This window comes from Parasteatoda tepidariorum, chromosome 10 (genome assembly GCF_982258835.1).
Source record: "Parasteatoda tepidariorum strain Cologne lab strain chromosome 10, Ptep-v5.0, whole genome shotgun sequence".
Taxonomy (NCBI): domain Eukaryota; kingdom Metazoa; phylum Arthropoda; class Arachnida; order Araneae; family Theridiidae; genus Parasteatoda; species Parasteatoda tepidariorum.
In genome coordinates this window covers 11,173,619-11,279,264 of record NC_141764.1, presented here as the reverse complement: position 1 = coordinate 11,279,264, position 105,646 = coordinate 11,173,619, and the positions used below count along the sequence as shown (strand labels likewise).

Here is a 105,646-nt window from a genome sequence, read left to right as displayed (position 1 = left end):
GCCATGCTGGCAAAGAATTTTAAAAAGTATTTTCCTGTTGACGACAAACTGAGAGCAAGTTACGAGTGGGTTAGGAATTCATTTCATAAGACTCCCGAAGGACTCTCAATTGCTGAGGAAGGAAAATTCATAGACTTCACGACAAGTGGCGAAACCAAAATACAATTTAGTAATAAATAACTATTTGAATTTTGGGCAGGAGGATGATTTTTCTGCACTGAAAACAAGGGCATTTTGCATTCTATTACCATTTTCAATATCCTACCTTTGTGAAACTGGATTTTCTGCTGTGGCTTCTTTGAAGACAAAATATAGATCACGGCTAAATATAGAAACAGAACTGAGAGTGTCTATTTCTAATATTAAACCTCACCTCAAAAATTTTTGTTCTGCAAAACAGGCCCAAGGAAGTCACTAATTTTTTTTTTTTTTTTTTTTTTTTTTTTTAAATTTAGTATGTTTTGATTAAGTAAGGTGGGTAAGCCAAAAGTGGCCAGTGCTCCTAACGTTGCCCACCCCCCGAAGTAAAATTAATTTTATTTTGAATCATAAGATGTCCCTGCTGCAATGTAAATCTTGTATCTGAGGTGCACAAGACTTAATTGGAAGATATTTCCTTAAATGGCCTCCATTGTATGAAGTGATTTAATTTTTGCAGTTGTCATTCTAATTTCTGGGTGAGAAGATATTGTAATTTATATGTGTTTAAATTCTTAGAACTTTGAGTTATGATATGTTTTCCGAAAATTTATTTCTTTTTCTTTCACCACATTACTTTATTTCGAATTAATCTATCAGATTAATAGTTTTAAGTCGTGCAAATGGTGAGAGAGACCATATGCATGTTCCCAAGGTGGCCCGACACCGGTGCCACCTTGGGGACACGTGAGCCACCTTCGGAAACAAACGTGAAATCTATAAAAGTGTTAATTATAAATCATTACGTAGCATATTATTTCTCAAAAAGGAATGATTGAATTGAATGCCAATTGATTTAATTTTTTTTAAGCAAATGTGAAACTTTCGTATTTCTTAAATTTTTATAATATTTTGACTTTCTTTGCACTTTAGTAGAGTTTGCGATATTTTGTTTCAAGTTTTTTGTTTTGTTTGCATTTTAAAGTTATTTTTCAGGTATTTTTTTATTTTTGTGGTAGTTATGAGTGTTTTCGTGGTCGATTCTGGTATTTTCTTGTAAATTTGGGTATTTTTATACTAGTTATGGGTTAGGTAAGTTAACCCTAGTATGGTTATTTAACTCTTACTTGTTAGTTAATCCTTTTGAAAAAATTAACTTTGTAATTCTTAATTAATTCTAATGAGTTAACTCAAAAGAATCGCTAGTGACTTCACACAAGGACCATCAATGTAAAATCATTAAACAAATTATGCACTCTAAAAACAAATATATTTTTTAAAGTCGGGAAACTTGTTCCTACCAGCAAGACACTTAAAGTCCTTTTTTAAAAGACGTTTGCCTGTCCAAGTGTTTTTGCAAAAGATAATTTGAGTAAGTGAAAAAGTGATTTCAATATATGGCTCACCTTTGGAACCTGTGGGAAACCTTAGGCGCAGAAGCTACAATTTTGAAATTGTACTACAAAATGAATGAAATTTTATTTTACAATTACAAGTATACGTGGTATATATTAGAGATAGATATAAGATGTTACAGAAAAAAATTCAGCCACACAGACTTAATCAGAAAATTAGGAAAAATCCTCAAAGCACCTTAAGTTTTGATTTAATAAGTTGTTTCACTTGAATAAGTTATTAAATACGCCGAAATATATTTTGTTTTCTATTAGTATGTGCGCTTTCCTTTCATCCAGTTAATCAATTTTTTTAAATAATATTTTCTCTTGAATATTCTCGCGCCACCCCTCTAGTGTGCTCGCGCCCCCTTAGGGGGGCGCGCCCCACAGGTTGAGAATCGCTGTTTTAACCCATTGGCAAAATAGGTGTTGTTTTGGGTTTGATGGCGTGCTCACCTTATTTCGACGCCATCTCACTTTTCAACTGTGTTTAAGAAACAGTGCACATGCGTCGTCATTGCATGCGTTGCTATGGCGACCGCTGATGTTGAATAATTTTTTAGAAGTCTTTTTTTCATTTTTATTTGGCCTTGTAGTGCTTACTGTTTTATTAATGATTATGTTAGTCTGATTTTTATGGACTTTTACAACTCTTTATTTATGATTATAGTTGGTCTAGTCAAAAGGTATACGAACACGAAAAAACTGGAACAACACCATGTTTCCAATGGGTAAAAGTTTTTTTTTTTTTTTTTTTTGAAAAAGGAATTAACTTATTACAAATTTAAACAATTTTGCTAACTTTAAAAAAAAACTAAAAAGTTTTTTTTCTATTTTTTTTTTAAATGTAGATTGCTACTTTCTGAATGATAAATTTGATTTTGACTGGTTCGAAAGATGATGAATTTGATTGACTCGAAAATTGCATACTAATCAAGAAATTAGTTAATTCGTTTCGGAGTGCATGCAAAAATTGCTAAAAACCTTTTCAAGAAGTTTTTAAACTGTAAATAGATACAAGATTCTGCTCAACAATTGCTGTTACGAAATTAGAGATGAAACTTACAAAAATTTGGTATTTAGCCTATACTGCTCAACACAGAATATTTATTTCGGTTAAATAATGGAAACAAAATCACTCGCATTTTAAATAATTTCAATTGACATATTTTAAATAACATAACTTAGTTATGTATCACTCTTAGTGTGTTACGCATTAAGTAAATTTAAACAATTCTCAAATTTGTAGTATTTTATTTAAAGAATTGCCAGAAATTAATTTTTAGTTACATAATATTCAATTAATTCATTTTATGAATAAATATAAATTGATCAATTATTTATTTACAAAAAAATATGATTTAATTTTAATGAGAATGTGCGCACGATGTTTGTAGAAGTAGATATATTTTCTTAGAATACTACATTTGGAATTTAAACTTAGGGAAACTTAGTTTGTTTCGAACCGTCTTTCGTCCCCCACCCCCACCCCAGGAAGGGTTTAGTAGATTAACAAAACAATAATGAAGATAAACAAATTTTGTGAAGGGTCCGCTTTTATGAAAAGATATTTTGTGAAGGGCTTGATTAAAAGATGAATTATTTTGAGAAGGGTCCGCTTTTATGAAAAGATATTTTGTGATTTCTTCTAAACGGACCCCTGGTCACATAGCGGATCACAATTAAGCTTCAAACAAAATGAACATTCAGCAGTGAAATTGGAGACTAACTCCAAGCAAATGGCAAAATAAAAGATCCTTACAATCAGAAGTCCCCACTCTAAGTTAAACAACAGATCAATATTTGCGCAGCATACTATTATCGAGAAGTGAGGAAAGATTCGGATTTCAAGTTGGATATGTGCCATATATTTAAGGATGCTCACATCATACATGGCACTACTTTTACTTTCGTTACCTGTAACGATATTGAAAGTAAAAAGTACGTACTTTTACTTGAACTTGAAATGTTTTTTAATGTAGTACTTTCACTTATTTTTACGTAACTTTTTTCGGGAAAAAGTACGAGTACTTGTAACGAGAACAGAACGAGATTAGTAAATCAAACATTTTTTGAACCAAAACTAAATTATTTTCTTGGCATTTCAGTTTCAAAACATAAAAATTATGCTTTATATAATTAAAATGTAGTTAGCATTAAAGAAAAACCTCCTTTTTCGAATTTTACCATTATTTAGTTCATCATATGAGCAAATTTGAAAAGTAAACTTTTGAACTCAGTCTTTGATTAGTAAAAGATTGATAACAAATTAAAAAATCGTATTGATTTAAAATTCATAAAAAAGTAATTTAAACTTTTATACAAGTGAAATATAATTTTTAATTAAATGGATTTCTAGAAGTTATGTAGCCATAAATACAATTTTTTTTTTTTTACTTATTTCTTTAAACAAAAATTATACGACTTTGTTAGACAAATTAATTTATCTCAACAAATTCCGAAAGTAAAAACAAAGTTACTAAAGATTTTATAGTTTTAAAATTAACATAATTTAAAATTTTTCATAAGCAAAAACATTGAATTTTGAGTAGTTTTTCGGTTTCTGGATATTTTCAGCGTTCAATAAATTTTATAACATTTTCTTGCATTTTAACCCTTAAACGGTCAGTTAATTTTTAAGAAAACGGTCGGTCATAAAGGTAAATACACAAGTGGGCGACCTTTGTGCTAAAATACAAACTAAAGGCAAACAACGTTAAAAAGAACAAAAGAGCTCTTTAACGTTGTTTGCCTTTATAGTTTGGTCATACAAGTGTCTATTTTGCCAAATACACGTATTTGATTAGTGCTAGTATCTAGTTTAAAATATACTAACTATTTACAATGACTTTAAAAATATCCTGGTACTGCTATATGGTGAGTAAAATGAGAAATAAAATGTTTTCTGGGCAAAAGAAATGAATTAGTTCTATTCTTATTGGCGCGTTGCTACTAAACAAACTTAAAAAGAATTTATTGCATTCTTGATGAAATTTAAGGCTACTTTGAATTTTAAATTTCTGCAAAATATATTTTAAAATCGTTACTTTTTTCGTTTTGTACTTGTAGTTTTTATTCGTTACTTTTTCGAATCAAAACTTTTTACTCGTTACTTTTGCTTAAAGTACTTTTATATGGTACCCATGTACAGCTTTATTGTTTTCACGTGACTAAACCGGTTTGCACTTGTTTACGTTCGTGTATTAATTGGTTTAATTTGACGATATATAATATAAATTGGAGGATTAGATAAATTATACGATATATTATAGAATATTTATTATATCAAGCATTATATTAGTATATTATAATATTTGACCATTTATTAGAATTTATTAGTTTTTAAATAATTTCATGTTTTGCACTAGTTAATACGCAATACTTTTATTTTCAAACATAGATGTAATGGGTTTTTATTCAAGATATCTTTTATATACATACTCCCTATTTGTATTTATTTTTTGTATTGCGTGTCCTATTTGTATTGTATTTATTACAATGTTAACCAATTAATACCCGAACGTAAACAAGTGCAAACCGGTTTCAGTCGTGTAAAAGCGATACAGCTGTATAGTATTACATGATAATTAAGATTTTACTTAGAATCTTATAGTGCGTCTAATAATTAGGCCAGAGACTGCACGGTGCTCATATTAAACACATGTAATGATTAATTAATTACATTCAATTTCATATATGATTTGTAGTATAAACAGTCTATATTAAGCTGCTATTGAAACTCGGACATTATTTTACGGGCACCTTCTATTATCTAGAACTTAAAGTTCAGCAAATCAACTTTAATTTTAAGTGCATGCTCATTTCAATGGCATTAATAATCTAGAACCAATCATTTCAATTTGTCCCAACTACAAATGAGACTGACACAGGGAATGATTCGTACTAGACAATCCCTTTCGAAACCTGAATTACGCATTTAATTCAATACTACAGGATTATTCATGTGTCGCACTAAACTATTCACTCTAGGCAACTAAAAGTTAAAATAACATAATTTAGTTCAACCATTGAAAGTAGAAGCTGGTTGTTGTTTGATGCCACAGATCCATTTATATTGAAATTCAGAAATATGCAAAATTAATAGTTACATTAGAAGTAAAAGAGGAAACTTGAATTAAGAGAAATGCACGAATGTCAAATAATTAGCTGGGTAAGTATTCAGCCCATATCTATTTGCATATGCTACAGTGAATGACCGAAATCAAGGGAATGTCGACTTTCACCGGTGAATGTCCACAGTCACATAGTCGCTTTGGTGAATGTCAGAAATATTTGTTAAATCCGATTTGATATTTATTATTCGATATTTTATTATGTGATGACGATAGATTAGGAGAAATATTAATGTTTGGAATACCGATTAAATGCATACTGGGAAACCGCAGTGAACCTAACATTGATGTAGGGCATACCGGGCAAATGTATACCGGGAAGTGACACTTAACTAGACCTAGCATTATTTTGGACATTTATCAAAGTGACTATGTGATTGCCAACACTCACCGGTGAAAGTCAACGACCACCAATTTCCGTCATTTACAGTATTACATACACATACTGGCCCATAATGAACGCACTTATTAGCCATTTGGAAATGGGGGTGGTTATAGGTTTTTCCTGTCCGCACATTTTTTGACTCAATGAACTTTATCGACTAGATCAACTTTCAACACCATAATCACAAATAAAGAGTTCTAAGAGTAAAAAAAAATAAGCATTACTTGTACGAAAGAAAAGAAAAGAAATAAATAATTTTGTCGTAGTGGTAGCAGTAACGCGATCACAATTTTATCTCCTTTGTTTAAATTTAGCTTTATACATAATTTTAGATCCCAAGTTAAACTATGAATTACGTACTTATGAAGTTGTAAATTTATTATTTCAAACGGGAAAAAAGTGTAGATGTTTTCGAACTCAAATCAATCAATATTGAGATCAGGAAAAGCAAAGGAGGGATTAAAATAATCTAAAATCCTTTCACTTAAAGATGAAGTGGAAAAGTAGTTCTTTTAGCCATAAGTGAATGCATCCCAGATCCAATTGACAAACTGTTTTTTACACTACTATTTAATATATTTTTTGGCCCCTATTGATGGTCTCAATTGCAATATATCAGAATTTGAAAATATCTTTGCTCTTGTTAAATTAAATGTTAAATCACAACTTAATTTTATATATATATATATATATATATATATATATATATATATATATATATATATATATATATATATATATATATATATATATATATATAATAAATAAATAAATACAAGAAAACACTAAGAAAGTTAAGAAAAACAATAAGTATCATTTATTGCGCTTAAGCTGCAAGTAAACAGCACTCATTAGATAAGTTCAAAATGAAGAAAAAAACAAAGAAAAATTATAGACATATGAAAAAAGGGGGTGGGAAATAATAAGTAAAAAAATAACAAACAATATATTATTTAAAAAAAAATATATATATATATGAAATTTTAATTAAAAGACCGGAAAAAAAAAGATATAATCTTTTCTTCAGCCCACACGATTATATCCGCAAAACAGAGTGCTTTCTGATATTGTATCAATAAAGCCAAAGCAAAATATATTAATACAATAGTGTGAGGAGCACTCAAAAATTTTTTTATAAAATAACTACATAAAAATAGATCATAAAAAGTAAAAATAACATGTAAAAACAGATAATAAAATAAAATAAAAAGAAAAAACATTAAAAAGGGGGGACTATAAAGCGAGTAGCAAAATCAAAACAACTTACATGGACAGATATTTTTCAAGAATGATTTAAAAATGTTTTCGCAGAAAGATTGCCAGATTACAAAATATGAAAGCAAAAGCGCAAATTGAGTGTAACAAGAGGGTTTTAAAGTGTCGTTCTTACTGCACTGCTGAAGTGATTTGTTATTCTGAGTTTTGATTTGTTAGTTACCAAGGATGGTCCCGAAATGGATGTGCGCAAGGTAATATTATACTGGATAATTTTAAAAATTGATCATAAATAGTTTTAGAAGATAGATGTATTTATTTAAGAAAAAATATAAAATAGAAAAGAGAAACATAAATTGCCTGTTTTGCAAATAATTTTAGCCGCGGATTTGCACGATATGGATTAGCACATAGAAAAATTATTTAAATTATCAAAGAAAGAATTTTAATAGATAATTTTAACACGGATTTGCCCGAAATGGATTTGCACATGGAAAAATTAACAAAGAAAAAATTTTAGCAGATAATTTTAACCACGGATTTGCCCGAAATGGATTTGCACATGGAAAATTGTATAAATTAATAAAGAAATTTTTAGCAAACAATTTTATCCACGGATTTGCCCGAAATGGATTTGCACATGGAAAAACTGTATAGATTAACAAGGGAAATTATTTAGCAAAGGAATTTTTATTAAATAATTCTAACCACAGATTTGCCCGAAATGGATTTGCACATGGAAAGATTAACAAAGAAAAAATTTTAGTCCATAATTTTAGCCACGGATTTGCCCGAAATGGATTTGCACATGGAAAATTGTATAAATTAATAAAGAAATTTTTAGCAAACAATTTTATCCACGGATTTACCCGAAATGGATTTGCACATGGAAAAACTGTATAGATTAACAAAGGAAATTATTTAGTAAAGGAATGTTTGGTAAATAATTCTAACCACGGATTTGCCCGAAATGGATTTGCACATGGAAAAATTATATAAATTAACAAAAAAAATGTTTAGAAAATATATCCACCAAAATATAAGATTAATTCAATGATTTTATATAAAATTTTATTACATTAGTTGGGTATCCATTGTTTTTTATCAGATTTTGAAAGAGTTTATCGATTTGTTTTTTGGATAAATAAATATTACTACATATTCTTTTAATTCTGTTCATTTCATTAAAACTGGTATTTAAATAGATGCTCCTAGAAACATTAGAATTCCAAGTAACTAGTTTATTAATATTAAAATTAAAATCATTTCTTTTATCGTATAAATCAACAAAGCAGATATTTTCAACTTTCATAATACCCAAATCCAAAAAATTGAAATTAATATTATCATCATGATTACGAAGTAAGATTAATTCCTCAGGGTATATATCACTCAATAAAACAGTAAAATCTTGGAAATTAAAGATAATTAAGTCATCAATATATCTAAAAACAAATTTAATACTCAGAGTATAATTTTTTTCATAATAATGCAAAAATAAGTTAGCTAAGAGAGATGAATAATTAGATCCCTCTGGTATTCCATTAATTTGAAGAAAGATATCCCTTCCATTGTACAGATAATTACTAAAAAGACAAAAATTAATCAGAATTTCCCAATAATCAAAATCGCAACAAAGGATATTTTTAAAATCATAGTAATAATTCAAAAGTTCTATTTTTATGTAGTTATTTTATAAAAAAATTTTTGAGTGCTCCTCACACTATTGTATTAATATATTTTGCTTTGGCTTTATTGATACAATATCAGAAAGCACTCTGTTTTGCGGATATAATCGTGTGGGCTGAAGAAAAGATTATATTTTTTTTCCGGCTTTTTTTCCGGTTTTTTAATTAAAATTTCATATATATATATATATATATATATATATATATATTTTTTTAAGTAATATATTGTTTGTTATTTTTTTACTTATTATTTCCCACCCCTTTTTTTTCATATGTCTATAATTTTTCTTTGTTTTTTTCTTCATTTTTAACTTATATATATATATATATATATATATATATATATATATATATATATATATATATATATATATATATATATATATATATATATATATATATATATATATATATATATATATATATATATATATATATATATATATATATATATAAATACAAGAAAACACGAAGAAAGTTAATAAAAACAATAAGTTTCATTTATTGCGCTTAAGCTGCAAGTAAACAGTACCCATTAGATAAGTTCAAAATGAAGAATAAAACAAAGAAAAATTAAAGACATATAAAAAAGGGGGAAATAATAAGTAAAAAAATAACAAACAACAGTTTTTAAAAAAATAAAAAGAAAGGATGAAATTTTATTTAAAAAACCGGGAAAAAAACCGGAAAAAAAGATATAATCTTTTCATCAGCCCACACGATCTTACGGATATAATCGTGCGGGCTGATGAAAAGATTATATATCTTTTTTTTTCGGTTTTTTTCCCGGTTTTTTAAATAAAATTTCATCTTTTCCTTTCTTTTCTTTTTTTTTTTTTAAACTGTTGTTTGTTATTTTTTTACTTATTATTTCCCCCTTTTTTATATGTCTTTAATTTTTCTTTGTCTAATTCTTCATTTTGAACTTATATATATATATATATATATATATATATATATATATATATATATATATATATATATATATATATATATAAAATTAATAGAGAGAGAACAAGGAAAATAGTAGAGACTAATGAAAAGAGAAGGAAAAAAATAATCAAAATAAAACATTTATAAAAATATTTTTGAAAAATTAATTTTGAAAAGCTGGGAAACAAAATAAGGAAAAGATATAATCTCCTCATCAGCTCACACGATTATATCCGCAAAACGGAGTGCTTTCTAATATTGTATTAATAGAGCCAAAGCAAAATATATTTATACAATAGTGTGAGGAGCACTCAAGAAAATGGAAACGAAAGTAAAACTCATTAATTGAAAATTATACGAAATAAGCAAAGCAAAAACAGAAAATAAAAGAAAAATACAAAACAAAACAAAAAACAAAACAAAAAAGGAAATCTATAAAGCGAGTAGCGAATTCAAATTAACTTACACGTACCGGAACCATTCAATTCAAGAATGATTTGAAATATTTTCGAAATAAGATTGCCAGATTACAAAATATGAAAACAGAAGCACAAATAAAGGTTTGAAGTGTAAATAGGGGAATAATTTAGGGCGCGTTCTTACTGCAGTGCTGAAACGCATTTGATATGCAAAGTTATAATATTATACAGGATAATTCAAAGTTTATTATAATTAATAAGGTTAATATTTGATATTTACCCATAAAATTTTTATGTTTTCAGAAAATTAACATTTATTTGAAAAACTTATTGATTCTTTAATATCCATGCTCGAACTAACTGTGTTTTAGTAAAAATAAATCTATTTTCAAGATATTATTTGAGTATTTTGAACAAATATGGGCATTTAAGAAAATGGGACGCTTATATTTGTCAAATGAAATCAGTTTTTAAAAAAATAGCGCTTTTTTAAAAAATTTAAAAAAATTCACGATTTGTCCATTCTACAGCTTCTTTTATATTATGCTGGAAATATTGTGTTTAGGGCAAAATAAATCTATTTAAAGAATATTCTGTAAGTATTATTGGACAAATATAGGCATTTTCAAGAAATATGAAGCATATATATTAATATAAAATCAGTTTTTTAAAAAATTTTATTGTCCATTTTACTGTTTTTTTAATATTTAAACATCCTGTTTTGGACAAAAGAAATTGATTTCAAAATTATTTTTTGACATTTTCAGAAAGTGTGACACTTATATTTTAACATGAAACAAGTTTGAAATAAAATAGCGCTTTTCAAAAAATTTTGAAAGAATTCGCGAAGTTTTCATTTCACAATTTCTTTTATAATTAAGTTGCAAATAAATCTATTTTAAAAGTATTTTTTAAGTATCTTTGGATAAATAAGGGTATTTTTCAGAAAATTATTACACTTATATTTTAAGTTGAAAACAGTTTTAAAAGATTCACTCTTTTCAAAAAAAAATTCGCAAAGTGCCCATTCTACAGTTTCTTTTATAATTACGCTAGAAATATAGTGTTTTGGACAGAATAAATCTAATTTAAAAATATTCTTTAAGTATTTTTTGGACAAATACGGTCATTCTAAGGAAATATCGACTGGTATATTTTTCTATAAAACCAGTTTTTTTTTTAAAAAAAAATAACGCTTTTAAAAAAAAAAGCGAAATTCCAATTCTATTGTTTCTTTAATATTCACTCATCGTGTTTAGTAAAATTAAATCTATTTTAAAGATATTCTTTGAGTATTTTGGACAAATATTGGGCATTTGCAGAAAATATAATTTACATTATAAGAATTTTTTTAACGTCCTTTACAATACCTTTTGCCAGTTTAAACAAAAATAATTTAATAATCTTAAAAAGTCAAATTTAAGATATAAAATTACCTTTGCTAAAATTACCAGCCGCAATGACTGTTTTAAATTCTAGAATAAAAAGATGCGGGGTAATTCGGAAAGTTATTAAAAGCTAGTATTTCCAATCTAGTAGGGTGAAGCTTCTTCAATTTCTACATTTTCTTTAACACAATAAGTCGGTTAGAAATAAAACTGCCGAAGGATAAAGAAAAGAAAAGAAAACAGGGTGCACAGTCAGTTTTTTCATCAAAAAATAAGCACCTTTTAAGCACTCAAAAAATATTTTTACTCACCTTTAAAAAAAATCATAATTAGGATCTGTGCAGTAATAAAAATAATTCTTTTTTATCGTTGAATGTACTTAATTTATAAACATAAAATCAATAAAATTCAAAAACATTTTCAAAAATTTTACATAATCTTGACTATATAACTTGTTTCTGATAAATATTGCAGAGAAAATTGTGAAAATCATGAATTTTTTTTTTTTTTTTTTTACAATTTCGAACAACAATCAATACGGCAAAGAAAAATTTCTTTTTAAAATTAAGCGTTTTTTACAAACCACAAATATAAAAAGCATCTTTAAGGTCTTTTAAAAGAACGATAATCAAAAATAACCACCTTAAAGCACTTTTTAAAAACGCTACGCATCCTGGAAAATCAAAAATTTATGCTAAAATTCAAGAGGATAGAAAAAAAAGAAATAGGATGTTTCAGAATTGCGTACGTTACAAAACAATTAATGAAGAATAGACAAAATTAGAGAAATAAAATTAAACGAATATTTGTTTAACCAAAACATATCAAAAATACTTTTAAATATGCGATTTTTTTTCTTCTTTTAATCAGGGGAGCACTGTCTTACAGGTCACTGTTTCTGGTACTACTGACGAAATGAAATGTTTTATGTAATTATTGAATATCATAATCACTGGTTTAATGAAGTGGGCACGCGCCAATCTTTCTAATAAATTAATCCAGTGAAACCAAGCCCATCGAATACATTTTAATCACATTAATGTACCTAATTTCACCTTATTAATATATTTTATACTTTTCAATGTACAGATCTAGTATCGACATGCATGCATGATTAATGTACGTTAGTGAAATCTTGCAGAAGCTGACTAATTCGTGTATATTTTGCTAAATAATAAAGAAAACTAAAAATAATTATAGAACAACTTTTGTAAAATAGAAATTTTGAAATCTTTCAACCGAATTTCATTTAAATTATTTTTTTTTAATTTAGTTTATTCCTTGATGAAAAGGATCATGTTAATAAAGAATAATTATAAAATAATTTATTCTATTAATAAAAAATATTTCCTTTTAACAAAAAAATAGCCATACAATTTCATTTGGCGATTTTATTACTCCAGTAGCTGTTTTATCTCTATTTCAATACGGGGTCTACATTTTTAATCAAAAAGATACAATAACATAGCTTTCCTTTGCTAGCAGATGTTCCTCATCAAAAAATGAGAACAAGTATTTTTTTTAAACCTGATGAAAATTCGTTTTCATCTTGAACTTTGTCAATTCTTTCTCATTGTGTTTTTTATTCTCTTTTATTATTCAAGAAGATGATTCTAGTTTCAAAATTCTTGATAGAACTAGCATTTATTTTGTATTGCATTGCATCTCTTTAAGAATGTATAGTTTTTTTTTATTTATTCATTTTTTAGTTATAATATTTTGTAATCTTGCAAGTTTTATTTTGAAGAAGTTTCAGTTGCGTTAAATGATTGAGCTACTCAAATAAGACATTGTTTTTATTGATATTAGATTCATTTTTAGAACGTTCAATATTTTTTAATTGTGAAAAAAGAAAATAAAGGAGAATCAAGGATTAAATTTTTTTTAACACGTATTAAACAGATATGAAATAGGAATGGTCCCCCTGTGTCTTAAAATGAAAGTGAAGAAAAAGTTCTTTAAAAAGATGTTCCTTTGAATTTCCTTACCTTTTGTTCCTCTGAAATCACTATTCTAGAGAAGAATTTTTGTTATATTTTCCCTTTAAGCAAAAAATAAATTTCGTGCTATTTTTGGTGATTTTAAAATGCTACTTCGAATTTTGATGTACTAAAGCATCTCCACTTAAAAAGGAAAAAATAAGTTCCACTTAGATTGTTTCTTTTCTTCTTCACATTAAAAAAAGCAAAAGAAAAAAAAAGAATATGAAACAAAAAAATTTAATGACCCTAAAAGTAATTCAAAATTTTTATTATTTTTGGACTTAAGAATACGCTGTTTCAAAAAAATCTTATGTATACTGCTAATAGTTTTCTCGAAATTGAATTTCTCTGCTCAGAAAAAAAAATATTTAACTTTGACCTAAAATAAATTAGAAATTAATGATTTCAGAATTATATTTTCACATGTTATTATTTTCATTTTTTTTTAAAAAAATATTTCTCTAGGACACTGCTAAATTTCATAATTCTGAAATAGTAGAGAGATCACTTATGAATAATAGATATGACACAATTAGTCAACTTAAAATCTTATTTACTACCTTAACTACCTTTTTCGCAGAATCACGGAAGAAAATTAGGTCGCATAAATTATGTTTTACAAAAATCTAAAAATGTCTTACTTACTTACTTTTGTCTCAGAAAATATTAAATAAATTACTTATGTGGGAGTTCTGCCCTAAAACAAATGATTCTTAATGTTTAAGTATTGACTTACTACATTACAAATACAGCAATAAATAACAAACAATTGCTGTGTTATCCAAAATTATTATTTTTTTAAAAAACATTTTATGGACTGGATACAGTATGGTCTGCAATTGTGTAATATATATAGAGAGCCGTGGTTGCTCGTTCGCCTTCCAAAGAGGTGAACCGGGTTCGAATCCCAGCGAAGACTGGTCAATACGAATTCCGCATCCAACTTACACAGTGCTGACGTAAAAATTGCCAACTTAACAATTACAACTTAATAATTACAAACTTAAGTAGGGGTTCTGGGAACGCTTCGCGAATATCCTCCTATAAATCAGTTCCAGTAAACAAATAATAAAATAAGTGTTTTTAAATAGACTAATCATTTAGATAGACTAAAAAGGTGAAAGTTATAAACTTGTATGACACTTTGAATGAAAAACGTGGAATGTATCACATTAAAAAAAGAAGGAAAAACGACGATAATTGCTTGAATTGATAAAAGCTTATGGTAAAAAAGAATTAATATATCATGATGGTCAAAATTATTTAAAATCGAATTTGCATTATTTCTTAAATACATTTTAAGAAGTTTTACTTACCGTGGGAGTTGGTGGGTAAAATATTATCTTGACAAAGAAAAATAATAATTTGCTAATTAGTTTTCTTTCTTTCTTTTTTTGTGAAACCATATTCTCATCTTCGACGATTACTTTTACTTAAGCATCAAGTTTTGTTCCATTTCAAAACAGGGTCTAAATTTCTTTATAAAAGGGTAATACAATATTTCCCTTTTGTTAGCAGATGTTTTATTTACTCATCAAATTTTAATACAGTAGTCAGGTGCCTTTTAAAAGATGTTAAAAAAATCGTTTTCATTTTCAAACAAAACTTTTCTTTTAATTTTTTTTTCTTTCAACAAACAATAGAAAACGATTTTACAATTCTAAAGATCATGTACTATTTTTTGACATTACGTTTAAAAATAAATATTTATTTAAATCACAATTTTTTAAAGTGATTGCTTAAAAAAAAAGAATTAAAAAAAAGAACACGAATAGTTATGATATTCCTTTATTTTAAAGTATTAAAATATAATTACATTTATTTAAATATTAGATCACATACACTCTTAGTACTTCGAACTCAGAGGGGAAGGTAAAAATGTCCAAATTATCAAAAATTCGAATTTAGAATGAAGAACACTCATTTCACTAAGTTATTCAAATTCAGTCACTCACTTGAAAAACACTCATTTCACTAAAATATTCAAAAAGTAATAATATACTTTAAAATAGTGTATTTTTAATGATTACCTGCGAGTTGTAACATATTAAATTGATTGTTAATCTGATAAATAACCTACACTAAAATAAAAAACGAATCGATAATTCTGGGACCATCTCTTTAACCGCTTCCCTTAACAATTTTTTTGAAGAAAAAAAAAATGCTAAAAATCAACATATTTTTTTTATTTCATTATTGAGAACTAAAATTAAACCTAATACACAAGTTGTAAGTTGAAATTTTTACTCTTTAAATTATAAATTAAGTGTTGATTTATTATTATTAATTCTTAGTCTAAATTAATAGAGCTTTGAATCAAATAAAAAGTAACAAATCTATCTACCTACCTAAATTTATCTACCTACATGTATGATAAAGTACAACAAAAGAAAAAAAAGTATAATTCTGAATAAGTTTTGTTCTAGTGAGCGAATTTTCACATATTAAAAACCGACCTTAATGGATTTAAGGAGTAAACTTAAATATTCTAATTAATTAGTGTTAACTATTAAGTTACGAAATCAGACCCAAAAAAAAAAACGTACTTTCTTCGAATAAATGATTTTTTTCTTTTTTATTGACAGATAGGGATTTTCGACTAACAAAATAGCCCGAAATTGTGGAAAATATGGTTCCAGAAATTTAGACACGAGAGCGGTCTTACGTTTGGGGTTAATTTAACTTTTTGCGTATTTCGTTATTTCGTGGACTTTTCAAGCAAAGCAAAACATTTTTGCTCACAATTATAAAATTTGTTTTCCTAAGAAAAAAATTTTCTTTTATTATTTTTTAAGTAACTGTCCAAAAAATTTTTTTAATCAATGTGAGTCAATTTTTATCCTTTTCAAGCATGTAACTTTAAATGACTAAATTTGAACGAAATCGGTTTAACAGTTTCTGAGATATCTACTTTAAAAAAGTCGGATAATTAAAATTTGATCTCTTGTGAACTACTCTGCAGATTTCATTCTAAATTTGTATTAATTTAAATTTTGCCATAAATAATATAAAATAGTAAATAATATAAACAATCGAAAATAATAAATAGAAAATAAAAAATACTTATTAAAAAGCATTTATTTTTTGCGAATTATCTTTAGTTTAACGAGTTTCGTAGATAAGAGTAAGAATTTTTTTCAATTGCTCTGCAATTATCGTTAGCAATTAAAATAAGGCATTTTATATTTTGCCAATTCTTTGAAATGAAAACGGGTCTTTTAAAATCACTTTGTGGCGCGCTATCGATGTTAAATAAAGTTTGCTAGTTTAAAAATTTCTTTCATCTTTTTGTGGAAAAAATGTGTTTAAATTTATGAGTCCGTATTAAAAGTTTTTAAAAAGAATCACAATAATATTTTTGAATTTAGTATATTAAATTCCTCGTTTAATTCATATCACACGTCTGTTGAGGCGAAATTTTATTTTAAATTTAATCAAGATCTTCCTTTTACTGTTCTGCTTTTTTGATGCCTAACACCTCAAAGAAACATGAGAGCGCAGCGTTATTTTATTTAAATACTGCAAATACCGAGAATGAAAACTTATAATAATGATTGAATGAATGATTCTTTACCTTCCCCAGCAGCAGTTAAATAAATCCAACTTTTTTGGCTCATCAGTACAAATCTAAAGAAAATTAGTCACACAATCCACGAACGAAACTCTCCAATTCAAATTTTAATAATTTAATTGTTAGAACGTAATCCCAAAATCAGTCCAAAAATTGATAAAATATCACCAACCTGAAAGAGCCTGATATTACTAGCTGAGCCTGATATTATCAGTGTGGTTTTGTGTATAACTAAACGCATCACTAATTTTCTACTTAAAAAACATAAGAGATATAGTATTTAAAATTGCCTGGAATCATGGGTTTGAGTTTCCTTTTTCTAAAAATCTTTCAACACTGCTCTCCATCTACTAGCCTTGATTTCCGTAGAATCATTCCATACTTTGAAAAATTCTAATGATGATCGAACTATAGTTTGTCTACGGTAAGAACTCCCCCTTGCACACAAAGTCTGAGGCCGCCTGCTGCTATGGAAGCAAGAATAGCGCATTTCAGGGAGGGAAGCTTCTCTTCACTCTAGGGCTAACACAATAGACCGAAGAAAAATATTACTTTTCTCTGGTCGATCTGAGCCAAAATCTGTCCTAAACAGTGACCCTGCACCTCTACTTGAAATAGTTACACTTCGTTACCATAGTCTTCGCCACGGGTCCCGACGAATGGCTAGGGGAGTTCTTACTTTAGACAAACTATAGTAGCCCACCGTTACCAAATGTTTGGAAATCTATCCTTGTTTGATTTCTACATCTTTCCCATCTGAGATTCTCATCCTTCACATTTTTTTGTTTTTTAAATCTGTTTTCATCATTTACAGTGTGATTTGTCCTCATAATGACATCTGTTTTGTTGAGTATTTCGAAATGAATTGTTCAAGCTAACGAAATTTTTCCATCGCTAAGTATAGGTGTTTCATTTCTGGTACTTATAATTATGCAGAAATTATTCTAATTAATTGAGTCTGGAATGCATTAAACAAATCATACTTCAAACAAACTAAAACCCTATATCAGTGGTGGGGAAACTTTTTTTAAGACGGGCCATTTGTAATAACTAGACAATCGTAGCGGGCCAAAGAATAATGCTTAATCGTTAAAAAATTTATGTGTTCTATAAACATATACATATATTATTACATACACTTATTATTTTTATAGTAAAAAAGCAAAAGGTAAGAAAATTATAAGCACAAAATATAAAATGAATTTAGTGTAGTTCTTGATGTGAAGTATTATCACTTTATTTTCTGGTGTCATTACTGGTTGATGGTGCATGAGAAAAATGAAATTGAGACTGTTTCTTCAAAATTTCATCATAGTCCGGTTCCATTTGCGAAGCAGAAATTCTTAAAACTGATGAAAGGTGCTCATCTGTAATTCTGTTTCTTAAAGAAGTTTTCCTAAGCTTCATTGTTGAAAAGATTTGTTCGCATATATAAGATGAGCCGAACATTGTCCTTATCTTCATTGCATGAGTAATTAGATTTGGGAAATCATCTGGACTTAAATTTTTATAAAATTCTAGTAATGGAACTGTATGAAAAGTTTGTTTCAGGAGAGTATTACAGTTCAGTTCTATTAACTCAAGTTGAAATTTTGCATCAACTTCTTCATAATTAACATTGAATGGGGTCGCAAAAATACTAAACTCTGGTTCCATTTTTCTAAAGTCCTGAAATCTCCTTTCAAATTCTGAAGATAGTTTTCTCAAATTAATTTCGTATTTTTTAATCTTATTGTTTGATATAGTGAATTTTAAAGATTGTATTCTTGGAAAATGAGAAAAATCAGATTTAGAGATCTGATTAGCAAATAATAATAACTGTAATTTGAAACTTTTCAGGTATTGCCAAATATCGTGAAGAAACTGATTTTTCCCTTGCAATTTGAGATTAAGTATATTCATGTGTACGAGGAGGTCTGTGAAAAAAGCGAAATCAGAAAGCCACGTTTCGTTTTCTAAGACGTCAAATTGATTATAAATGTCTTTATCAAGAAGAAAATTCACAATATCGTCTTTTAAATCCCAAATTCTTTCAAATACTTTTCCAGCACTTAACCAACGAACTTTTGAATAATGCAGGATATCGGAATGCTCAGCATGTACGGACTCCAAAAACTGTTGAAACTGGCGATGTAATAATCCTCTGGAACGAATCATATTTATTAGTTTTACAACAATATTAAGTATATGGTCAATATCTAAAGCCGATTTACAGAGAGCATCCTGATGTATAAGGCAATGCAAAAAAACATCATTTTCCGGATACTTAGAATTAAATTTCCCAACAAATCCTTGATTGATTCCAACCATATTGGGAGCACCATCTGTAGTTACATTACATAACTTATCAATAGGTAAACGAAGTTTATCGATGCAATTTTCAAATTCACAAAATATATCGGCACCAGTCGTTGTTCCTTTCATTGACTGCAGCCCTGCAAGTTCTGTAATTTCAAAGTGGGCGTTGATTCCTCTTACAAATATGAGTAACTGTGCAGTATCGCTGATATCTGTACTTTCATCCATGGTAATTGAATAAAAAATAAATTTTTCAGTTTTTGTAGTCAGTTGTGAAATTAGATTTTTATCAATATTTTCAATTCTCTCGGTGATTGTTCTTCTTGAGAGAGACAGTGACTGAAAATAATTTTTCTTTTCAGGGCACATAATATCGCACACATCTATCATGCACTGCTTTATAAATTCACCATCTGAAAATGCTTTATTAGATTTAGCAATATTATAAGCCAACACATAACTGGCTTTCGTAGCGTATCTTTGAGAATGATTAGCTCTCTGAAATAATTGTTGTTGACTTGATAAATTTTTTATTAAATCTTTCGATTTAATTTTTTTCACCTCTTCACTTAGCGATGAGTAGGAGTGGTTTTCATGTTTGCTCTTGAAATGGCGTTGAATGTTATATTCTTTTAAAACTGCAACAGTTGTATTGCAAAGTAAGCACACAGGTTTTTCTTGAAATAAAGTAAAGAAATATTTCCACGTCCATTCTTCTTTAAAAACTCGACATTCTGAATCCACTTTTCTTTTTTTAACATCCATTTTAGACGTTACCTACTACGGAGAACAACACACAGAAACGCAATTGACGAAAGCTTACTGCTAACTAATGCTCTTGTGCGGGTCCTCTTAAAATGAAATTATAATTTTATTAAACTTTTATAATGTTTATACAAAAATTGTAAAGCAGTTTGAAGCAAAGGAAACAAGAACTAGAGCAGACGCAAATCGCGAAGCTTTTTGGTTGTGATTGGTCAATTCATTTTCATGTGACGCCACAGTACCCTCCTCTTTGGATATTCATGGGCAAAATTCTGTATTCATGAAATTAAAATAGTTCTTCAATATTTTGATAACTGTCAATTAATGGCCTATTATATTTTGGAGAACTTCGTGAATTTATATTTCCCAGGCAAGATTGAGTTCTATTTTGGAAGATTAAAATTGCCACTCGAGTATAGGAACGAAAATCAGTTTAGAACTGCTTTTGAGTCTTCGGCCCACGGATTATTGAGGCAGTGGGAGTTTCGAGGATTACACGAACAATTACTCGAGTCACAGGGGGTCGTTGCAGATGACTGACTAAGTCGCTAATTAACTGATCTTCGGGCGGCCTCGCTTGTATTTATACCTACCTGCAAGGATTGTTCGGGAATTGGATTTTTCCGGTTCTTTCGAGAAAACAGAACAATGAATCGAAAATGCGAGAGTGTCTGGAAGTTTCGAGCAAAGATGAGTCATCTGTTTAGGTCGGATGGATTTGTCCAGAATACTATTGTGTTTTGAATATCGCCGCAGGTAGTTTTTATGCGGGTCGTCATATTACGAAGTAAGAACGAGTTCGAACATTCTCACGACGGCACTCTTAAACGGGCCGGATTAAACCTTTCCGCGGGCCGGACTTGGCCCGCGGGCCATAGTTTCCCCATCACTGCCCTATATGGATGATCTGATGTGTAATCAAAATTGAATTGAATTTTGCAAGAACTGATTGATTTGCAAGCTATACTTAGCATACATTAGTCCCAGAGCAGACTAAGAATATTATAAACAGTAACTAAAACCTTCAGGCTAACAGTGAGAGATTTTTCTCTAAATGTAATGCAAAAACAATTCAATTTCACAAGTGTGTTTCATCAAAACATTTTATTCCTTATTGGATTAAAAGGTTAAGCATTAAGAACCATATAAATCCCTTTTTTTGCGAAAACCAAATCTTTAACCTTTTTCTCTTTGATGTTGGTAATAGAATAAAATATCTGGCGTAAGTCTGTCTCACATGAATAAAATTTTGCTAGAGTAAGAATTTAATTTTCAATGAGAGGAGCATAATAAATGACTTAATAAAATTCCTGAGAAATTGTTACAAAAACCACATGATTATGTATTAAAAATAATACAAATTTGATAGAATTCATACACTTTTGTACATTTTCAACAGATTTTTATCCATTATTACTAATCAACAAAAATAAAATTTATTTTAAATCTTGTGTCTTTTTTTATAATAAGTTAGAAGATTCTTACAGTAACAACTAAAATTACTTTTAAATATTAATTTGTGGATCGTAATTTTAGTTTGTTTAAATATATAACAATCTAATCAGTATTAACAAAAACATATAATAAAAGAAACGTCCAGAAATTCTCAGATAATCAAAATGAAATACAGCAGAACATCGAAGGATTCTTTCTCACCGAAGAATTCTTTGTGAACGATAGATACAGGACTACACAAGTCAACATAAAATATTCAATAGGGACTTGAAAATATATAAAGAAAAAATAAAGAAAAGGTAATAAAGAAAAAAAATGGATTTGAAAATTAATAAATATATGATAAGAATTTGAAACTTTAGTTGAAAAATTCAAGAACAATTATTATGAATTTATAAATAATTATGATGCAAAACAAAGAAAAGTACTCGCATTTATTTATTTAAATCATTCAGAAAGTTTGGTTTGAACACTCTTTTCTTCTTACCAAAAACAATAGATTTTTGACATTTGTGACAGATTGCTATTAATTTTTTGCAACAGAAAATAGAAACTTTCTCAATGTTCCAAATGCTTTGAGGCATCCCGCTAATGTTGACGCTGTTTGTAGACCTGTTTCGCCATTTTCATTGGTATCATTTTGCATTTCTTCAAATTAAACTTGAATCAAGCACAAGTTTCAACATTTTCGTAAACTGATGCATAAATATCAAGCTTGATGTTTCAATCATAATCATCAAACTGTACCTAATATTCATTTTCTTCCTTCCAGAGGAGTTACTATTTTTCTTTCCAAAATGAAAGAACTTAAGAGAACAATGTTGGGCAGCATTTCTGAACGATAAGCGAGGATATCCACTAGTTTCAAAAACAATCTAAGCAAGTGTTTTTGTTAGTATAAGAACAGCATTTGTAACGAAACATTTCAAACAAGATGATACAAACAGAGAAAATGAAATATGAGGGAACAGTGGAACAAGGTTTGACTGTACTTAATCTACAAGAACATTTTTCTGAACATAAACTAAGCCAAAATACTTTATTTGTAGAAGTAAGTCTCAAAAGTAACTAAGTATTCATAATTTAAAACCAAGAAAAAATAATTTATCTATTTTATGAAAATAAATAATTACAAAAATCGACATAGAAATACAAAAAGAGATATAAAAAAAATAAATATTTATTATTTTTAAAAAAAATACATAACAGTCAACAGGTATCAGCTTTTGGTGTGTTGAAGCAACGAGTTTCTAATGATGAGTAAAAGCGTATCTAAAATATAGGTGTTCATTTTAAGATCCTGAATTTTGCTAAAAACACTTGAAATTCCACAATTTAAAGCTTCCTTTGATTTAATCCAAGGCACAAAGGACACTATTGCATATAAATGCTGACATATCCTGATGATATCTTGACCCAGATAACCATCTAACAAAAAGAATACGGCACCTCGCTTATGAATGTTTTCCAAAATGGCATCTATTTCAGACAGGCACTTTGTGACTGCGCAGTCAAAAGTCATGTTGTTTCCAACGTGTGACCAGCAAGTAATCTTATCTATTTTAATAGTAGAGTTCTTAAGGGACTCTGAGTGAGTTGTCAAGTAATTAGCGAGTTGTTCTGATGCTAGTTGAGATAAGAGTAATTCTTCAGCAAACACGTTCAATTCTCCTCTGTCGAAAGGATGTTCATCGCCCTGAAAAAAAGAGTTAAAATGAACTTTATGAAAACAATTTAAAAGAGTTTTGGATGAAAATACAGTTGAACCTGTTTATCTCGAATCTTAATCTAATCTAATATCTCAATCTAAAAATGATTCGTTAGAGTTTAGAAGTGTTCTTATTTTTCGTAATTTAAATATTAAATTGTGATTTCTAATTATTTATATAATTTTTTTTTATATTTTGATATTTTTTTTAATATTTATCTTTTCCCTTTTTGCAAGGAACTAAAATATTTATTTTAAAAGTGATTACTGTGAAGTCATCTGTATAGATGAATATAAATGTTATTATGGCTTGTTTGTTGTATTCTTGTTGTTAATTAAGTTCAACAATAAGACAAAAAAAAAAACTTAAAATAGAACTTTTTAAAAATTAAATAGTTGGTTCCATCTTATTATTCTCAAGATTTTTTTTTTTTTTTTTTTTTTTTTTTTAGGTCTTGATCATCAGTTAAAATAAAAGTAGAAATGTACTGAAAATATACAAAATAATGCTGAGTAAACTCAGTAGTTTTTCCCCTACTTTTTATGGTTACTTTTGTGCTAAGAAATCATTATCAATCAATGTTGTTTCAATTTTACTAGTTATAGAAATGGAAAAAAAAAAACTTAATTGGAAAAATTTATGACGCATTTTATTTAATGAGGCTATTTTCATAGTGCTTGTCAAATTCTAAGGAATGAGGGTATTGTCCCAAAAAAATTTAAACAGAACAAGAATGTAGCTATAGTAATATTTAACAAAATTTTTAAATAGGTAGAATTAAGGAAAAATTAAATTTCAAAAATTCAAATATCTTTTAGGAGATTTTCCCCAAGATTTGGAGTGTGCAGATTTTTTTGAATTTTGCAACCTCATACCTGCCAACTTTTACGCATTTGGCATCAAATTTTATTTTTATATTTAAAGTGGTAATAAAATGTATACTTTCTATATATTCCTAGCATTTATAAACTTAATTTATAATCTTTTTGATCACCAGTATTTAAAAAAAAATTTAGCTTACATATCAATATGTAAGACTTTTATGGTAGTCCGCATTAGTTTATTTAAAATAACACGTATGTTTCTGTCTAAAATTGAAATTTATATTCCATATTACTATCACTGGGGAAAATCATCCTTAAAAGGATTAAAAGTTGGCAGGTATGCAACCTTGTTATCAGATTCATAAAATACGCAAAAGTATTGCTTTTGATTAAAATAATCAGGACTTAAGCATAAGAGATTAAAGAGAAACTAAATAATCTGTTTCCTCACCATATTATCCAACACATTTTTCTCGTACAAAAGCATCCAATTAATAAATATTCCTATGTAGTCTTGAATTGAGAAAATATCCAATTGTAAAAAAATTCTCAGCATTTCTTCAAGGGCTTTAGTAGAAACAACAGGTAATACTTGATTATCTAAAAAAAAATATAAAGCCTCAACAAAGAGAAAAAAAATACAAAATCTTGAATAATTGTCCCTAAAATAAGCAATTTTTACATTTTAAAACTGAATTAAAAATGTAGTAGACGCATATTGTAAATAATTTTTTTTTTAAATGAACATACAAAAAAAAAAAAAGAAGAATAGTATAGTACGACTGTCAGGAGAACTCCTCCAGACATCTGTCTCCAGTCGTGGCAGAAACTATGATTATGAGGGTAAGTCATTTCTAACAGGGGTGCAGAGTAAAAGTGATATCTTGCAAAAAAGTTGCTTGTCGAATTTCATAATAGATTATTCCTGTAGATATTTTTCAAAAGAGTTTGTTTTAAAAATTAATCTTTAAACATTGATTTTTTATCTTCTTAATTAGATATTTATTAATATTTATTAAAGCGTTACAGTTCTTAAAATTACATAGATAAAAAACACATGTAAGAAATAATGTTATAGAACTTTCTATCTGTAGTGTAAATGCTTTATCTCATCGTTTAATAGAAGGTATTATAGAGCTGCATGGAAATAAGATTCTTTTTTATAAAAACGAAAATTGCACTGAAAAAACACAAATGCAAATTTGAAATCGAAAATTGCTTTTTGTTAAAACAAACACCAAACTAATATTTATGGCTAGAATTAATTTAATAATAAATTTTGATGTCAAAATCATTCATAAAATTTCAATTATTTATGTATCTTTTAAATAACAATGAAATTTAATACATTTCAAGCTTCATTTCCGAAAAGTCATATTTTCACTAAAATGTCCTTTCTTAGGCAGGAATAAAAAGACGTGATGTATCCAGTTTATGAAATACTTATTCCAATTCTATGCATGTAAAAACTATTAATAAATTAATCACTTATAAAAAGAAAAGCTACAGATAAGAAATCTAAGCCTCTTGAATATAGTGATTAAAGAAAGATAAATATTTTTTTTCAGAGGAAAAAAATAATGATCGAAAAAATAATAAATTTAAAATAAATTTACGTGTCACAATGTCTTTAATGCCGTATTACGGCATGAAAATTAAATTCAAATAAAAAATATGACTTTAAAACAATATTTACACTTAAAAATATTTCATTACATTTTAAAAAATTTTTAAAAGAAAATTTTCAGCTTTTTCTTCCTCATATAACTTAACTTTTATTTTAAAATTCAAAACTAGTGCAATTTTATTTCCAACCACTTATAAAATTTTTAAGACCATTTTGGAAAATTACGCGCCTCACATGAGTATTGCTCATAATCTGCCTTCCATTTGTGAGTAAAAACAAACAAATCAGAAATTTCCTCACCCTGTTAGATGCTTGTGTAATATTGGAATGACCCCTCATTATATAATCAAAATTGCATACCATTATTATAAATAGTTTGAATTTTCACAACAATATTGGCAGCGATCTCTTTCACTTCAGGTTCATCATCAGTCAGAATAGCTAAGAGTGTTTCCCATAAATACAATGCAAGATTACCTAATTTAACAAAATGCACAAAAAAAAATAATAAATAATTTTATAAGCATTTAGTGATAAAAAAAATTTTTTTTTAAAGATCTTTGCCAGTTAAAACATTAATATACAAAATAGAATGGAACTATTAAGTTCAAAATAGCAACTGAAGATCAAGGGAAAAGTACAATTTATGTCCATGAAAACTAAATTCTTAGAAAAAGTAATATCAAGGCAGGAAGACTTTTTTTTTTTACCAAACGGTTAATTTTAACTGTGTAATAACTCCTCTTCAAGAGAACCAATTTCTCCATTTATTAATTTGTCAAAAACTGGTAATTCTCAAAATACAACAAATTGCAATCTAATTGTCTTATTTGTGAAAAATATGCATAAACCATTCTTCCCTCTTTATGTTCAACAGATAAATAAATTAGTAAAATATATGAAAAATGATTATCATGCAAAATATATATATATATATATTTCATTGTAAATAAAATCTACTCAATTAAAAGAACATCAAAAAATCAATTATTTCCTTCAAATGAAACTAAAATGAAATGAAGCAATTTTACTTAAACAAAAATTTCAGAATTAAGGAAGTTTTAGAGAAATATAGTGAATTTAGGTGGCACACCAAAGGAGGTTTTAGTACTGGATTAAGAGATCTAAACCTTAAATTCTATTGAACACTGGTACTGGATTATCACAGTTTATATTACAGTCCTACGAAATTAACATTCTTTTCAAGAGCTTCTGTTGTGTACAACACCATTTGTTGGGAAGCTTTATAACTAAATTCTGAAAATTTTATAGCCTTCACAATAGACATAGTTCGTTCACCATGAGTCGGCACTCAGCTCTACCTCCTTGGACGCAGAGTTCATTTCACCGCGGAAGTGAGTAGACAAACATCTCCACGCTTGAAATTGAGACAACCCTTAATGCGTGCTAAACACAAACAGTGAATTCTTTTTCAGTCACTTACTTCGCTTCATTATTTTCTATTATATCTTTCGTTACTCTAGCTATTTAAATATATTTTAAATTTAAAAACGGCTGTTTTCCCAGCAAAATGTCTCAAAAAGGACAAACTAATCACTCAAAAGAGAGAAATATCATAAAAAATGGTGCAAAATATCATCAAATTTATAAAATATTTAATGTTAAAAAAATGCTGATAAATTTTATGAAATAAATATTTCTGCCATACGATTGCCAAATAGCAGCCTTATCAACCTTCTAACAAACATAGAGAAATAGTATCGTCGCATACCACATGAAGAAGGCAGAGCCAAGTGCCAACTCCAGATGAACGAGCTTTATATTATTTGTTTTATTCTTTTATCATCCTTTTTACCAAGATATTTTTTTAAAATCAGTTAGTCCTCTGCTGGAAATCCTGTATTTAAAAGCAAATTAATTTTAGAAAGTTATTTTCTTATTTCTGAAATATTTTTAGTCAATTAACGCATTTGATTCAACAGAAAATTAAGCAAATTTAGGAAAAATTTATTACCAAATATTTTTGATTGATTGAAGAAGGATTCGTCACAGAAGTCTTGCAAAATCTTTGCTACGAGTTTTCTTCTTGGTATGGAATTCTCAGGCTCAGCATTTTTCTTAAATGCTTGGAAACTTCGTTCCAGAATCGAAGAATATTCATCCATCTCCATTACTGAAAAACTCTACAAAATATGCAAAAGAATTAAATTAAATTGCAAGTCCATCAAAAGCATAGATCAAAGGCCTTCACGTTAATCAATTTAAACAAAATAATGCATGTTACATGAATAAATAATCCCTTAAACGTAGATTGGAAAAATATACTTGATTAATTTTACTATAGTTAATTGTGAGCCCAACTCAAAAATCTGAAAAATTTTCTAAGTAAAATCATTAATGACACATTTAAAAAAATTAACGTCTTTATAAATTTAAATCATTGATATTTCCACAACATGAAATTCTATTTAAATTATATGCAGTGTAATTTAAATGAATAATTATGTATAAGTTTACTTTTATCTCTAATTACATTTATTACTACCAGAAAAAATATTTACAAATGAAGGAGATGCCAAGCATAAATTCTAGTTCTAATGTTTTTAAATGAAATATAAAAAAAATTTTATACATAAATGTGATAGATGATATCTTAAAACTTCTGAACCTTGGATTTCCGGAAGCTTCCGGATCGCGGTTAGCGAAAAATCTGGAAATCTGGATTTTTTCCGGAGCACAATCATCTCTGATTGATATAATAATGAAATTTCATATTGTATGAAGATGGCAAAAGTTAACATATTTCGAGTGCTCTAATATCGATTTCCAACTTGTTGCAAGTTACTGAACTTAAGGCTGCACATTCAGATATTTGCTTATGTCAAATAAGTGAACTCAATTTGGAAGTTTCGAATCAATCTAAGATGCTCAAGGGATGAAACTTTCACTCACTAGTTCGCCATTGGCAACTGAATATTTAGGGCAGACTAGTAAATTCTGTTATATAACTGTGGGCAAAAAATAAAATATTTTCAAGTTAGTAAAGGATTTGATTGACCTTTCAAGCTGTTTTAGATCTGATGATAGAATACAGTAATTTTAACTCTTTTTATTCACTTTGTCTATTATGGCACAAACTTCTGCTGTAAGGAAAAGTTATTTTATCTACCATTATCTTCTTGATCAATGAAAGTACATTATTAAACTCCATAATACAAAAGTATTGCAAACAAACAATTCAAATTAATATAGTTTTAAAAATTACCTCATATTTTTTCAGTAACAGGTTGCTAACACAAATAACTGTTTTACCAATCAGTAAAATAAGGGAATCCACTATGTCCTCTCTGAAAAACAGAAACAGCAATACATTATTGAATCTACAAAGAACGAAATTAATTGACTATTTCATTCAAAATCAATGCAATCCAAACAAAATAATTTACTAACCATACATTACAGCTAGCAAGTGAAAGCTGAGGCAAGTCTAGGTTGTGAACACCTATGTTCAACTAGTAAATAACATTGCAATTTTGAACTTAATCCAGAAAACAAGAGAACTTTTGGATTAATCATCAGCATTAACATCCTTCATAAAACTAACCCTTATAAATAGAATAAGGTGAGAGAAACCACAAAAAATTCCAACGATTAGGAATGGAACTTTAACCCCTGGACCTTATTATGGAACTTTAACCCCTCTACCACGAAGGATATTTTTATATTGGCACAGATTTTGGTTTCGGCTGGAAGACGAATTGCAGGTTGAGGATAATGGAAATACACATCTCATAATATGAATAATATATAAGTGCAATAATTTTTGGCACAGCCAAATCCTGTTTAAGCCAAATCCGAAATATCGAAAATTTCAATGTAACGAATTTTTTTCAAATCCCCAAATGAATCTCTATAGAACCAATGGTTTAAAAATACCGATATTACGAAATTGGTAATTCAATGTAACAAATATTTTTCAAATCCCCAAATGAATCTCTATAGAAACAATGGTTTAAAATTACCGATATTACGAAATTGGTAATTCAATGTAACGAATATTTTTCAAATCCCCAAATGAATCTCTATAGAAACAATGGTTTAAAAATACCGATATTACGAAATTGGTAATTCGATTTAACAAAGTAAGCAGCAAGTCTCATTTTATCTCCTCATCAAAACACTTTTCCATTCTTCAAAAGTACAGAATTATCTCAGAATTCAAATATTTTTGCATCTTCAAAAAAGAAAAAAAAGGCTTCAGATAGGAAAGGGATACATCAAAAAAGATGAATCACTCGGAAGGGACCACCCTGAAAAGACTAAACCCCAACCCATTCATGTTTGAAGAGGTAAAAATGCATGTCATTTTCCAAATAAGTGATTTCCAGTTCAGTTGTTTGAAAATATGCATAATTTGGAGAAGTTTGTAATTTCTACTGGTTCTAAACCATTTGCACAGAAAAAAATTACGGATTACGTAATTTCTGATAAGTAAGTATAAATCCGTTGCTCCTTTCAATTCAATTGTTTTGGTGAGCTTTGAAAATATTGATTTAATATTTTCTACACATAGAGTACAAATAGATCAAAACTGTAATTAAATGCAATACTTAATTTTTTTATGAGAAAAATTCCAATACAACAAAATAATTTTGGTTAATGTTGAAATTCGTAATATCGGTTTAACGAATTTTCGTTAATGCGTAGCGACTGCTAATTGATTCAAAAATTGATTTTATTCTTGTAATGTACATACTTTAACATACTTCATTCTATTTTATTCCTGCATTGATATCATTTGTGCAATTAAAAACAAAATAAAAAAATTTTAAGCATGTTAATAACAAAACAAATTGACAGTCTTTAAAAGTGTGAAGAAAAAAGTTTGCCAAATGTTATTTTTCCAGTTTACAAATGCTCTATTTAAGTTACACTATTCCTTGAAGACACAACCAACTCTATTTAGATTAGCTGGGGGAATAAGACGCCCAGAAGCTGAGTGGTAGAGCTTTACACTCTCGCACCACAGGTCCTGGGTTCGATCCTCGGACCAGGCAAGGTAGACTCAGCCTTTCATCTCTTCAGTGGGTACCAAAATGAGTACCAAGCATGCTTGGGGACTAACCACCAACTTGAACATCTGCTCCTGCACCCCAGAGGCCAAGGTCAAGAAAACTGAGATGAGCACCTTCGCTCTCTATGGGCTGTCGAGCCACTGAGTTTAGTAGAGGGAATAAGAACAAATAAAGTGGCAACACTAATAGAAGTGAGGAGCAATCTAAGAGATGTCCTAGTAAGCAGCAAAACATGGGAGAAATTGAACTAAACTTTCCTGCACATTATTTTGTTAAAATTTCTAACTAATGGACAAATGTTTCTCTCCAAAACGTAATATTGAAGAAATTTGTTAGGTTTATCAAATGGAATATAAACAACAAATGTACTAATCTTTGAACTGAATCATTCTACTTACCTTTCACATTCCTCAAAGAAGGACAGCAAACATTCTAATTTCTAAAAATTAATAAAATTAAAATAATAAGTGAAAACTAATATATAGGTGCATATCATTACATACTGTAACTAACTATACTGCACAACCTAAACTATAATGCATGTTTTATTATATTCATAACTGGAAATCATTACGATTTAAACAAACAATTTATGTGACAGTGCAACATTTTTTTTTCATAGCTTTAGTTCAAAATATTATCAGTAGAAGGAGCTGCTTTGACTGTTCTTTCTGTTACATTACAATGTATTTGTTAGGTTGCTCTTAAATAAATGTTAATTACAGTGGGCACAAATACCACTAAAATAACAGGGGGTTGGGGGTTTCGAGTATTTGGGTGCTGCTATTCTTCTACTAAACAGTCTGATTTAAAAAGGGTTGATTGTTCCTCATGCTGATGCTGAATCATAATAAAATTTGCGATTTTTAAGTATTTTTCTTTCATTTAGACATTGACGAACTTCAGTGCCATCTGTAGATAAAATTTTGAATTAAAACCAGAAATTCTAGGAACAAAAAATTTATGCACTGTCATATAGCTTTTTAGCAAATTTTTATAAAACGTTTATATGTTTTTCTTCTTTAAGCTTTTAAAAATCGTCAATATATTTAAGACACTCTGTATGCATGCAGATGAAGTTCGTAAAATCAAAACTTCAGAATAAGTCGGAACATTGAGTATTAAAAATTCAAGAACTTTGCAAATTTTAAAGTTTTAATATATTTCAAGTTCAATATTTTTTAAGTTTAATATGTATTTTTTAATATTATTAAACCGAATACTTAAATCAAAAGTAAAGTTATTTTATCAGGAGTAAAGACAAAACATTGTAAAAATTGACATTTTTTTATAATAAGCTATCTATTGCAAAAAAAATTTCATCTCAAAAATAAATTTTTTTTATTAGTTTTTTAAAATTCTATTTTAGAGTTCATAGAATAGATAGAAAATAGTTGTCAAGCCAATTTACTCGAAATCTATCGTGAGACACTTATGTTGTTTTTTCAACCAAATGGCAGTATTAAACATTCAATAATTAAAAAAAACAACTTACATTCAATGCGTCTGATGAATATTCAGCCTGCACGAATGACCATTTCAACTCAACAGCGTGAGGCATTGAGCATAAAAGCTGACACAGCTAAATAAAATAATACAATTAACAACTAAAAAAATAATGTATATTTTTACTAATAAACAATTGCTACACATTTTGAAAAAAAATCATACAAGAATAATTACTGCGTTACAATTTTATAAAATATGAAATAGAAAGAAACAAAATTATTATAATTTTTTTTTTAAGCAAAAAAAATAATATTGACTAAAACAATATCTTTACCAAAGGGAAAATCACAAATTTTAAAAATATGTAATCTTTCTTTGGCACCAAAGTATTATCTAAAGCATATAATTTGAAATAAAAGCTTACTTTGATAAAATATTTGAAATTTGTGAAATAAATAATAGAATGATGGAATCATTGTCATTGATAATATTGAATTGAATCAAATATCATATTACCGTTTATGACAATTAAACAAATATCTATGTGGAACCATTATGATTAAAATGATGAGCTTATAAAATTTTCCTATGATTTAAAATAGTCAAGTTGTTATGACAAGTGCAACCAACTTATCACACAACAAACTTTTTACTGTTTTTTACAAAACAAAGTTAAAAATGTTCTTCAATTGCAACTCAAATGTAATTTCACTTTTGGGTTCTTGATTGTAAAATTGGTTCCATCAAAAAATCTTGATGGTTTATGTAGGCTTCAGTGCATCTCATAATTATCCAACATCATTTGATGGTCACCAGCATCCAACATTTTCTATTATGCATTCATGGTTTTTTATAAGCCAACAAACTTCTATCATAACATGATTTTACTCTAAAACTGTGATGATTAACCATCAAGAAGTTTGATTCTCATGGACCAACAAGCCACGGTGATCTGCGATGGTTCCAACTATACATTTCCATGATGGTTTAATTGGAATTCTTGTTGGTTCTCAGGAATATACCATCTGGTATTTGTATGTTGGACCATCATAAATCAGTGTGAATTCCTACATCGGAGAGATTATTGTTCGTGATCCTTTCAACATTAGATTTCTAAGAAACTATGATGGAAATTTCTGATGGTTCAACATAAACAAACCATCAAAAAAAGTTGCTATTCTTTTGCAGGACCATCAGAAATCATTCCAAATTCCTACATTGCAGTGTGATGGTTACTTGTTGGTTACTATAAAAAAATGAAATGGCTCGTGATGGAATTATTGACGTTTACCATAAAAATTATGTAGGTTCATCAATGGAAAGCGAACAAAAATTTTGACTAAGGAAAAATAATTTGAAAAAAAGTGTAAAAGTTAGTAAATACAAAAAGGAAATATAAAACATGGTATGTAAATTGGATTTAAAAAAAATACTTACTTTACCAAAGCATGTAGAATTTTTTCTTTCATTATGAAGCATATCAATGAGACACACCACTAACTCATTTTGCTTTAAAATACTCTGGAACCGAAGTTTGTGCTTTTGCATCAAAAAATGAATGGAAGATTGAGGGAATCCTTCTAAGAATACAGGTTCAACAAGAAATTCATCCAATGAATTTTCAGCAAACCAGATCAAAAGCTGTACTGCAGTACATTTAACTGATTCATGTGAACAAGCTAGTAAGTCCAGGAACAGATTACATTTTGAATCACTGTGTTCTTCTGTTAACATAGAATGGAACGTGATCACAACACCTGCTATCGACAAATAACGATCTTTATCAGGGCCTGCTGGAGCTGATTTCAGATCCAGCAGTAAGCTCTCTTGAATACACTGTCCTTCCTTGACACCTTTTGAAAAATTTATGTCTTTATAAATTTAAATCATTAAACTCTAATGAAATTATATGCAGCATAATTTAAATGAATAATTATTTATAAGTTTACTTTATCACTAATTACACTTATTATTCTACCAGAAAAAAATATTTACAAATGAAAGCGGCCGCCAAGTATAAATTCTAGTTTGAATATTTTTAAATGTGCCATAAAAATACAAGAATACAAGAATTTTTATACATAAATGTGACCGATGATTTCTTGAAAATTTTGGACATTGGATTTCTGGAAACTTCCAGATCGCCGTTAGTGAAAAATCCGTAAATCCAGATTTTTTCCAGACCACAATCATCTTTGACATTGTAACAACAATGTACATAGGCTCGGGACCAACTCCTTAATTAGATTATCCTTAAAAGCTGATGTGTAAATAATGCAATTATTGAAGAAACAAAAAAGACAATTCAAATTAAAAAGAAGAAAAAAATGATATATTTCATAAAAATTTTAACTCATGCTTTTAATTTATTCCTATGTATGCAGAAATAAGAAAAAAATTCATTATTTTCAAAAATAGAATTCTCTGCAAGCCACTGTGTGATTATAACTATTTAAAAATGGACTTATTTACTTCCACTTACCAAGCAATAGCCCAATCGCCATTGAGTGAAGAATAATTTCTAAAAAGGCAGCTTTGGTTGCGTAACAACTGTTGGAGCTGTAAAAGAAATATAAATAAAATCTGACAGATGAATTTTAAACACCAACCACAATACCTAACAAATATTAATTTAAATCAAGGGGCAAAATCAGTGATTTACATTATCACATTTAAAATCTTGTTTCATTTTTAAAAAATTAATAAGTCTAAACTATAATAAATTCAGTGGCACAACAGCCCATAGAGGGCCAAGGCCTACTGTGCCCATCTTAATTATTTTGACCTTTGGGCTCTGGGGTGCAAGAGCAGATGTTTCAGCTGGGTGGTCAGCCCAATTTTAGAAGTAAAGATTCTGATAATACAACACATTTTTTACCTGCCAGAGCAAATAATATTATTTTAAAATATTAAAATTATATAAAACCTTTTAAAATGCCTAAATAGTCAAATTTCAAAATTTTAAATTTTGAGAAAGACATAAAAAAAAATTTAAATATCCAAAATTCGAATCACAGAGATGGCAACTTTTCAAACTAGCTATCAGTAATCAGAAGTATAATAGCACAGAATTTATGCAGTTAACATTAACAAAATTCAAATTAGCACAATTTTAAGGCATATATATGTACCACTTAATTATATACAGGTATGTAATATTAATAAAATTATGAATGAATTTACTATGAAATTTTAAAAAAAAGTAACACTTAAATACAGGTATTGTATTAAAATCTATACAACACTGAAATTTTATACTTCACCACAAAGTTAAATTTATCACTTACATTTGAAACATTGCAAAAATTTTGTTCACAACTTTTCAGATTTACGTTTATGATTTTTTGCTTTTCTACAAGGATAGAAGATAAAGTTTCAGAATAGCTTGTTGGAAGAAGGAAAATTAGGTTTTTTTTGCTTTTTTTATTTCGTATTTCCATTAAAGCGTTTTTGTTTTTTATTAATTGTTTTAAAAATTGTTCACGAAATAGAAAAAAAATCTTACATTAAATGCAAACAAAATTCATGACACATGGTATTTAAGGGAAAAACACTTATTTTAAAAAGATACTAAAGGAAATTCTCAATAAACCTAAATTTTATTTCTCAACCATAAGACCATAACATTGACTATGAAATCTAAAATTGTAATAATCACTCATTGCTGCAAACTCTACTAAATTTTGCCAGTTTCTCCTGGTCTACTGGTTTAATAAAATTTCTAGGTTTTGCACATGTTAGAAATATCCCTAAAATTTAGAAAGTTTCCTAAACAAATCCCTATTGAAATAGAAATTTAGTACAGATCATTATTTGCTTGAATAAGTATTAAGTATAAGAATTATTTAAATAAGTATTATTAATACATAATGAAGCGAACCTCATTTACAGAAATAAGCTCAAAACTTTTTTTGGCTCGAAAATGCTCAGTTCATTTTCATTCAGAACTATCTTTTTAATTAAAAAAATCTTTTAACCATCTTTGATAAATTAAATGCCCCCTATGAGATAAATATTTAGTACATTATACATTAATTATCTTGAAATTTATATTATTTTGTAAAACCTATTGGATCTTTTCCTATCCTAGTTGGTAGATATCACTGACTAATTGTAACAATCACTGATTAATTGCAATAATTGACGCAGCTGGAATTATCAAGAAATAAACTGTTACCAGCAAAAGGGTTGAGAAAAAAAATACTTGCACAGCTTTTCTAAAAAGTAATCTATTATACAAAGGAAAATAAAAATTTAAAATGATTTTATTGTTGCATATTTAAGAAAATAATAAGATTTTTATCAATGGAGTTTTCTCAATAGACAACTGCTCAGGCATATTTGGCCTAATTTCAGCATGTTTTTTCAGAGTAACGGCAGCAAATCAGAAACGGCAAAGAGGGACCACTCTTAATGCCAGCATACTTAAGATATTTCCAATTTAGATTTTATTAAATTTTTTCTAGATTCATTTTTTAACGGCTTTTTAATTTTTCAACAAAAAAAAATTTCTGGAATATTATTTATTTTTATTATAAGAAAACTTTTTTAATTCTGCGTGGAAAAAATGGAATAATTGGAGGTCAAAATAAATTTATCAAAATAAGGGTTTTTAAATAAAGCAGTTCTTGGAAGAAAAAAATTTCTTCGATTTAGCAAGGTTTAACCGTGGTTATATTACACATATGCTGGTGATTAACAATTTAAAAAAATTAACTTCTTACTAAAGATGAAAATTAGATTTACCTTAATGCAAAATGGAAATATTTTGATAAGAAAGCCCGAAGGGTTTGCAAAAGAGTTGAATTTTCTGGTCCATGTGAACTTTCTCGTAAGATGTATGAAATCTATAGCAAAAAAATAAAGTTCCTTAAAAATATAACTAAAAACTGCAAATTTTACAAATAAATATATATGATAAATAAAATGTAAATAAACTTTACACGGTGATTTACTACCACCCTTAAAACATAATTTCATTAATTATTTTTAAAAACCGTGCAGACACACATTTATATACATAGCACAAGAAATAAATACAAAAAGAAAAAAAAAAGAAGAAAGCTAAGAAAATCAATAAGTTTTATTTACTGCACATAAGCTGCAAGAATATAGAACTCATAAAATAAGTTCAAAATGTAGAGAAAACAAGGAAAAATTACAGAATAATAAATAAAAAAAAATGAAAATTATTCTTCAAAAGAAAAAAAAAAAATTCATAAAAATCCGAAAAAAAAGAAGATATAATCTCTTCACTTCATCAGCTCTCACGATTATATCCGTAAAAACGAGTGCTACCTAATATTGTATCAATATATCCAAAGCAAAATATATCAATGAAATTTTTTTTAAATAATTTTGTTCTTCTCTTTTTATCATTATTCTGTAATTTTTTCCATGCTTTCTCTACATTTTGAACTTATATATATACACACATACATGTATATTACTCATTATATGCATTCCCACCTCGTTAATGAAAAATCGAAGGGACTATCAGAACTATTTCATGTTAACCAGATTTCATCTTATCCGATACAACATGTAAACAATTTATTACATAATATTATTACTTATTATGTACAACATCAATGAATGTATACAATATTATTTACCAAATAAATGTAAATAAACTTAATATTTTTAACTATTTAATTTTAATACTTTTTTTTAATTATTATTCATTTTCCCCTCTTTTTCTTCTTACAGTAAGGAAAAATAGAAATATCATTCTTCAAAATGAATAATTGGCAATTTATTAACATGTTTATTATCTATGCAATGTCCAGTTTCCTTCCATGTTTAGCGATATTCAACTTGGAAATGTCAAAAGCTAAACATGTAAAATAAAATAATTGATTGCTGACTCATGGGACCAAACATGTGTTTCATGTAAAGCAATATTTCATGTTAAATGATTTTGTGTTAATGATGTTCGACTGTATATTTAAGCAAGAAAAAGGAAAAAGTTTTCAAAATATGAACAATTAGTTTTGCGTTCAAAAACAGCAATGGTAGGAATAAAACCATATGAAATCACATTTTTCAACTATGAAGTATAAAGGGAAGAGCATTCCAGTTCCTCAAGGCAATTAAATTAATTTTTGATTATTTTAATCTATCCTTTGTTAACAACAATGAATGATTGGTTAATTGTTTGCTACATTTTTGTTTTGTTTCCTACTTTGGTATTAATCAACAACTTCTAGAGTGCATAGTATTTTTTTGCTTTTTTTTAAAATATTTTTTACAAGGTTTCTAGCAATTTTTATTATGATCTACTTATCTTAATGATGAAAAAAAATGCCAAACAGTATTTCATCTTTTTTTAGAAAGTTGCATATTAAACATTTTAAGATATGTAATAAAAAAAATTTAAAAATATTTTTTTTAAAAACTGCTCCTAACTTATATTTAAAAATAATTCAATATGCTTACTTGTAACAAAATTCCATGAACTTTATTTTGTTGATAAATGAAAGTTTCATGAGTTGGCAATGAATCAAATAATGATTGTAGAGTGGGAAGAATGTTTTCAAAGGAAATCAAAGACACCATAGCTTTGGCCACCAAGACTCGTATTTTCCACACTGGACTACCCCCACAAACTCCAAGGTATGGTATGAAAGAGTTTAAACGAGGATCAACCTCTCCAGGAGCAGGATACAACTTACCAAGAACAAGCAACACAGGATACAATGTTGGAACTTTAGAAACACTACAAAAAAAATTATGTTACAAAAATTAAATAAACTTCGACACAGCAACTAATAATAAAATCATTTACAAATAAAAATGATACAGTTGCTACAAAATGTGAAAACCCCCACTAAGGACTCATCAAAAAGTTGAAGGGAAAAAAAAGATTTTTTTTAATGTAGACATTAAGATTTAATGAAGTTTCTATGCGTATAAAAGTTCACATATATGAGTTTGCATCGCGATTCCCAATTGATAATGAAAATTAATAAAAATCTTTCTTTTAACATGCATGAGCAAAAAAAAATTTAAAATTTATAAATTTATGAAATATCCAAGTATTTTGTAGGAAATAAAATGTATAAATAAAAAAATAGCCTAATTACCATAAAATGATAAAATATTTTCACACGTCACCTTGACAAGTTTAAGAATACAAAAAGGACAAAATATGTCAGTTAAGTCTGCATACATTGTTCTAAGAAAGGAATTTTAGAATATTTAATAAGTATAAACATAGGAATGAATAAAATATACACATGATGCTAAACACATTCAAACTTTTATTCTTACAAGACAAATATTATTTTTCTTAGCTTATTTTGATTGTTGTATTTACATTTTTATTTTTTTCCCCTCAGAGGTTTTTCTTTCTCCCGTGACGTCATTCTTATAGCCATTTACGGTTGAGGTCACATCGTCAGTGCGGATAACGTAACACTACCACACACGCAACAAATTCGGTTCAACTGATATGTGCGCATTTTATCTCTTGCCGGTCAATAGAAATGTTGGATGTTAATGCTCGCCTTTTTCGAAAGGTGATGATGCATTGAGGTAATATATAGTATCATTTTCTCGAATGTTTTTCTTGGATATAATTTCCATTTATTTTTCTCATAATAAAAGAAAATTCTATTTATTTATTTTATAACCGTCGTTGAACAGCCAACTCAATTTTTTGGGTTTACAACTACTAGTGTTCAACTCTGTAGCCTTGTAATTTTGAACCCAATCCTGAAGACAAGGGAACTCCTGGATCAAGTATTGGGAGAAATTTGCCTTCGTGAAGGACTTTTTAGTGGTACTAACCCGTATTTACGTTAACTTGGAGAGGAAAAACCTCCTTCAGTTAGTCTGACGGCAAGGGGACTCTTAACCAATGATCCGTCTACTACTGAGGATACTTTGAGTCACTGCAGTCGGTGCAAGCTGGATGCAGAATTTGTATCGATCTGCAATCAATGGGATTTTAACTCAGTCCACCTTATTGGATAGTGAACGTTCAATCCCCTGAGCTCTATCCTCCCTGAAAAAATTCAAGCTAAAGATTTTTTTATTGATCATGTGGCAAATCTACTGTCAGCCAGGCACTCTACTTTATATTAGTGATATCTACCGGCCGGTTCAATTTACCTGAATGGCCAACACTGATTATAGCATGGGTAGTTTTCATTTACCTACAGGGATTTCGAGTTAGCATGGAAGCACAATTTTCTAACTCCTTTTTCAAAAAAGAGTAAGTATCTTTGTAGTAGAAAAAGAACGTTTTCCCAGAGAGCCTGTTCTTTTTCTGAGCTTCATCATTAGCTCTGCTGACACCAAATATTCTTATCAGTAGGGAACTAAACAAAAGTGTGGAAGCATTGCGTACCTAAAAAATTATACAAAACAAGTACATCAATATGAATAAGTTTGAGCAACTGAAATGAAAAGAAAATAGATAGTCAATCATAACTAAAAAAAATACAACTAAACAATTTTTTTTTCTGTTAATGTTTCATATAGTTATTATACTGAAAAAAAAATCTAAATTATAGTAATTACATCACTTTCGAAGAATAAATGAAAAAATTCTTTTAAATAAAACAATGGTCACTCTCTAGACAAATTCCCTGAGATTTCCAGAGTAAAATTAGAAGTTTTCACAATTTTCCTAATTCAAATTAATATATTGTATTTATTCACATAATAAAAAGCAGGAAAAAAAATTAAAATTGTAATTTTGTCACTTTAAAATTGTACATTATTCCATCCTAAAATTTGCTTAATTTCTAAACAAGCTATGTAAATAATTTTCTTTTCTTTATTCATTTGCTGATAGCATGCAAATTTCGATAATTTTAGAGGTGCCAATTATTACTGTTTCGCAGCAATTATAACGATTTCAGATTTTATAATCATACATTACGGTTGAGTTACAAATATTACAGTTATTGAGAATTTCCATAATGTTCTGCATAAAATAAGCTTTTTTCTCCTTAATTTCCGAGAGTCAAGAAAATTGCTCGCAAGTCGTCTACGAATTTTTTTAAATTTATTCATTAAACAATTCTAAAAACAGATAATAAAGAACAAAAACGTTTTAATGGAAACAAGAAATAAAAAAGGGAAAAAAATCTCATACATAACATTTAGTTTAAGAGCATTTTTGGAAAAATTAAGATTTCTCTTTATAAAATAAGGTAAATTTTACATTGCATCTTCTTATTTTAAATTACCTCTAATAACAAGTTTTGATGATGAATAACAGTTTTTCAAGATATAAGAAATTGCTTTTCAACGATAAACATTTGTTCAATTTTGAGAATTTCAAAAAACATTTTATAATACAATGCAATTCAGATGTTTTTGCAGATAGTAACCAAAAATTACTTTTTTTATCTAGATACTTATTTTATTCATAAATTATATATTTATTTAGATTATCTTATTTTTTCATTAAATTTATAAATATAAGTTATGACATATAATTTTTTTTAAAATAATATTTAAAAAAGATATCGATTTTTGAAAATTTTTGGGGGCCATTACATTTTCTTTTTAGGAATGTTTTATGATTTTCAGATGCCTTTTTTGCATTTTTAAGGATTTTCTGATAATCAACATCCTAACACTGCTCACAACAAAGTAAATATATTTGATACGATTTATAACTATCATTTTTGGAGAAAATAATAATAGCAGTGGTTTTTAAAATTTGCTTTGGAAAAAACAAAACTTTTTTTTTAAATACAAAAATTCTAATAAATATATCTGCAATTTTCTATTGAGTACTGTGCATTAAATGCTGCTCTTAAGAATATCTGCAGGGCTGTCGACTTTCTAAGCTTTTTGAAAACTTTTATTCTAGTGGTAGCTAAATTCATGTTTTAATGTATATTTTTTTATTCGTTTAAAAGCTCATATGCAACGCCTCTTAGTTCCAACTCTACTGTGGTGAGGCTTTTAAAATGTTTGCAAAATTACCAAATATTTTGAAAGCTTCAGTTTTTAAACATCTACCACACTACAAAATAATTTTCAAAAAGCATAGTAGTTGGCAAGGCTGTATCCGAAAGCATAGATTTTATTAAATGTGATCTGGCATAAAATTGACTCATATTAACATGTTGAATGCCATGCTAATTTTACATGGCTTGCCCATCTGGCCAAAATGATTTTCTCAGTATGCACTGCATATTTTGATGAAATATTATTTACAACAAAACAGTTAATTTTTGTAATCATTGGTGACTCATTTAATTCACTTAGGTCACTGGTGAACTCTGTGGCGCTACGAACAAACTCAGTGCTTGTTCACCGGTGACACCCATGGCATTCAACGTGTTAATACATGATCTAATGAAGCAACACATTTAAAAGTATGTTTATAAAAGAATTGCATAAAACATTATACTCTTAAATTTAAAAAATTGCTAGTAAAATATAGTTTAACAAAAATAGGCATTTTAATATTTTTATGTGAGAGCACATTATTATTTTTATACTTATATAATAAATACAATAAATGAAAAAAAAAATTTTTTTTTTCTTAATCAATTTGTTTATTTTCAATACTTACTCCCCATGATTTAGACTTAAAACCAGTTATGGCAATCTTTAAGGCTTCAGAAGCAAAGGGTACCAAAGCTTCACTCAAACAAGCATCCCGAAACAGGGCTCTCAAAATATTTAAAGCATGAATCTGTAAAGTAATTTCAAAAATATACTCATCATTAGTTATCTCATTACTGTAAGCCAAATCGTATTTGATTAAATCAGATAAAAAAAATCAAATAATTAAAACACAAAAGAGAAAGCACTCAAAAAATTATTACGTTTGTCCAAACATCTTACTCCTAAATTTATATGGATACTGCAACTATAAAAGCTGAACATCTTATAAAAAATATCGTAAGTAAAGATAACAATTTTAACATAATAAGTTAATTTGTGCATATAATTTAAAGGAAAACAAAACTGATGTACCTATAATGTATTTTATTTTAAAATTATTTTTCAGTATAAATGAAGTGAAATAAAATATACTGGCAAAAAAAAAACGTAAATGAATGAAAAGTTTCTAAAACAGAAAAGAACTCACACAGACTAAAACTTTAAATCTATTATGCAGAAGAAGAAAAGGTTAATTTTCCTTTAAAAATATTAAAAAAAGAAGGAAAAGAAAAATAGTAATTCTCATAATATAAAACTTTTAGAGCAAAATTCACACTTTAAGAAAAGAAATAAGAATATAAACAGATTTAAAAACATAGAAAGACATTGGTCCATCATTCATGGTGTAAATTGGGTCAAGTAAGAAAATAAATTACAGACAACTCCTCGCTGCAGACAAATTAAAACAGCAAACTAACTCAAAAATCGATATTGGATTAAGCTTCATCAAAAATAAAAGTTATGTAATTCTTACTTTTTTCAAAAATGTTTTCATGCCAATTCATAAATACTTATTTATGATTCATCAAATAGACAATAAATTTTTAAAAGAAAAATTTAGACAATGTAAATTTTATTATATCATTTAATAATGTTAGAAAAATCATGCTATCTTTTACCAATTTCCATTAAATTTTAACTTTTTAAAATATTTTTAATTACTATTTAGAAATTTTAATTATTTAATTCTTTCACAGTATTATTTTTTATCACAAACAAAAATTTCTTCATTTTAGACACGAATTCAAAAGAATTCAACACATTTCAAGCAGTAGATTGAATGGGGTTTTTTTATGAATTTTAATGAAATTCGATAAATTTTGTATCACTTCATTTTTTGCTACTTTTTAATGTCTTAGAATTTAAAAAAAAATCAACATACTATATAGTTCAAGGGGAAAAAATTATGTAATATGAAGCAAGTTAAAAATTTTCTAAATATGAAAAAAGATATAATAAATATCATTATGGATTTAAGTTTATGCCAGATTAATATTGAGCAAAAGGAAATGAAATAGAATAAAAAAGTTTATTTACCAATGAGCTCATTTATACTTTTGATGCATTTTTTATAAATATTCTATAAAAGCACAAAAAATGCAAAACTTACTTCTTCATTGGCTATTTTACTTTCACTCTTGATTAATGCTATATTTAAAAAGTTTGAGACGGTTTCCTTGAAGAAGGCAGAATGGGCTAAATTAGGTTCAGATGTAAGTACAGCCTGTAAAAAAAAACATGTAGAAGTTATGTCAACACACCTAGATTGACATGTAAAACATGTCAATCTTAAAGGAAAAGAAAATTCTGAGAAAAACAAACAAAAAACTAAAATTATTTGCATTACTAGAATAAATATTCTTCGATTATTTATTTTCTTAGTTTCCTTTCAACCCAAGAAAAACCGTTTTTTGTTTAGGAGAAAGGAATGAATCTGGCCTCTGTCTCTATTCTCTCACAATGGGAAGATTTCAAATAAATGGACAGGAAGTGAAAGGGGTCAGTAAACAGGTGTTACCCAAAAACTGGGCAACAAGCAAACACCTTCAAAGCTAAAAATATTTTTCTTAAGCATTAAAATATTATTAATACATTTTAGTTACATTAATATATAAGATACAATATATAAGTTACAATATATAAAAGATAATATCATAACAACATCTAGAAAATTGAAAAGATACAGTAAACTTCGGGTTATTATTGGTAATGAATTTTAAAGACAATCAACAAAATGGCAAAAGAATGTCACCTTAGTATGTTTTAATCATGTAAACACTTCTTATTCATAAATGATTTTTTTAAATAATGTTTCACATCATTAAAAAAAATTGAATCATAAAAAAAAATTAAAAAAAAAAAATTAAAAATTAAAAAATAAAATAGGAAGAAAGAAGTTGGTATAGTTTGTCTAAAGTAAGAACTCCCTTAGCCATTCGTCTGGACCAGTGGCAGTGACTATGATAACGAGATATAAATATTTCAAGTAGGGGTGTGGTGTTATTGTTTAGAACAAGTTTTGGCTCAGGTCGGCGAGAGAATCTTTTTCTTCGGTCTAGTTTGTTAGCCCTAGAGTGAAAAGAAGCTACCCTCCTAGAAATGCACTACTCTTGTTTCTAAAGCACAGACAGCCTCAGACTTTATGGTAGGGGTGTTCTTACCATAGACAAACTATATGCATTGCGACAGAGTACCGCATGGACAAAATATCATGGAACAGAATCTCATATGCAGAAAATATATCACAAAAGCCTATGGGCCTGGTGTATGTCCTGCTTAATATTAGAAATCTGAAAAAAAATTCTTCACTTGATATTTCACTCACTCACTCCTTGGCACTACAACGCACATATGCATAGAGGATATTTCAGTGAAATTTTAAAAAAAGAAAATTAATGAATCATCAATATAAATTTAGCTAAGAGACAAAAATAAAAACATTATTCATTTCTCTGATCTTTAACTGAAGGAAGAATATTTTTCCTTTCATTTTTTTTTACAAATGAGCAAGCTTGAAAACTAACGTAGTAATGTCTATTTCAGTATTGTCTCTCTCCCGAGATGCTGGTGCATAATCCCCAAGTGGATGAAATAACAGATGAAAGAATATAAAATAGTGTGCAACAAAATATTACACAAAAAATATCACTTGAAAACATATTGTGGACCAGAATATCATTCAGAAGAAATATTGTGGGATAAATTTTCTTAAAGATTAAGTAATGGCATTTTAAAAAAACATTTACAGGGTATCTGCTACATTTTAGATTTTCAAATTCATGACTTTTCATGACATATTCCAAGAATTTCTCATGACTTAACGAAGTTACTATTTTCTCCAACAATAACACAAGAATAAATTTAAAAAAGCATTATAATAGCATTAATTGAAATGATAGGTATAACCAAAACTGTTATACTATGCATCTTCATATTTATAGATTTTAAATTGAAAAAACAGAGTAAAGAAAGAGTTGAAACAATAAAATAGCTGAAAAAAATACAAAAGCAAATAATATATATATATATATATATTTTTTTTTTTTTTTTTGCAGTATATTCTAAAGATACTTTTCTTGTTCATCAGAAAGGAAAGAAATACTCGTGATTTTTCTGTTCTCATTTCGGAATAAAAAGAATTCGCCAATGACTGGTTTGCTTCAACTAGAATTTTAAATTAATAAAATTAAAAAAAATATATATAATAAAAATTCTTAAATCACAGAAGAGAGAGTTTAAAAGATAATTTGCTCTAGAAATTATGTTTTTCTTTCATTTTTTGAAATAACACCATAATTTTTTAAGAAGATGATAAAATCATTTTATATTCTAATAAAATATGACTGAGTGGTGATTTTGTTGGAAATTCAGATGTTTGGAACAGGATGAAAGTGGACGGGGGGGGGGGAGGATTCCATTTTAAAAATTAGATTTTTCGGAGACCTAAATCCATGACTTTCCATGATTTTTTTTTAAAAAAATAGTAAAAATCAAGACATTTCATGACAAATTTTGTTCAATATTGAAATTCATGACTTTCCATGACCTTCCAGGTCTGCGGATACCTTGCATTTACTTAAAAAGATTGGAAGATTATTGAAATTAAAACAAGAAAAAATTCTTTGATTACCTGAATGATGAAAGGCAGACCAGCACTTCTTCTGGTGGGACATAATTGAATGGTTTCATTCAGACCTTTAATGGCTAAGAGTAAATCTTTCAACCAGATTTTGGGTAATTCCCTAAGACTTGTAACGTTACACCTGAACACAAAATATTAATCATTTTTTTCTTTTGAAAGGCTGACAAAAAGATTTTTTAAAGAAAGGACAGACTTTAACAATTTTAAAGAATCATATCAAAACACAACACAAAACACTGAATATGAAATTTATATTCAGTGTCAAAAAACACTTCTTGAAGAAAAAACGTTATAATCAATCTTATTATAATTTTTTTAAATAAATAGAACTCTATGCTTTGGTAATAATTATTTTCTCTACATTATAAAGCTTCAATTAATTTCATTCAAATGGAATATTACTATAATAATTCAAAATATAGTAAAACTTATTTTAATGTATGTAAAAAAAAAAGTGGGTCAGACTGGGTAGCTAAGATTCAAAGGACAGTTGGTACTAACTTGTTCAACTTTGAAACCAGGTCTTACCCCACTCATGGGGTAAAACTGGGTATACATGTTAACTTTATGGAAAATTTAGAGATATTAGATTTCAGCGAAAACATTATTTTTTATCTCTTCAAACTGGACACCGATTTTTCTAAATTTGAAGGGGAAAAAATATTTATGCTTTAAATTTCAAGAAAAAAATGCAAAGTTAATGTTTCTCTTACCGCCAATAAAACTATTATTAAGCTATTTCACTACTTAAGAATGAGTCATTCTTCAGTCACCTTTCTTTATCTTTGCAAAGAAAGGAGAGAAAATGATACTGCATATGTGAAATATTTCAGACAGCGATAGCTTTTGATTCGAACAGTAGTGGTTATTATACCCTACAAGCTGAAGCATACCTGCCAACATTGGAGAAATAAAATAACGCAGATTTTACTAGCGACATTTTTAAGCTGAGTAAGTTTTGATACATCATGCATAATCATGTAAGTCAAAAAGAGAAATTCAGCATTGAAAATAATATAAGCACTTACATATAGCAAAGGAAAAAATATGTATAAAAAGCTTAACCTAAAGAAGATTTTTTTTTACTCAAACTAATAACACTCAACATGCTGCTGTACTGGCAATAGTACCATCTGTTGAGGAGTAGGATAAGTATTTTTGCATCGGCAGATATGCTATTGCCAATTTGATTTTTTTAATTTCTTCAAAGAATACAGAGAAATTTGAGAATATACAGGTAAACAGGAGAAAGACGTAAAATACAGAAGTCTTTGTAAAAAAACAGGAGACTTGGCAGGTATGGAAATGATGCCTTAATCCTTCCCCACTGAAAATTCCTTTCTACTTCTAATCGATTTGGATACTGTATTTAAAACAGATGGGTAGAAAATGAGAAAAGTTATCTAGTTAGTGAAGAGTTCGTATAAATGAAACAGTTATTCAGACACTTGACTGATAATCAATTGTGGATATAACAAATCCACATCATGCCTTGCATTGCTGCTTTATTTTTTCAGTTCATCATGGCAGGTTTACCTTCAAGAAGATATTATCACGCTTCCTATCAAATGATTGGGATGTAAACGTACAAATTAAACTGCTTGAGCAAGTGACATCAGACTAAAAGCTCTTACTTGGCATAAAATGTCTGTGTAAATAAGAAAAACATATTCATTTCTCTGTAGCTACATCCAGAACTATGTACTAGATATCAAACTTTTTCATACATTCTTTTTGTATTAAAAAAAACTATTTTTTAAACTTTAAATGAATATTATTTTTTTATGAGTTATGTATGTAGATTATATACAGATTCTTATAGATATTAGTATATATAGGTTCTTTGTATTGAAAAAAGTATTTCTTAAAGTTTAAAAAAATATCATCGTGAACAGTTATATATTATTATAGATACTTTGAATACAGTCGGACTTCTATTTAACGAACTTCCATTTTGCAAATTTCTCTATTTTGAGAATTTTTTTTGAGGAACCAAGTACATTTTGGAAATTTCTTCGTAAAATAATTTCCAAATAGCGAAGTGAATTTTCTATTTAACGAACTTTTCTTTGCGATCCACTTTCCATATTTTCCAAAATATTTCAGAACATTTTAAACTTGCTAACGCATTTTATGTGGAAATGACCTTAAATTAATTTTCGAAGTCACTGCTTTTTTGTAAAGTTTTACTGCTTTGTCTAAAGTTATGTAAGAAAAAGCAGTAAAATCAATTTCCCCTTTTGTTTGTATTTCAAACAAAAAATTCTGTCCAAGTTATTGGATTTTATCAGTAGCAATTAAACTTAAGAATGCATGTGATAATGTATGTTTAAAATTACTTTTGTAATAAATGCAGCTATAATTTTATACATAAATTTAGCTTCTTTTTTTTAGTTGAAAATGTATGTAGCATGATAGGGTTACACTGGATAATGTTTTGCTCTATTCTTGCTTTCTATTCAGATTTCTTTTATGGTTAAGACTTATAAAATAAATAGTAGATACTAGTTTACTAGATAAGGGTGTATCAATTGCTATTTTAATTATGTCTAATGCTTATGAATTTAAAATCTGTTTTGTGTTGTATAAGTAGTCTATTCTATGTGATTTTCTATTTAACGAATTTTCCCAAGAACGAACTTATTAACGGGATTTAGCGACTTTGTTAAATAGAGGTCCAACTGTATTTCTACATCATTGCAATTATTCTAAAAACAATGTAGGGCGTTAAACTTCGTTATTAATGCATTCTTCCGGTAAACGGACAACTCTCTTAAGCAGGTAATTTTTTCAGTCCCAACAGTATTAAACTGAGGTTTCTCTGTATGTATAGATATAATTTTTTGATCCTTATAAAATAATGAACATGTCTCTACTGAATGTTAAAAAGAAAAAATAAGGATGGATAAAAAAATTAAAGAATTATTTTGTTCTTTAAAGCAAATAATATGTCAACAACCAACTACTCATACCTCCATAGAGTGGAACATAGCTTGCCGAATCCAACATATGCTTGTTCAAATGCTCCCCTGTGCTTTACCAAAGTCATTTGGCGGATGAAGTAATTACCAATAGCGGCAACCTGAAATGTATTACAACTGATATGAAAACAATTTTTAAATAATGAAAGAAAATTGATTTCTGTAACCATCATGTTAGGAGTTATTTTTACAGTTAGAGAAAAAGTAAGCATGTAAAAGCATGCATGTAAGCATGTAAAAAATAGGGCTATAGTGCGACTTTCAAGAGAACTCCAGACTTATCTTGCGTTGCGGCAGGTACTATGGTTATGAGGAAAAGTCACTTCAAATAGGGGTGTGGGATGAATAGTTTTGTCTTACTCTTTGTAGAGATCGACGTGAGTAAGCCAATTGACATCTTCTTTCCTCCATTTCACCCCCATTGAAGATGTGCTCTCACTTGTTACTATAGTAGCAGACAGCCTCAGACTAAAAGTCTGAAGGAGCAAAGTTACACAGTAGATGCTTGGCTATGGGTAGGTGCTTGTTGTTGTCAAAAACTGAGTTAAACTGTTTCTATATTTAATCCATCTTTCAACAAAATTTTAAAAAAAATTGATAACTAGCGTTAGTTTAAAACAATTACCAAATGTTAATATTTACCAATAAACAAATTATGTTGAAAAAATTAAAATTGTTCAGAATTAGAACTCTGAATTAAAAAATTATCCAGAGTATTCCTTCTTCTGTGAGAAAAAACAACAACATAAAAACCATAAATTATATTACAAAAAATACTTTCATAACTTAATAATCGTTTGAACAATGAAATTATAATAGAAATTTATTTTTAATAATAAAGAAAAATATTTAAAAAATAGGGCAAAATGTTCCAATTCTTGCATGAATGACATTGATTTCAAGATAGGGTAAAAACATTTGTTAAATTAAAAAAAGGGAAATATTAACTTTAATAATTTCCATTAAAACATCAAGTAAGAGAATTAATTGTATTTCAATACTGCTTTTCCTTACTCACTGTTTATCCCCTCATTAAAGCAGAAAATTTTTGCACACTACAATGAAGCTTTAATATTCCATAATGAAATGGAATATTAAAGCTTCATTATAGTGATCAAAAATTATCTTTTTTAATGAGGAAAAAACAGTAAGGCAAAGCAGTATTAAAGTACAATTAATTCTTGTACTTGATATTTAATATTTCGAATGGACTGTATAGGGGTCAGAGAACTGGTCTTGCATCAAAAAGGTTCTGGGTTTAAATCCTGAGCAAGGCAAAGATATTCTTTCATTCTCTGTGCTATCTGTTCTTACTGTGGGAGCAGCATGGGCTCACCTAATAAGGTGAAACTGATAGAGTGGCCAACAAATCTACCCTGATTTAAATACCTGAATTTTCGAAAGTTAACACAGGTGGGCATTGGAAATAGAAGAAAAAAAATATTCCATATTGAAATTAATATTCCATAAGTTAAATCCTTTATAATATCACATTTAAGAGTAACCAGTCAGACAATATAAGTCAAAATCATTTCAAGATGACTTTAAGTGTTCATTTAAAATAGCAGATCACACAAATAGTTTTATTTTTCTTTATCTTAAATATTTTTATTGTGGTGAAACAGCAGTAGGCACAGGGTTGGGGACTCCTGAGTTAAATTTTTTCTAAATGAGAAACTAAACTATTCATTAAACAGTAACAGAATCTATAAAAATATCGAAAGAAATCACTTAAAATAAAATTGCCAAATAAATTAATAACATTGTACATTCCTCCAGACTAACTTTTGTTATGTTGATTGAATTTCTATCATAATGGTTCACAGGAATACCTTACAAATGCTAATTAGTTTGTGTAAATAATATTTTGAGATACAAAATCAGATGCAAAAATATATTTCTCTGAAAATAACAAAACTTTATAACAGCATATTTAGATTTGAGAAAATATGGTCTTTAATAGTTTAAGAATTGTTGAAAGTTTAGGCTGTTAACTAACAGGATGTGTTTTGTAGGTGTGTTAATCTTAATGTTTTGTGTATTTCGTCATATCTTGAAGAGTTTTCAAGCTAATCAAAAAATGTTTGAATATATTTAAAAACTTCCTTTATTCAAAGATAATTCAAAGTAAAAAATATTTTTTTATAAATATTTATTATTTTTTAAGATTTTATATAATAATGGTCAAGAGATTTTTGAACTGTAAGCTACGGAATTTATAACATTATCTAAATGACAAACTGCAAAACTTGAACAAAATCAGTCAAAGAGTATCTGAGTGATAAAATTCATAGTAAGTTCTTTTTTTAACTTTTATTTCTCAAGAAAGCCAATTTCATGATATTAAATTTTAAAAGTAATTACAATTTAAAATGTTTTAAATAGTTTACAATTACAGTAGGGAACCGATTATCCGGAACGATCGGGACCATCGCTATTCCGGATAACTGATTTTTCCGGTTTTCTGAATCGCTACAAAAAGCCGTTTTTTTTATTGCTAAACACAACTAAAAAAATTTTTTTTTGTAAATAATCTTAAAAAGAAGAAAAAACAATGGAGCAATACACTAATGATTATTTCCAAAATGATGGTAAGGTAAACATCTTTCAAAAAAGAACGAAAAATCCTAAAATTTTATAAGGAAAAAAATTATTTTTTTATAATGGTGGGAAAATTTATCGAACTTCGTTCCGGTTTTTTGGTTTTCCGATTTCCGGATAACGGGTTCTGTACTGTAGAAACAAAGCTTTCTATAACACTTTTACATGTCATTAAAAAAAAATTACCATAAAACATTTAGATGTTTTAACATTGCCCCTCTAAAACAATTTCCCCTGAGTATAATCATAGAAAGCTGCCAATGATTTTGAGAAATTATCACAAAGTAAGGTTTTGTAGTGTATCTATACCACTACAAAAATATAATTCCAATTCTCTCGTATATAAGACATGTTAACTCGATTCTATGGAGGGGTACCTTTTCATAGATGAAAGTTTACACTTTCGATATCTACTCTCCCTACATTGGTGACTCGGACACAATGTGAACACGCCTACCTTGACAGAAACTCCCACTTCGATTTGAACACGCCTACTTTGATGGATGGTCCACATCGAACAGTTGACTTGTTACTTGTGACTGTGACATTATCCACCTCCTCGCGCCATTGCTACTCGGTCTTGAACACACATAATTTCATTCCACTGCTAACTCATTCATTCCACACTATTCATTCCACATTTCCACACTGCTCATTCCACAGCGACGACCTTAAACTTAATACAGCTCTCACGATCAGCACTCAAAAAGTATCGTGATCTTAATACAGCACTCCCTGCTTCTGACAAAAACACCAATGAATCAACTAGTGGTATCCGTTCATCGAATTCTACCACAGATATAATTCTGGTGGGGGAGTATTGTAGTGTGTATATATCTACCACTACAAAAATATAATTCCAATTCTCAAGTACATAAGACATTCTATGTTGGGGTACTTTTTCATAGATGAAGGTTGACATTGTCGATAACTACTCACTTCCCACAGTGTATATCATATCTGCCAACTTTTACGCATTTGGCGTAAAATTTAATTTTTATATTTAAAGTGGCAGTAAATATATACCATTTTCTCTTTTATGAACTAAATTTTTAAATGATTTTCATCACCACTATTCTTAAGAAAACCAAGCATATATATTAATATGCGTTACTATTATGGTAGGCAGCTTAAGCTTTTTCAAATACAACGTATGTTTTTGCTTAAAATTGAAATTTTTATTCCATTTTAATACCACTGGGAAAAATCATAATGGAAGGGATTAAAAGTTGGCAGGTATGGTATATTATAGAGGAGTGGCCATAAAGAGTCATTAATTATCTCTGCAATATTTAAAAACAATGCAATAATTTCAATTCACACTCACTTCATTCTCACCAAGTATTCCGATTGTGCTATTTTCACTCTTAATGGGAACTTTTTCACACATTTCTCCAAAAAGCAATGATATTTCTTTGTGAGTTCTCCAACAACAAAGCAATAGTATTTGAGCAGTCACAGCGTGCGTTTTGACTATATCGAGTTCGACGTCTGAAACCTCTTTTGAAAGACGACCACCTTGAACTATGGCGGTAGAGAACCTGCTACTGAGAGCCTTACGAACTGTAGATTGCAATTGGGTGATACTCTCTGGAATAAAACAATCAATCATTTGATGAATAAATAAATCAATAAGAAATTTATATGATTTATACAGTAAAAATCCCGTATAACCACAATTCATAACAGATGGAATTGTCATTACAAGAAACTCATTGTTTTAAACAAACTTATAATTTAAGCTTAAAACTGCAATAAAATAGACTAAAAGAGGAAATAGACACATCTATCTCTTTTACAGGGTTGCCACTCAAATCTGGAGAAAAAATTCCCTGCATATTATACATCATACCTGCCAACATTAAAGAAATAAAATAACGGAGATCTTAGGTACTAGCTACATTTTTTTAGGCAACGAGTAAAGTTTTGATACATCATGCATAATCATGTGAGTCAAAAATAATTACTCAAAATTGGAAATAATATAAGTACTTCATTTATTGCGAATTAAAGAATGTGTATATAATTCTTAATCTAAAGAAGATTTTTCAAACCATTATTTATAATTATTTAAACTATAAATACTCAACATACTGTAGTACTGCAATAGCAAAATCTGTTGAGGAATAAGAGAAGTATTTTTGCCATCAACGAATATTTTATTGCCAAAATATTTTTTTTCTCTTCAAAATTTCAACAAATACACAGAAATTTGAGAATACACAGGAAAACAGGATAATCGTAGAATACAGGAGTCTTCGCTAAAAAACAGGAGATTTGGCAGGCATGATACATGTACATATTATACACAATATATTAATAGGAAACACACAATCACTCTGCTCTTGTTTGAGCTGTATTAAGCTAACTATATCAGTTATAATTGTTAAAAAAAACTTAGAGAAACTTAAAATAAATAATGCTATAATAAATGGACTAGATTAATATAGCTGAAATATCATTCTTAAGTATCCCATAAATTGCACTTTGAGTGGTTACCTTTTTTTAAAAAACGAAAATAAGAAACAAAATTCCCTATATTTTCAGTTTCTAAAGAAAAAAAATCAAAATTCTCTGTTATTTTATGCGATTTTTAAATTTTCTGAATTTTCCAAGTTTGCCCTGTGAGGTGGCAATCCTGTTATAGATCTGAAACAATAACAAGTCTGTATATTTGGCATTATTTGTGACCTTTTTTAAGGCTATTTACAGCTATATTTCAAATTTTCAAATTCATGACTTTTCATGACATATTCCAAGAATTTCTCATGACCTAACGAAGTTACTATTTTCTCCAACAATAACACAAGAATAAATTTAAGGAAGCATTATAATAACATTAATTGAAATGATAAGTATAACCAAAACTGTTATACTTTACATCTTCATATTTATAGATTTCAAATTTAAAAAACAGAGTAAAGAAAGAGTTGAAGCAATAAAATAGCTGAAAAAAATACAAAAGCAAATATTTTTTTTCTGCAGAATTACATTCTAAAGATACTTTTCTTGTTCATCAGAAAGGAAAGAAATACTCCTGATTTATCTGTTCTCATTTTGGAATAAAAAAATTTGCCAATGACAGGCTTGCTTCAGCTAGAATTTTAAATTGATAGAAAAAAAAAATAATAATAACAAAAATTCTGAAATCACAGAAGTTTAAAAGATAATTGGCTCCAGAAATGATGTTTTTTCTCTTATTTTTTGAAAGAACACCATAATTTTTAAAGAACACGATAAAAACATTTTACACTTTAATCAAAAATGACTGTGAGTGGGGATTTTGCAACAAATTCAGATATTTGGAACACCATGAAATTGGGGGGAGGAGGTAAATTCCATTTTAAAAATGAGATTTTTCAGTGGCCTAAATCCATGAATTTTCATGATTTTTTTAAAAAAATAGTTCAAATCATGACAAATTTTGTTCAGTATTGAAATCCTTGACTTTCCATGATTTTTCATACTTTCCAGTTGCGCGGAATTTAATTTAAATTTTCTTCTGAGAATAACTTGTTCCTTAATTCCCTGCATTTACCTGTTATTTTAGGTGATTTTTAAATTCTCTGTATTTTACTGGTTTTCCCTATTCTCCTTGTGGAGTAGCAGTCCTGGATGATGAAAACTTAATTAAATAAATAAAAGTTTGTTTTTTTTAAATATTTGTATGTATTTGTTGAAATTACTCACCAGAAATGTATTTGTTGAAATTACTCACCAGAATTAATATCCATAGGTAGATACCCCTCAGGAGATGAATCACAAACAACAGGCTCAACAACATTAGCAATTTGCATACCTAACTGCACAATTTCACAAAGAACAGAATTCCAGAGAATCGATGATTCAATGTTCAAAATTTGACTGTGAATAAAGAAAGTGATCATAGACATTAGAAAACAGCAAAATTTTCTAACAATGCATCAATAAAAATTATAACTAAACTGGTTAAGACAACAAAGTTATTTAACAAGGAATTAAATTCCATTAACTTATTTCAAGAAAAAAAAAATTTTAGAAATTAATTCAGTCTCTTTCTGAAGAGAATAGAAAATATAGTTCAAGATAAAAAATAAGCAAATATGAATACAGTAGAACGATTCTAAAGTAACCAGCCTTAGGCAAGCTGATATGGTTATTTTATAAAGTCCACTTAAAAACTGCTCTTTAACCATTTCTTTGATTATCCCAAGTTAACTAAGGTACATATATATTGCAAATATTTATCATCCCGAGAAAACTCGAGCAGAGTTTGTTAGAACATTTTGTTTATCAAGTTTTTACTCGATTGGAAGCAAAAATCATAATCTGCGGTGATTGGAATTTTGCCAAATTTTATTTCACAATTTTGCAACTGTGAAACTGCACACGTGATTGTATATACGATGGCTGCTGAACTTACATAGCAAGAAAAAATAATAATAAAAAAAGGTCTTCTTTTTCTTCTTCTTCTTCATAAGCGCAACAGCCTTTCACAGGCCGAGGCTGACTCGCAGATTAATTCACTGACGTCTAAAAAGTATCACTTTGTGTTGTCCCTGTTTTAAGAACTATCATACAAAGACTATTTAATTTTTTTCATTTGCCCGAGATAATCCTGGGTTGTAAACTGATGGCAAATTAAATGTTTCTTACATATAAAAAAACAATTAAAATTTCAACTTAAAACTTGCATATTATATTTTGTTTTAGCTCCTTGCATTTATTAATAACATAAAAAAATATGCTGAATTTTCGCATTTTTTTTCTTCAAAATAACAGGTAAGGCAAGTGTATATAATAGTAGTGTAGATATAGGTAAAAAGATATTATGTGCATTGCTTAATACACCAACAAAAAGTACAGTAAATTAATTAACAATTATAACAACTTAATTACTAATTTAAAATGTCACTAAATAAAGAAAATTACCTGTAGTTAACTTGAGACAGAATAGTTTTCAAACAGCTCAGTGCTCCATACATTGGTGCATGAGCTGCTGCATCCAGCAGATTCTCCTGAGCTATCCTAATTTGCTTCAAGAGCTCTCCTGACAGCAGAATCACAGTAGACAGTGAAGCAGAATCCTCTTTTTCAATAAGACTTAAATCTGTCTTGGGAAGAATGCAAAAGCCATCTTTCATCTGTTGAGACACATGACTTAGAACGACTGGTTTGAAGCCTTCACTGAATACTAATAAAGAGAACAAGTAACCAGCAGTCACTGTGTCAGGTGGTTTAGTACTGGAAGTCAAAATCAATGCAGCATTCAATGAACTGAGCAGAAATGTATCCTACATTTTTGGAAAAAAAGTGTTGTATTCAGTGAACTGAACAGAGATTATATTCTAAATTTTTTAAAAAGAAAAATTTTGCATTCAATAAATTGAACAGAAATGTATCCTACGTTTTTAAAAGAAAAATGTTGCATTCGATGAACTGAACAGAGATTATGTTCTAAATTTTCAAAAGTAAAATGTTGCACTGAATGAGCTAAGAAAAAATTATATCGGAAATTTTAAAAAGAAAAATGTTACAATCACTGAAAGGAGAAGAAATTATATCTTAAATTTTTGAAAGATAAATGTTGCATTCGATTAACTGAGAAGAAATTACCCAGTGGCAGAATTTTTTCGGGTTTTCTGCAATAAACTTCCCAAGCACTATGTTTTGCTTTAAGATACTTTTAATTATAACAATTACTAATCTAAAGTGACATAAACGTTGTGTTTACAGAAGAAAGTGTATAATAAAAGTGTATAAAAATTTTAAATTGTAAAAGTAATACTTTTTAAATTCTAATATTATAGGCAATATTCCTGCATTTCGTAGGCAGAAAAATGCAATTTTGAATTTTGTAAATCATTACAGAAATTAAAATTTGTAAATAAATTAAACTATAATAAATTAAAAATCGTAAAATTTGTGCAGAACTCCCGAAATAAAGACCAGGAATCACTCAAATAAGTGTATGTAAAATATGGTGTTCTTTAAAGGAAAGAAAATGAAAGAAAGAACACCATTTCTGGACCGAACTATCTTTCAAATTTTCTGGATTTCTGAATTTTTTTATATTATTAATTTGAAATTCTAGCTGAAGCCAGTTATTACCAATTTTTTTAAAAAAATCTCAAATGAGAATAGAAAAATCATGATTATTTCTTCCCTCTCTGGTACCCAAGAAAGAAATCTTTGAAAAAAAATTCTGCCGAAAAAAAAAACTTTTTTCGAAAAATTATGCAGAAAAGGAAAACCAAAATTTTTCCCTTCCCAAATGAAAAATTATTCAGCAAAAACTCTGTAACATTCTGTGACAATGTCGCCGTATTCCCGCAATGGATGGGTGGTCTAATGTAAACAATAATAAGCGTCCTTAAACCGGAAGAAATTTAGAAAATTTCCAGTGTATCCCTCCGCTTATGTTATGACTATGAGGCGATGTGTGAACAAGCCTAATATTCTATGCAGTTTTGTTATTGTAATTTGGGTTCAAATCTAAACATAATTGTACCATTCATAAGAGCTTTCTGAAATGTATTGATTCTCAGAGGTCGTAAGGCCAAAAAAAATTTTGGAAAGTTAATATCTCATTGTGAATAATTCTTCAGGTTTGCCATGTTTTGTATTTCATCCCTTATTTGGCTACATTTGAATAAAATGTCGTCAAAAATATCTTTAAAAATATCTTTTTAAGTTAGCCTAATTGGAAAATATTCTAATGATTATAATATTAATATGATAATGCTGAAGTTTAAAGGCTGAAAGAAAGAACTCAGTGCATGTGAAATACTGCAAAAGATATGATGCAATAATATGATGGCGTGTTTTTTCAATCTGCGGCGTAAAAATATATCCGAAGCAGTAACCCGGAAGTCTTGAAGGAGCAATTTTACCACTAGCGCCACCACCCTTAGCTTTACACGATCACCCATCCATTCTGTTACAAGGAAAAATTATATCCTAAAGTTTCAATAAACTAAATAGCAATATTTAAAATTTTCCAAACATTTTTTATATAATTTCATTTTGAACTGTATTTTGGTAGTCAAGAAGATAAGTTCTACCTCAGGTAATTGAAAATATGATAAAATTTATTTGCAACAGCAAAATAATTCTACTCCAGAATTAGTTTGAAGAAATATAAAAATATAACAGGGTAAAGCAGTTACAAACAATTTTAGAATTAATCTTTATGAACAAGGTAACTCTACAAAACAAGTTTACTAAAATAATTACAGAAAACATGGAAATAAAATTAATTTTACAATTAATTATAATTTTCTTATTTTAAAATACCTATTAATAGGGCAAAAGAACTTGCGCATAACAGGGAAAATTTTATTGGCCTTTATTTATTTTTATTTTTCATTCAGATCATTTGCGACCTGTCCACATAGTTTTAAAAAAAATTTCTCACATAATTTATTTTTTACTCACATAATCTCACATACCTATCTACGAGTAAAATACAAACTTAAAAAATAAGAAAAAGCAATAAGATACTTTGAGTAAAATATTTCAGAATTAAACAATGTAGAAACAAGATAATTCAATATGGATATTAAAATTAAAAGGAAAATCTATTTAATTTAAAAACACACTTGTAAAAACTGGTATTTTTAAGCATTACAATAAAGACAGGCACCTGTAATCATACTTACATCATGCATTAAGTTTAGAAATTCTGAAGAAGATAAAACTTTCAATGCTAGTTGCTTATTGTTTTCATAGGTGTCTTGCAAAACAAAGAGTAAAGTTGAGAAAACTAGGAGAAAATTTTAAAAAATCATTCATATTACATAAAAATTTTCCTTTCCAAATAAGAAAAATGATTATCATATAATTTTTAAAAAAAGTAAACATTTTATACTTCATAGGTTGTTTTAGCAAGTACACCTGACACATTAAAAACTTATTAAAAACACATATCAACCACATGATAATAATATATAAAATGTTTTAAATAACAAGATTTTTCCAAAAAAAATTTAAGAAATTTTATTGTCATATTTTAGATTGCATTGTCAGTAATTACGTATATGATTTTCAAGGGCCTTGTTGCCAAATTTGTACCAGAAATTATGTAAACTTCATTTGCTTCACAAACTATGAAGAGGATAAAAGTCAACCAACATGTTTCCAGTTCACAAAAATAAGCACCGCACCCATTCCTAAGACTTGTCAGACATGAATAAGGAAAATAAAAGAGATTAAGACAAAAAATTTTAAGTTGCAAAGAAAAAACAAATAAAGATGAAAAATAAAAATTGGAAAACCATAGAAGCAGAGGCTGAAACAGAAAATGAAAAGTAACCAACAAAAACATTAAAATTAAATAAATTACAGAGCAAAACTAGAAAAACCCAAACAGCTAAGAAAGGCAAATCAGAGCAAAATGCATTTCCATGTTCTACGGATCCATGGCATTTCCATGTTCTACGGCATTTCCATGTTCTACGGTAAAGAACTTATTTCTTTAACAAGGAAATTGGTGGTGGGAAAAACTTCTTGCAATTTAACTTTCATAATGCCAAAATTTCATCAACTTCAAACATCAAGTTTATGAGTAAAATTTTTGTTCCTAATTTATTTTTTACAAATTTTTCTCTTTCAACCTTTAACTTTTTAAATTATTTTCTGTTAATGAAATACGAGAAAGGCTATAGAAAATTTTATATTATTGATTTTGTAAAGTGTTAAACGCTTTAAATTAAAATTAATCTAAGATGTAAAATATGAACACTGAGAGTTATGGCGAAAAATTTAATTCTCCATTGAAATAACATATAATAATTTTGACCGAGTGTACATTTGTACCAGACATATTTCTTAGTCTAAAATGCTCGGTCATGGGGATGTTGCCTACACTAATGAATTTCCACAAGACTTGCACCAATTATATTTGAAGAACTGGGTGAATTTGAATCTTGTTTTGTCACTAAACTAACATCAAAAGTAGTTTCTCAAAACCACAACAAATTATCGTTTTTTAAATCACACTACACTACTGACTACACTACTCTTTTTTAAAAAATTAGTGAACTACATTACAAACTAAGAAAAAAGCAACGACTACAGTAGTTTCATTACATGCAGTGTTCAGACCACTGATAAACACTAGTGGAACACATTATGAACCCCACTTAACTATTCATGCTAATAGAGACGGTGATGAAGAAATTTGAAGCCTTTGCAAAGAGAAAATTAAAATCTAAAATTATGCGAAGTTTTAAGAAAAAACATTCTTAGGCTTGTATTTACTGAAATATCTGTGAAAAACAAATGACTCAAATAATAAATAAACTGGTTCTTTTCATCCAGTAGTAGCATGAAACTTTTTTCAAATCAGACCATAAAATGAAAGTCTCTATAAATAAATGAACAATTGATACGTGCTGCTTTTGATGATATTTAAAAGAAAAGAACGATTGAAAGTAATTTATGTCAACAACAAAAAATATTTGTAATCATATGATTACATCTTTAGACCTGCTCCTGGAGGGCAATGACCACAAATGGTTTAAAATGTTCTAAAACATAGCTGCCAACATTAATAGGAAAAAATCCAGCAACAACCAGTACAACATAAGTTTCATGATAATTGTTGCAATATGTACTAAATATTTTACATGAGAAAAAGGACTAAATGAAAAACTTTTTTATTCACTTCCAGTATCCATACAAAAAGTGAAAAATGGTAATCATCATTGATAATCATCATTTCATCCTGTTTCCTTCTTACAATTTTGAAGTTTTATGTTTATAAAGAACACATGTCTGTGTGACCATCCACTTAGATTTCTTTCTTTTAAAAAATATTCTGCTATTTTAGAAATCCTGTGTTTACACTTATTGTAGATCATGCTCTTCTATTGAAATCAACATTTAGTATTATAATACCAAAAGCTATTGCAAACTACTACAAAATGAGTTTTTTTGTCACTATTTTACCACTATAAGTGTAAGTGGTTAAAAGGACAAATTCACTTTAATAACAATTTCATTTGTTATTGTAAATAGTTGTTTTAAAGGACTTTTAATGAGTGTAAAACGCTTTGATAACATGACCACTTTTATGAAGAATTAATTCCAAAAATTAAATTACACTGAAGTTTCTTTATGACCAGGACTACGATGGTGATTATAAAAATAAAATTTTCATTTCTGAGACATTTTATTTTCTTCAATCATAATTTTGCAAAGTTTGGATTATGATTTTCATTTTAAAAGCCTTTTGCTTGTGAGTTAATTTTTTTCTTTATAAATTTGAATAAATTTTGTCTTCGTCTTTGTAATTTTAAACATCCTTTAATAACAAGTGTTGATGTTGATCAAAGATTTCCAAAATGTAAGAATTTGCTTATGGATAATAAACAACCCCTCAATTTTAAGAATACTAAAAAACATTTGATAACACAATGCAATTTTAAAGTTCTTGAAAACTGAAAATGAATTTTATCTATCTCTATAGAATTGAATAAATGGTCACAGGATTGTATTTTACATTTTATGTTATTCATAAGTTACATAATTATTTTATTAATAATCTCATCTTTTATTAAACACACAAATATAAATCATGATTTATCATTTTTTTTTCTTCAAAAAAGTATAAATAAATAATAATAATTATAAATCTCTTTTTTTTAAAATTTTTTAGGGTATTAATTCAAAAATTTTAAGTTATCAACAGCTTAGCCTTGATTATAGCATTCAAAAGGTATATTACAAAGAAAGGGGGAAAAAATATCACCAATAGTTTTTTTGTCAAGTGGAGATTCCATGAAAAAGGAATGTATAAGAAATAAAATGTTCAAGGAGGATACTCGGCGTGGAAAATTGGCACCAGGGTGTAATGATTTATATAAGAAATTCATCATCCAATCAATAAATTCCTGTAATGAAATTAAAAATTATGTTTTGACACCTTGAGGAAAATAAATGTTTGTTACTCTTGAGTAGAATATCAACAATTAAAAACAAATCAACAAAAACCGCAAGTCAAATTGCTTTTTTTTTCTTAAATCTTTAATGGGAAGGGTAAAATAAACTATAATAGCAAAATGTTTACAGCTTTCACAATAAACAAAGCACTTATTTCATTCCTCCTTTTCATCTTTTCTTTCTGAGATTTTCCACTTTAAAATCAGTCTGTTCCTTGCATATGAGTATTGAATTGACATCATTTAATCATAGAAGTTACATAGTTGGTATATTAATGTATACAATATTTGACATAGTAATATAGGAATTTTTATTCATGTCACAAACACTAAAAAAAAAAAATTCATGGCTTTCCGCTGATTTTTTTCTCCAAATTGTTATTTATTTATTTATTTAAATTTATCTCATTTTTGTAACTCAAGGTTAAAAGATCATTATTCTCTTTTTAGTTTACATAAAACATATTACAATATACTTTTACTTGCAATTGATGTTGAAAATAAACAATTTATTTTAAATAAGGATAAACTACAGAAACTTATTACATGAAAAAAATTATATATTTTTAACATCAAGAGACTTGTTTCCTTGATGTTGAAAACATATAATTTTAACTTTGATAGTGCAATACTTTTTATAAAATGTTAAATAAAAACACTTTTTAAGTTGATAAAATTTTTTAATAATAGTTTTTAAATAAGATAGTTTTTTAAATAATAAGAAAATAAAAATAAATGCAGAAATAGGTCAAAACATTTTAGTAGACAGTCATTTATTGATATAAATTAAAACAAAATACAGCATCAAGAACTATTCTTCACAATTTCCAGCAAAAAAAAATTTTTTTGGGGGGGGGGATGTTGAACTTTTGGGTAACTCAAACTCATTGTCTCTCTGTTATTTCTTTTTTTTTTTTTATTTTAATTGAATTTCCCAATATTTCCCCAATTTTTCCCCGTCCTGAGGCTATTTTGCTACACTTATTTATTACACTATTTATTGACATTTAACAAAAACACTAAAATTTAAACTAAGAATTACAGAAAGACATGGGAAAAAAATATAATTGTTGAAATAAAATCATACCTTATATGCTTCCAAAATTAATAGACATTTAGAAGTTTCATTGTCCTTATCGGCAATATTTCTCTCCATCGAGTGTCTACTCTCCTTCATTCTATAGAAAAGCTTAGAAAAAAATATGCTTCAGAAAATGTGCATCAAAAAGAAAAAGGATTATAAATTATGTCAAAATTAAATGTATTTGTATTACTTGTTTTTAACTGTTGCCGATAATGTTACTCAAGTTATAATGTTCTGTCAATCAACAAATTCAAAAGTATTGACTCATTGATGTTACCTATCCAAATTCAGGATTTTGTTCACATTAGAGGTATTCAGTTATACTTATTTCAATAATTATGCAGAGCAGTTGCATGCTCCCGTCATAAAAAGTCATAAAGCAAGTAAGTCAAAGAACACATCATAAGCATTAATTAGCACAGTGTTTCCCAAAGTGTAGTATATGTACCCCCAGGGGTATAGGAACCGTTTAGAGGGGATGCTTTCTAATGCAAAAATCTTGCAAGAAATTAAAATTTTAAAAAATTTTATTTAAAAACAAAGCTAGTCATGAAGATTTACGATTACGTATTTTCTGTTGGCTATTTTCTTTCAGAGTTAACAGTTAATAATTAGTGGTGTCAACAGCCAGTTGTGATTTTTAACTTTTGTGCAATTTTTTTACAGTAAAAAATACATTCATTTTTTTATTAGTGGTACACAGCGTTACGAAAAATTTAGAAAGGGTACACAAAAGTCATAAGTTTGGGAAACACTGAATTAGCATATATTTTTTTTATTTCCTAGTACTTTTCAATAGTTAATTCTAAACATTAAGTTGTTAAAATTGGTGCATTGCAAATTAGATAGTAGGATAAATTTTTCTGGGCGTTTGACACTTTTACTTCCCTCTAGTTGGAAAAAGACACATTACGAGGGTTGCTATTTATATTTCTGGTCTAATAATGAAAAAACAAACATGTAGAATCGAAATTGGTTTTATTGTTTTTCAAAATATTCTCCATGATGATCAATACACTTTTGCATGCATTTGAACCAATTTTCAAAGCACTTTTTCCAGTCCGATTGAGGTAACTCCAAAACATGCGTTTTGAATGCATCAACCGCTTCTCCGGGGGTCGAAAATCGTTGTCCACGTAATTAGAAGAAGGCATTGGGTGCCAAATCAGGGCTGTATGGCGGATGACCCATCAGTTCGATCTTTCGCTCCGTCAGAAATGCCTTTGTTTGAGTCGATGTGTGAGAGCTTGCATTGTCATGATGAAGAATGATTTGCCTGTTCTTCTGCTTTTTTCGAATTTCTCCGATGACTTCTAGCAAACAAATGGCCGCATACCATTCCTGCGTTGCTCTAACGCCACTGTTGCCACATGACCGTTAATGCCGAAGAAACAGGCAATCATTTGTTTCGATGTGCTTCTTCCTCGAACAACTTTTGTTGGTTTTGCCTCGTCTTGGAAGACCCATACAGTTGATTGCTGTTTTGTTTCCGGCTCATGTGCATAGATCCATGATTCGTCACCTGTGTAGATGTTATACACAGCCTTTGATGTACCTTGAACGTATTTTTCCAACATTTCCTTGCACCAATCGACACGAGCCTTTTTTTGAGCGTTTGTCAGCTTATGCGGGGTCCAACGCGAACAAATTTTTTTTACGCTCAAATGTTCATGCAATATTTTATTGATGCTAGTCATACTAATGTCCAAAGACGCCTCTATCTCACAGTATCTCACATGACGATCTTGCTTTATCAGTTCACGCACAGCATCCATCTTTTCTGGCACAACAGTGGATTTTGGACGACCTGCACGGGATTCGTCCTGGATCGAACATCGACCACGATTAAATTCGTTATACCTATTTTTTACAGTGCTGTAGGATGGCGCTTCATCACTAAATAAAGAATTAAGTTCATCAAAGCACTCTTGTCTTGACAATCCACGACGAAAGTTATGAAAAATAATGGCATGAAAATGTTCACGATACAATTCCATTTCTTGAAAGAGAAGAACTTTTCAATTTACTGTCAACAACACAAATGAAGCTATAATGGTAAATCATCTGCTGAATTTATGTTTAAAAATATCAAATTTTTGATTAAAAACGTTTGCGGTCGCCTAGCAACACTTACTGTTGCCAAGGCCAGAAATATAAATAGCAACCCTCGTACTACACTCATCGCTGGTATCCCAAGTTAAGTTGATTTGTTGAAACATGGAATCAGGGGTGTGCCCAGAGATTTTGTATAAGGTCCTGTTTTTGTAAAATTGTGAAAAAACTACTCATAAATTGTGAATATAAAATAAGCTTTAAGTCACATTCTTTTAACCAGGGTCCTGCTTTTGCGAATTTGTGCAAATAGTGTCCTGTTATTGCAAAAATTGCTAAAAACCTTTTCAAGAAGTTTTTAAATTGAAAATAGATACACGATTATGCTCAACAATTGCTGCTACTAAATTAGAGATGCAACATACAAATATTTGGTATTTAGCCTATACTGCTCAATGCAGAATATTCACTTCGGATGAATAATGGAAACAAAAGCACTAACATTTTTCATAGTTTCAATTGACATTATTATGTATCACTTTTAATGTGTTACGCATTAAGTAAACTTAAACAATTCCTAAATTTATCAAATTTTATTTAAAAAATTGCCATAAATTAGTTTTCATTTACATAATATTCTATTAATTAATTTTATGAATAAATATAAATTGATCAATTATTTATTTACAAAAAAAAATATCATTTAATTAGAATGTGCACACAATGTTTGTAACAGTAGAAATATTATACTACATTTGGAATTTAAACTTAGGGAAACTTAGTTCGTTTCGAACCGTCTTTCCATGGTTTTACGGGAAGGGTTTATTAAATTAACAAAATAATAATGAAGATAAACAAAATTGTGAAGCGTCCGATTAAAAGAAATTATTTTGTGAAGGGTCCATTTTTATGGAAAGATATTTTGTGACATTAACGGACCCAAATTTCTTGTAAACAGATCCCTGGGAATAATGGAGATTCTTGATGGAGGATGATGGCTTAGTTTTCTTTTCACCAAAGCTGAAGGATTCCAAGTAATCATTGATATTCACTAAGATGCACGCAGGCATCTTCTTTGGATGCATTATGCTCTTGTGCTGAATAGCGCTGGTAAACTAAGAACTCTGTGAAAACTTGAAGTATGGAATTTCAGTAGAACCTCGATTAACCGAGTCTCGATTAACCAAGTCGATAATGAAGTTTATTTCTTTCTTTCTAAATGAGCCCTGGAAAGGTAGGTACTATAATTATGTTGTACTAGAGCTGCACACTGGGCTATTGGCAATGGTCTGGGAAACAACCCTGAGCCTTGTGGCAGAATTTTTTCGAGCTATTTGCAACAAATATCTAATTTGCACTAATATCTTTCTGCAAGATACTTTTATTAATAAAAAACTAATATCTACAAAACAAAACTATATAATTTTTTATTTTTCTTAATTGAGCGTGTAATAATTTTGTATTCTAATATTATGGGTGATATTCTCGCATTTTTTGGAGCGAGGAAAGCACAAATTATTTCCTTCTTTGAATGTTGTAAATAATTATCACAATAAAAAAATAATTAAAATTCATAAAATCTGTGTAGTAATAATTGCCGAAAAAAGATGGACAACAAAATGACGCCGCATTATTTGAACTTAATGAAAATGTGTTTGCAATTTTAAAAGTCTTATAATTTATTTTACCTTGAAATGTGATAATTAAAAAAAATTAGAGCTAATGATTAGGATGGTCCAAATCACAGAATTTAGCATAAATAACAGAACATGTCAAACATGTGGGATTTTATTTTTCACCTCTGATACAAGTACTTTAAACTAACTTTCAATTTAATTAACAAATTAATTTTATTGAATTAAATTTAATTTAATTCAAATAACAACTAACTTTCAATTAAGCTCTTTTATTTTATGCCAATTAATTACACAGTGCATGCTAAAGTAGCATATTCTTGCAGAATCCTTTGTTTTCAGAAATATTTAATATATTTTTAGAATAAAATAATTGTGTGATTTCCCCTCTGTTATGCTTGGAATTCAACCTTAATTAATTTTGATTTTAGAAATGTTCTTAAACCACAAAGGCATCAATTAGCTGCTATAATCTCTTTATTTCTGTGCTTATAAAGTGATTAAAATTTTCATTCAAAGCATTTAAATGCTTAAAAATCTTGATATGACATGGCTGCATTATACAGGTGAAGTTTTCATATTTATCTCCTTTAGTTTCAAGAACTCAAGTCTATTCAGTTGAAATTGCTTTCACTCCATCTATAGTTTTACTTTTACAAATGATTAATTGATTAATTATTTTCTTGTGCATAAGACAACAAATTACCATTATACTTCTCAAAGTCTCTAAGATTAAGCATTTAAGGAAATTTAAACAGAATTTTTTCTTCCCAATACACAACAACATCAATAGAAATCAGTAAATCATTAATAAATTATTATAAGATATTAGGATATTAGGAAAGAATTATAAATTATTAAAAGATATTACGATATACAGTGAGAAATTCCAAGTTAAACTCTCAAAAAATATCAATTTTCATAATTATTATTCTTTTTAAAAAATATAATAAAGAAAAATACCTTTTTCAAGGAAGCAACCATCTGTTGTCTGAAAGAGGGTGATTGACAGTTAATGTTGTAGGGAAGGCTATATTTAATCAATTCAAGATCTTCCGGCAAAACAGCTTCTGTTGTTTTTACATTCTCACACAGTAAACCAAATGCCGAAAGTCTAACCTAAAAACAAAATCACTATACTAAAGTGAAATATAAAAATAACTTCGACAGTACATGTTTCTTAGTCAAAATTGACACGAAAATGAAAGCTGTTATATAAATCAGCAACTAATACTTTCATAACATATAATCACAAGTATAATGAACAATTTAGAAGATAACACAGAAAATAAGAGTGTAAGAAATTTCTTAATTTAAATTTCAGGCTTTAACAATCGTAGGATATACCTCTTATTGTTCTTTAACAATAATTAAACTTGAAAATGATATTAATCTCAACAATTAGTTTTACGAACATAAGTAAACATATTTTTAATAAATGGAAAAAGTAAATAAAAATTTTTTAAAAAAAGCTATTATTTGCTTATCTTTATAAATTTAGAATTGCATTGTTGGTGTTATTATATGTTTTTCTTTCTTTTGTCCATGGTATTAACAGCGCTAAACTGCTAATAATTAATAAAAAATAGAAACAATGTTTTATTGATTTTTTACAAATTAATAAATAGTTTTTAAAAAAATTATTGAGAATATCAAATATGTTTTTCTTTATTATTGATCATCTGTGCTTTAATAATTTTTATTTTCAATTGAAATGAAATAGAAACGATGTTTTGGAATAATTATTAAGTTTGGTTAATTAAATAGAAAAGTATTAAGTTTGGGAAGAACAAAAAAGGATAACAATTTAAATAAGATAATTGTGCAATAAACAAAAATGATTATGTCAGATAAAAATATATATATATTGATTAAAAATTCAAATCATTAGTTACGAAATCTGGTACAATACTAAAGGCAGATTTCAACAACAAATGACTTATAGCTAATAAAATGGTGATAAAATAAATAAAATTTGTAAATGCATTTACTAATAGTTTAATTGGATAGTGACACATTACCTGATCATCACTGTGACAAAAAGCTTTCTGCAAACTTTTTTCTGATATGTATTCAAGCACTGATCTGTGTTTTTTTTCCTTTTGGTGTAACTTTATGCATGTTATTAATGCACTGAAACACTGACCTAAATAAAAACATTTTCTCATCATAGATAGAAGGATATCAGAGGTACTGTCTGGCAATAACAAGATGAGGCCCTGACCTAGGCATGACAATGGCATAGTCAGGTTTTCGATTCAAGTCTTAGGAATTTTTGTATTTTCACTATGTACCTACATCTATATATAGGGTGTGACAATTAATAAAACTAGAGTAGTCTAGAAAATTAACTTAATTGAAAACATTATACAAATACTTTCAAGTCCCCTTTAACTTACTCCCTTTCCCTATCAATACATTGTGCATACAAGTTTTTCACTGTCCAAAACAGTGCTGCAGGTGATTAAGTGTCACCTTTTTCAGAAAGTCTATTGTTTTTGCCGTAATCTCCTCAACAGACTTGAAATATGTTTTGTTCAATGCACTTTTTATTTTTCAAAACAAGGTAGAAATCGCATGGAGCGAGATCTGTTGAGTATGGTGGATAATCAAGCACAGTAATTTGTTTAGCCACGGATTTGTCTCAATTGGATTTGCTCATAGTCAAAATAGAAATTTAGTCAACAAAAAAATTTTTTAATTATAACATAAGATTAACGTAATGATTTTATATAATATTTAATAGTTTTTATTGCTGCGTCAATTTTTTTTTTTTAATAAATAAACATTACAACAATTTCTTTAAATTCTATTTATTTGATTAAAAATAGTATTAAATAAATGTTATTAGAAACATTAGAATTCCATATAATTAGTTCATTTATATTAAAATTAAAATCATTTCTTTTATCATATAAATCAGATAATAACAATTCAGATATTTTCTTCTTGTTTAAAACTTAAATCCAAACGATTAAAAGTAACATTATCATCATGATTACAAAGCAAGATTAATTCTTCAGGGTAAATATTATTTAACAAAATTCTATACTTTTAAAAATTAATCTAAAAATGAATTTAAAATTAAGAATTTAATTTTTTTCATAATAGTGAAAAAATAAGTTAGCTAAAGGTGATCGTTGTGGTATTCCATCAATTTGAACAAAAATAAGTTTTCCACTGAAAAGTTTATTATTAAAAAGACAAAAATTAATCAGAATTTCCCAATAATCAAAATCGTAATTCCCCTAAGGGTATTCTTATAATGTAGTAATAGGTTAAAAGAACATCTTTTAGTTTAGGAAAGAGAATGAATGCTATTGAAAAGATCCTGGAAATCAAAAGTCCCGATAGAACTAATTTCATTTTGTTTAATAAATTCTGAAATAGGTTAATAATTAGATTATTGATTTTTTTTTAAAACTTTTTTTAAAATATGTAAATATTTCTTAAAAACATTTTTTTAATAATTTTGTCTTCTCCTATGAGAAATTTTTATGCCTTTTTCCATGTTTTCTCTATATTTTTAACCTTGCTATTATGGATTTTTCTTAAACACAATACCCAAGTTACAGGACTAAACACATTTACCAAAATTGTCGATGTAATAAGATAACAATGAAACTTTCAAAATTAGACAGAAAAAACTTTTTATGAATTTTTAGAACTTTTTGTGAATAAACATGCCTTTGTTCTTGCCGAATTCTAATCGGAAAAGAAAGTATTTTTCCAAAAAAGTTAGAATAATTATAATTTACATCGAGTTTTTAATTAATAACTGTATTGTTTGTTTGTTGTTTTTTTTTAAAGGACGAAAATCTGTCACAACCCACTGCATCACCCGCCTTTGGCTGCACCTTTGGACTTAAATTAAAACAACCTCATTGAGTTTTTGCCAGAAAGTGCAGTAAATTATTTTATAGTGAGCACATTGAAATGAAGTAATTCAAATATGTATCACAAATTATTTCACATTGAGTGACAAATATTACCGTTATTTTTCTCCCAAACAGTAGCAAGTTCAGTGATCAAAAAATGGATACTTGATGGACGAACCTTGAATAATTTAGGTAAAATATGCTACAAAAAAACAGAGTTTTATTTTATAAACAATATCAAACAACGAATAAAAATAAAATTAAAAATAAATTTAACCCTAAATATATATCTACACTCCAAATGTTTTTAAAATTTGCATAGTCACAAATCCCGTAAAATTAATACTTTAGGCTGAAATAGTAACACACATTTAATTTTGAAAATGAGAAAGTGGATAAGTGTTGGTGGATAAATGTTACAAATAACACAAATTGCAATAATTTTTTTAAAAAAAAACCTACGTTGATATCTTTTTAAAAAATGCAAAAAGTTGTAGCAATAATGAAATAATGCGATAATTTATTTACTGATTGATAATTTAAAAAATACTTCTGGCTCAAAATACTTCACTTCTTCAAAAAGATCTTAACATGCACTAAGTGCAAAACCTCAGCATTTTATCTTTGCAAGAAAAAAATATTATGTAGAATTAAATTTTAACTTGCGTCAAGTAATAAATGATCTTTGATTTACTACACTGTTGTTCTTGTAAGTAGAAATACTACTATTACTCAAATATATACATACATATATATACATTGTCAATTGTTCAGTTTCCGCGTCCAAACTTGTCTATATACCTAAAAAATCAAGTTTACAAAGTTTTAACACAACTGAATAATATTTAGGGGTTGCTCCAATCACTTGAATTTAATGAAATGTGGATTATGTAATATTTTTGAATTTTTTTCGAAATATTACATTTCTAAGAGACGTGATGGCAATGCAAACGTTTGCATACATTAAGCATATCTATTTGCAATACAATCTTACAGGGTTCCCACTCTATAATGAGATTGAAATTCAAGGACTTTCCAAGGACCTCAACAAAATTTTCAAGGACCTTAATCTAAGACCAATTTTAAAAATTATTCTCTTCTATTTTACTAGAAGCAACAATGCTTGTTGTGGCAATAATTAATTTCAAATATAATACCTAAATGCTTTGCCTATATAGAGAGAAGAGAGTATATTTATTATGGACTAAAATTTATATTTTTTTAAAAACAACCCTACTGGTTTTACATATTAATTCACAAAATCATTTTCAGCACAATCTATAACTAATAGTAATGAGGTGTTAATGGTGAAATCCTTTAATCCTGTGTATTTCCATGTGAAGGCTGCATGAAAGACAGGAGCTAAATCTTAGTTATTCCATATTCCATGACTATTCCATAACCCCCTCCTCTCCTTTTTTAAACATCGTTTCTGAAATTATTCATCCATAATTTACACAACCTTCTCTAAATGTTACGCAGCAACAATTCTTTCTGAAAATAAAAATTAGAAGGAACATATCCCATTTTCACCATGTTTAAAAGCATTATTCGTTATGTGTAATCCACAACTGCCAATGAATATGACCTGGTGGGAATATTTCTCTTTTAATTCACACTGAAGCTTCTAATAGAATTTCCAATTGACATAGGGTCCATCCATGGATAATTGAAGTATTTTAGAGAGCTTTTAACCATCATCCATGCATTTGTAAAAAGAGGACAAAATATTTTCTGCAGTTCCATGACCCATAAATTGGGAGGTAAGATACTTAGTGCAAACTTTATTATCAATTCCTTACCATAATGTCCATCTGCTTAGATTGTAGAGACTGATTTAACGTCTCATCAAAGAGTACAGTGTAGCAATCAACATTCTTCAGCTCATTTATAAGAATCCCTTTGAAGTATAGTGCCAAACCAAAGGAGCCCAAATAGGCTCACTTTGTGGCACTACAAAAAAATTGTCTCGCAATACAGCTATCAGCAAACATTTTGGAGAACAATTTACTAATCCCTTCACAGGAGTTACATGAATAATTACTAGTGATGCACTTCAGACTCCAGAGAATTTCAGCATCAAGCACATTCCTTTTGGCCAGATAAGAAGACAATGTTACCTCAGCCACTAAAGTTTCTGTTTCACTTGGGGCACACGATGTTGAAGGAGTATTTACACCAGATGAATTAGATGTTGATGTCTTTGGAAAAAGAGAACTCAGGGCATGAGACTGCTTTTTTGTTTTACCTTTCTTTCATGTGTGATTTCAGAGCAGATTCTTCCATTTTTGCGATATCGATCTCCTTCATGCATAATCGGCACTTGGCTCTGAACTTCTTTTCGGGCGTCGATAAAATCCATTCATTATAAGCTTGATTATCCATCCATTGGGGATTAAAACAGCACTTCCCAGGCATAACTAGTCTAAACTACATAACACAAATACGAAGCCGTGCCTTTGCGAATACGCTTTACAATTAAGTTTTGAAATGACGCAAACGTAAGGACAAGTGCGGATGGTAAAACGGCAAATTTATTGAAAACTACATGGTACATATTGTTACGAAATTCGAGAGCATTCCAGTTTTGATAAGAAAAAAGAAGATCTAAGCATATGCGACAGAAGATGAAGTGGAGTCTCACCCCGAACGCATTGATTGTCTGCTGTGCTCCGCGCGCTTGGCAGACACCAAGACGCTAGGCAGGGTTAGAAACGGCGGCGTTAAAAACCATGTGAGAGAGCTCGGGAATAAAACAGAAAGAACGAGAAAGATCCGCGGGTGTTTTATAAAAAGGGCTGTCGGCAGTATTGGACAAATTCAAGGACGTATCAAGTTTTTCAAGGACCTAAGACGTTTTTCAAGCACTTTCAAGGACCTAAATTTAGCAACAAAAAAATTCAAGGACTCTCAAGGACCGTGGGAACCCTGATCTATCATTCAAATATTAACTAGCTGGCATTACTTTGTTTTTTGGTAATTTGAAAATATTAACTATTGATACACTACATATATAATTAACACTATCGTGATCAATCACTCTGTCTTAAGTGAAGGTTTAGTAAAATTATTTTTGTAAAAGAATCAAGATAAGCAAATTTTTTCTTAAAATGTGAAATATCATCATAGAATTTTGTTCAGATACAAAATTCTACTTTTTTTTTTTTAATGTGACAGTGATTGGCAATATAAACTTATGATTTTCATGACAAATGTTTCAATATATAAGAGTAATCACATTGGCAATGTGGAAATAAATATTTATAGTAACTAGACAGCTTATACAATTTCAGTGACATTACTAATGATTTAGCTAGCATCTGAGGCAGTTCTACATGTATTTGAATAGTATAAGTGCAAGATATGAATTACAATACTTAAAAAATAACTTAAAAGCATTATGGTATAAAGAGGTAGGTTTAGAGCAAGATACAGAATTCAATCTACAAAGAACTTAAAAATTAGTACATATTTGTCAAAATAGAGTTTATTAAAAATACGACTTAAGTTTTTGACAAAAGTTATTTTTAAAGAAGTTTCAAAAACATAAAATAGATACTAATTCTGGAAATTAATATTATTTTCCACAAGGTTGCCACTCAAATCTGAAAAAAAAATTCCCTGTGTTTTCCCTGTACATATAATACACAATATATTAAGAGGAAAAATATAATCACTGTTCTCTTGTATGAGCTGTATTTTGCTAACTATACTAGTTATAATTAAAGGAACAGCTGAACACACTTGAAAATAATAATCCTATAGAAAATGAGCTAGTTTAATATAGCTGAAATATCATCTTTAAATATATCTCATAGATCAGTGTTTCCCAAACTAATGACTTTTGTGTACCCTTTCTAAATTTTTCGTAACACTGGGTACCACTAATAAAAAAAAATTAATGTATTTTTCAAAAAATATGTTTTTTCTTTCTTGGTACAAATTTTTGTTAATAAGTTTATTTGCATCAATGAGAAGGATGATTTTTTGCTTTGATAAAAAAATTGCATAAAAGTTAAAAATCACAGCTGGCTGTTGCCACTACTATAAATGTTTACTCTGCAAAAAAATAGCCAATAGAAAAATACGTAATAGTAAATTTTCATGGCTAGCTTTGTTTTTAAATAAAATTTTTTGAAATTTTTGCTTCTTACAAGATATTTCGCATAAGAAATGATGACCCCGCTAAACTGTTTCCGTACCCCTGGGGCACGTGTACCACACTTTGGGAAACACTGTCATAGATTATGCTTTGAGGGGTCATCATTTTTTAAAAGACGAAAATAAGATTCAAAAGTCTCTGTATTTTCCCAGTTTCTAAAGAAAAACTCAAAATTCCCAGCATTTTACCTGTAATTTTAGGTGATTTTTAAATTCCCTGTGCTTTCCAGGTTTTCCCTGTGGAGTGGCAACTCTATCAGTAAATTAAAAGTTAAAAGGTATAAAAAAATAATAAATAAATAAAAAGATTTGGAAGTACATACAATATTAAGAAAAAAACAATTATTAAATCATCAATAAGTGAAATGCACTTTAATTGTAAACAAAATAATTACACACATCATTTGCAGCAGATACAAGTTCTGAAGAATCAAGGCATAAATGATGAATAAGCGGTTTTAACCAGATGGCTTGAAAATCTTCTTCGGACCCAAAATATCCCCGGTACAAAGATTCCAATAAATCTGAAATCTAAATAAATAAATAAAAATATTGATAATTTTTCAGTTAAAAAAAGAAAAATATATATAAAAGAGCACAACATAATGCGAAAAAATACTACTTAGAACGGACACATTTGGCTAATAAGAAAAGATCAAATAGAAATTATCACAAAAAAACTTTCATCTGATTTATGATTGATTTAAAAAACTGGGATCTGTCTAGATTTTTTTTTTTATGAAAAGAGTTGTTTTTTTGAATAATCGATTTAAAATTTTAAGATTCTTAAATAAGTGTTAAATTAGTTTTTATAATCCGGGGTCCTGATTTTTTCTAAATATGAAAAAAAAGGAAAATAAGATTAAAAAATGAACAAAAAGTATTAAATATCATTTAACGAAGAAAAAAGGCTTTATTTAAATGCTTATCTATATATATATTTTCAATGTCATTAACATCGTTTGGTCATATCATAATGGCATGCAATAAGAGATCATTTCAGAAATTATAATTAAACTGAAATAAAATGCTTAGGTTGAAAAATAATCAAAATAATATGTAAATTGATAAACACATGTTTTAGTGATCATTAACATGTTTAAGAAAATGATAAATAAATTGATTTTTAAATAACTAGAATGCAGGATGGCGCCACTATTTGGCCATTTCATCAGAGTGCTTACTATTGTATCATTGCAGCAACTGTGATTGAACTAAAATAAAAATTGTGGTTTAAAATGAAATAAATAAAATAATAGAAAAGGATTTCCTTTAAATAAATAATAAATGTATTAAGCGCTAAGTGAAACATGTTAAATTGACCACTTGTCTAAGTTGACTTCCCTCTATTATCAACATTTGAATTTATACTATATAATTAAAGGAAGCAAAGCCTTAATAACTTGTGCACCTACTTATCTTGGATGTTGACCATTAAAATATAAAAAAAAGGTATAAGACTGTTATTGAATGCAATTTTAAACACTTCAAAAAATGACCACAGCAAACTCCTTAGTTGACCATATGAGAAAATGTTAAAGGCGTTTGTATGGCAATGGATTTGAAAATGAATGTATATGTATAGCAATGAATTTGGATGAAAGTACAGTAATGGATTTGGAAACGTTAAAATGAATAAAATTTTAAGCTTTCTAATTGCAAACATTTTCTTCAGAATTGATGCTTTAAGAAATTATTTGCAATAAATAATCGGCATACTTCACTGACAAGAAATGCATATGTTTCCTTAAACTAATCAGTTTGATATTAAATTTATATAGCAAATTGTAAGATTTTGTAATTAACATAATTTACTAAAGTACATGACATTTTTAAAAACTAAAATTTCAAACTGATATTAAAAAGATTATACTATTTTTGATTGATAATATACAAGAAATATAGGGAAAAATCATATGCATACAAGAATAACATAATATAAAAAAATCATTATAGAAAACTCATCTTGCTCTTCAAGTTGACCACCTGTCTAAGTTGGCCATCACAAGTGGTACTGTATTTTCAAACCATTATCGCTTTCCTATTACTACAAGAACATCAATTAATAATGTCAATGGCTCTGTTAAGGAGAAAATTTTGTGACATATTCATTTTTAAAATGAAAAATATTGTGAAAAGTTCGTTTTCACAGTAATATAATTTGGAAAGGGTCAGGTATTTGTGATAAAATAATTTGTGGAATTAACAGATCCTACTTTTCTCCTAACCTAACCCTTGGATGAAAGAAAATTTCAAAAACTTTTCATAATAATTAAGTATGTTATAGTACAGTTAAACCTGAGTAAGATGATCTTTACAGTTGATCTGCGCAGTGTATTGCTTTAGTGATCAACTTATAAAGAGGAATTAGCTGGTTTTTTATACCATATATTATATAAAGTTTCCTTAATATAATTTAGATATACACAGTTCTTAATTAAAATAAATGCAATTAATTTTATTATAGTTACAATAGTTAATAATTACAATAAAAAATAATAATAAAAATATTTAATTTCTTTCATAAATTTAAAATTAAACTTACTAGTTTGTGCATATTTCTTTGAGTATGCTTAAATATTATTTTTATTATTTTTTTTAAATAGCAATACAAAAAATTTGCCACAAAAATCTACCACAATCAAAAAAGAAAAATCTGCCACAATGTCGCTGCAACTCTGAAAAAAATTTGGTTCTTGAGAACTGAGGTCAACTTAGACAAGTAGTCAACTTGACAGGTTTTGCTACACCAAATAAAAAATAACATACATGTGAAATAAGATTTGAGTCCTTCGAAGCTTTATACAAAACTTCAGGCAGAGTGGGACACCATCTAATGATTGTATCAGTCCTAACTACGTTCACAATACAGCCGAGCAAACCATATTTTCCATTATTATATTCAGGAAGATCATTTAAGAGAAAAAGAGTCCAATTCTTAACCAAACAGCTTTTGCAAGGATCTATAAAAAATGGAGATATAGATCTATAAAATAAATGATAGGTAAAAATAAGATGAATTCATTTTAAAAAATGAACTAGTGCGTTAAATATTAATTATTTCATCAATTTATTTTTATCAAATAATTTAAAAGAATTTGGATTCAATTCTGAAAAAAAATATTAATAATTATTTACATATCTTTTTTTTCCCAGTTACGAAATTCCCTGCATTTTTACTGTTATTTTATATGATTTTTTTTTTTTAAATCCCTCGTATTTTCCAGGTTTTCCCTATTTTCCCTGTGGAGTGGCAAACCTGAAGATGCAAAAAACCAGGAGGGGAAGTAAACCCAGTGTCAATACCTTTCAAATTGGTGCACATAAACAAAACAACAAAAAAAAACTAAATCTGTACAATGTCAATTTAGTATCATTATTATAAATTAATGTCACCAGTGACAACCTTTTAGAAAAAGCTGTTTACTTTACGTCTTTTCAAAAAAGACTAATTAAAAAAAAATGTGATTAAGGCCAATTGATGACATCACATTACAAATCTATTTTGATCCATTAATTTCTTCTTTTTTTTAAAAAAAAAGAACAATTTTTATGGATGGTTGACTGTGTAAAGATAAGCACAGATGGCGCTAGGGGTTAAAATTCATCGTAAGACTTCCGGGTAACTACTTCTGATTGATTTTTACACCTAAGCTCAGAAAAGTACTAAATAAAAATACTTGTAGTGTTTACAACTTAAAGTGTTCCTTCAATTTACATATCATGGCTGCTTCCACCTATTCACTACTGGTATAAAGCAAAAAGACCAGGACTCTCTCTATCTCTTCCTGGTGACAGGCAAACCAACACCTGCTTATCCCGACTGGCCAGTGGACACCTGAAAAGTCTCACATTTTCTGCAAATCAAAAGATCTTTCCCCTTTGCCCTAAATGCCAACAAAACCAGGCATCACCTGAGCACATCTTGAACTGTTTAGGGCTGGACTGGAACGACATTCATTCCTCTCCCATTCTGGTTTCGGATTTTCTTAATATCAACGGATTCATTGATCTGGTCTGACCCCGTCAGACCAGATGGGAATTAGCAACAACAACAACATATCATGGAAACAAACAACAAATGAAATCAGAAGACTCCACAAACATGCTATGATGTAACCCAAAAAATAAGAAACGGTGATATTTTCCACAACTAGAGCCAAATAAAGGATAAAACTCAAAACATGGCAAACCATGCTCCTTAATTATGATGGTTTGGTATTAATTTTATTAAATTTCTTTCAAGCTCACAACCAGTTAACATTTATAAATTACAGGGAACTCTTATGAATTACGAGCAAATTAAAAGACAAATTAGATTAATAAAACTTCCTAGAATATAAAGCCTGTTCACAAATTGCCTTGTAAGCATACGATAAGAGGAGGAACACACTGGAAGTTTTTGAAATGCAAACCTTCCTCCCCAGTGGCAGAATTTTTTTGAGCTATCTGCGACTAAACTCTCTAGCACTAATATCTTTCTGCAAGATACTTTTCATACTAACAAACATGTATGTTACTAATTTAAAATAACAAATACATTGTGTTTACAAAATTTCTTAATTCAGCGTGTAATAATATTTTATTCTAATATTATGGGTGATAATCTCGAATTTCATTTTTTTTCGGAGGGGGGGGAGGGGGAAAGCACATATTATTTACTTCTTCACATTTTTTAAATAATCATAAGAATTAAAAAAAAAATTATTAAATATCATGTAATCTGTTGTAGTAATTACCAAAAAAAAAAAAGATCTATGACGAAATCACATAAATCGAACTGCAGGTTTCGAGAATGAAACGCATTTTTCGAGATTAGGTTGTTGTAATAAATGATACAATCTCATAAAAAATATCGGATTTAATAACTATGAAGAAATCAATAGCAATAACTTCCAAAAATTCGATAGAATCATTACCTTAAAAAGTAAATACTCAAATGCATGATTCGAGTTTTCCATATCTTTTGAAATATATCGGGATTCTTAAAAACCACATGAAAATCTATATCAATAACTGCCGAAAATACAATCGAAACACATTGATTTACGATACTATCGGTGTAAATTGAGTGTGTCAAAAAGTGATTATCTAACTGCATGATTCAAATATTACGTGCAAATTTCTGTCAGAAAACCTTTAAAAAAAGAAAGTAATATTTTTTACTTTTCAAAAGAAAAATCTTTCTTCAAGAACTTTGTTAAGTTCTGCGACTATGTCGCCATGTCGCTGCGATTCTGTCACAGGGCCTTCCTCTATCAAAAGATACCTCAAGATTGAATCAAGTTAGCATGTCTTATATACTAATGAATTGATATTTAATAATAGTAGTGGTAGTTATGCCACGAACCATCCATAATAGAAGTTTGAAAATGAAATCAAATATAAAATTTTTTCAAACCACATTTTGAGCTGTGTCCACAATAAAAAGTTTACTGACAATTATCAATGCGTATCCACAAAGCAGAGCATTTGAGCAGTAGAAGATAGAAAAGTAAAAGCAGCTAAAATACAGTAAATCTAAGTATGAAAATTTTCAATGAGAAATGTTTCAAAACTTTAAAATTGATCTCACATAAAAAACTACTTCTGAAAAGTTTAAAAAAGTACAAATTAGCAAGAAAGTAACTCACCGACGTCACTAGATAACAAATGAAGGTTCAGCAAGTTTTTGAACAAATCTATGGTGAGATGTCGTAAAGTCTGAAAATAGATGTAATTAATAATCTAAAAAGATTAGAGTTTGACTTTTTTGTCATAACAGGTGGCTCCACATCATTTTTCTAATCAAGAAAAATTGCTTTATTATACTGTTGTTTTCTTTTTCAGTTAGTGCTTAATAGTTCGTAGATGAGATATGTGAGACCAATGAAAAGTCAATCACTCATTTACAATTCATTGAAAAATAGCAGCTTAATGTTATTGAATAAATCATGCTCTTATAATATATTAAAGAAATGGGAAAAAAATTGGTACAATTTTGAAATTTACTTCGTTGTGCTAAGTTGTTATAGTTTCATTTTTCCACATTGTGTTTGTTTCTTTAATTCTTAAAATTTTCTATTTAATTTTTCTGATTTTTCTATTATTTAATTTTATGATTTATTAAATGTTCATTCCAATTAGTATAAAATAAATATAATGCAAATGAAAAAAAAAAGCATCACATATGTGAAGGTCCTTAATTCATTCAAAAACATCAACATGGCATTTTCTTAAATAACAAGTTCATAAATAACTTTAAGTTTTATTATATTTGTTCCACACACTGAAAAGTTTTTCTACGTTAATGTGAATGAAAGAGTGGGATAAATAACAGATCACACTTATTTTTATTAAAATATAATGGATACTGGAATTTTTATACTATTATGATCATAAAAAGTTTGTAATAGATCAATAATCAACCAAAACCAATATAATTGAGATTTGATTTTTCACTATAAATTTATATTTATATTATTGATATTATTGACAACTGCTACTAAATTAACTTTTTCACTGTGTAGTGGGTTCAATTATGGAACCCACACAAAAATTATTTTACTCGTATTTCAACAAAGCTATTTTCTAATAGTTGACAAATAACAAAAAGGAATTTTTTTTAACTCAAGATTGTGAAATAGGTCTATTATAAAACAAACCCAAAAACAGAGCTAAATTTTGAAATATATTACTAAGCTGAAAGAAAATTTTAAGCTGTAATGATTTTGGGAGGAATAAAAAAAATACAGTAATACATAATAAAAAGATATATCAGGGTCCCCACTCAAATCTGGAGAGAAAAAATCTGTGTTTTCTCTGCACATATTATACACAATATATTAAGAGGAAAAACATAATTACTTTAATCTTGAGTGAGCTGTATTGGTCAAATTATACTAGTTTTAATTGCTGGAAAAACTTAGAGAAAAAAAAGGAACTGCTGAACATATTTAAAGAATACCACAGTAAATAAAAGTCAAGTACAACTGAAGTATTCATAAATATCCCATTGGTTGCACCTTGAGTGGCCCCGTTTTTTAAAGGACGAAAACAAGAAACAAAATTCTCTGTATTTTCCTGTTTGTATAGAAAAACTCCAAATCCCCTGCATTATCCCTGCTATTTTAGGTGATTTTTTAATTCCCAGTATTTTCCAGGTTTTCTCTATTCTCCATGCAGAGTGGCTACCCTGTCAACTGTTAAGACATTTTTTGTTAAAGAAATATGAATAGAAAACTGAAATCAAGTTCAAAATGGACCACACTTCACTATGCAAAACTTAAAAATAAAAACTTCTGATTGTTACACAAACAGAGCCAGCTATAGAGAACCATTAGCGCACCCAGTAATAAGTCTGCTATAAATTATAGTTTGCTATATTCAAAAATTATTGAAAACATATTCAGTAGTATTGTTGGAAATAGTGATAGCAATAATACATGACTTACTTTATAAAGTATTAACTAACTAAATATGCAGAATCTCTCGACAACCAAGTTTCCTTACAGCAAATTTTTCTTATAAATTTTTAATCAGAACATAAAATAAAGGTCTAAATATTATTCATATAATTACTTTTTAGATGTTTATTTATTCAATTTTCCTCTTTTTTGAAGAAAGTTCAAATTAATGGTAGGAGTTTCAGTGAAATTGGATTCGATCTCCTAATGTATTAGTCTTTAAGGACCACTTTATTTCAGCAAAATGATTTTAAACACTTCTTATCATTATGTTAAAAGTCAAAATTATATACTTTAGGTCCTGATACAAAGACTAAAAATTGTGAATTATTGATGTAAATAACTGTAAATAACATACTTGAGTCCATTATAAACAAATTACCGATTTCTCAGCTGTTCATTACAAGTGTATGTAACATTAATTAAACAAATTAGCATAAAGATTAAAATTAGGTAAGCAATTTGGACTAAAAATGATCCCTTTAACCAAATGAACATAAGAACGGACCCAGAATAACATTTGATTTAATTATCCGATTTTCACATTCTAGGACTCAATCCAAAAGGTTTGAGAAGGTTTTTAGTATATATTTATTGTTTTTATTGTTTTATTTAATAATAGTCGAAAAAATTTGAATTTTAAGGTATAAAATTTTTTACATTATTTTAAAGACTATTATTTTTAAAATTTTTAAATTTAAAGAATTTTCATCATTTTAAAGAACTTTTCCTTTTGTCTGCCTTTTATTTTGCTCACTGTACACTTTATCCTTAGTTCATTATAGCTGTGTTAGATTGTACACGTATACAATCTTAAGATACCTACAACTTTAAAGATTCAAGAATATACTTACATCTATGTAATGCTCTCTATAATCCAGTACATGTTTGAATAATATCGATACATAATAACCGTTTTCAATAAACGTCTTCTTCAGTTCATGAGTAGAGTTATTTCCAGCCTTTTCTTTCCTCAGAACATTGCTGAAAAATAAAAATCTGTCTGAATCATAGCTAATGAAAATATACATAGTTTGTATTAAAAACAAATAATGAAATGTAAATACAATGAGTATTGAAGCTAAACATTTTTGCCAAAAGTAAATTATTATATGATCCCCATGCTCATAATATTTAACAAATCTGAGATAATTGAATTTCTTATTTCAATTGCTTTTAAATCAAATCATTAAGACATGAATTAAAGTTTTTTGGAATGACAAATCTTAATAACATAACATTTTTTGCTACTTTAAAATAGTGAAAACCCCTCACTTCATATTTTTTTTAAAATCTTGCCTCTAAATATTATTGAGTTTTTTCATAAAACAACTAAAGAGTACTGAAAATTATTAATATTAATACGATAATAAACATAATTACTAATATTATACAATTTATACAATAATTGAAAAGTATTAATACAATAATAAAAAGTAATAAGTAATAGTAAAAAGTAATAAGTATGAAATATCATCCTTAAATATCCCATAGATTAACCTTTGAGCAGAAACCCTTTTTTAAAAGATGAAAATGAGAAACAAATTTCCCTGTATTTTCCCAGTTTGTAAAAAAAAAAATTTTAAAAAAATTCCCTGTTATTTTAGGTGATTTTTGAAGACAAGAGAAGAAATTAAGGCCAATTATAAATGAACTTATTAAAAATAAAGAATGAGTAAAATTATCAAAAACCAATGGAATAGGAATGTGTTCGTCTTTTACTATCCACATTCTCAAATAAATGATTTAAGAATATTTTAATCCCTCTCTTTCAGTTAATAACCTCAATAGCAAATAGTTATAATTTGAATTCTTCTTCCAGAATTTATTTAAGAATACAATTTTAAAACTACAAATGAGCAATTTTTTTTTTCATTCTTTACAAGAATTCTAAAAATATATTTTAAGAACAGTCAATTCAAAACACCCTTCCAATATGATATAGAAGGTACATTTCTAATACAATGACAAGAATATTTATGCTATTTCTCAAAACTCCACTTTTGACATACAATTAGAACAAATAAATAACAAAACTAAACTGTTCATTTAAAAAAAAAGTTAAGAATTAAAAATAACCTGAAAACATTTGTCCACTGTATCAAGGCTCGTGTAGACAGCAATAATAAATCTGCATCTTCCACACTAAACAAATACAATTTATAATTACTCTCGTGATAAAATTGCAAACATTTATAATTCGCATCATAATAACTAGCAGCAAACAACTTACCTTTTAGAAATGGATATAATTTCCTCCAAAATAATATAAATAGGTGATTGTGAGCATGTTTGCTCCATAATTTCGTCTGAAGAAACAACAGCCATAATACCACTAAAGATGCACAGTTGAGACGATTGAGAGTAACTCTTTATTTTGTCAAAAGCAAACTCCAATCTGCTACTGTTTTTTGCCTGTTAAAAATATTAACAAAAATTGGAAAAATGATTTAATTTCAGTAGCAACTCTATTAATCGTCTCTCAAGGAGCCCTTCATTGCAAACTCAATACACAGGAAAGTATTTTTTGATTTTTATATATAGATGAATGTGTGTTAATATACAAAACAAAACAAAAATGAATATAAAATGTATAAAAACAATAAATAGTGGATTTGAAACCTGATAAATTTTCAATTTAATAAGTGTAAAAAATTCAATGTACTAAATACTAAAATAATAGTATACTTAATACTAAAATAGCTACAAAATAAAGAACAAAAATATTTATTTATTTAAAACATTTAGAAAGTTTCATCTGAACTCCACTGTTCTCAGCACAAACAATAAATTTTTTTAAAAATAAGTGTAAAAAATTTTAGTTAAAAATAATAATGTACTCAATACTAAAATAGTTACAAAATGCAAAATGAAGAATAGACATATTTATTTATTTAAAATGCTTGGAAATTTTTATCTGAGCTCCACTCTATTCTTAGCACAAACAATAAATTTTCGACATCAGTAAAAGACTGCTGTTTAGTTTCTGTAAATTAGTTTACAGAAAGAATTGATAAATTAGTTTTCTGTAAATTACTTCAAAAACTTTGAGACCTTCGGAAAATTTTGTCACTGGTTGTGGTTTCATTTTACCGTTTTCATAGGTATCACTTTGCACTTTTTTAGTTACAGCAACAATTTACTGAACTAAAAAAAAAAAAAAGTTTTAGCATATATAGTATGTCTAGAGTAAGAACTCCCCCAGATATTCGCCTGGACCCGTAGCAGTGACTACGGTAGCAAGGTGTAACTATTTCAATATAAGAGTATACAAGATGCATAATAAGAGTAGATTACTTGTGAACAGCAAAATTTCATAATAGATTATTATGAAATTTCTCAAGAACCGTAATTTATATAACTTAACAATATAACTGTAATCTTGATAATGAAGTAAGTCATCATCATTGCGTATAAATCGTAATAGTTGGCAATAAATCCAATCAATATTCCACTTGAAATATTAATGATTAAAAGTTTTACTCGTAAACAAAAAAATAAACAAACTTAGATAAAATGCTTAATTGATAAATCACTGATAAACACATTATTTGATAAACCATACATTATATAAACTAAAATTAGACCACAATTTATTTAAATTACTTAATACAAATCAAAGTATATTTTACAGAATAAATTGTAATTGCTTTTGTTGAGATACATTTAAGTATACTTTTTATTCACACAAAAAAAGTTTAATAATGACATGATTTTAAATTTATAAAGAGAAAAATAATTATTCTTAACCTCAGTTGCTTTTGGGTCATTCAACAGAAAATAAGAATATGCAATTCCGGCATTCAAACGACAGTTTAAATAAGTTTCCCCTGGAAAAAAGTTTAATATTATTTCAAATAAATAATTACATTTGTGTATGGCAATAAGTAATAATGTACACATAAATAGTGAATAATATACATACAATAAAAATGAGTCATTTTTTCTATTAGAGAAAAAGTAATAAAAGTTTAAGCTTCTAATGATATGAATAAAACTACAAACAAAACATTAAACATAAATTTAAATACTTTTCTAGATATTAATATATTAACTAATTAAAAAATTTAAGATTTTTTTTTAATATGTTGAAAATGTCATTTTGTAACAGAAAAGTTGTTTATAATAAATATCTTATATACCATGATCAAATTGCTAAGTACAGAAAGAGCTTTGAGCTTTCTAACAATTTTCTTAAAAAAAGCTAATAAATAGAAAGCAAAAACTAGAATTTTCATTTCACGTTCAGCTGTTAGCAAGACAAAAGCCTTTTCCGATACTCTAATTTAATTATAAATAAAATATTTGATACAGTAAATAAGTTATATGCAGAAAGGGTTACAGTCTTGCTAAGAGTTTTTCATAAAAGCTAATAAATAGAAAGTAGGAAATAGTTTTTTATTTAGTTTTCTCGCAAAGTTGTTAGTAAGACTAAAGCTGTATACATTATTTTAATTGTGATAAATAAGGAATGATAAGATAGTTGGTATGGTACATAAGTTGTATGCATAAAGTTTATTTTAACATATTCCTTAAATGCTTTATCATGTTACTGTCTAAATATATATCTATATATATATATATATTCTATTAAGTTAAATAGGGCAAAAATAGCTTAATATGTCAATTTGCTTATTTATTAATTTGAATTCCTTCAGCCTCTGAGTGAGAACATAAATTAAATTTTATAAATTATAACTATTTAAGTTACATTTTGGATTTTATTATTTTCAGCAGATATGGCAGTTTATTTAAGAATTGTGTAAAATAAAATGAATATATTTTTTCTTTGTGAAAGAATTAATTTTAATCAAAAAATTTTAACAATAAACAAACTTTGGTTTCAAAAATATATATATAAAAAAATTGCTGAAACTTTAAAAAAAAAAAAAAAAAAAAAAAAGCAAGATAAATTTGGGAGAACTTTCATATAAAAAAAAACTGCATTCTGGGAAAATACTAAGCTTTGCACCCTTGTCATTACCATATTTGATTCAATAAGTTGTACTTTATTTTATAAATACATCAAGATATAAAATTTTGAATATTAAATAAAATATTACAATACCACATAGTATCAAAAGCATTATGCATCTTAAATACAATACTGTGACTGCAGCAGGTTTAATAATTATTCCAAAACTTTGTAAATAAATAATTATTATAAAATGAAATAGTTAAATACCATTTTGTAATAAATGAACCAAATATTTTTCTATTTGTTGACTGTAACTGCAAGCACTCCTGATTAGATGCTCGGCTTTTTCACATTTTTGAAAGATAGATATAACTGTCTTTAAAACAGCTTGACAGGCATGGCTCTCTTCAATAGAGATTTGACTGAAAATAAAATAAATGCATGACATGATTGAAAATCAGAGAGAGAATTTAGGGACTAATCATCATTTTTACTTAAATTAAGAAAATTATATAATATTCTTAACCAACTTTAAAAATAAAAGAATGCAGTACAATAAGATTAAAAAATTCTTCAGTCGTTTTGAATGATGAAACAATGAATAGCTATTTTTATTTTTTCAAAAAACAACCAATAAAATTCCACGAAATTATCAAGTACACTGGCAAAATGGTCAAAATACAGGCTTTCATGCTAAACTTCTCAATTAATTTATTAAAACAAACAGGGTACAAAATTTTAATGTGGATAAATTCTTTACAAATAAATATAAATTGTGTAGACAAATGTATAAATTATTGCCATTATAACAAAGACCTACTTAATTAAAATTTCATTGAAAACAATATTTACGAATAGTCTCTTAGTAAAACTTATATACATGTTTTTGGATATAAATGTCTTGGAGTCACTTAGGTACATCTTGATGAGTGCTGTAGTTTTGGGGAGAGTTAGGGGGACAAAACTAAACCCTTTCCAAAATTATATATTACTTGATTAATGAACTATTGTATGGTATTCAGGATGTAGATATACAAAAAAATAAATGATATATATATATTAGAAGGGGGAGATAACAGATAGCCCCTTCGAACACACTTTAAAACTATGCCACTGATCTTGATCAGTACAATAAATTGCAAAACATATATGATGCAATCCAACAGAGATGGTTACTATGTCGCAGAAGTAAGTGCTTAGGAGCCGTTCAAAAAGTACGTACATCCCGAAGGGGGGAGGGGATTTGCAATTATGTACGGTTTTGTACGATGGGGAGGGGGGGGAGGTATTATACAAAGTACGTACTTTATAAACATACACCAAATTTAAATTTGACTTTATCCTACACACTCCTTAAGTAAATATTTAATTTTATTTAAAACATAATTATTTTAATTTTTATGAAAAAGGGGGGTAGACTAATAAAATGTACGTACTCTAAGGGGGGGGGAGTAAGACCTTATGTACGGTAATGTACGAAGGGGGGGAGGGGTTTGAAATTTCTCCATTTTTGCGTACGTACTTTTTGAACGGCCCCTTAGCACAAACTATTAATGTAAAGTTATTTATTTTAACTGTATATTTATCTCTTAAGTGTGACTTAACTTCTATAGGATTACATCATCTGCATTCTACCATACTTGCCATCTATCCCAAAACTGACAAAGGTGCACCAATTTTATTAAAACCTATGCACCAAAACATGTATAGGTTTCAATAAAAGTTATTACTACTTGTGGCTTTTAAACATTATTGTCAATGAAATGTAATATTGTTCACAAAGGATTACTCCTGAAATTTCATTTATTTAACTGCTTTTGTCATTTCAAGGAAGAAAATAATTTTGATTAATACAAGTATAATGGTAATTGACTAAAACAAATAATTAATAAACTGAATTTATTAAGGTAACACAATAAAAATAAAATTAGTTTATTTGCAGATATTAAATCATTATATTATGTAGCTTTTAGTAATATTATTAGGTGGTTTACTTATTTAGACACGGTTGCCATTCAAATCTGGAGAAAAAAAATTTCTGTGTTTTCCTTGTACAGCAGGGAACCGATTATCCGGAACGATCGGGACCATCGCTATTCCGGATAACTGATTTTTCCGGTTTTCTGAATCACTACAAAAAGTCGTTTTTTTTATTGTTAAACCCAACTAAAAAAAAAAATTTATGGAAATAATCTTAAAAAGAAGAAAAAACGATGAAGTAATACACTAATGGTTATTTCCAAAGTGATGGTAAGGTAAACATCTTTCAAAAAAGAAAGAAAAATCCTAAAATTTTATAAGGAAAAAAAAAAAAATTTTTTTATAATGGTGGGAAAATTTATCGAATTTTGTTCCGGTTATTTGGTTTTCCGGTTTTCTGATTTCCGGATAACGGGTTCTGTACTGTATTATGTAGCTTTTAGTAATATTATTAGGTGGTTTACTTATTTAGACACGGTTGCCATTCAAATCTGGAGAAAAAAATTTCTGTGTTTTCCCTGTACATATTCTCTATGCTTTAGTATGAGCTTTATTGGGCTAACTATACTAGTTATCAAATAATGCTATAGTAAATGAACTAGTTTAATTTAACTGAAATAATAACCTTAAATATCCCATAGATTGTGATTTGAGTGGTTATCATTTTTTAAAAGATGAAAATAAGAAACAAAATTCCCTTTATTTTCCCAGTTTATAAAGAAAAACTCAAAATACCCTGCATTTACCTGTTATTTTAGGTAATTTTTAAATTCCCTGTATTTTCCAGGCTTTCCCTGTGGAGTGACAACCAGGTTAAATTTTTATTTCAAGTATGAATGAATTAACACTAAAATTACACGATGGCAAAAAAGCAAAATTATAGTTCTCACCTAAAAGAATCTTGCAAATAATCAACCAATTCTGAAATACATCTCCAAACTAAAATTTTAAAAAAATAATAAATAATACACCAGTAAATAAACTATAAAAAAAAAGTTTATGATCAAAAATACTTAAGATAAGAATATTTATATTCACCTAGCATCAATTCATTATTGATAACTTGAGGACCTGGCAATAAAAATGGTTTTAAAAAAAGATACAAAATGAAATTAAAGTTACATAGATGGCATAGGTTAAATACATAAATAGAGTGAAGCTTAGAGATTCCCTCAATAATCAATACTACCAATAACATTATTAATGTATAAATAAAAATAATAGGCTAATTTAAAGGTTTATTTAATAGTTTAGAAAAAATAATAATTTATTGATTCAACATGTTCAACGCCAGCAGAGTACAGGAGGTTATGTTGTATCTATCATTAAAAGTTATAATCAATAAAAATAAATTTTCTTATAGCAACTGTTTCAGTTTCTGTTAATCGAAACTGTTCTGCTAAGAAAATTTCGTCTCACGCTGGTGAGGAAAAAGTGTCAATTGAAAGTGTTGTGGTGTAAAAATAACTGAATTTATATTTACGAAAAATAAATAATTCCAATTAAATTAAAAATAATTTAGTATGACTAAAATATTATTTTTAGCTTTTAATCGAAATTCAAATTATATTTGATAAATCCTATAAATTATAAATATAGCAAATAATAATACATTATAAACTGCAATAGTTTGCTCAAAATGCTTTTTTCATCTAAAACAATTATAAAAAAAAAATTAATAGGCTATGTTGATTTTTGTTCTCTTTTAAAAGTTAAAATAGAAATTTCCTAGTTATCAAAAAATAAAATTATAAATGCAATCATATATAGATGAAGAACATTGGTGTCGAATACGGAAGATAGAATAAGCTGTTTGAGTCAGTTGCGGCCAATAACTGGCTGTAGTGCTGGTAGAAAAATTGTATATCATATCTATACTGAAACAAGTTAATTAATTCTTACTGTTTAAATTTAGTTAAAATGAAAAAAAGAGTAAAATTATAATAAGATAAATACTAAAAAATATAGAGTAAATAAGGATCTAGCATAAAAGTTAAATAAGCAATAAAAAAATCATTATAACATTTACCAAGTTTAAAATTGTTATCAAGAAGTCCTAAGAGGCAATCAGTCGTTTCTTCTATTAGTTTAATGGACTTTCCAGCTGATTGAATCTGTATAGAATACCTCAAATTATTTTCTAAGGCTGAAAGAACTGCAGATGGAATCTGCTCATACGTATCTAGAAAAATTCTGTAATAAAAAAATTTGACTTTTAATTCATGTAAAAGGAAATTAATTATAAATGAATTAATTCATATCATAATAAAAAAACAAACCTATTCAAAGCCTTTTTCAGTGAACTCTTTAAAGGAGTTCTACAAAATACATATGAGAGAACATTCAAATAACAATGATTGTTTTCTTCATTTTCTTTTGACACTAAACGTTTATGAATCTGAAAGAAAAATAGAATAAATCTGAGAGAAATATTTTTAATGTCGGGACATTTTAATCAATAATGAGTATTATAAATAAACGTATACTAATCAGCCCTGTCTTAATAGCATGCAGCAGCAGCAACAAAAAAATAATAATAAATAAATAAAAAAATTTATGGATTTTTTTCATATTTTACTTAAAACTAAATCACATACAATAAAGCTCCCAGTCTACTTAAAATAAAAAGAATTTTAATAAAATTTTAAAGAAAAAAATTTTCGATTTCAAAAACACTTAATAGTGAAAAAAAGAAAAAAAAACAAAATAATTTTAAAACAGAATAGGAAACATTTTAGTTCAAAATTAAACAACATAATAAACAGCAAACAAAAATTTCATTTTCAGTAACTACCTATCTTATTTCTTTCACATTTTGCTAACATAATCAGAAATTACATACAAGCATTTCAAACATATATTTACTATTAAAAAAACAAGTTGAAAAAAAAAAATTTTTCTTTATCATACTTACATACACACATGTGTGTATAAAAGTATGAATGTTTAAAAATTAGCATTTATGAGGATTTCATAATTTTGAAATCCTAGCTTAATAAATATGACTTTAAGTGAATATAACTGTTTGTAAAATTTTGAATTTCATGAATTAATATTTATTAAGTCAAATACATTTTGTTTTACAATTTTTTTTTCTTATCCACTAAAATAAATTATTGGTATAAAGAACAGAATATCATAAAACGAACCTCTTTCAGAATATTTATTTGTTGAACTGCACCATCCCTACTGTTAAGTTCCGTCAGGTAATCAATAAACAATATCTTGTGATCTTCATCTAAACGAAAATGTATAAATATATGCGTGATACAATAATTTTACTATAAAAGGGCAAGGCTAAATATCGAAAAATTAGCAATCATCATAAATATTAACTAATTCTTAAAAAGTATGTATAAAAAATTAGAAGTTTAGATATTATTTACACAAACTGAGGGATGACTTACTTGTTATGGTAGCTAAAAAATTGTCAGAAAATGAATAAATTATGGGATCAAATGTTTTCTTTTTTGATCGCATTTTATATTAATTTATGAGATGATTTAATTCTTAAGCAAAAGGCGAAATTAAATTCGAATGTAAAATAATAGAATTAAAAGTTTTAAACATATAGCAAAAACATTTTCTTTTTATGTGAGATTATTTAGAATATATATTTAGATATATATATAAACATATTTTCATTATTTATATATAAACATGTGTTCAATTCAAATGTGTACGACAGAGTAAGTATGTTCTCTTTGGACACTAAAGATCCCCTTATATGTTTACAGGCATGCGCACGCCGTTCATTTCACGACGAATTAAAATTCATCAAGAAATAATGAAACATTATTAAATGGATATATAATATTTTATTCAAATTATTATTTTAAGTTGTGTCCACCCATGTAGCATTTTCTTCATTTCCATAAATTAATTTGAAGGTTGTGAAGCTTGCCTGTGATCTTTTTTGATTTCAACTCTATGGTTAAAATGTGTAATTAATGATAAGCGTTAAATTAGAGCAATTATAAGCAGAAATTTTACAAAATGGAGAATAGTTCTTAAATGCGAATGTTTTTACAATCCCTAGTATTTAAATGATCTTTCACTAAGATATAAAGAGGAGGCAGTAATGAATATAATAAAATATATTTACTACTAATAATATTAAAATATGTTTCCCTTAAGGATACGCTTGAAACACTAGTATTTATTGAATATAGGTAAATTTCCAGCCATATATGAGAGAGGTATGAGCTCATGACATAGTAGAGAATTCTAAAAGCTATCCAAAATTCTTAAACCAATACTTTTGACGTCAGTAGGAAATCGAACAACATAAATGTAAGTTGTTTTTTTTTCTTCATGGAATTCACATCCATGGACACGATGCGAATAATTTGAAGCATAGTATACTTTTTGCATTAGTTCCCATATCTCATTTCATGTAGTTACAAATTTACGCAAGAACTATGTAAAATTTTAGAAATTCTTATATTTAAATAATACTGTCATAGATGGCACCACTACCGAAATTTTTCTAAACTTTTTTTTACTTCCCAAATTCGAAGTTAGGTTGTTAGCGGGGAAAGAAAAAGCATAAAAGTTTTCGTTTTACTTCAAAGGGTGTCATAAATAAAATTTATGTAACTCATGCGTCTTTGAAATAGTTTTTACTCTTTTTATTAAGAGAAACGGAACAAAGTATAATTCTTTTCAGACTTATTGCATATTAAAAAATTATATAAAAAATTATAGAAAAATTTGGGGTAGAGCAATGGAACATAAAATGGTCCCAATGTGCCACCAAAACTATCTTAATAAAATATTTCCTTATTTTAAGTGCTTTTATAATAATAATAAAGAATAAGAAATTTAAAAAAAAAATAATAATAAGTACATGCCTTGAATACTATCTACAATTAGAATTAACCAATAATTTTGAAACTTGGACAGATATGTTATATTTTTTATCTATATTAGCATACAAAACAACAAGATCATAGACATTCTAGGAGCCGCAAAGTGGGTCATCCCCCTCTTTAATCTGTGCAAAACAGCGGAAATTACGTAAAAAGCTTGATTTGCAATCGCCAACAAGATAGCCATAACCGTGGTATGATTTTTAACACCATACTGTTAATCACTTGGTCCGTGGTTCGATTCCCAGTGCTGTTGCTTTTAATAATTTCTATTACAAAACAAACAAACAAAATTTTTCCTCTATGGTACTGCTGAAATTAAACTTCAAAACAGTCAGATATTTAAAATTCGATTTCGGAAATTAAAAAAAGAAGAAAAAAACGTCCAAGAATTTAAAGTTAATTATCAAAAAATCAAATATTTAAAATTCGATTTGTCAGGAATTATTTAAATTTTGGGTTTTATCATGTAGAATTATATTCTTTTAAATGATGCATAAAATTTCATATCTTGCAGTTCAAACTGTTTTCGACCATTCTTAAATAAAATAATTAAAAAAATAATAAATATATATATATATATATATATATATATATATATATATATATATATATATATATATATATATATATATATATATATATATATATATATATATATATATATATATATATATATATATATATATATATATATATATATATATATATATATATATATATATATATATATATATATTTTTACATGGCATTATCTTTGGTAAAACGAACTTTATTAATAAGGTGCATAAATTTTTCAATTCGCTTAAAAAGTTCTCGAGATATAGTGAACTACGCAAAAAGGGTAAAATTAACATTAAGTGGTCAAAACTCTAGATCGCTCTCCTGACCAAACTAACATATTTCCCAAATTTCGACTACCTTCTATATTTTGGGGTTCAGAAATCCAAATTCGTCAACAAAAAAAATGTATGTTTATTCTGAGAAAGTATGTTTTTGTGTCGGATTTCGTAATTAAAAATATCGTCTTCACATTTTAATTAGCATGTTTGAGGTTAACCTCTCGAGTCATTAAGATAGAACATGAACAAGTTCTAGAACATGAGGATCCGAGAATTAGATCAAAAGTTATTCTGGGTGATCTGTTTTTTTATGTTTTTTTTTCGTTAAATTTTTTTTCGCACTATACTTACAAATATTCCATTTATTAAAATATACATTTTCTTTACAAAAGTCCCGCAGTGGACTGATCATAAAGACACGGTTCCCAATAGAACACCGAAGTCAAGCATCACTAGATGCGGTCAGTAAGCGGGTGTGTGACCACTTTGATCCGCTAGCTTAGGGGCCGAGGGTTCGCGGTGTCGGTCCTCGTTAAACTGGTCAACCGTAAAGTGCTCGACTTCATTCGCAGGTTGTCGGGCTACCGAAGCAGGGGAACCATCCCCTCTGCAGAGGATCACAATTGCGAAGGCATGTCTTCGGATCATCCTCAGGGATGCTTCCCAGAGCGTCGCCAATAGCCCATTGTGCAGCTTTAGTGCGACGCAAATAAAGTACCTACCTTCTTTACAAAATAATATATAGTCACAAATTTATTAAATAATCGAACTTTGCCTTAGTTTCGTTACCACTGTTAGAGTTTTGTTAGAACTATAGAAACACAAATATAATATCTATATACATACCGAAGCGGACTTTGCAGATTTACATAATATCATAAGTACTGAACCAAAAAGCTTGAAAATCATTGGCATAAATAGTTATTATAATTCCACAAGCCTTTTTATGCTTGCTATTCATAAATTATATTTCTCCATGGGTAGTGGATTTTTAATTTTTTTAAAAATAAATTATCTAATTTATTCCTTTTTATCTGCCGGATTTAAATTTAACGCATTTTAATTAACAGATCTATTATTCAACAAAAAAGAAAACAAAAATCTGGCAATGAAAATTTCGACCTCTTTTCGACTAGTTAAAGTGCTCAAATTTTAACTGGTCCTCTGTAATGGATGAGTATGAAATTGTTAGCCTTTTTCTGAATTCATCGCCAATCGAAGTTTTGACTATTTTTGGGCCTGACAAGCTAGGAGACACAAAACTAAAACTCAGAAAGTACTGAAATAAAAAAAAAATATTGACATTTTAAAAACCATGTTTGTTTAGCAATATAAACTAAAAAGGAGAAAATAAGTAGAAAAAAATGTTTGAAACATAACAAAAACGTAAGGAAAAATTTTTTAGAATGAACTTTTATCACCATTTAAAAATTCTCTTTTTTCGTTTTCGTGACACAAAGATAAACATTTATTTTGCATTTTTAGTACACTTATCAAGGGTGTTTTTAAAACCATTTTAAGTTCCGATTACACTTTTAAAACCACTCAGTCAGAGATGTTCTTTAAAATTTTAATCTCATTGCAAGTTTTATTCATTTAAATAAATATGTATTTCCTGGCAACAAAAAAAAGTGTATTCAAGATTTGGGGAAAATTATAACTTATTTTTAAATGAACAGCACTGGTTCTGTTGTTGTTATTGTTGTCGTCGGCCATTAAGGCACTAGGGAGGCGATTGATCTTGTTTTCCAGTGGCGCCATCCATGGCCAGGAATTTGACTTATGCCACACCCGTTTATGGGACGGACCCATTCATACATCCACCGATTGCAATTTTAATCTGAACCAGAGAAACTGAATTCCCAATCCAGTACCCCAGGATGTATAATTTCTTATGGGAACATGGAGGACTTTGTGACCCGACAGATTTAATGTGCACCAGTCACCATTTACTACACGGGGGAGTCTTCGGCTGGTGGGGATCGAACCCACGATCTCTTCGACATGGGCCCAGTGCCCTACCAGCCTATCCCAGCCCTTAGCTCTGGTTACTGTGAGTGACCATTAGTTTTATACGTTTGAAAAAGTGTTTTTAAATGTTTGCATATGGACTTTACGACCTGGATCGACTAAGACAGCTCTACTATTTTCGTTACTGTTCAACTGAATTTTTTGTTTAAATATTTAAATTTATTGAGTCTGTCGAAATATTTTTTATTCCTCTAGGCCATAAGAAAAAATAGTACTCAAACTGTTTGAATTTTGCCTCACTGATGCTTACAGATCGTAAAGAAATAAAAATAATGAAGAATTCATTATTTTATTTCTTTACGATCTGTAATAATATGATGATGAATTCATTAATAATGAAGCATTCGTTATTTTAATAATGAATACTTAATAATGAAGAATAATGACGAATTCATTATTTTAAGAATGAATACTTAATAATGAAGAATAATGACGAATTCATTATTTTAAGAATGAATACTTAATAATGAAGAATTCATTATTTTAATAATGAATACTTAATAATGAAGAATAATGAAGTATTCATTATCTTAATAATGAATACTTAATAACAAATATTTCATTATTTTAATAATGAATACTTAATAATGAAGAATTCATTATTTTTATTTCTTTACGATCTGAAGGATTGTTTTAAAGAATGGGGTTTTGGTTTCCAAAACAACTCCAAAATGTCGTATTTTGAAAAACTTTGAAAGAAAAAAAAAATTCATGCGACTAAAAAATAAATTTGTTAAAGATTATTTCAGATTATCGAAAAGTCGGAGCAGCCGGCTCGAGAAAAATTTCGAAATTTTGAATATCTGCTTCTGAATATGCATTATGAATACACAGATATTTTCTATTATCCAAAACACGTAAGGACCATTTATATCCATCTCAATATTTACCCCCAATATCAAAGTGAATTAACACCCACCTTCTCGTCTGCGTTCTGTTTAACAAAACTTGACCTACAAGTTATTTCTCTTTAGACGCCGCCGCCGACACATGGGACCTACCTTTTGGAAGGGCCAAGGTCTAAGTCATGGCCCAAACTCAAGGCTAAAAGTCCAGGCATTTTAATTGACTTCATTCGAAAAATGCCCATCAAGTCAACGACATTCTTTTTTTCTTTTCTTTTTTTAAATAAAAAAAATCCCTTATACGCATGTGTTTCTGACTTAACAAAATGAGGCAACAGTATAATTCAGGAAAGCTTTTTTTATTTTAATGCTAGTGAGCCGCGCATTTTGCAGCTTCTCAACGCTGATGCTCTCTTCGAAGTGCTTGTTGTGATTTAGACGTCGGTGGCTCATGAACAGCGTCTATCAAGTAATCAAAGGTGACCGGATGTTCTCAAATCTTTATGACAATCCTCTAATTTCAATAGTTGTCCCTAAACACTTTCGAACTCCTCAATGTCTCAAAATATTGGCATATGCTCTCAGATGTCCTTGAATTTCTACGAAAATATCTTATCTTTTTTCTTTTACGCATTGAAATATTTAAAAAAAAAATAATAAAAAAATAAATAAATAAAAAAAAATAAAAAAATAAAAACAGAAGAAATAAAAAGTTTTTTTTTTTTAAGAAAGAGACCCGTTTTATAACAAACTACTATTAAAGTGTCCTTGAAATTTCGTAATCGTCTGAAAATAATTTTTACAATAAAATAAACAAATTTTAATAACCATGTACATATTCATTTTACATCTATCAAACTAATGTAAAAAACCATGCATGTCAAAACTGCTTACTTTCTCTGTCAAAATTATTTGACACGCTAAAAGATTCTATGTAAAATCGTAACTATCAGGAGATACTATACAACATTATTCTTTTTATGCGGCTTAAACCGTTTCACGCTTGTTTAGGTTCGTTTATCAATTGGTTAACAACGTAATGCAATACGTTAAATATAAATGCAAATAAAAAGTGTATACAGGGTGATTCTAAAAAGATGAGAAAAATTTTAGGAAGTGATAGTACACACCCAGACAAACAATTTTTTTCGAAGAATCGAAAACAAAACCCAAAACCGCTAGAGGGCGTCAAAGTTTATGTTCTTATATGAGGCAAAAACACACAAAGAACGATGAAGTTAAGTTATAAAAGTAAATTTAATGGCATGTGATTACAATAAGTGTTCAAAACAGTAGCCGGCAGCGGCTATGCTGGTACAACGGCTTAGAAAAGATAGGCGAACTTTCCCTGCAGCGGCCGAAAGCTTGGCGACAAATAACGTAGCGCAGTAACTCGCAATAGGAATGGAGCTTTCTCGTTTGCATGAAAAAACTTTCCAAATGCTCCAGCACTTTTGCGTTTTGTTTTCGACCATGCATTCTTTGATAAAAATTGTTTATCTGGGTGTGTACTATCACTTCCTAAAATTTTTCCCATCTTTTTAGAATCACCCTGTATAAATTAAACCCATTACATGCATGTCTAAATATAAAAGTATTGCATATATAAACTCGTGCAAAACACGCAATTATTAAAAAACTACAGTGTGTCTAATAATTTGGTCTAACTATTATATTATACTAATATAATACCTGATATAATTAATATTTTATAGCTATATAATATATCATTCTAATTTATTCTATCATCAAATTTATATTGTACTAGCCGCCTGAGGCGGCCAGCTGTCCGCCAAGCTAAAGGTTTTCACAAATAAGGTCTTTTAAAACATAGCAGGAAATCTAAAGATTAGTTGACAATTAAAGTGTTCCTGTCCTGCAATTTCGTCTTCATATCCAGATGAACAGCGACAAATATATCAAAGCGAAGCCTTCTATTTACGTATCGAATATGTTGCCACATTTTTAATACAAAAGTTAAACTTTTCTCCACTTTGATAAATGTAAACTAATGCGAACCTTACAATTAAATTATTAATTCCTTCGTATATTATTGGTTTAAGTTGTCGAAAATTAATATTTCAATTGTAAGGTTCGCATTAGCGTACATTTATAAGAGTGGAGAAAAGTATATGCATTTTTTAATAGTTTTTTTAATATGGCTCTTTGAAGACGAAAAAGCATAGATTTTCTTACAAAATGACTGATAACTAAAAAAACTAATCCAAATTTTTGGAAAAGAAAAAAAAATACTTCTTCATTATGTCAAAACACAATTATGTGCCGAGTTTCGTGCCTGGGCGAGGCTTCTGGGGCGATATATTGTGATTACAGACAGACACTGCCGCGTTTATTATTATGTATAGATTTCGTCTAAGTTAACCCATTGATACACGAAGGTAAACAAGTGCAAACCGGTTTCAGTCGCATAAAAACAATAAAGCTGTATAGTATCACCTGATAATTAAGATATTGCATAGAATCTTACAGTGTGTCTAATAATTTGGCCAGGGACTGTAGTAATGAAATTAAGCTTGATGAAGATGGTTCTGCATCTGGTAGTATAGTTATGAATTAAAAATTATTTAAAAGAAAAAACATCTTTGTTGCAGATATAAATTAATGCTTTCCATAAATTAATGGGAATCTTCAAATTGAAAAGAAATGTCGAGGACGCTCCACTGATTGGTTCTCAGATCAGGATTATCTATAATTACAATAACTTAACCCTATTCATACAGAGTAATGTCCGGAGATGTTAAAGGCCATGCGGTGAAAGATCTCTTAGCTCATAAGAAACCAATGCCCGAAAACAACGCTGAGATTTGACCTTTAGGCAGCATTAAAGGAACCTTTAAAATTACAAGAACGAATTCAATTAATTCGAAATGTGTCGAAGAAATAAAAGGAACTATTCATCGAACTTCTGTAACTGAAAAAAAGAAATTCTTGGCATATGTTTCTTTGTCTATCATTTGGTTTTGAAAATATAGATTAACGAAATATGGCCATTCATTTGTGCAATGGTCTGTTACGCTGCTTTTATGTTGATGCAATCGATAATATAAGTCCCAATATATTATTAGGTAGGTACTTTATTTACGTCACACTAGAGCTGCACAATGGGCTATTGGCGACGGTCCAGTAAACATTCCTGAGAATGATCCGAAGATATGCCATTCCATTTTCGATCCTCTGCAGAGGGAATGACTCCCCTGCTTTGGTAGCCAGCGCGAAGTCGAGCACCTTACGGCAGAACAGTTTAACGAGGACCGATACAGCGCACCCTCGGTCCCTACGCAGGCTGATAAAAGTGGTCCCCCACCCGCTTACTGACAGTAGCTAGTATATTGGGCAACGATTTTATTATTTAAAAAATAATATTTTGAGATTTTCTTTTACTGTTTTTATTCTTTTATTAAGTGATTACCAAAAATATAATAGAAGTGGACCTTCTAAGACGAAGTGTTTTTTTTTCTATGATTTTATTTAACGCAATGAAAAAGAAAAATAAGAAATTAAATTCTAGTAACCTTTTAGAAAGCATGTAAATATTCTATTGATACTAGCGGATTTTGTTTCATAATCAAAATATTGAGAGATATACTATAAAAATGTATCTTACAATATACCAAATAATACTAAGAATGTATCATTTTTTTCATATCAAATGCATCATAATACTAAAAATGCATCATTCTGAGCTACATATTTCTAAGTTAAGATCCCATTTTTTTTTTTTTTTTTTTTGCCGTTATTTGAAGCTTTCTTGAAGATATAACCGACACTCTTCTTTCAGTGAGAGTTATTTTTATTTCATTTCAGAATTTTCTTGTATATAAATGCAGATTGATCTATCGTTTCATTCGCTACGGGACATAAGTTTCAGCTACTTTTACTTATTACGCTTTGTTACATGAATTGGACGAAACATTGTTATGTCCAGTGTGTCTTGAATTATCTCGAGCAGAAAAAAAAAATTCATTTACAAAATAGCTTCGTTTATTCTCATGCGTCTGTCTAAAAACACAAATTCTTTTCGCTTTTTGCAGTTGCAAATAGAAAAATAAATAAAGGTAGGAATAATTGTGTAGGGTCTGAACAAAAGAAGATAAAATTTAGTTTTTGAAATATTCTTACATTGTGGCAAGCGTTTTCGGGCCTTCCAAAAATAAATACCGACGAGTTTTTGTTTAAGAAATTATTATTCGTAATTTTCAATATGATGATTAGGAACGGTCCCGCAGTGGACTGATCGTTAAGACACGGTTCCCAACAGATCACCGAAGTCAAGCATCACTGGCTACGGTCAGTGTGCGGATGGGTGACCACTTGGATCAGTCTGCGTAGGGAGCGAGGGTGTGCTGTGCGGGTCCTCGTTAAACTGTGCTACCGTAAAGTGCTCGACTTCTCGCGCAGGTCGTTGGGCTACCGAAGCGGGGTGCCATCCCCGCCGCAGAGGATCAAAATTGCGATGGCATGTCTTCGGATCATCCTCCGGGATGTTTCCCAGACCGTCGTCAATAGCCCATTGTGCAGCTCTAGTGCGACGTAAATTAACAACAACAACAACAAATCAAAATAAAACAACCTTTTTTAAGAAAAATGAGCGACATTTCTGTGATTTTCAAAGTTTATACCAGTTATTTCTTGAAAACAGCAATTTAGGTTAATTAGTTTAGCTGAATTCTTTCTAGACAAGTAAATTGAACACTTCGATATAAAATCTAATTTTAAGACTTATTTATTTAAAGACCAGCATATCCCATTTGAATTTATTTGATTTCATTTCCTTAATCGCGATTCTTAGTGTAAACTTTCGATTTATTCTCAGATTTAAAAAAAAAAAATGGACAGTGTGGACAACGTACAACATTTCATAATTTTAAATCCGAGATTCTTATGTAATGATATTGAATTAAACTCACATTCTAAACGGTCCCTCAGTGTAATATCACAGTGTGATAGCAAGACATTTTAACCAATCATCACTGACAGCGATCAGTGACCACTTTGAACTGACTGCGAATGTTCCGAGGGTGTATCAGGTTGCGAAGGGACAAAGGGTATCAATTCTCGTTTTACTATTCCACCGTTTGGTGCTCGACTTCACGCGCAAGGTGTCGGGCTGCTATAGTGGGGAGCCATCCCCTATCCAGAGGATCAAAATCGTGATGGCATGTCTTCGGTTGTTGTTAATTTACGTCGCACTAGAGCTGCACGATGGGCTATTGGCGACGGTCTGGGAAACATCCCGGAGGATGATCCGAAGACATGCCATCGCAATTTTGATCCTCTGCGGATGGAATGGCACCCCTCTTCGGTAGCCCGACGACCTGCACTTTATGGTAGCACAGTTTAACGAGGACTAATACCGCACACCTTCGGTCCCTACGCAGACTGATCAAAGTGGTCACCCACCCGCACACTGACCGCAGCCAGTGATGCTTGACTTCGGTGATCTGCTGGGAACCGAACCGTGTCTTATCGATCAGTCCACTGCGGGACGGCATGTCTTCGGATCATGGTACCCTACTTAAAGTCTTACCTAGCAGGTACTATACCTAAAGAACTACTCAGGTCTGAAAAAATATATTTTAATAATGTCGCCCATAGTTGAGTTTTTTTCCCCCTTGTATATCTGATAATTATGAAAAATTTAAATATTCGTGTGACTGAATATCAGCGAGAAAATTTAACTACCCTTCTCAATAATTTTAAGATATTGTAGCATTGGTTGACTGCGTCGAATGGAGTTTCGAATTTGACAAAGACGTAAACCCTTATTTATTTAGCACATCGCATGATTCTTAAAGCTTTTTATATCTAAGTCTAGGCTATAAAATCTTTAAAAGAAAGCGAAAATATTTTTTTCAGTGTGATATCGAAATAAATTATTCAAAAAAAAAATAATAATAAAAAATAAAAACTATTTGGGTTTACATCGAAGTGGGATATTCTAAGAATACTGCGTTATGAGTTCAGGTAAGTGTGTTTTATATTCATAGCTTTTTCTTGAAATGTGACTGTTGCACTTAATTTAAAACGAACACATATTTGTGCCTTACCCCACTGACCTTTATTCAGCCAACTTAATAACACTAGTGAGTGATTTCGAAAAAATCAGTGTGACTAGTGAGCACCAATACGTTTAAACTCGGTTCCGTTCATAAAAAGTTGAAGAATTAAAAAAACGGATTAAACTCAAAAGTTGAATATATTCGGTGCGATCAAATCATATTTTATAAAAACACTCTATGATTCGCAGCTCTGTGAACCAGGAAAAAAATGTTTATTGTTCCATAAATCAAAACACGCTTAAAGAAAATTAGAATTCACGTTGAATATAAAATTCTTTCTCTGAAACTTTTATGTTCTTTTCTTCGAATATTTGTCCTGCAGTTAGCAGGAAAAGAGGGGTTACTGAAA

The 105,646-nt window shown here is 28.4% G+C and overlaps 2 protein-coding genes across 3 annotated transcripts; both read right to left on the bottom strand.

Moving 5' to 3' along the window:
• Nucleotides 1–18,485: 18,485 nt before the first annotated feature.
• On the bottom strand, nucleotides 18,486–19,775 carry LOC147802154 (general transcription factor II-I repeat domain-containing protein 2-like). Its single transcript, XM_087153815.1, has one exon. It carries the CDS (start codon nucleotides 19,773–19,775, stop codon nucleotides 18,486–18,488), a length of 1,290 nt encoding a protein of 429 aa, XP_087009941.1.
• A 3,159-nt stretch (nucleotides 19,776–22,934) lies between these two features.
• Nucleotides 22,935–94,323, bottom strand: LOC107446669 (tRNA (32-2'-O)-methyltransferase regulator THADA). 2 transcript variants are annotated; one of them, XM_087154099.1, is made up of 39 exons: nucleotides 94,036–94,323; nucleotides 93,778–93,866; nucleotides 92,908–93,026; nucleotides 92,658–92,821; nucleotides 91,667–91,699; nucleotides 91,519–91,567; nucleotides 88,916–89,070; nucleotides 87,481–87,560; nucleotides 85,964–86,145; nucleotides 85,810–85,875; nucleotides 84,585–84,714; nucleotides 81,919–81,988; nucleotides 79,055–79,248; nucleotides 76,685–76,816; nucleotides 72,239–72,326; nucleotides 70,268–70,392; nucleotides 69,210–69,365; nucleotides 64,564–64,665; nucleotides 63,287–63,428; nucleotides 60,195–60,298; nucleotides 57,466–57,827; nucleotides 56,273–56,418; nucleotides 53,882–54,144; nucleotides 49,945–50,054; nucleotides 46,961–47,093; nucleotides 44,441–44,554; nucleotides 42,956–43,078; nucleotides 40,572–40,765; nucleotides 38,851–39,130; nucleotides 37,159–37,259; nucleotides 34,895–34,971; nucleotides 33,850–34,265; nucleotides 32,459–32,545; nucleotides 31,362–31,402; nucleotides 29,154–29,235; nucleotides 27,903–28,071; nucleotides 26,288–26,404; nucleotides 24,752–24,900; nucleotides 22,935–23,463 (listed from the first exon to the last, which is right to left on the bottom strand). In XM_087154099.1, exons 1-39 carry the CDS (start codon nucleotides 94,106–94,108, stop codon nucleotides 22,987–22,989), a joined length of 5,694 nt encoding a protein of 1,897 aa, XP_087010225.1. In that variant the 5' UTR covers nucleotides 94,109–94,323; the 3' UTR covers nucleotides 22,935–22,986. The 2 variants fall into 2 exon arrangements, with proteins under 2 accessions (XP_087010225.1, XP_087010226.1); XM_087154100.1 differs by lacking the exon at nucleotides 32,459–32,545.
• Between the last annotated feature and the right edge of the window lie 11,323 nt (nucleotides 94,324–105,646).

What these genes read in the sequence shown, in the direction of transcription:
- LOC107446669 (XM_087154099.1), bottom strand. Translation starts at nt 94,108, where the DNA reads ATGCGATCAAAAAAGAAAACATTTGATCCCATAATTTATTCATTTTCT. An exon ending in GGTTCATTTATTACAAAATG is followed by an intron (nt 87,561 to 88,915) that starts GTATTTAACTAT and finishes ACTTTTTTCCAG; the next exon opens with GGGAAACTTATTTAAACTGT. An exon ending in CTGTCTCAAGTTAACTACAG is followed by an intron (nt 56,419 to 57,465) that starts GTAATTTTCTTT and finishes CTTTATTCACAG; the next exon opens with TCAAATTTTGAACATTGAAT.
- LOC147802154 (XM_087153815.1), bottom strand. Translation starts at nt 19,775, where the DNA reads ATGGATGAAAGTACAGATATCAGCGATACTGCACAGTTACTCATATTT.